The following is a 144179-nucleotide window of genomic DNA, read 5'->3' as shown; positions in this document are numbered from 1 at the left end:
TCATTTTCTATACTTTCACAAGATAAAGCTAATTTCTTAAGCTGATATTTAAAATCCTGTGTTAATGTTAATGACATAAAATGTATTTGTTAATTTTTCCATTGTAATATATGTTTGACTATTTGGCAAAATCTTGTCTTCGACTAAACTAGCTTTTATACCAAATAACTGCTATCTACCACTAACTATCCACTGTTTCTAAATCTACTAAAGTAACAGTAATGTATCATTAATGAAAAATGTGTAAAATCATAGACCTACCTAGTATTTGTAGAATATAAGACAGTCCAGTGTCTTATAAATCATTTCAAGAGGAATAAAAAAGCAATTTTTTCTTGTAGGTACCCTTTTCTTTTAATTCTCCTTTGGTACCTTAATTCCCATTTTAGATTTTGGGGAACTCATTTCATTGTGTTTATATACCCCATATTTATTGAAGGAACCCAATCTGGATTGTTATTATCAGTTAAGTCGGCTGGTTTTCCTACAAGATTAGACTGTTAACATCTTCAAAAATGGTTAATGTTCAAATGTTGTAACTTACCAGATATAAGATGATTACAGGGGAATTTCCATTTTGCTAGTAAAATCTTAATATTTTATTGCATTTTACCATTGTTGTTGTCTCTCAGATGATAACTATAACTTATTTAGTTAAATTGGTTCAGTTTTGTGCTTAGAATGTAGCACTGATGGTAAGTGGTAAAAGGTAACTTTATCACGATTACTTTGCATTTCACACTTCAAAACACAACACCAATGAGGCATATTATCTTTCTAAATTAATACTTCCAGAGAAAATGTTAAATTAATCTTTGTACAACAACTAAAATGATCTAAAACCATAAGAACCTGATAGAATAATATTCAATGTTTGCCTTCGGGTAGCCATATTGATTTAATTTTGACAGCATCTTGGAACGGCCTATAATTCGCTGTTGGGTACCCCACGAGCAAAAAATTTCCGATAAAATACCTCCGTTGCCATGGTGATCTGTCAAAATAACGTATTTTGATTGGTTCAAAATTACAGGTGTGGAATTTTCAAGCAAATCGATCCATTATGTAAAAATTGCGAGGTTTTGTCCTATTTTAAGCTTCATTACTTGGACTAATTGTGTTTATAGCTTTCTTATTTTGGCTTATACTCTTTTTATTTTCCATTGAACGATAAAAAGTAATAGAAGTCAAGTTGTCGACAATTTAATTTACTATAAATGATTTTATACATTTTCTGCGGGGTTGCTATTTTACGACATACGGCGTTAAACCTGTGTGGACTGAACTACTTTCTTACTGAAATTATTTTTTACAATGAGCCAGTGATGCGTCAAGCGTCTCTCCTTATAAGTCGTCGCTACAGTTGTTGAAATGTTTGGTACATATACGCGCGTAGAATACACAGCTGTCGGGAAGGTACTGTGTATTCCGGGATACCCAAATGCCTCTACTCAACGTGAATATTCACAAATCTGGAACAATGTATAAATTCTTTACATGACCCGCGAGTGCCACTGTGACCTTCCTTTTTGGTTTTTTTATTAAAAATATTAAATATTTTTTGTTTTTTTTTTTATTTAAAATATTATATTTTTGAATTAAGAAATTTAGTCCAATAAAAATTTGAAATAATTGGTACTTAAATAAGCATAATAAACTTAGATAAGCATATAAATCGATTTTTAGATACAGCAACTAGAGCAGCGCGAGCGGTTCCCAACTCTTGTTGGCTTCAGGCACACAACGACCGTTTTCACAAAGTAAAGTTAACTTGTGGTTAAAAGATAACCAGAGGTTCCCCCATTTACGGCCAGTTTCACAAAGTAAAGTTAACTTGTGGTTAAGAGATAACCAGAGGTTACCCCAAAATATGCGTTTTAGTTTCAGGTCAACGGCGAAGTATGGTTAACTCACACAATTTTTAACCAGAGGTTGGAGTGGGTTACCCTTATGGGTATACCCAGAAGGGTAAGAATTATGAAACTAAAGCGCGTATTTTGGGGTAATTTTGAGGTTATCTCTTAACCACAAGTTAACTTTACTTTGTGATTGGTGTGACCTTTGATTATCTCTTAACTTGACTTTGTGAAACCGGCCGTAACTTAAAAACTCGTTCAGCCACGGCACACTTGGGTAAATAATCTCTATAATGAGTATAATCATAATGTATTGTTATATGAATTTCGCGGCACACCTACAGGGACTTCAGGGCACAACAGTGTGCCGTGGCACACTGGTTGGGAACCTCTGAACTAGAGACTTGCAACTTTTTGCATTATGTTCAGGATAATGCCAGGAAAAAGTCCACTATAGAAAAATGGGTGGAAATGCATAATCGCATTTTAAAGTGCATATAACTCATTCAAAATTGCATAAATATCTCAAAATAAGTGTATTAAGGGCCAGATTTTGATAACTCGGTGGTTTTTGGGGTAGCTGAAAACGAATACGCCATGAGAATCGACCACCGGAGCACCTGGTGCCCAGGTTCACTACTAAAGCACGTTCATCTGAAGTTTTGAGTGTTTTCGGCAGTAAAGTGATGCAAATAGATTACTCGGGGGGATTTTGGGATTGCCGAACAAGAATAAGAATACGCCATCAGAACCGAACCCCCGGTACACCTGGTGTCCAAAAATTTTCTGGACTCCAGAAGGTAACATGTCTTAGCAGGTATCTTGTACAACAGATAGTCTGGGGGCAGTTCTGATGGTGTCGTCGATGTATTCGCAGGGCCGGCGATAACGGGCCTGCAAGGGATGCACTGCAGGCGGGCGCCCCTGTTTGGGGGGGCGCCAGAATGAGCTTTTTTCTGCGGGTGTTATGTAAAATACTAAAATAGAAAAATTCATTTTTTTTAAATGTGTTTTAAATTCGTCATAATACCCTAATCAGTGTTTGTTAGTTTTGCATATCACACGTAAAATATACAAAAATATGCAATGCCGCATTGAATCCTTAAATACCATGTAGTAATATAATTTATTGGTCAAATATATTATATTTCAACCAAAAAACTTTGCTCTAAATGAGAATGTTTTGTTTATTTTCTTCAAATTTCTTGCAAGTTGTTAAGTTTTGTATCAGCAGTAGTTATGAGAGGAAATGAATGATTTCTAAAATAAACACGATTTAGTAAAATAAACACGATTGTGATACTGTTTTCTTGCCGCCTGTGTAATTTAAGTATTATGTACTTAATAATAGGTATCGAGTATTAATCCCATAAAAACATAATATTTAAAATAAACATTTGACATAAAGTTTAGTTTAGAGATTTTTAGATTTAGATTTAGTATTATTTCATGTGATTATACCTATACTAATACAGAATAGATTGTCAGTTGTACTCTGCCGTTAAAGAATCTAGTGTTGCATTCAATTAATATAAAATTACTCAGTACTATTATTAAATTACGGTTTCACATTACTGCAGCAACATAATCTTGAGGTTTTAAAGTTATTATTTTTATTTAGTTAAATAAAAATGTATTCAAAAAAAATTAGCTGGGGCACGAACCGAAGAAGAAACCGAAAAATAAGAAATGACAAAAACAATCTTAGTTCTCTTAGACAATTTCTTAAAAAAATTAAAATGAAGTTAATCTGTCAGATCATGGATCCAATAAAACTGTAAAAGAACTTTATTTACCGGGGACATTTGCGGATAGAGGAACACCGACTAAGTCGATGCCTCGCTGCCTGGAACACACATTTTTAGGACACAAGTCCAAAATCAAGTCATTAATATGGAGAGAAGCTCTTCTAGCTACCCCTAAAATCAGGTGGTTTAACCACATAAAGTAATACAGAAGATGTCCCATTACCCAGGGCATCCAAGGAAACGTTCAGTACAAAGCCTCCTCATTCGTTACGTACTGCGATGGGGTGGGGTGGGGTGGTGTTATAGCTTGGAGGGTCAGAGTCAGATAGATACCACTCCAGGTTATAGGCGGTCAGATAGGTAGGTCAGTGACCGGTTTGATCTTCGGAAATGTGGGTCTCACTGTTTCATTAAAACACACATAACGTCCCCAAGGCTGGGGTTGTACGAGTATCTGCATGGACCCCCATGCAGGCACGCTGTCAGGGAGGCCGTGCCACCCCCTAGCTTTTCCGGTGGTTTAAACTATATATTGTCATCCAAAATACACAAACTGTAATGTGCAACATCTTCACGTCTGGCCCCACTCTAAAAATTTTTATATGGGCGCCCATAAGAATGTGTGTGGGGGGGGGGGGCTGTGCTAGTTTTGCAGGCGGGCACCATATACTCTAGCGCCGGCACTGTGTATTCGTATTCATTCACCCTAAGAACCGGCTAGTAATCAAGATGGATTCAAGGCCGAAAACTTTCGAAACTCTAGAAGATGACGTGTCTTAACAATGGCTGTGTTCACCAGGTGCTCCTGGGGCCACTTTTGATGGCGTATTCGTATTCAGTAACCCCAAAAACCACCTGAGTAATCCATTTGCATCAATTCATTGCCGAAAACCCTCGAAACTCCAGAATATGATGGACCTTAGCAGTGACCCTGGGCACCAGGTGCTCTGGAGGTCGCTTCTGATGATGTAATCGTGTTCAGCGACCCCCAAAATCCCTAAGTAACAAAATATGGCCCTTAGTAGATTTATTTTGACATGTTTACGCACCGTTGCGGGTGCATTTATGCACTTTAAAATGTAATTATGCATAGCCACCCATTTTTCTGTAGTAAACTTTTTTCTCCTTTTAATTCTTTTTTTTTTGTGGTACTGGGGAAATATGGGGATGCCTTATACAAATTTGTAAATAACACTTGTACATTGGTGATAGCCGAAAGTTTTTTACGCTAGCATAAGCGGTTCAAATGGTATAAAAAGTGGTTTTTTAAAATTTAACATCCTGTAATTAAAAAATGGGCAATTGCCTTTGAATGAAACTGATACCAAAAAATCAGCCACTTATTTGTGATTAATTGCCGCAGGGTTTTTTCTTGGTTCCCCATTACAGTTAGGAAAAATATATATTTTTTTAAACTTGTCAACTTTGGGGTGCCACCTCCGCTAAACGGTGGGTGATAGACATATGCCGTCGCGGAATAAATTGTAGAACATATAGTTCTCTTCATATTTTCATCAAGGATTTTTTTACAAAAACGTACAGGAAGAGTCACGTTTGGCAAAAACCACAAATTACCCCCTTTAAAGGGATGAAAATGGATGTTCCGGGGCGAAATATTTTACAGCTTGTCCACTTGAGGGAGGTTTACTTGAAAAACCCAACCGCCACGGGTCAAGTTAACATAGAAAAATGCAACCGCCCAACATGCGTATACATACATTCAACCGCTAATTTACCAGAGTTTAAACAGGTAAATCGCGGCGTAACCTCCTGCATTGTACAAAGCCTTAAAAAAAGTTAGTCTCATAATAAGCACCCTTGATATACCAAAAAATTAAATAAAACCGGACTTGTGTCGAGTTTGCGAAATTCAACCAACCTCTGTTTCCTACACTAAAAATGAAGCCAGCGATTTGTCAAGCGTCTCTCGTTATAAGTCGTCGCTACACTTGTTGAAATGTTTGGTGCATATACTCGCGGAGAATACACAGATGTCGGGAAGGTACTGTGTATTCCGGGATACCTAAATGCCGTTTATCGAACGTGAATATTCACAAAACTGTAGCAATGTATAAATTATTTACATGACCCGCGAGTGCCACTGTGACCTTCCTTTTTGTTTTTTTTTTTTAATTAACAACGATATAAACTGCTCGTCAAAAGTTAGGGATATAGAAAATTCTGCTGTTTTTTATAGTTGATTTTGTCGCGAACAGACGGATTCCGCTATTTTTTTTTATTTCAGCCTTTTCTTTAGTATTTACACAGTTGTGTAAAGGTTTACTCAAACTTATTTTTTGTACTTATACCGGGTGGAAGAAAAAAATATGTTTTTTTGTGTTAAGTTTGAGACACCCTGTAGGGAGAACGAGGTACAAATGTGAGTATACATCAGAATAATATTGTAGTTTTATGTTTTGTGAACATGCTTTTGTTTGAATGTCCCTGATACCTTCAGAAACAAAAAAAATAGACGGTTTTGTAATTTAACATGTGTTTTAACCGAAACAAAAGTTTGAGACACCTTGTAGGGAGAAAAAGGCACAAAGGTGAGTATACCCCGATATTATGTTGTAGTCTCATATTTTTTGAATATTTTATTTTTTTAATTTCTCTGATATCTTTAATAACAAAGAAACTAGACGGTATCATTCTTTAATATGTTTTTCTATGTTTCACATGTGTGATGTGACGGATGGCATATTTACAGATGCTTGCGTGTGTAGACACCAGGGTGTTGAAATCAGTTAGGGTTTGGAGAAACGGTACATTTCCAGATGCTAGTGCGTGATGACACCACGGTGTTGAAACCAGTTAGGGTTTGGAAAAACAGTACGTTTACAGACGCTAGCGTGTGTTGACACTAGGGTGTTGAAATCAGTTAGGGTTTGTAAAAACAGTACATTTACAAATACTAACAGATTTGGACACCAGAGTGTTGAAACCAGCTAGCTTTTTTAGTGTTTATACATGCATAGATGCTAACGGCTATTAACTTTGATTTTATATACCTACTGTTGTGGAAAAATATTTAAGTGATTTAGGTATTAATAAATAATTAAACGTTGTTGGGATATAAACAATAATATATTAACACAAAAAACATATTAACATAAAAAATAATGTTGTTCTGAAGCTATGTGCTTGTGGCATTTTTATAATTAACTATTTAGATGGGAAATAAGCCACAATTAAATAAAAAATAATAATTTTATTAACGGTTCGACGCCCAAATCGGGTGTCGTTGTCAAAATACAAAATACGTACTACTAAATTAAACAAAAATTTTGTTGTTTAGTAAAAAATACTTTAAAATGTATAATATATGTATGAATTGCCAATATAAATGAGTCAGATTAAAAAAATTATTAGTAGAATTTTTTACTAAGCAACAACATTTTTGTTTAATATACAGGGTGTTTGGTAAAGAATGGGCCATAGCTTAACCTCAGGTTCCTGAGGTTAAAATAGGCCGATTTAAGCTAACTTACCTTAGTACAAAGTTTATAATAACCGAGATACAGGGTGTCAAAGTTAAACTTTTTTTTTTTATTATTGAATATTTCCTGACAGGCACGAGATAACAACATGAAATTTGGTAAGTGGGGTCTTTTTGGGTCGAGAAAACTAAATTCCCTACCAAAAATTATGTATTGCCCAGAGGGCGCCACATACGCCTTTCAGCACTTATTTATTACGTTAAATATTTTTTATCCCTTACTCTGTATAATTTTGACATTAAAATTTTTATTCTCCTATTAGTTTTACTTAAAAAGCTATACTTCTTTCATCTCTCTAAACTCAACCGTTTTCGAGATAAACGCATTTTAAATCTGCGATACACCATCATTTTTAGCATAATATCATTGTAGTTACACCCGAAAAATAACTTAAAACCATAATAATTGTGCCAGTTCTCAAATTTATGGCATTGCATCGCAAATTTCATTTGAAGAAATTTGCGATACATTTTTGGATAATTTTATGGTTTTAAGTTATTTTTCTGATGTAACTACAATAATATTATGCTAAAAATGATGTTGCACCGCAGATTTAAAATGCTTTATCTCGTAAACGGTTGAGTTTAGGGAGATGAAAGAGGTATACCTTTTTTAAGTAAAACTAATAGGGGAATACAAATTTTAATGTCAAAATTATACGGAGTGACGGATAAAAAAAATTGAACGTATTAAATAAGTGCTGAAAGGCGTATGTGGCGCCCTCTGGGCAACACATAACTTTTGGTAGGGAATTTAGTTTTCTCGTTCCGAAAAACCCCCACATACCAAATTTCGTGTTGATATCTCATGCCTGTCAGGAAATATTCAATATTAAATAAAAAAAAAGTTTAACTTTGACACCCTGTATCTCGGTTATTATAAACTTTGTACAAATGTAAGTTAGCTTAAATCGGCCTATTTTAACCTCAGGAACCTGAGGTTAAGCTATGGCCCATTCTTTACCAAGCACCCTGTAGTAGTATTTTTTATTTTGACAACGACACCCGATTTGGGCATCGAAACGTTAATAAAATTATTTTTTTCAATTTAATTGTGGCTTATTTCCCATCTAAATAGTTAATTATAAAAATTCCACAAGCAAATAGCTTGAGAGCAACATTATTTTTTATGTTGTTCTTTTGTGTTAATATATTATTGTTTATATCCCAACAACGTTTAATTATTTACTAATACCTAAATCACTTAAATATTTTTCCACAGCAGTAGGTATATAAAATCAAAGGCAATAGCCGTTAGCATTTATGCATCTATATTAATTACTAAAAAAGCTAGCTGGATTCAACACTCTGGTGTCCAAATCTGCTAGTATTTGTAACTGTACTGTTTTTCCAAACCCTAACTGATTTCAACACCCTAGTGTCAACACACGCTAGCGTCTGTAAACGTACTGTTTTTCCAAACCCTAACTGATTTTAACACCGTGGTGTCAACACGCGCTAGAATGTGTAAATGTACTGTTTTTCCAAACCCTAACTGATTTCAACACCCTGGTGTCGACACACGCAAGCATCTGTAAATATGCTGACGGATGTCGTCAGTTAAAACACATATTAAAGAGTAATATCGTCTAGTTTCTTTGTTATTAAAGATATCAGAGAAATTAAAAAAACAAAATATTCACAAAATATGAGACTACAACAAAATACTGAGGTATACTCACCTTTGTGCCCTTTTCTCCATACAAGGTGTCTCAAACTTTTGTTTCTGTTAAAACGCATGTTAAATTACAAAACCGTCTATTTTTTTTATTTCTAAAGATATCAGGGACATTCTAAAAACAAAATGTTCACAAAACATAAGACTACAATACGATTTCGATATATACTCCCATTTGTATTTCGTCCTCCCTACAGGTCGTCTCAAACTTAACATAAGAAAAACATTTATTTTCTTCCACCCGATATAAGTACAAAAAAAAAGTTTGAGTAAACCTTTGCATAACTGTGTAAATACTAAAGAAAAGTCTAAAATAATAAAAAAAAAATAGCGGGATCCGTTAATCTGTTCACAAAAAATTCTACTATAAAAATTCAGCAGAATTTTCTATATCCTTAACTTTTGACGAGCAGTTTATTTTGGAATAAAGACATTTTGTCCAATTTTAGTAGACATTATTTGTAGCAAATTAAGTGATGTTCAACTTGAATTCTAAAAAAGTTATAAATAAAGGTATCTTTTTGTTTCAAAAATCAAATATCAAAAATATTTTTGAACACATTTTGTTCGGGCAATATAACTTATAGTGGGGAGGAAAGTATGTTAAATGTGCAGTCTCTCGAGCGCTTTGGCGACCTATTGGGTTGTGAAGAGTAGGTTCTAACACCAAAAAAAGTTAAGTAAAGTTTTCCATTTTAGTGGGTACTTTCCATTTTTAATTTAATTTTCCATTTCCAACAATGGTTTTTTCCGATTATAGCGCCATCTATCCATAATTCGAAAAAATGTTTCAAATAAAAGTTACTTATTTTTACGTAAGGAATCCAAACCTGCAATAAAAAATGGGGGCTCCTATTTAAAATCTTAAAATAACCCCTTACCAGGGGTCGTGTTTGGAGCCATTCGATAGATTTTTCAAACATATTGAATAAGTGTGTTTTTCAGTTTTTCGATCTGATGTTCATTTCGCGAAATATCGCGGGATTCGTATTTAAAATTTTAAATTTACCCCCACCCCTCTCTGTGGGCAGTCGTATTTGGTATCATTCGATAAATTTTTGACAAATATTGAGCACGTATTTTTTAATTTTTATCATTCATTTCGCGAAATATTCGCTTTTTTCTTGTGAAACTTTGTGTCAAATGTCAAACATTCATTATTCATATTCGATATTTAACAGTATATTTTTATCACCCCGTATATCGGACGAACCAATTTGTTATCATATTTAAACATGTGCGGGATATTTCATTTGTTTAATTGTTGCAATTTATAAACAATATTTTGGCAGTGGACATAATTTAGCTGACTAATTAAACTTGTTGTCGTGTGAGCCATGACCCAATTCGTGTTGCCAACAAGAAATAATACATTTTAGAATAATTCTCAAGAATCACTTCAATTAGGCCAGAGGTGCCTTTAACTTCATTCACTAATTCAATATGTAGTATCAAAAAGAGTCTTCAACTAAATCTCGTACAAGTCACAATCAGTACTCAACGTTCTTCCGGGGTAACTAACCTAGTGTCGGTGTTCTAAATAAATTCTGTAATTGCTATTGGTATTTCCATTATCTGAAGAGCCTATTCCACTGAGCCACAAGTATTTGACAGTTTGTGACTCACCCATTTCCTTACGCCCCTCCCAAATAGTCAGATTTTTGAAATATACACTGTTTTGCATGTACTTACCTTACCTTATCTTAATCTGACGATTTCAAGTTTTTCTAAGGAAAAATTTTTTTTCGGTCCCCCCTTAACGAATTCCCCTGTGTTTAGAGCCAATATATGGTAGAGGTACATCTACAGGGTACCAGGTTCTCCCCATATGATAATCTGACGCGCTCGAGTTACTACAAAAATCCCCGCTTTGGCTCCCCTACTATTAACTTCTGGACAGTTTACAATAGAATCACATCATAGTAAAAGTATAGTTTTTCAATAAATAGTTTTAACTATAAGTAGAGAAAAAGTTGTGATGAGTTTTCCCCGAAAAGTTTTAAATGTTTAGTTATTTCACGTTGAAATATTTGATTTCGAATTTGACGAATAAGAACCTACTTTTCATTATGATCTACTTTTAAACCAAAAGGAGTAATTCAAATTTACCGCGCCGTAATGATTGTTTGTAATTGGTCCAACCTCAGACAAGTTTACTCCACTGTTATATGACATTTATGAAATTTTGACACTTCTGGCATTTCATAGGTTAATTAAATTATATCGGCGATTGTTTGTGTTTTTTGCGTTATTCCTAAAATTTTTAGATTTTTATTCTACTTTTGTATAAAAAACAGTTGTTTTAGAACTCTTTAGCGACGTATTATCTGGGTCATATAATGGGGGGCGAGAAGTACGTATTACCATTGTATAACTAGACCATGTGTGTAAATAAACAATGGTATTACAATATAAAAATGACGGTGTAAACTATTCAGTGACCGCGTCTGTACCTATATACTACGTATTTAATTATTTCATTATGTTTATTATACTAAAATCACAATAAAGATGCACTATAAATAAATAAACCAAGACACGTTGAATGTTACAAGGAGCACTCCCAAATCATGATTTACAATGATTTCTAAATCCGAAATCATGATTTATAAAGTTCATACATTGTAAATTATGATTCGGGGAGTCCACAACGTAATACATTCGACGTGTCTTGGTTTGTTTATTTCTAGTGCATATTTATTTTGAATTTAGGATATATTTAGTTTATACGGTTTATGCTAAATTGTCTTTTGATATCTTTCACTTATCTTTCGGTCTCATAGCATATTTCTAAAGTCGATTCAATTATAATAAATACTGCCGATGATAGTGCATCTAGTTTTTTCAAAATGATATTTTGTAATAAATTTAGTAGTTGTGGATTAGGCCTACCGGGGAAACCACATTAAAAAAACGCACCACTTAACTCTACCTCTATGGTGGTGTGGAAATGAGTGGCAATGATACATCAAAGATATTAAATTATTCGAAATTTCAGAAATAAAATGGATATTTTAAAATTGGACAATTTTGTATTCATTTTACTCATTGATTCTGTTATGTGTAGTTTTCCAGTATTTATCTTTCGTAATTCAATATTACTTAGTTAAAATTTTTTTTTCAACGAAATTCGCAAAGTCTGTTAGTTCGTTCGTTTGTTTCTTCCGAACTTCTCAACTACCCAATTTCAGCGCAGATTAAGTGTCACCTATTCACAGTCAGCATCATAGCTATTCACAATTTAGAGACGGCTGCTCTAAAAAGTTAATTTGATGCACATCCGCACCATTCTCTCAGGTTGCGCAGCCACGATATTCTACGCCTCTAATCTTTCCCTGCATAATCAACTGGAGCAAGTTTGCTTATAATTAAGATTTCCATTTCTTTATTGGCCTTTCTCAGAACCTCTTTGTTTGTAACGTGTTTTGTCCATAATATTTTCAGAATTCATCTATACACCTACCGCTCGAATAATTAGAGTTTTTTTAATTATATCCAAGCAACGTCCATTCAACGTCCAAGCTTCCATTCCATAAAACAAAGTCCAGAAAACGTAGCACCTAGCCAAACTGACTTTTATTTCCAACTTCCAATCTCTTGTGCAGAGCACTCTTCTCATCTCATATTTTGTATTAGTCCAGGACGCATCTGTTTTGAGATGGACGTTGAGAGGTGACTCAAACTTTTTTGCAGAAATTGCTTGAAAATAACTTAAATAATAATTATTGAGTTATCCTCCCACTTAAAAAGGACCGGAACATTGTTTAAATAATCAAAATATCAAAAATGAAGGAAAAATTCGAATTTTTTCTTCGACTTTTGATTATAACTTTAAAAGTATTCATTGCCGAGAAAAGTTGTACTGACATAACAGCTGCGTAATTAAATTTCCTATAATATAGGATTGGTTAAAAAATTGTCATCCTTGTTGCAAAATAGCAATAATTGCAAAGAGACCATCAAAAAACAAGTATTGGTATTTTACGTTTTTCAACCATTTATGTACACTTAGGACCTTCATATTTACACAGAAAAACTATATGATAAAATAAAACAATACTGTAAAGACATGTAAAATATTGTAAAATACTGTAAAACAAGACTGAAAATAAAGCAGATAGCAAGTTGAATTTTTTTGCATATAGAAGAGTACCGTACCTTTCATTTGCAATTTGCATAATCCATTAACTACCACGGCGTCAGGATTTTTTTAAATAAACAATAATTTTTGGTGCTACGCGCAGAACAGAGGTGTTCGATTCACACAAGTTGATTTCCACCACAATTTCTTCCAATATTTATCTAATACATATATTACTTTCTTACTCTATATTTTGTTGTATTTTAATATTTTAATTCTACAAAAGTCAAACTAATTTGATTATTGTTTTTGAAATATTGTTTTGAATTATTGAAAAACAAATGCATATGTTTAAAAATAATAAACTTCTATTCTGTAAGTTAAAATATATAAACAAAAAAAAGCTAAACAATTGCTAAAAAAGTGTACGTGTTTTTATTTTGCAATAAGCAAATTTATTTATTTATATGGAAATGTGCTAAAAATTAAAATGTATCAATGATTATCAAAGGTCATTGGAATGCCCAATCAGAGCAAACTATCCGTTGTCCTGCGCGTAGCACCAAAAATGAATGTTTATTTAATGAAATTCCTGACGCCGTGGTGGTTAACCGATTTTAATTTTAAAAATTGTCAATCAAAGGTACAGTATTGTTCTATATGTAAAAAAAATCAACTTGCTAACTGCTTTATTTTCAGTCCTGTAACATTTTGAAAAAATAAAATTTTTTTTGCGAATGCTGGATTGCAAAATTTATTTTGCAAAATCTGTTGACTCGATCTTAACAGAATTAACAGTGTTTTGTTTATTACGTATATCATAAAGTTTTTCTGGATAAAATATGAAGGTTCTAAGTGTATCATAAATGGTTGAAAAATGTAAAATGCGAATACTTGTTTTTTTATGTTTTTTTTTCGAAGTTATTGCTATTTTGCAACAAGGGTGATAATTTTTAAAAATTTTAACCAATCCTATATTGTAGGAAATTTAACTGCAAAACTTTTATGTCGGTAAAACTTTTTTTAGAAATGAATACTTTTAAAGCTATAATAAAAAAACAAAGAAAAAAATCGAATTTTTCCTTCATTTTTTGACATTTTGATTATTTAAACAATGTTCCGGGCCTTTTTGAATGGGAGGATAACTCAAATATTATTATTTGAGTTATTTTCAAGCAATTTCTGCAAAAAAAAATTGAGTCACCTCTCAACGTCCAAATGTACTAATATTTTTACAGATGCGACCTGGTCTATATAGCTATCAGTAAAAATAAAAGAAGGATATAAAACGTATTTGTTCATTCAATCTCTAAATATATATGTACTTAAAGTTACTTATATGCTAAATAATTCTTGTGCTGCATATTAAACCTTTTACATCGTAACAACTACAACACTGACAAAATATTTCTTTTTCAAAAGATCAATTTAAAGTCAAGTTATAAAGCCAATGTTTGAGTTAGGTTAAAAAGCCAATGTTTGAGTTAGGCTAAAAAATTGTTTTAGTAAACACAAACACAGTCGAAAAGTCATCAAACTAACATTGGGGAGGACAAAAAGTTATACCATAAACTGCGAAATGATCTGTGGTACACACTACATAAACTAACATGTTTGTTTGCAACACACCCAATACGATGTCTGCAAACTTTAATATCCTTGCGATGTTGGTAAAACAGGGTGGAACTAGCGGTTTGAATAAAAAGCTATCGCAAAATTTGAATTCTAGGGTAATATTTAAATGTATAACATTTTAAGCAAATAAATTATTGTTTAGATATATCGCCTAGTGAGAACAATAGTGGCGAAACTCGAAAATCAACCTTTTTGAGTTAAGTCCATCAACCGACATCTAAATAAAATATGTAATATGCCCTCTTTTATGTGCAATATCGGCAAACAATTAGTTGTCAATTTGTCAAATATTTTGATGCATTAACGACGAAATGCCAGTTCTTAAATTGTCTTCTTTGGGAACGCAACGAAAGTTTATATCAACACAGGCGAATCTCCAATTATTACGCCGTGCTTCCACGTATTTGAACCAAGGGCGGATCCAGGGCCGATTTTCGGGAGGGGCCATGAACTTTTTTGAATAGGGATACCGGGGAATCTGGGAGTCATTTTTAAAAATAAGGGTTACAATGGTGAGTTTTAAGGCACTTTTCACAAACTTTTGAGTACCATAAAGACATTCAAAATTCCTACACATTTCTTCGGATCCAAGTGCAGTTCTTTTAACAAGTTAAATACTTATTTTTCCAATGCCTCTTCTGTCAGGCCTTGTTCTTCCCCTCTTTATTGAGTTTCACTAATTATTTTTATGTTCTTATAAGCGTCAATCAACTTGACAAAGTCTTCACGAATATCATTGTGTATGTATCTCAAATTTAAAGAAAACTGTTCCACGTGGAATACGTCGGTAATTTTTTTAAATATGACAGAGTAATAATTATTTCTTTACCACAACATGTTACCAATTGATTTTGACTGGTGCTTGAAGATGCTGTGGATAGGTGTTGCTTAAGAGTCTTATCTTCTGATACTACTCTAAACCTTAACAATTCCCCTCCCCTCATTACTAGGTCCAGCATCTTCGTCCAGAAGCAGAAAGTTATCATCACTATGGCCTCTTGGAGGAATGTTTTGTCGACCTAAAGAACACTATAGACTCTACTATTGGTCTTAGTCTTTCTCTATTTTCTTGTATCTGTTTAGACTTCTGAGGGTCTATCTGGTTAATGACTGATTTTGCGGGTTGCGACAACTTTGTAGAAAATCCAGCTAAACCTGAACGTACTTCTTGTGATATTATGTTTTTCCATGAGTTTGTACGGCTCATAGTCTTTGCCCATGAGTTTGACGAAAGATGTTCAAAGTTTCGTGACAAGGCTTTGGGCTATCATCCGTTTATTGTGTTGTGACCATATTGTTCATTATAAAAATAAAGCGTAGCACTTCCACAGGACAATCCCTTTTGAATGTGCGAAAGTACCAAACTCCTTTGTTCTGAGTGCTCACGACCCAAGTAACGCTACATTTCTTTTTTATTCTTTGTGTGTAGAGAATATGGAATTGATACGATTTTGATGGCTTTTCAAGGTCGTTCTAACATTTTGATTTACAAAACATAATAATATTATGTCTTTCTTGAGGTTTCCGTTACTGCTTTTGTTCAATTCTAGTCCAGAAGACATAATATGTACTTATGCACTGTTTTTTACATATACATGTGTTTGAAATTAAAAACATTTGAACTGTAAATAATTAAATTCATATTTTTTTTAATTCTCGGAGGGGGCCATGGGGGCCATGGCTTCCTGGATCCGTCCTTGATTTGAACATTGAACTATTATCTTTAAAAATAGTAGTGCAATGTGCAATAGTGGCGAATGTGCACTTTTGTTTGTGTGGTCTTTTTTGTTTGTGTGGTTTTTTTAAACAAATTCTTACACAGAAACTCAGTTTCAACCGGTCTTACTTAGAAATAGAAAATCAAGAAAGCGACTATGCACTTTGGATCAGTATTCTTTGCTTCCACTCTATCGAGAACCAATATCCATTTCTAAAAAGAAGATTGATGACTTGCAAAGTCTCTTACAAAATAAATTAATTTCTTCCGCCCACAACCAGTTCTTCAGTATCTTGAAATATGAAACATAAGTGAAATAATGGATTTTATTTTACTATTCACAGTTCTTCTGCTTACTTTTCATTTATTATCATATCTATCGTTTTCCTGTTAACAGAGATAATGTTAATAATTATTACTTAAGATCTTATTTTGTTATTTTTCTATGTACTTCTATTGTACTTTAGTTTCATTTTGTGAATAAGTTTTTGGTTTGTACAATAAAATATGTTATTTGATACAAAAACCAAACTGTTGTAGCGTAGTAGTAGCAAATTACAGTGGCGAAACATATTAAACATCCTCGATAATGCAATAATGACGTAACGCAAAAGAAATCTAAAATAAATACAATGTTTATCTTTCTTCAAATAAAATTACTTCTACTAATTGGTTTAAATATCTAGAAAGCATATCTATTATTAGAAAAATTTTGAAAAATGATTACCTATTAGTAAGTTATACTATTTAGCAGTTTCATCAAAACTTCAAATAAGATTATCTCTAAATGTTCATTTTGAAGTTTCGCCACTATTGTTCTCACCAGGCGATATTTAGAACAAGCTGAAAAATGCCAGCAGCTTTCATTATTGCAACGAAAACTTTGTTTATTTGCGTATTTAATGGTATCAATTAAATAAGTAATAGAATATAAAGTTTGTCATGAAATAAAATAAGTCGTGTAATAAATTACGTCAGTTTTTAAGGTAACCTGCCATTTAACATAACATCAATGTTAATAAATAAAATTTATTTATTTGATGTTTCAATTTCGATTTGACGTTTATTTAATACCATAAACTGCAGTATGATCTATAGTACATATTACAAAAACTAACATGTTTTTTTGTAAGACACCCAATTCGATGTCTGCAAACTTTAATATCCTTGCGATGTTGGTAAAACAGCGCTTTGAATAAAAAGTTATCACAAAATTTGAATTTCACGTCTATAATATGTAAATATACAGGGTGTCCCGAAAAGATTGGCCATAAATTATACCACAGATTCTGGGGTCAAAAATAGGTTGATTGAACCTCACTTACCTATATACAATAGTGCACACAAAAAAAGTTACAGCCCTTTGAAGTTACAAAATGAAAATCGATTTTTTTTTCATATATCGAAAACACTCAGAGATTTTTTATTGAAAATTGACATGTGGCATTTTTACGACAGCAATATCTTAAAAAAAATTAATTAAAATTTGTGCACCCCATACAAATTTTATGGGGGTTTTGTTCCATTTAACCCCCCCAAACTTTTGTGTACGTTCCAATTAAATTATTATTGTGGCACTATTAGTTAAACACATTATTTTTAAAACTTTTTTGCCTCTTAGTACTTTTTCGATAAGCCAGTGTTTATCGAGATATTTTGAATATTTGTCGAATCCACCATATATTTGTATATGGTTAAGTACGATTATAGACCTGTTAATAATCTGAAAATTTATTTATAATTTACATTTTTAGGTATATTTTGAAAAAGAAGCTACATCTCGATAAAAGGTGACTTATGAACAAAAGACTAAGAGATAAAAGTTTTAAAAACACTGTGCTTAACTAATGGTACCACAATAATAGTTTAATTGGAACGTACACAAACATTAGGGGGGTTTAAAGGAACAAAACCCCCATAAAATTTTTACGTAAATATATTGAAAAAGAAGCCGCATCTCAATAAAAACTGGCTTATCGAAAAAATAATAAGAAGCAAAAAGTTTTAAAAACGTTGTGTTTAACTAATGGTACCACAATAATGAATTAATTGGAACGTACACAAAAGTTTGGGGGGGTTTAAGGGAACAAAATCCCCATAAATTTTTTATGGGGTGGACAAATTTCACTATAATTTTGTTTTAAGATGTTCCTGACATAAGAATTATACATGTCCATTTTCAATAAAAAATCTCTAATAGTTTTCGACATATTGAAAAAAATCGATTTTCATTTTGTAACTTCAAAGGGCTGTAACTTTTTTTGTGAGCACATTTGTACTAAGGTAAGTTAGGTTCAATCGAACTATTTTTGACCCCAAAATGTGTGGCATAATTTATGACCATTCTTTTCGGGACACCCTGTATAACGTTTTGATAAAATAAATTCTTGTATATTATTTAGAAAATGTTGTAAAAACCAGCAAAAATAAAGAGAGGTACCTATCTATACCAATAGACTAAAAATTATAAAATAAAATAACAATTGCAATGAAATTAAGTCAATATAATATGTACCGGGTGTCCCAATAAGAATGGCTCTCGGCCATATCTCAGGAACCGTTTATACTACAGCTTTGGGAAAAAAAATTATAACAAAAGTTGCCCCGAGAAAATCCTGGAAATTATTTTCGTAATTGTAAGTCCACCGCTAGAGGGCGTAATTGAATATCAAAAATTAAAAAATCGAAATTTTACAAAATTTGCCTAATGAATGGGCACTGGAAATCCAATAATCGTATTCTTCATACAATTCTGTGCATATTTTATTTACAAGTTTAAGTCTACTGCAAATAAGAGGTGGGGGTGAGTGGGAACCTTGTTATGAAAAAATCGCTGTAAGTCCGGTTCTGCTTAATCGATTTTTATAAACTTGGTCTTGCTGAAAACAGCTCTTTTTCGTCAATGTAATAGTTATAATTTGGAAACGGCCTATTACGTAATATGCCGGCTAGAATGCGCTATTTATTGTTTTTTAGAAATCTAGTTTTCTTTGGAAAATATTAAATACAAGTATGTATGTTTGTCCCTGTATTACAAAATTAGACTAAATTAGCAACAGAATACCTAAAACCGCATGTCGATGCCTTTTTTCTATCTCGGGATATCTTAAGGAACGTGTAAATTTTAAAAATAACTGTTGCTGTCATATAAGTGGAAATATATACAAGCACGTAGTGTGCTATGAAAAAAAAAACAAAAGAACATTGTCCAGATGTCACCGTATAAATGAATCAAAACAACAAGACAAATAACACTATAAAATATAACAAAAAAAGAGTGTGTACTTTGTACGCGAGTAAGAAGTTATACTTCTACTATTATGATTTTAACGAAATAAATATATTTTAAACAGTTTAATTTTATTTTTGTTTAAATATTACACTAATTTTAATACTTAAAATAATACCAAAAAATAGCGTTAATATGTAAACTTTTATGAATTGTTGCCTCCGCGCATTTGCTTTTCTCTCGATGAATCATAGAAAATGTAAAAACGTCAGATTTTCTACAAAATTTTTTAATTTTTATTTCATTATATTTTAATATCAATTATCCTATTCCCAACTAAGATAAATACATAACTGTTATTGTCACCGGTAAACTAAGTTAAGGAAGTCAAAATGGAAACAAGTAGTGTGCTATGGAAAAAATAGAACTATTAGAAGTATTAACTTCAAAAAATCATCATGTGTCAAACTATGTGTCAAATCAGTAAAATACAAAAATTTGTTCATTGATGGTTTGTTGCGGTTTGTTTCTATTAAAATTTATATAAAATTTATACAGAGTGAAATTCAAGATGATTCTTACAAACTAAGAAGCATTTGACATGATAGCCACAATCTTTGAATGCATAAGAAATGCAACTGTTGCGGCTAGAATATACGCAATGAAATATCCCAAAAGACGTCACCCCAGTAGTAGAGTTTTTCATATTTTGTTTTGATTTATTATATACGGTGACATCTGGAAAATGTTTATTTGTTTTTTTCCAAAGCACACTACTTGCTTCTATATATTTCCACTTATATGACAGCAACAGTTATGTTTAAAAATGTACACGTTTCTTAAGATATCTCGAGATAGAAAAAAGGTATGGACATGAGGTTTTCGGTATTTTGTTGCTAATTTGGTCTAATTTTGTAATACAGGAAAAAAAATACATACTTGTATTTAATATTTTCCAAAGAAAACTAGATTTCTAAAAAGAAAATGAATAGCGCCTCCTAACCGGCATATTACGTAATAGGCTGTTTCCAAATTATAACTACTACATTGAAGAAAAAGATCTGTTTTCAACAAGACCAAGTTTGCAAAAATCGATTAAGCAGAACCGGACTTACAGCGATTTTTTCATAACAATGTTTCCACTTACCCCCACCTCTTATTTGCACAGGTAGACTTAAACTTGTGAAATAAAATATGCGCAGAATTTTATGAAGAATACGATAATCGGATTTCCAGTGTTCTTTCATTAGGCAAATTTTGTAAAATTTCGATTTTTTAATTTTTGATATTTAATTACGCCCTCTAGCGGTGGACTTACAATTATGAAAATAATTTCCAGGCTTTTCTCGAGGCAAATTTTGTTATAAAATTTTTTCCCAAAGCTGTACTATAAACGGTTCCTGAGATATGGCCGAGCGCCATTCTTATTGGGACACCCGGTACAAGTAAAATTAAATATAGGCACTTACTACAATATAAACTTAATTTGGAATATCAAATGACCCTTCTTCTTCTTTATGTGTCTTTTTCGCTAGAAAGATTGGCAATCATTTATATCATTATTTTTAAAATAATCCTTACAGTCCTGGATCCCGCGTACCACAAAAAAGTTGATTAATATCAAGCTGCAAATTTGTTAGCTTAACGGTGTCTAGTCGGACAAACTTTGATGTACGGGAACATTGGAACAGGGGAAGTGTTAATTGTGGAACAGTTTAAAAATATGGAACGTCAGATTACGAAAACACCCCATGTATTCTGTCGTACAGAACTTCTAATTGATTGGTTACCGTTTCATTAAACTCTCATGCAAAACTCAGACTGCTATTTATCACCAATATAATTCTTGTCATTTGACATGTTCTTCGTATTGGGCTTATTAAAATGCCCAGTTTGTGATAAATAATACCAGTTTGATTTTTGCATGAGAGTTTAATGAAATGGTAACAAATCAATAGAAAGTTTTGTCCAAAAAAATACATGAAACGTTTTTCTAATCTGACGTTCCAAATTTTTAACCTGCTCCACAATTAAAACTTCCCCTGTTCCAGTGTTCCCATACATCAAAGTTTGTCCGACTAGACACCGTTAAGCTATTAACAAATTTTCAGCTTGCTATTAATCAACTTTTTTTTGGTACACGGGATCCAAGCCTATTATTTTTAGACCATAATTGGAAACATTTTATGATATTCATTATACTTTTCTAATGTAAATTCAGGATGATTAATCTTAAAAAAAATATATGTGGTTGTATCTGGTACACAAAAGTTGGCAAAAAATACTTGACTAATTTTATTGCTAATTTATATACCTTACGTGGCCCACGGCACAGATATTGAACAAAAGTCATACTAACAATAAGCCATTTATTTTTATTTATTTTATCACCTAACAATTATTATGTGTTGCAAAATAAATCAAAGCGAGAAGTTCTTTTGATATTTAGGACACCTTATTTTTATATTATTTGCATTTTTCACTGGATTGTTCCTTCCATATCTGCTAGCGTACTGTTTATAGCATAAACTGTATTGTTCTCCTGTTTCCGTTTGCTGAAACAATATAGTGTATAACGAATTATGAGAAACTTGCACAGCGATTCAGTTAATTTGATAAAAACTATTACCAGTGATTGTAGAAAATCTGTACGAAACTGTGTAATGCGAATACATTTTCCCGAAACGTGTTAATAAATATGACTTTTGATTATTTTGTATATTTGACATGTTTGTAAGAAATTCGAGTAAAACTTTTCGATACCACTTGACACTATCGTATTGATACCAATCAACGAAGCATAAATAGTATTGTCTTATTCCTAGGGTAATAACACCACCCTCAAAATTGTTTTCAAGTGCACACATACTGTTGCCTACAATATCTAGGCAGAGTATGTCAATTAAAAAAACATAAAACATAACTAGGTTTAAAATCTTCCCAAAAATTTTTACAATAATCTTTTTGAGAACGATTTCTGAAGTGGAAATCGAAACGTCAAACATTAGTTAATTTAAAATGTAATTTTCAACGCAAATACTCGTAATTATTGTCGTTTAAAATGAAACAGTAGCGATCAACAGGTAGCGAAAACGCTTTTCAAGATTGCGGCTGTAATTTTAAATATTTTGAGATATTTGGCACACGTATCCGTAATATAATAAAGAATGGCGGTACAGAGCCCAATTTGAAAAATATATTAATATGTGGAAATTACTCTGTAATTAAATACAATATTAAAAAAACGAGCCTGTACCGCCATTAAGAAGAACAAAAAAATACACTTTCTTCAAATAAACTTTTTTATCCGATGCCTAGATTTTGTGTCATTTTAGAACCACTAATTAGGGATGGCGGTTTTTGACAAAACAACCGGTTTTCGGTTATACCGGTTTCTTTTGCTGACAATTTAACCTGGCGTTTATGACCGGCCAAAAAAAACCGGTTTTTCCAAAAACCGTTTTTTGGTTTTTCAATCCAATAGGTCACAATGTTTCATTTACAATGCACTTTAATTATCGATACTCCACTCGACTCGATACTCGATATCAATATGATCAAAATTAGTACTATCGAAAGAACATCAATATCAATATAAATAAAACACAGTTTTTAATAAAACCATTTTATTCTATTAATTATTATGTTTATTTATTATTTTATTATTATTATAATATTATATTTATTGATTATTATTAAATATAATATAGCGTAAGATTAATATACAGTGAGCACGTAAAGGTTGGAATAAATTCATTTTCTCGAAAATGGACAATTTTGGAAAAAATCCCGAAAGAGATCAATTTTTATTGTTAAATTACGACTTTTTGGCATATATATCATACTAGTGACATCACCCATTTGGGCGTGATGACGTCATCGATGATTTTTTTAAATAAGAATAGGGGTCGTGTGATAGCTCATTTGAAAGGTAATTTAATTCTCTATTCAGTAATATAAACACTAACATAATTATTTATACAGGGTGTCGAAAAAATTTTTTTTTTGAATTAAATTTATTGACATAAAAAGAATATGTGTAATTTATTTAATTCAAAATACATTTTACTGCCCTCAGAAAATAGAAAAAAATGTTTATTTGAAAAAAAAATCATTGCTTTTCGCTTAAATTAAATGCTCAAATTGTCAAGAGGCAGGTGGTGGCTGCTTTAATAGAATTTGCAAAAAACAATATTTATTTGTCAAATAAACATTTTTGTCTGTTTTATGATAGCAGTAAAATGTATTTTGAATTAAATAAATTACACAGATTCTTCTTTTTATGCCAATAAATTTAATTAAAAAAAAATTTTTGGACGCCCTGCACAAATAATGATGTTGTTTATATTACTGAATAGAGAATTGAATTAACTTTCAAATGAGCTATACCACGACCCCTATTCTTATTTAAAAAAATCATCGATGACGTCATCACGCCCAAATGGGTGACGTCACTAGTATGATATATATGCCAAAAAATCGATATGTTTCGGGATTTTTTACAAAATTGTCCATTCTCGAGAAAATAAATTTATTCCAACCTTCACGTGCTCTCTGTATACATATTGCAATAATATACAATTTAACCCAACCTTTTCAACTTATAAAAAATTTCCCAGACTTTTTCAAATGGGATTAAAAAAAATAATATCAACATCAATATTTTACTTAAAATTAAACTGGATAATGCAATTTATCTTTTATTTTTACTACCATCAAAAAAAATTTAACATGTATTTCTTACACTTTTGTATATTTGTATAATAGGTACATTTTTATTATATCTGTATTGGTGTATCGTTTTGAAAAAGTAGGGAAATCCTTGGAGATTCGTATTCGTAATCGGTAATTCGATATTCACAGTCAGAACATTATTTTTGGTTATCAGAAAAGTCATTCACCCACTTTCAATGTCAAGAGTCAAGTGTGAAAAATAGATGATGTTTGCGTCTACTTCAACCAGATCACTTCTTATGTAAATATTATGATTACAAATACCTTTTCAACGAAATATTATAATAAAACTGACTTGTTTCTGGATGATGTGAGTTTGCACTTTCAGCGTTTGATGTGAGTTTGCTTCTGTATTTATAAAATAAAATTTGAATTATGGTTTTGTTTGGAATAATTACTTGAGAATAATAATTATGATTGGGATCCAAAATCCTAATCCAAACCTAATCCTAATAATAGCAATGCAAGAAACGAAGCAGAAGTGTGACAGTGTGATAACAGTGGACGGTTACAGTTTTTTCAATAGTGGAAGCGCCGATAGAATGCTGGGTACAGGTTTTGTGGTGAGTGAGAGGCTGCAGAAGGCAGTGGTAGCCTTTGAAGCTTTATCAGAAAGGAACTGTATGCTGAGAATCAGAGGTAAGACTAGAAAGCTAAGTTTATTTAATTTGCATGCCCCTTCAGAAACCAAAGATCAAGAAACAAAAGATGAATTCTATGATATAGAACGGGTTTACAATAAAATTCCAAAGTATGATGTTAAAATAATTATAGGGGACCTTAATGCTAAAGTGGGTAATGAGAACAGGTACAGGAAGACCACAGGTGGAAGGAGTAATCACCAGGAAAGTAACGACAACGGCAAGATGTTGATAGGCTTTGCACAGGAGAATAATATGAGAATGAGTACATACTTTGATCATAAGGCAATACATAAAGAGACATGGATTTCGCCAGATGGCCAAACAAGGAATCAAATTGACCATATTTTGATTGAAGCTAAACATACTAAACAAATAACAGATGTACGAAGTTATCGAGGAGCTGATATGGATTCCGATCATATATTGTTGATAGCAAAAATAAGAGAAAGAATGCCGAAACCGAGAGGTCAATTGGAAAGTCGAAAAAATACGATGTTGCCAAATTGAACAACGAGGACATTGCAAAGAGCTTTGAAGCGGAAAATACGGACAAGCTTAGAGGTAGGCAGTACCATGACAATATAGAAACGGAGTGGACAGAAATTGAGGAATCTTTGAAGGAATCAGCAAGTAAGCACCTGGGACAAGTAAGTAGAAAACAGGAAAAAGAATGGTTCGATGATGACTGTAGGAAAAGGTTAGAGAAAAGGAATCAGGCACGACAAAGAATGATAGATGAGCCTAGTGAAAAAAATAGAAAGAAATATGAAGAAGAGAGGAGAAACACAAAAAGAATGTGTAGATATAAAAAGCGGGAACACATGAGTAAAAAGCTTGAAGATATTGAACAACACTATATCAATAAGAACATTAGAAATTTATACCAAGAAGCAAAAAGAAGTAAAGAACAGTATTCAAGAGGACAAAACTTTTACAGGAGCAAAGAGGGACACCTAATAGGCGACAAGGAAGGAAAACTGGATAGATGGAGAGAGCATTTTGAGGAACTGCTAAATGAGAGGCAGGAAGGTAATGACGAGGTTCAGATGGGAGTGATACAAGAAAACTACAACCAAGAGGATGTAGTGGGGCCGCCAACAGACGAGGAAATAATGGAAGTTTTAAGAAGCATAAAGAACAACAAGAGTGCGGGTATCAACGACATTCCAGGAGAAATGATTAAACATGGAGGTAAAATATTAGAAAAGAGAATATGCAGCCTACTAAAGATGATATGGGGTCAGGAAGAAATGCCGAGACAATGGAGTCAGGCTGTAATATGCCCGATATTCAAAAAGGGAGATAAATCTCAATGTGAAAGTCGCTTTGCTTGATGTAATTTATAAAGTCCTTGCCAAGGTTATAAGAGAAAAATTAGACAGATATATTAGTGTGCAGGTAGGAGAATATCAAGGTGGTTTTAAGAAAAGAAGATCTACCATCGATCAGATTTTCGTACTAAAGATGTTACAGTGCGGTACCTACGAGCAACAGCTAAATATGAAGCTCCTGTTTATAGACTTCAAGCAGGCATATGATACAGTCGTAAGGAAACGCCTTTATCATGCACTTCGGTTAATTGGGATACCGGAGAAGTTGGTCAAACTGGTGAAAATGACACTCGAGAGAACAGAAAATCGAGTAGCACTGGAGGGTAGCCTCTCAGAAAAGTTTAAAGTACGAAGGGGTTTGAAGCAGGGAGACCCTCTATCAACTGTCCTTTTCAATTGTGTATTAGAGGCAATATTCAGGGAGAGCGGGATCAGAACGCAAGGTACGATCCATGATAGAAGAACTCAGGTACTTGCATATGCAGACGACATAGTATTGATAACAAGAACAAAAAGAGAACTGCTAAGAGTATTTAACCTTTTTGAAAGAAAAGCTAAGCAGTACGGTCTGAAAATTAACGAACACAAAACAAAATTTATGGAAATTGGAGATACACTAAATGAAGAACAGGTTTTGAAAATTAGAATAGATAACGATGGAAAAGAATATTGTTTCGAGAAAGTAAAAGAATTTGAATACCTAGGGGTCACTGTAACAGAGAAAGGAGATGAAGTTCCAGAAATTGAAAAAAGAATTGCGAAGGGAAGACGAGCAGTTGGAGCATTGAGCATACTTTTAAAAAGTAGTCTTATCTCAAGAGCAGCAAAATTGCGGTTATATAGTACGGTGATACAACCTACAGTACTGTATAGTAGTGAATGTTGGGTTCTGAATAGGAGAGAAGAAAATGCATTGGAAAGATGGGAACGGAGTGTGCTGAGAAAGATTTTCGGTGGTGTGAAAGTGGGAGAGAACGAATGGAGAAGACGGACGAATTCAGAAGTTCAAGAACTGTTTGGGAAGCCAGTAATCAGCCATATGGTAAAAACTAGAAGACTTCGCTGGCTAGGACATGTGGAAAGGATGTCAGGGGACCGATGGGCGAAGAGTATATTGTTAAGAGGTGAGGGAAGAAGAAGGAGGGGTCGACCGCGGAAAAAGTGGCTGGAAGCAGCCAAAGAGGATCTACAAAGAGCAGGCGTTGTAAACTGGAAGACAGCTGCCCTGGACAGAGTAAAGTGGAGAAAGACAGTTGAAAAATTTCAAGCCATGGGCCCCTGAGGCCTGCAGCGCTATTATATATAATCCTAATAACCGTAATAACCTAATAAGCGGTTTTTACTTTAAAAAGAAAAAACAGGTTATAACGGGGACAAAAAAACAACCGGTAAAACCGGTTATTGCAAAGTAAAAAACCGGTTTTAGGTTAAAACCGGTAGGTTTTTCCCATCCCTACTACTAATGAAATAAAACATTTTAGTAGTTCCAAAATGACACAAAATCTAGGCATCGGATAAAAAAGTTTATTTGAAGAAAGTGTATTTTTTTGTTCTTCTTAATGGCGGTACAGGCTCGTTTTTTTAATATTGTATTTAATTACAGAGTAATTTCCGCATATTAATATATTTTTCCAATTGGGCTCTATACCGCCATTCTTTATTATATTACGAATACGTGTGCCAAATATCTCAAAATATTTAAAATTACAGCCGCAATCTTGAAACGCGTTTTTGCTACCTGTTGATCGCTACTGTTTCCTCTTAATCCCATATTATAAACGTAATATTGAAATATTATGCGGATTCTTCAATATCGGAATTATTATTTTCAACATTTTCTGATAGATTCCCGTAACTTCAAATAAAAGCAAACACTTCCTCACCTCAAAATATAGCAAATTATCATAAAAATATATACACGGATGCAAACAGCTCATGTTAAATTCATGTCTTGAAAAGTGCATCTAAGGAATCGAGCTAACGAAAATGCATGATTTGGGAATATCTGAAAGGAGATTCCTGAAGGGTATAAGCACAGAACATTTAAATTGGCAACAAGAAGATTTATGCTCAGATGTTTCTCTTCGACTGCCACGACAAAAGAAAGTTATGAATGGCGAAACTTTTTGTATAATTCAAAGTTTTGATGTAAAACTTTTACTTAAAAAGTTTTACAAAAGAATTTTGTAACTAATTTTATTCACTGTTTTGAAAGATGGATTACATGTATTATGTCTGTGAAAATTGTTATGCTTCTATTATATACCCTCACCAAGGACTTTTTATTTATTACTTGCAGTACAAGGAGAAATTTAAATTATATAGGTCTGGATCCCGCGTATGAAAAAAAAGTTGATTAATAGCAAGCTGAAAATTTGTTAATAGCTTAAGGGTGTCTAGTCGAATAAACTTTGATATGTGTGAACACTGGAACAGGGGTAGTTTTAATTGTGGAACAGGTTAAAAATTTGGAACGGTCACAGCACGAAAACGGCACATTTATTTTGTCCGACAGAACAGACTTAAACTCTTCGAACAGAGATTAAACTCTCATGCAAAAATCAGACTGCTATTTATCACCAAATGGGCGTTTTAATGAGTGGAACATGTAGAATATGTCAAATGACAGGAATTATGACAGGTAATAAATAGCAGTCTGATTTTTTCATGAGAGTTTAATCTCTGTTCGGAGAGTTTAAGTCTGTTCTGTCGGACAAAATAAATGTGCCGTTTTCGTGCTGTGACCGTTCCAAATTTTTAACCTGTTCCACAATTAAAACTACCCCTGTTTCAGTGTTCCCATATATCAAAGTTTATTCGACTAGACACCCTTAAGCTATTAACAAATTTTCAGCTTGCTATTAATCAACTTTTTTTTCATACGCGGGATCCAGACCTTGTTATAAAGAGTTTTCATTATTAACCAATTTGGTCTCTGTAACAAAATCAATATATTATTGTTCGTATTTATTTATATACTGTTTCGAGAAAACAATATAGAGACAACCAAATATGTAATGTGTATAGGAGGACAGAAAAATGAGTTACAACTAGAGGAGGATATGGTTATCGAGCCAAGATCTCATTATGTATACCTTGGAACGAGAATCCAACAAAGTGGAAGGACAGAATTCGAAATAAAGGAAATACATATGAAAGGAAAGAAGGTAATAGGTGCTTTGAACTCACTACTTTGGTCAAAAACCATATCAAAAGAAAAGAAAACACAGCTATATATATTAGTATATTTAACGTAAGGATATGAAACCTGGCAACTGAATAAGCGAACAGAACAGAAGTTGCTCGCACTGAAAATGGACTTCTGTCAAAGATCGGCCTGCATCTTCAGAGTCTCACATATGAGGAATGAACGGGTACGAGATATTATGAGATATTATGAATAGAAAAATAAACATAATAGAAGAAATTCAACAAAAACAACTATGTTGGTATGGTCATGTACAATGAATGGAGGAACATCGACTCGCAAAGCTAATAATGGAATGGCAACCCCCGAAAAGAAGGACAGGGGGCAGACCGAAAACAACCTGGATAAGTGGAATCCAGAAAGCCATGTCTGAGAGAGATCTCCGACCCGGAGATTGGACAGGTCGACGCGGCTAGAAAATAGGATCCGGAAGGCGCAGGACGCTATAAACCGGTGCTATATATATTTATTTATATACAAGGTGCTGTAAAAATCAGTTAACCAAGCATTTTAATGAAAAGAAGCAATGACGAGATTAAAAAACTTGGTTTAGCAGAAAAAAAACTATATTTCATTTTTGTGTATCTTCTTTTCCTGAATATTTTTTCTACAGTACCGACACTAACGTAGGTCTCACCAGACTACTGTATATCTTTCCTTTCAGCCGTGTCCTTACTTTTTGGTCACAGAGTACCCTGCTCATTCTTTTCCAGTTAAACCAACCAGCCTGTATCCTGTGGGCAATTTCTCGATGTAGTGTTCCATTTTTCATTATTAGGTGTTATCAATGAGAGTATTTGGCTCCGAATTCCATCCTACTACATCGATTTACTTGATATTTTCACAGTAAGTAGGGAATAGCTTAAGAAACAAAGTCTACCCTATGCCAATATGTGCTATTATAATGGGGGTGGTTCCCACCTCTTCTCGGTGGTGAAATTTTTTTTGTTAAAATAGCCACAAAAGGGGCTAGAGAACCGAATTCTGAACAAAAACTGTTCTATAATTATTTTTCGAAAACTCAAAACTTTTTGAGTTGTTCGTAGTTGAAATACGGCCATTTTCATTGAAAAATTGCACCTTTTCCGAAGGATTTTTGAGAATACCTTAAAAACTATGCATCTAACAAAAAAACTGCATCAATTATTTTTGTAGCTTATAAAAAACAAAGAGAGTCGTTCCTTCATAAATTTTCTAGTTATAATACAAAAGCGGACATGGTAGGTGAGAAAAGTTTGTTTTTTTGGTGCTTGCTCAAATCGGTGTATTTAACTTGAAATAACAGAGAAACGGTGGATTTTAGGTGTATGATGATACTACTAACTTTTGTAATGTTCGAGAAGATCTTTAAAATGGGTAATATTAAATATCGATTACATTCAAACTAAGCGAGATATGCTGCAACAAAATTTAAGACTAATGTATTTTCAAAAAGAAATGAGAAGTCAATTTAAGCCCTCATCCATCAGAATTTGAATACATCTTTTACCCTCTAAAATACTTTTTATTATAGTGTTATTTTTATGTTTAAAAAGTTGGACTGGTTTAAAATGAATGGTTTTTGAAAAAAATAAGATCAAACTAAAGAGCGCATTTTTAAATTTTCTTAAAAATTTTTCTTTTTCTCCATGTAACTCGAAAATGATAAGAGATACGAAAAAAAAAAGATACCCCACAAAAATGTAGGGTTTTCTTTTTAGATAAAAATTTCGTTTTTATTTTTCATTACTGTATCTCTTATCATTTTCAAGTTACATGGAGGAAAGGAAGATTTTTAAGAAAATTTAAAAACGCGCTCTATAATGTTATCTTATTTTTTTTTCAAAAACCATTTATTTTAATCCCGTCCAACTTTTTGAACATATATAGAAATAATACATTTTAATAAAAGGTATTGTAGAAGTATAACGATGCATTTACATTCGGGTGGATGGGGGGTTAAAATTACTTCTCATTTTTTCTTAAAGTACATTAGTTATCAATTTTGTTTGCAGCATATCTCGCGTAGTTTGAATGTAATGGAACTTTAATATTGCTCATTTTAAAGGTCTTTTCAAGCACTATAAAAGATATTGGTTGCATTATACACATAAAATCGACTGTTTCTTTGTTATTTCAAGTTGAATACACCAATTTAAGCATGTACCAAAAAAACAAACTCTTTTCACCTACGATATCTCTTTGTGTATTATAACTAGAAGATTTATGAAGGCAAGTGTCTCTTTATCTTTTTATATCCTACAAAAATGTTTTATATAGTTTTCTTAGTTAGATGCATAGTTTTTAAGGTAGTCGCAAAAAACTGTTCGAGAAAAGATGTTATGTTTCAATGGAAATGACCAATATTCAACCACGAATACCTCAAAAAGTATTGAGTTTTCAAAAAAAGTTGTAGAACACTTTTTGCTTAGAATTAGGTTCTCTAGCGAATTCCATAGTTATTTCAACCAAAAATTGTCTACCCCTGAGAAGGGGTGGGGACCATCCCCAAGATAAAAGCACACATCAACATAGGGTAGATTTTGAATTGTGAGATAAGTAGAGGCTATTCCCAAAATTTCATTAAAATGCATGCAGTAGGATATAATTCGGAGGTAATATCCTATTCTTGCTCCCATTGACTGGCGTATATGTAGGACACAAGATTTTTAAGTACTCCTATTTATCCTAGTTTTTCTCCAAGAAAATCTATGGGCCCAACCATTCCTGTTCCTCTCAACCGCATATAATCCTTTTTCAACTTGCTAACCTTGAGTATGCCCTCTTCAAAAACCCTTTTTCTACCTTCCAAGTTCTCTTCCAACATTTCTTTGCTCTCCTCTACTAACACGACATCATCAGCAAAAAGCATTAATCAAGGAGCCTTCTTCCTAACCTTCTCTGTCAGTACATCCATAACAATATTAAATTGGTAGGGACTCAGTCAAGGATCAAACCTTCGTCACTATAAAACTTTTGGTCAATCCGACACAAGTACTTACTTTGGTGTACACTGTCTCATACATCTCCTCCACGAGCCTTACGTAATTCTCAGGGACCCATTTCTCTCTCATACATCTCCATAGTAGTGCTTGTCTAGGAACTGTGATGTACACTTTCTTAAGATTCATAAACACCAAATGTAGCTTTCTTTTCTTCTCCCGTCTCTTATTGCCTTCCAAACCACCACAGATATTCCATCAGATCCTACTTACCTTACCATTCTTCATCCTATTTAACGTCTTGACAATCTCGTCTCTCGTTATCTCCGGTATGACAATATTACAGTATTACAATATATATCATTTATAGTCCAGGAACCGAAGCTTTTCACTTCGCAATTTTAACAGAATGTATCGATTTGCTTGAAAATTTGAGAATAAGTAGTGGATAGTCCAAGGATCAAAATCTATATGACACCGACAGGCGCTTTTACCATGGGTGTGGTTGCCACCCCATCGCGGTAGTGGAAATTTTTTATTATATTTTGACCGCAAAAGTTGGTAAAAACATTCATTCTAAGCAAATAACCTTCTATACATTTTTTAGATAAAATTAATAGTTTTTGATTTATTTGCTATCGAAAGTGTTACATTTACATCGAAGAAAACAATGTTTTTAATAAGAAGTTTTCTGCTAATAACTCCAAAAGTTTTCGATTTATCAAAACAACTTTACTCAACAAAAATGTACCTTTTGAAAGAATAAACAAAACCGTTTTCCTTAATTTTCTTTAAGATTAATAGTAATAGAGCTATATGTACTTTATTATATGTTAGCTTTTCTTCGTCAAATGCTAAATATTGTAGTTTTAAAGTCAAAAGACGGGAAAACTATGCATTTTTCGAGGATGGCTTGTTCAAACTATTTAAATTATTTAAAAATAACTATCTCTAGAAATAAAACAAAAGTCTCTAGCTCAAAAATTAAAATGACTTATAATGAAAAGAACGTCAGTCCCTATTTTTTCAGCGAAAAATGATCGGAAGCAATCCCCTAATCACCACCCTAATTAAAATTCGTCATTGACCTTATTTGATTTTCTTTATTTATGTATTGATAATAGGCTCTAGAAGTTTGACCGGCTTACAATGATTAGTTTTTAAAAAAATGGAGTTAAAAGCGAATAACGAATTTTTGTAGTTTGGAAAAAAATGGCCTTTCCTTCAGAATAGAAAGGTTAAACTCAGAGATACGAAATAGTTATTTATGATATAAGTGTTAAAAGTACACGTTTAAAGCACGCATGTGAAAGTTTCACATGCATGCAATTCACTTGAGTGCCTTAAAAATATACTTTTTAATACGCATATCATACAATATTTTTTCTACAAACGTAATTACAGGACAATATCTACAAAAACTTTTACTTGAACTTGACTGACATTCCATTTTTATATTTTTTTGACATTACATCAAAATTGCCTATATGGTCAATACGAACTGCAGTGCCTTTAATATTATAAAGCACTTGTGCCTTAAAGTAGCATTTTTAACGCTCGTATGGAGTGCTAAAAATTGCATTTTTAACACGGTTGTAGAAAAAAATGTTTAAATATTAAATTGTAGCTTACTTAATTCCCAACAAACTGATTTGCAAAAATTTTTCTACGGCAAAAATTAAGTGAGCTATTGACAATTAAAACTTGTAATAACATGCAAAAACCACCTTTACCAAACCTTTCAAAGTCACCTCTCTTTGCGACTGATGATTTTAAAAAGATTTACTATCAATAGGCTTAAAGATCTTGCAAAAAGCTACAAAATTCTTCTTTTTTACCAAACTTTCTTAGATAAAAAATTAAAAAGTTACGGTTAAAAAATCAATATATTTTTTTGAAAAAAAAAAGAGAAATCCAATTGGAAGCATAATAATATAAGTTAGCTGTGTTTTTAGTAATTGACCTTATTTATTTTTCTTTATTTATGTATTATTAATAGATTCTAGAAGTTTGACTATGTTACAATGATTAGTTTTTAAAAAACTGGAGTTAAAAGCGAATAATGAATTTTTATAGTTTGGTAAAAAATGCCATTTTCTTATTTCTGAAGAAAATGGCGTTTTTGGTATGGCATTTGGCATGATATTATGATTTTCTAGACTCTTTATTTTATCAATCTAATCTTGTGTTGCATTTCAACATTCCACCAACAGGTCTATTATTTGTCTCTAGGAGGCTCTTTACCAGATTCTTTTCCTAGCACTTCCTCTCTCTCTCTTTGCTATTGGTTTCCCACTAGTCGTAGACATTATTTTTCCTTCCACAAAGCACAAAATCTATCGGACTTTCCCTTCTCCCGCTATTATACAGGGTGTTTTATTAATAATTGTCCATATAGTAACTGGAGAATCCTCAGCACACAATACGAGGATTTAACCTAAAACACGTAAATAAAATGTGGTTCCTTACTGAGTTACAGGGTGTTTTATCTAAAAATTTAAAAAATATTTTTGCTCAGCATTTTAAAACTATTCGACGTATCCTTTTCATACTTGGTAGGAAGTATAGGTACTATACAAAATACTAAATTATGTTAAAAAAAAACGTTTCTGGCTATTACCAGAGGCGTACGACGGGGGAAAGTGAATAGTTGACCCTTTCCAAATTCTAAACCACTGGCGAAATTGCTATTTTAGTTCAATTTTTGAATTTTCCAATACTTTCTATGAAAATAATATACTCTTCATTCGTAATGATAATGTCACTAGTTTTCGAGATCTTTGAAGTTAAAAATGAAACGACACGGTTATTTTGATTAATGTATTGCGTCGCTTCATTTTTAATTTCAAATATCTCGAAAACTAATAATTTTATCGTTACGAATAAAGAGTATATTATTTACATAAAAAGTATTGAAAAATCAAAAAATTACACTAAAATAACAATTTCGTCAGTGGCGTAGAATTTGGGAAGGGTCAACAAGCCACTAACCCCTGTCGTACGCCTCTGGTAGTAGCTAGAAACGTTTATTTATCTTAATTTAGTAGGGTGTACAGTACCTACACTTTCTGCCAACTATTATAAGGATACGCCAAATAGTAGTACTGGGTATAAATAATTTTTAAATTTTAATCATATGAATCATAATATCATAAATTAATCAAAATAACTGTGCCGTTTCATATTTAACTTCAAATATCTCGAAAACGAATAACTTTATCGTTACCAATGAAGAGTATATTATTTACGTAGAAAGTATTGCAAAATCTAAAAATGGCACTAAAATAGTAATTCCTCCAGTGACGTAGAATTTGAGAAGGGTCAACCATTCACCATCCCCTCTCGTACGTCTCTGGTAGTAACTAGAAACGTTTGTTTATCATAGTTTAATAGGGTGTCTACTAGTCGCTCTTTCTGCCAAGTATGAAAAGGATACGTCAAATAGTTTTAAAATGCTGAGCAAAAATAATTTTTAAATTTTGGATAAAACACCCTGTAACTCACCCTGTAAAAACCACATTTTATTTAAGAGTTTTAGGCTAAATCTTCGGATTTTTTGCTAAGGTTTCTCCAGTTACTATATGGACAATTATTAATGAAACACCCTGTATGTAACATACTGGTCTTTAGTCTTCATAAATAACGCATGAACCACAGATAAATTCCAGGCCACTGCAAAGTTATTCACTATTTCCTTCATCACGTCTTATTCCCATCCCAAAAGCTCTGGGAAATCGGCCAGCTCTGTTCCTTTATATTTATTTTTCTCTTTTTAATGTTCTATAACCAGATAAGTACAAAACATATAAATACCTCTTAGCCTCTTATAGTAACAAAAGAAACAGATAAAGGTGCCTACAATTTCTTTAAATATTTTTTATGAGTCTAAAGTATAAACGATCTAACTCTTGGTCCATTTACCCAATGGATGCAATCAGTTATAACCAACGCGTACAAATAATTAATTATACTAATATTATACTGCCCCTACTGGACTTTATTAGTCATTAGATATTAGTCATTTACATCATATGGAAAACGGCCAAACAGGGGATATGCATTTAATAACCACATCGATAAGGGTTAAATTCTTACGGTCATTTCAATCCGCGTGACATGTTGCTTTTATGCAATTACAGGCACGGTTTCAGCACATAGGTAATGCATTCATTAAATTTAAAAACCCTTTAATGACCAATTTCAATGAATTTACTACTGGAACATATTATTTTTTCTACGACCGTTTAATAATATGCTCATTATTTGCTATTTTTGAATAGATAATAACACCCATTACTTTACCCGTGAGTAATATTTCATTACTCACGGGTTGAAGTTAGATTCAAGTGGTGCATGGCACTTTTAATATACTTATTTAGCAAATTAAATTACTTAAACTTGTTTATTTAATAAAATAATCATTGTACCAATCACCAATCACCAATTAAATTTCAAAAATGTTTAAAGGATTTTTAACTGTAATAATGGTTTAGTATATTTTTTATGTTTAAATTTCAACATTTGACATTTTAAGATTGACGTTATTAAAAGGTAAATATAAACAATGGGTATTAATTCCGTAAAAGGGCTTACGGATATGAAATTTATATCAATGAATTCTCTTTTACTTACTGTTAATTGTACAATATATTTTTATTCAGAGCACACGTTATTTGTCATATAATTGCCTTAAAATATGTCTTATTTTTAAAAACCACCGAGATTCAATGACAATAATCACAACTACTGTTTACTGTTTCATTGTTCCATAAGCTCAAGGACGGTAATTGTAACAGTGTTGCCATAGTTATATAAAATATATTTTCTTATGAAAAATATCTTTCGACAAAAAAATCTTTCGATTTTAAAAATAATGTTAGTAGTTGATAATTATACTTTTCTACTAATCCAAATAAAAAAGGTTGTAGAAAAAGTATAGTATTCTACTTGCATGTAATAGCTATTACTCACTCTTATGAATTACGACACTCGCCTACGGCTCGTGTCGCAAACTTCATCATCGTAAGTAATAGCCATCATTACATGCTCGTTGAAGAATATACTATTATTACTGGGTTCTTTTAAAATACTTTACATTATTACATAATAACCTACTAAATACAAAACAAAGAGATTACTGCTAACCTTATAACAAAGAATTAAGAGTATATGCTAGATAATCATATATTTATATATAATCTTTGGACCCTTCTACCCTCTCGGGTGTAGGTATGACGTGTGGTCTGTTAACATTGCACAAATCTCTTCCATTGCTTCTTGTCCTGTGCCATAGCCTTAGTTTCGTTCCAGGATATTCCTTTTTTGTCATGAATCCTTGCCATGACTTCGTTCCATGTCTCTCTCGGTCTTCCTCTACTTATTTTCCCCTGCACCTTCGTCCGTTTCCCATATCTTTTTAACTGGTACCTCTTTCTGTAGTCGTTGTAAATGCCACCACCAACTTAATTATTGTCTTTTTTTCAACATACTCCATCATTGTCTCGATTTTCAATTTTTCTCTTATGTAGGTATTTCTTACCCTATCTATTCTAGTGACTCCTTGAACTCTGCGTAGGTACTTCATTTCTCTGCTGCCTGTATCTTACTTTTCTGCTGTCTATTTAGTACCTAGGATTCACATCCGGATGTAAGTACTGGTTTGTATACAACCTTAAATACTTTAATTTTCTTATGTTTCGATACTCCTTTCTGGTTAATAATTGTTTTTCCTATTGCGTGGTAAAATCTATTCACTTTATCAATTCTTTTATTGATCTGAACTCTCTGTCTACCTGTTTCTTCAATGGTTACTCACAAGTACTCAAATAATTGTACCTGTCTAATTTCTGCGTCATCTACCTGAACATGTACATCCTCTCTTTCTTTGGCTATTACCATTACCGTAGATTTTTCTTTGTTCATAGTCATACCATACTTTTGTAAAAGTGTGTTCCATGTTTTTAAGCTTCTTTGCAACTCATCTGCTGTCGATGCTGAAATTACTACATCGTCGGCAAATGTAGAATCTGCTATCTCAGTGCTTTTCAGATTTCTGTACCCTATGTGTAGTGGTCTGACTTTTATTTTTGTTTCTCTTATCATATCGTCCATAAACGTAACAAGTAATTGGACTTAATAAGTCCTAGGTTTTCACCCAAAGTAATCGAAAGTAGAACTGGAAGTCGATATTTGATCGCTTCGATTGATGTGTTACATGTATTGTTTCTGCGACGATAATGTCACTTCTGGTTAGAACTTTTTAACCGGAAATAATATTGAAACTAAAATTTTAAATTTTGCTAATCTTGCTAAGGCACGTTGAATGATATATCGCTTATACTATTTCGGTGACTTTAAAACAGTACTTACGGTTGCAGTTGCAACTCTAAAACCGGAGATCTGATGTCAAATTTCTTATCTTTAATACCATCCTTGATTATAAGTTTACATTCGACACCTCATTTTTCATTCTATCTGTATTAATAACGGAGGAGTTGTATTCGTCGACCGACAGACAGACAGTCATGAAACCGGAAGTATATATTTATTCTCGTCTTGCGAAGGCGCGTCGAATAATATATGACTTTTACTATTCCGGTGACTTTAACACAGTACTTATGGTTGCTTTTCTCAAACCAGAATCCATAGGTCAAATTTCTCACCTTTAGTACCATTCTTGGATTATAAGCTTTCATTCGACACCTCATTTGTCATTCTACCTGGTATAATGACGGAGGAGTTACATTCGCCGTCGGACAGACAGCCGGACCGATAGCCTAGGTCAAATTTATCACCTTTAGTTTATATCCTTTGTATTATAAGCTTTCATTTGACACCTCTCATTTGTCATTCTACCTGGTATAATGACGGAGGAGCTGCGATCACAGACAGACAGACAGACAGAAAGACAGACAGACGGACAGACGGACGTAGATAATTCAAAGTTTTCACATTTTTTCAAAATTGGGTGAAAACAATAAACAGTAACGGGCTCAAGCGTCCCCTTGTCTTACACCTTTAGTACCATTCTTGGATTATAAGCTTTCATTCGACACCTCATTTGTCATTCTACCTGGTATAATGACGGAGGAGTTACATTCGCCGTCGGACAGACAGCCGGACCGATAGCCTAGGTCAAATTTATCACCTTTAGTTTATATCCTTTGTATTATAAGCTTTCATTTGACATCTCTCATTTGTCATTCTACCTGGTATAATGACGGAGGAGCTGCGATCACAGACAGACAGACAGACAGAAAGACAGACAGACGGACAGACGGACGTAGATAATTCAAAGTTTTCACATTTTTTCAAAATTGGGTGAAAACAATAAACAGTAACGGGCTCAAGCGTCCCCTTGTCTTACACCTTCAGTTGTTCGGAACTGGTCAGATATCATATTTTTACTTATCACACGGTTTTTAGTGTCTCTGTATGTTGATTTAGTTACCCGTAAAAGTTTCTCTGATATGTTTCTGTTCTTCAGACTTTTCCTTACTTTTGATCTAGGTACTTTATCGAATATTTTTCCATATCAAGGAAACTGAGATACGTTTTTCTCCTAGATAATATTTTACTTATTATATCGTTTAACGTAAAAATGTGATCATGTGTATATCTACCAGGTCTAAAACCACTTTCCGATTATTCTAAAGTTGCTTCTATTATTTTTCACATCCTACTCTCTAGTATTAGCTCATAACCTTCATTACTGTACTAAACAGAGTTATTCCTCCATAGCTGCTGCAATTCTTGTTGTCATCCTTCTTATGTATATGTAAAATCAAAAATCAAACCAATTTCCCAGTCTGTGGGTATTTATTCGTCTCTCCAAATCATTTGAACTAGTTCTAATAACTTTTGTAATCCCGCATCACCCATGTTTTTTATCATTTCTGTCGTAATTTTATCACGACCTGATGCCTTTCCATTTTTTCCGTCCTAATCGCATCACTTAATTCATCCATTGTAATGTTTGGTACAACTTCAACGTCTTGCTCGCCCGATCTTTCTTCATCATCTTCACTTGTCTTCACTGCAGTAAATATATGCAGAACAGTATCAGAACGTCTAATATATGTACTTTTGTATGAAATACCCTAAAAACGATGCAGTTTCTATGGAGCCTTTCTTCGCAACTGTCTCGTCAAACAAATAATTGACTAATTTATTATTGGAATAAGATTCAACAAGATTCTTTCCAAATATTAACCTCTTTTTGAACGTTCAGCTGGTGCTTACCTAAGTTCGTCCGTAGAAGCAGCATTAAGTTGTAAGCAAAAAACGGTCATGTAAATCACGTGAACGGTTACTGCTCTCAGTACCATCGATCCTAAGGGCTGTGCTATTAACATCTTTGGTGCAATAACCGTCCACTTTGTTCTACATTGAGTTTTTTACACAATACGTGTATGGTTTTTGCTCTAAACGGCGAGGAGGTATTTTTAAAGGCCATAAATCTTATAAACCCAATGTCGACAAAAATGGTCTTCTTAATCTTGATCCTTTAATTGATAAGTGCAATCCCAGCAAAGACCACATTAAAATTTAAGTACAGTGGAACCTCGATAAGTCGGCCCCCGATAACCCGGAAGTCCGGCTAACCCGGACCGATTTTCATCAGACAAACATTTCAACAATAAAAATGTATGTATTATGTTAAAAACATTTTATCTGTAGCCGCTTCTGGAATGTCTTAAAAATATCGAGTTTCATTGATAAAACTTGGCTTTGACCATAATATAATATTTGAGAGATAATGGGTATTTGTGTATTGTAATTTGAACTATACGGTAAAGATGACTCATGGCACACGGCGGCAGCAGATTATCCATTATCGGGCTATCGCAAACAACAGGCACCTTTTATTCCTTTATTTATTTTCAACTGTCTTTTAAAAAATTATTTTTAGAACAATGGTCTTTTAAAGTTTAAACAATGAAAGAGCCACTGTTCTTAAATAACATAACATCCTTCCGATGGCAGACGAAATTGACACAGCCGAAACTGACTGAGTTTTTTTTTACCTAGAAATGAACAATACTCTTTTTATACTGTCTATCTATACTATACTCTATTATACAATATACAACTATAATAGGTAAGTTAGATATGTGTACTGTGCATATATATTTCATGTTATTTTAATTATAACGGACTTTATCTATAAGGATACCGTATTTTATTAATTTTTACAATGCTCTCCGGCTAACCCGGATATTCGATAACCCGGATCGGCCGCGGTCCCGATTAATCCGAGTTATCGAGGTTCCACTGTAGTTCTTAATTTTTTTACATGCATAATATTTAAAAAGTATCAAACTACAGAATACGAAACTAATGGCTAATATGTGCGTAGTATTATATTATTTGCAGTAATATATTTGACATAAACAGGTTTTCTTTTAATTCTCAGAGCTGTATATCATGACTTTTGTATATTAAACGCAATATCCAATTAAAAATCTATAAAATGGCAATTCATTTCCAAACATGTAACAGTTTTATTTGTTCTGGCAACTTTTCGTTAAGCATACAAATCATCATCAAGGAGATTACGTGTATTGTAGGTTTCCTCAGGGGTCTGGTAATATATCCTGCTTCCTACTTTAATTACTTCTGAGCTCTCACGGGCATTAACGGTCTCGCTTTTCATTGGCGTCCAGACTTTCTCTTTCTCTTCAAACGCAAATAAACATTTCACCGCCAAAAGAACATTTTAACCGTATATTATTAAAATATCGCTAGCATTCCTTATATTTATATTTATGAATTATATTTATGTCGTTCAGTGGCAGAATTCTTAAAGAACGGACGTATTTGGTGCTCCGTAATACTTACCCGAAAAATACGAGTTATTTCGAGTATTTAATACGGGAACTTTTTACCGAAGGGCGGAATAGTTGGCGTAAAGTGATTGGGATTGCTAATTAGGGGGCTCTTTTCGCGATTCTTTTTACCAAAAAATAAAAGGGACCAACAATATTTTGAGCGTAACTCACTTACTTTTAATGTTAGAAATTTTTTTAAAAAACAAAAATAAACCTTTCTTTAAACACTTTACAAAAAGTTGTAATGAGTGTTCCCCAAAAAGTGTTCCGTTTTTTGGTTATTTCTCGAAGAAATATTCGATTTGGAATTTAACGAATAAGAACCTACTTTTCATTAGCTACAACTTTGCTTCTACTGGGTCTATAGACTTTATATACCTATGCACCATTTTTTTTTTCACCTTTTTATAAGTCATATTTTTATTAAGAATATTTTTTTCGACAAAACACCTACTTTTTGAGTTATTTGTGAAAAACCGTCTAAAAACGTGGTTATTTTGTTGAAAAATGAACATATTCACTCGCAAATATCTCGAAACCTATAGACTTAAACGTATGGTAAAGAAACTCTATTAACAAAAGTTTCTTAGATAGATATTTATTTATTTATCATAATAGATAATACACAAAACAAAAACATTGCATTCCATACCTGTACAAATTACATAAGAATTGTCAAGGCAAGGAGCGCTGTATAATTATCATAAAGTATTACAAAAATTAAAAACATGAGACTAAACAAATAAAGAAATAAGCATTGACAAATTAAATTAATCAGAAACATTCAATATATAAACAAAAAAAGAGAAAATAAAATAAAAATAAAAACACTGGAAGTACAACAAACATTGCCAATTGGTTTCTAGGTCTTAGTTTTAATATAATGGATTAATAATCTCTTAAAGATAGTTGCATTATGGCTATTTTTAATGTGATAAGGTATATTATTGAACTGTACAATTCCTTTATGAAACAAGCTTTTCATTGAACCGGACTTGTTGGTTGTTCTAACATAAAAATTTATTGAATTTGCAGCTCTAGTGCTATGCTCATGAACATCTGCTATCGGGACCAACTGACTGTTCAAATACTCAGTCAATAAATGGTTTACCATATTAAATAAGAATGTCATAGATTGGACATACATAAAATGTTCAACTTTTAACCAATTTAAAGTTTTCAGCATATCTTGAATTCGAGTATATCGATTGCATCTCAATATTACTCGCATAGCCTTATTTTGGAGAATTTGAAGCCTGTCATAATTAGAACATCCTGTATAAATCAATGAACAACAATATAAAAAGTGAGGTAATATTAACGAATTAAAAATTGTTAATAAATTTGAAATGTCAAAAATGGTGATACTCTTCGAAAAAAAACTATTTTTTTCCCTATCTTTCTGCAAATGTAATCAACATGTTTACTAAAAGATAGTTCCCTATCCAATATGAATCCCAAATACTTTATTTCCTGAACCATTTCATTTTTTTCATTATTTAATTTAATGTGAACATCCAAACTTAAGAATTTCCCGAAAAGAGTATTATTACCAATAAACATGTATTTGGATTTTAACTCATTGACTTTCAATTTGTTTAACTTAAATCTTTCAGTTAATAAATGCAATTCACGATTCATCGTGTCCACTACATCAACAAAATCTTCCCCATAAAAATATATTAATGTGTCATCAGCAAAAAGATGAATTTTACATTTGCTTAATACGTTTCCCAAATCATTAATGTATAATATGAAAAGTAGAGGTCCAAGTACACTGCCTTGCGGCACACCAATATCATTTAACTGTGGATTTGACATTTCACTATTTAATTTAGTCCTTTGGTACCTATTTGACAGATAATTTTCCAGCCAATTAAAAACTGTCCCGTTAAAACCATATTTCTTTAATTTCAAAAGAAGTATATGACGATCTATTGTTTCAAATGCTCTTTTGTTGCTTAGAATGAGTCAGTTTATCGAATTCCGAACTTATTTTGGACATATATTTTTTCACCCCCGAGAAGTGGTGAAAGTCACCCCAGGGCAAAAGCACACATAGACACAATATCACTTTTTTTCTTTGACATGTTGGCTATGAGTATGAATAAATATGTCAAATTTCATGTCAATCTAAGCGGTTCTTTAAAATCTAGAGATTTTGCAATATTTTACCGTTAAAGAACGTACTAATTGTGGAACAGTTTAAAAATTTGGACCAGATTTGTGTCAGATTACGAAAACGTCCCATATATTTTGTCGGACAGAACATCCAATTGATATGTTACGTTACCCTTTCATTAAACTCTCATGCAAAAATCAGACTGCCATTACTAACCAACATTCCTGTAATTTGACATGTTCTTCGTGTTCCACTCATTAAAATGCCCAGTTGGTGATAAACACCAGTCTGATTTTTGCATGAGAGTTTAATGAAAGGGTAACAAATCAATTGGAAGTTCTGTCCGACAAAATAAATGGAACGTTTTCGTTCCTTCGTAAATACGAGAGGAAATAAATATGTGGATAAAAATAAGAAAAATAAAATGAAATCAACACATATAAAGAATGACAGAAAATATAATAGTACGAATAGCAGGAGACAAATCGCCAAATGGAAGAAGATCATTGAACCGACTGTGGAAAGATGATCAAACAACGTCAATTAATGCTAAAAACCGAAGTAAAACAAAGTAGGAAGAAGAAGAACAACTGCCACACTGAACTGTTCCTTCTTTCATTAGTCCGTGTTTAACATAATAATTTATCAATTTATTATATCATTGAACAAGTTTCAAAAACACCGACCTTACATGTAACGCATATCTTTTTTTCGCTCTTTTTGAACTCGTACTACATACTCGTGTATCCTTGTTTTCGTTGGCGCTCCTCGAGCTAAAGGGAAATTAATGTATACGAACATACGCCCGCCTCTGATATTCAAATTAAGGTCCTTGCAACTGACCGGAATATTCTAAGTGAGTGATTAACTCTTCAAGTCCTTCACCCCATCAAGGTAATATCACCCTTTGCCACAACAAACTACTTGTTCCTTGTTCGACGTTCAGGATTGGTAGTAAGTCAATGAAGCTCAAGGTTTGGTCAATTTCAACGGATATGCATAATACATAATAAGTCATTTTGAACACAATGAACTAAAAAGCGATATTTTGAAATTATGTTTAGAGAAAAACTTTAATTAAATCTATCTTTCTTAAATAAATGCGGAAATTTTGAGTCAAATTAATTTCTTCTTCTTCTTGACTCTGACTGGCTTTACAACTCGGGGTATGTCTTCGCCTCATCCACTATAGCCCGCCATCTTCTACGGTCTTGCGCATCCATTTCTCATTGTTGTACCCAAATCCTAGATAAATCGATTTTAATATCACCATGTACCAAAACCAATCCACAAGAGAGGAAACAGCAAAGACTTTATAAACTACCGTACCATCACCTTGCTGAGCACAAAAAAAATTTGCCAATAAAATAACTGAAGAATACATAATTAGTGAGGAACGACAAGGTTTTCGGAAAAATAGGTCCACAATAGATTCCATATTCATAGCCAGACAAATTGCTGAGAAAGCACTGGAATAATAATAAATCTGAATTTATGTGCTTTTTAGATATAAATCTAAAGCGTTCGATTGTGTAAGATTAGAAGATGTGCTAAGATTGCTAAAGGAGAAAAATCAGCTCAACAAGGTGATAAGGATAATTTAAGACATTAATACGAAGAACACAACCAGAATAAAAGTCGAGAATAAACTAACATCGGAAGTAGAAATCCACGCGGGAATCAGACAAGGAGATAGCTTGAGCCCATTGCTTTTTAATTTAGTAGTGGAAAACGTCATAGAAAACATTAAACGTACAGGAAAAGGATATGAGATGGCATAAAAAGAAATACAAATCTTCTGTTATGCTGACGACGCAATCTTAATCTCCGATAACGAGGATAACCTACAGCGAATGGCACAAATTTTAAATACAGTGGCGAAGAACTATAGCATGAAAATATCAACAGCTAAGACCAAATCCCTGGTAGTGTCAAGAGATTCCATAAGATGCAAAATAGTAATTAACAACGAAGTAATTGAACAAGTCTCGAGATTCGAATATCTGTGAGTCGAAATATGTAGTCATGGAGATGTTAAAGAGAGCGTCCCAAAGCAAGCAAATAAAGCCAATTGCGTGTCAGGATGTCTGAGGGATGTCATCTGGAGAAATAAAGATATGAGGATGGAAGGGAAAGTACGCATATATAAATCATGTGTAAAACCGATCATGGCGTCCGCGATAGAAACAAGATGTGACACAGCAGAAAGCCAGAGGATACTGAGAACATCAGAGATAAGAACGTTGAAGTCAATGACTGGGAGAACACTGATACACAGAACACTGAAAGCCATAATAAGAGATCTCTGTAACATATAAGACATAGTACGGTGGGGAAGACAGAGAAGACGATAGTCTAATTAGCATGTGATGAGAATGGACAGCGAGAGAATAGCCCGTATAGCCAGAGATTCAAGGCCAACAAGCAAGAGACCAATAGGAGCGCCTTTTAAAAAGTGACGAGATAGCTGGCAGTCAACATCACAGCTACGAATAAAGGCTCAAAATCGGTTAAGAACAGGCCAAAAGTCCTAATATAAGAAAAAGAAGAAGAAGAACATCACCATTCAATCTTTTTATGGGTCAGCCTACTATTCTTCTACCGTCTGGTCCCTCAAGCAACACTGTCTTTACCTCGTCTGATCTTACCACATGACCTGTCCCTCTTGTTTTATATGTCTGACGATGTTTTCAGTAACATGCAGTCACCAATAGGGCTTTTCATTCACAGTCATTTGTTTCGAGCTTCTGTCATGTGTCAAATAATATTAATATATCTACGTCATACGTTATTGGTATATGCCAATGATACAAACCAAAGACGTATGGCGTAGATATATTAATATTATGTGACACATGACAGAAGCTCGAAACAAATGACAATCGATGAAAAGCCCTATTCAGAATTGCGGCGCTTTCTCCACCATCCTGTTAATTCATTTCTTTGAGGGCCAAATATGATTCTGAGAACCTTTCTTTCAAATACCAGCAGCTTATTTATTTCCCAATTATCTAGAGTCCTTGTTACACTTTCATATATCGTGGGTATATACCTACTGCAAAAACTGACCAAGTCAATTTTTATCGATTTTTAGTTTATGTGACCAAGTCACTCCAAAGAACTAACCGAATACCTGAAAAAATTCCCAAGGCAAAATTATAAGGTTTGATGCCGCAACACACATAACATACAAATGTCTATGTCTGGGTATGCGTATCAACAGACTGGAAAAAAAGAACCTGTTGACTTGGTCACTTTTGCATGAAATGTGATTCATATTTTATTCATGTCAACATTAAACTGCGAAAATTGGATATTATGACTTGGTCACTTTTCTATGTTTTAGTTTTATCTATACGTTGTATGTTTATTTGTTGAACGATCACGTGTTGGAAAAATAGATATTAAGTTTATCTTTCATTTTATCGTATAAAACGGCAATTTAAATATTGTGCAGCATAATTTTTTAGAATCTGGGCATTCTTACATGGAAGTAGATTATGTGCACAGTGCCATAGGAAATGCTAAAAATAATGTTCCAGTATACACTATGCATGATTAGTTACACATTTTTAGACTGGCCGAAACAAAAAAAAGTGATGCATATAACGTACAGGAATTAAGGTATCATGCTTTTCTTGATATAAATACTCTAGCTGCTAGTGTAGATAGGTACTCTTAAAAATAGAACCGTTGACGAAAACTGAAATCGTGTTAATTGTCTAAAAATTATATGTACATATGTGATATGAAGAAGACAAACAGCAATATATTTTTTAAGTACAACTATATTGATCCAGACTTTCTTATGTTCAATGTAATTGGGCGTACTAAACGAGTCATAAATCTTATAAAAGAAATTCAACTACTATTTTACTCCAAAGAAATTCCTATTTCTAAACTTAAAAAGCAGGATCTTCTAAAATTGTGTAGACAGGAACAATTCCCTCTGAATCCCATGCTTGGGTATCAGGCAATACCATCAGAGTGGGAAGATGTTGCTCCAGAGCAATCAGTATTGTCCGATTCGGATTCAGATTAGCTCTACTTCTCCTATTTGGATTCAGATTAATTCTAGTAGAGAAACGTTTACATGTTTGTTATCATTTTCCAATTTAAAAAATAAAGTAAATGTTTTATTTGAAACTTCAGCCTTACACTGTAAATAAATAAAATTAGAAGTATTTTCTTTGTGATTTATTATTAATAAATAATCATCTTTTTTGACCATGATTTAAATTTGAGCAAATTTCTACATCAAAAAGTAACCAAGTCAATTTTTTTTCGAAAAACAAAAAGGTTAATGCGATTTTTAGAGCTACATAGAATCAACCATTTAATACCTGGAAAGAAAAAATACATTTCCTTTTAAAATGATAAAAAAAAATTCAAATAAAATTACAGAATATTCAACATCAATTATCTCGAAAGCACGATATTTGACTTGGTCAGTTTTTGCAGTATGTCCACGATATGTAACCACTGCACTGGATGAATAATTGACATACATAGTACAGTGTTAATTTAGGTTGTCTTTTTAGCAGCTTATCGGATCTTTACCTGATTGGTTAAGAACAGGTCAAGAGGCTTAATATAAAAAGAAGGAGAAGAAGAAGAACATCACCGTTCTATCTTTTTATGGGTCAGCCTACTGATCTTCTACCGTCTTGTCCCTCCAACAACACTGTCTTTAACTCTTTTGATCTTACCACATGACCTGCCGATCTTATTTTATATGTCTGACGATGTTTTCAGTAACATGCACTCACCAATTCAGAATTGCGGCGCTTTCTCCACCATCCTGTTAATTCATTTCTTTGAGAGCCAAATATCATTCTGAGAACCTTCCTTTCAAATACCAGCAGCTTATTTATTTCCCACTTATCTAGGGTTTTTGTTATACTTTAGTTATGTAACAACTGGACCAATAATTGACATATATAATACAGTGTTAATTTACACAGCATAAGCAGAAGAAAAATGTCCTGGCTGAGAAACCTCAGAGAATGGTGTGAATGCAACTCAACTGAGCTGGAGTGTCAAAAGTTAGAATAGCAATGATGATTGCCAACCTTCGTCGCGCGGAGATGGCACGTAAAGGAGAAGCTACTTCGAAGTTGTGGTCATTAATAGTTATGTTCTGCTTAACTCTGCTTATGTTCTGCTTAACTTGGTCTTGAATTTTTGGTCACTAGCATATTTGAAGAGTGGAGATATAATATAACGGGTCAAGTGACAAAAATACACAATCGAGAAAAATGAGTTTTTATCAGGAAACGGAACACTATACTTAACGGCGGACGCTACCTGTTGATTTTATTTAGAGCTGTTTCCAATGCAACTGTGACCTTTCCCATAATACAGGTTAACGGCATTGTTGTATAGACCATTATTATGTAAAAAAACAGAAATATTGAGTTTTTGTCACTTGGCCCGTCATATATTGTTGTATAATTTTTTTTGGAAAAAATTTAGAAAATAAATTTGTATCAGAGACCACGAAATTATAGATTTTCATCGCCCTGTATATGACAAAAAATTGTAATAGGATAGTTTAGTTAGTAATCAGTGTTTTCGTAGAAAGTGAAATCGTTAAGAATGTGGTTTTCTTAATAGGTTTTTGAACGGACTTTAAACAATGGTGCGGTCAGATTAGATAATACAGTTATTTCGCTTTGCAATGGACAATAAGACATTTTATAAAAAATTCGAAGAAGGTTAAGCGGTAAACAAATTTATTGAGTTTAGAATGTAAGGCTCTTTGTTTAGCATTTTGAAACAACGAAAGTAATTTGACGTCTCCCGGAATTTAGCAAATCGGAAAGTTGTATACAAATTGAATTGGTTCTTAAGAAATGATAATATGGGTGTAGTGGGTAGAACGGATGTTTTGTGATGGTGGAAAATGATGGATGGAAGGGATGAGAGTGGGGAGTCTAATTTTGACGAGAGAAAAAATAGGCACTGTGTAATGAAGATCTGGAGACAGCAGTCCAGTTTTTGAAAAGTGAGAAGTCCGTGTAAAGTGGTGAAGTTGGCCTTTGCGAGCAGAATCAGGTTGAAACGAAATCGTTGACCGAGTTGAAAAGTGAATTTTCCTGGGTCCAAGGAATATTCCTGTTTCTGTCTAGAACGAGTAGCCGATTGGTATCTATTTGTACAAGACATCGAGCAGAGAAAAAACTGAGTCGAGAATTCGAGCGAATCCTGTTTGTTTGTTTGTGAAGCAGTTTGGACGAGAGGGACCTTTCGCAACATCCTAAGAGTACGTGTGGGAGAATCGAGGACGACGCAATCCGGGAAAAGAAGTAGAGAAGAAACAAAAAGGTTAGTCAAATCATTTCTGAAACGGAGAGAGTTTGTTTATATCCACACCATATTTGCTTATTTTTTGTATTGAATAGTTTTATAACATAATTATTCATTCCAAATTTTAAATAAGAAATAAATAATCAATTCAAAAGGAGAAAAGTAAATTTTATTAAATTTTGGAAGAATAAATAACGAATTATTTAAATAATTTTTTTTTGTTAAAACAGAGGAGATATCAGAATTAAAGCTTAATTTATTAGATGAGAAATAGTTGCAACAAATCTAAATTTTTAGCATATTTTAAAATCTTATGTTTATGGTATATTGGATAAATAAATAATATTTTTTAACATTTATATGATATTGAGTGTGTTTAATTTCCCTGTTTTGTCCTGGAGGAAGTAAGCAACTAGAGATACTAGAAGCCACAAACCAAAGGTAATGCAACAAAAATAAAATAGCCCTGAGAATAAAGTTTATTAGAAAATTTAATTTAAATTTGGTTTTGTTTTACATAAGCAGTAATTAAAATAATTGAGTAATTAATTAAATTAAGAATTTGCTCATCAATCTCATAAAAGGGAGAAACACAGAGCATAACAATATATCCACTCTTCATTTCGTCTTGTGTTCATTTATTCGAAGATCCAGACTGTTTAATACTCGAGAGACTGTGGAAATATCTCTCTCACGTCCCTTGTAGAGAGCGACTGCATCTATAGATCATCAGCAAAGGCCAACAATAATTTTGATCCTCGATTTGCAAATCCCCCTATTAACTCAGATGATATTTTACTTATTCTAAGGCCAAATTGAATACCAACCGGTGGTCAGGGGTACACTTGTCTAAGTTGTGATGTATAAACGGCATCGATGTTCTGGTTCCTATGTCACATGTGAGAAAAAAGGACCCAATTCAGTGTGTTTTCCGATAGAATTATTAGTTACGAACACCATGTGTTTTGCCGATAGAATTATTAGTTTCATAATAGTATATTATGCAACGAGCATTTAATGATGGTCATTATGAAGCGAGTATGAGGGATACGAAACGAGCTGCCGAGCGACGAGTTTCGTATGGAGTACGAGCTTCATAATGATAATTAAATGCAAGTTGTTTACACGATTTTTTCTATGATCATTCACAACCAAAAATATATTCAATTTTATTAATTTTGTAACGCAAAAAATCAACTAGTTTGTCAGTTTGTTTACATATTGAGAACTGTCAAAGCCTATGTCGCCATTGGTCACTGTGGGTGTGCCACCCATTGACATATTAAGCCTAGACTCGGCATACTCACCAAAAAAGCGTAACACGGAAACAGCATGGAAACAGTCACAGTCGATCGGTGGTCTATCTATCTCTTTTAACCAAACGATCCTGCGCATGTGACTGACAAAGATGGCTAGACCACTCAATCCTATGGCGACGTTACACCCCGATGCATTGAGTGGCATATCCCTAGCCAAGTCTATCCTCTTTACCTATATGTCTCTGGTGCCACCTTCATCGCGAATGCCATATCGCGATACTATTGGTTAAAAATTTGTATCGTAATGAAAATCTGTATCATAATGAAGTTATGATACAGGTAGTGAAATAATAGGTTTGTTCGTAGAACGATCAGCAACCGTTGCCAACCGTCAGACGCAAGCGCGTTCGTAGTCTACGAACTCGAACTGTTAACTGCGCAGCGCTAACTGTTAACTGCGCATGCGTCTGATGGTTGGCAACGGTTGCTGATCGATTGGATCGTACTACGAACAAACCTAATAACTGATATATTAAAGTATGAGAATAGAAAAAGTAAAATACAATATTTCTTAAGTGAGAATATTTTGCAGGTTATGTTTGTATCTACTTGTAAGTTAATTTTTTAGTATGTTCCTAATGAAGTTGAAAAAAATGAATAATATATTCGAAATTTGACATAAAATCGTTTCTGAGGGATGCTGAAGTCTAGTCAGAATTCTTTGATGTTATAAGTAAAGAAATTCGTATAGAAGCTCCAAAGTATCCGTAAAAGTAAACAAAGGGTCTATCATGGGACATCAAAGCGTTTTATCGCGTGCACAATATTTTCACGCTGAATTTTGCTTACCTTTTAACCACTTTTAACGTTTTATGTACTTCCAGAATTCGGATTCAAATTTAAAAAGAAGCTGTAAAACTAGTAAGGTGTAAAATAATCTTATAGTGTGCTTTTTAGGGTTAATCAAATGTAAATTTCGTTTTTTAGGACCGCCTTTCTGTGTTGATACTCTATAATGAAGGTTTTCTTGCTATAATATATTACCTAAAAGCGATAATTTTTACAGAATAACCTAAAAATATTTTTCGTTGGAATTTTTCCGCGTTGGACAGGTGAGATGTGAATTACAAATATTAGAATTCCCTCATCTTCTTTTGCTCCAGCATCCGTTTGGCTTGCATTTTTAGAAGCCACGGAGTTGTAACCAGAAAAATGGTTTCAATAAGGTTTATGATTTAATATTATTTTATATTTTATTAAATTGAAAACTTTGACTAGTATCTAGTAAATGTCGCTAAGACACTCATGCCATTTTGTTAGTTGCAATTCGAGGCTAGTGTTCTGAATTATTTCAGTTGGTTTAGAGATAGCTGCATATACATTTTCTGATGATAAAATAACCAGTTTTAAAACCTGTCAGAGTACTTGTAGAGCCCTCTAAGTGAACTGAAATATAAGACGGCTTTGGTTTCGTTTTGCAACGAAATGAAAATGTTTATTCACTTATACAACCTAATAATAATTTCGCTAGCTATTAATTGATCTTGTTAAAAAGATAATGCTACTTTCAAGTAATTTTTTTACTAATATGATAATCTAACAGAAAAGTAACATTGTTAAACGGCTGCTACAAAATATTGCCATCATTTATCAGAAAAAAATCTCAAAATACATTGAAACTAAAATATGAGCTTCTTCACCACAATGGTAGTGAAGCTGCATGAGAATACCAATCCCATACGAATTGGCAGAGGAGTAAGCTGTTTATCACCGTTTTGGAATACACTTTTAAAATGCTTGATTGGAGGGAGAAAGGTTTAAAAATAGATGGACAAAATCTAACAAATTACGTTTCGTAGATGATGTTGTTCTATTGGTAGACAATTTAAAGGATATTAGAATAATGTTGCAAGACCTTCAAGAAGTGTGCTCTCAGATTGGTTTAAAAATTAACATATCTAAGACAAAGCGAATGACAAACCTGGTTCCCAGTGAAAACATTGTAATTAACTACTGCGAAATGGAGTTTGCGGAAAATACACATATATCTTGGTCATGAAATACGAGAGACAATCAAACATACGAATTGAAATGAAGAATTACCCTCTCCTGAGCCACATATGGTAAACTCAGAGACGTATTCAAAAGTGATCTTCTAATCTGCTTGAAACGGAAAGTCGTTAACCATTGCATTTTGCCGGTTATGATTATGACCTATGATACTGAAACTTTAACTTTAACAACCGCATCTGCTAAGAAGCTAAGAACTGCTCAACGTAAGATGAAAAGGTCGATGATTGGTGTGTCATTGCGGGATCATATAACTAACGAAGAAATACGATTGAGAACAGGAGTCACAGATGTTGTATGTCAGGTGGCTAAACTTAAATGGAACTGTGCCGGTTATGTGACCCGTCTGACAGATGGAAAATGGACAAAGAGGTTGCTCGAGTGGAGACCAAGAGCCAATAAAAGAAGTAGAGGAAGACTACCGAAACGATGGACGGAGGATATAAATAGAATGACCACAAATTGGATTCAAGGCGCCCAGGACAGAAGACAATGGACGGAAAGAGGGGAGGCCTATATCCAGCAGTGGATGCAAAGGGCTAATTGATGATGACGATAATGATGAAAACATGAGATTATCAGTAGGAACTTATAGATAAGAGGGAAGATCAACAATAGACGCATATAGGTACATAATATTCACACAGTCAACTGAGAAATGTTACGAATATAAAATCGACTTACATATCCTTCTTATAGATTTCAAGCAAGCATTTGACAGCTATATAACACCGGACCTAATAGAAGACATGAAAAACCTAGATATCCCAAAAAAAACTCATAAAGCTTACAAAAATGAACATGGAGGGATCGACGGCAGCAATAATAACGGCATCTCCAAAAATATAAAGAGAGGGCGACCCTCTATCAACGTCACTATTTAGTGTCGTTATAAAAGGAACAAAAAAGAATGTGTGTGTACTTTGTACGCACGTAAGAAGTTATACTACTATTATATGATTTAAACGAAATTAATATACTTTTTATTTATATTTTGTTTAAATATTAAACTAATTTATACTTACTACTTCTCAAACATTTTTATTAGAACAGTGCCAAAAATTAAAATAATAAAAGAATAAAACACACACAAACACATTAAACAAGCCACAAGTGATGTCTGAACATTAATTGTCGAAAATTTCTTTAACTAAATACGTATTTTCTGAAAATACAATTATATAATAAATATACTTACAATCACAAAATGTATTAAAAGAAACAAAAAAGAAAGTTTCTATTGGGACTCGAACCAGCGCTGATAAGCGCGGTTGGTATTGGAATTCATTCGCCTTCAACGCTTAGCCACGGTTACTATGTGTCATTATTTACGAAGATCGACTAACTAAACGGATTAAACTTGTGATATTTTGATATTTTGAAAATTTTGATCAAATTATTTTAATTTTGAATTGAAATGATTTAGAATTGAAAAAATACAACAAAACGTAGAGTAACAAAACAATATATTAGGTGAATATTGATAGAAATTTTGATGGTAATCAAATTATATAAATAAAAGTATTACATAGGTACTATGTATTTTGGCAGATCAAATAGGTAGGTTTATACCCATGATACATTAACAATTATTACGTACCTGTTGCTTTTAAAAACTATTTAAAAGTCACTACAATATTATAAACTTTTTTGTTTCTGTCCTCACAACAATAAAACTAATATATTATACATTTGTTTACCTTTACCTTTACCTCCAAACCACAGCTGTCCTACAGCTGCCATATCGGATAATTTTTGACATGTCATTTGAACATCCAATCAGAACAAAGTTATAATGCGCATGCGCCGGGCTGATAGGTTTTAACATATAAAAATTCACCCTCTATCGCCGGTAAAGAAGTATAACTTCAAAAATTTCAGAGCTACAGAAATAAAAGGTACAGTATTATAACATCGACTTAGCAAATTGTGACGTACGCTGACGACATGGCATTGAGTAGCAGAAACTTAAACAGTTAAAAAAAAGAATTTGCGAAGTTGTAAAAGGAAGCATCCAAAAGAGGTTTGGCAATAAATAAAAAACAGAATACCTAATATGCTCAAGAAAAAATACAGTTAATATGACAAGGTTAAATATTGTCGAATTTGAGTTTGAAAAGGTACAACACTTTAAATACCTTTGAGTCTCAGATAATGAAACTAATAGCTGGGCACACACGGAGAGGATTTCTGAACCATCTATCCCTGCGATCAGATCTGTCATTCCGCTCCCGCCGATTTGGTCTGCGGCAGATCGGATAATATCCGATAACATATTATGTCTTTGCAAACAAACGTAAATATTCCGTCTTTCATTTTTATCACAGTACTGATATGCAAAGGGCCAATTCTCTTAGTTAGTGGGCAGTTCCGTCATATTTTGTGGGGACTGGAATGGACGTTGGATATTTTATGTGTATATAAAGATAGAGGAGCCCAATCAGGGATTTTTGCAGTTACTCGAGCGCGTCAGATTATCATATGGGGAGAAACCTGGTACACTGCAGATGTACCTCTACCATATATTGGCTCTTAACACAGGGAAGTTAGTTAAGAGGTGCCTGAAAAAAATCTATTCTTAAAAATACTCGAAATTGTCAGATTAAGATAAGGTAAGTTAAGTACATGCAAAAGAGTGTATATTTCAAAAATCTGACATCTGGTGATTTGAGCGGGGCGTAAGGAAATGGGTGAGTCAAAAAGTTTCACAAAAAAAAAGCGAATATTTCGCGAAATGGACGTCAGATCGAAAAACTAAAAAATACGTCTTTAATATTTTTCAAAAATCTATCGAATGGTACTAAACATGACCCTTCACGGAGAGGGGTGGGGGTAAATTTAAAATTTTAAATACAAACCCCGCGATACTTCGCAAAATGAACATCAGATCTAAAAACTGCAAAATACACTTTCAAAATGCTTTTGAAAACAAAACAAAATATTGAATGGTACCAAACACGAGCCCCCACGGAGGTGGGGTGGGAGGTTAGTTTAAAATCTTAAAATGGGACCCCCAAATTTTTATTGCAGATTTGGATTCTTTACTTAAAATTAGCAACTTTTATTCGAGACATTTTGTCGAATTATGGATATATGGCGCTATAATCGGAAAAAACGATTGTTGGAAATGGAAAATTAAATTAAAAAATGGAAAGTTCTCACTAAAATGGAAAATTTTACTTAACTTTTTGTTTTAGGACCTAATAATCGCAACCCAATAGGTCCCCATAACGCTCGAGTGACTGCAAATTTAGCATACATTGCTCCCCTACCATAAAATATCTAGAGGTATTTTGCCATGTTTTGCCAAATATCGTCTAAAACGAACAAAAAGAAAAAAGTAGCACTTCTCGGGTTGTGTATGGTAGAATTACTAAATAAAAAGGGCAAGTAACTCGATCAATAATGGATTAAAAATTGGATGAAGGAGAGAAAAAAATATGGACACATATCTTTATCCGTGAATTAAGTAGATAAGCACAAAATTTTCTTGCAATGCTTTATAAATGCATTAATTTTTTTCGAATCCTGAAAAAACAAATTAGTAGGTATTCTTGGAAAATTTAGACGCAAAATGAAAGATTACATTATTACCTAGGGCTGAAAGTCCCTGAAAACCTCTATAATGTTTATTTGAATAAGTTACAAGGGTGAAGAAAAAAAAAAGAAAATTTAGTGTAATTTTTAATTTCAAATATCTAATAAAGAAACCTTTTGTTGAAGTGAAAACTTCTTTAGGGACGTTGTGCGATTATTGGATAGGGGAAAAAAGTCAGAGGAAAAAATAATATTAATAAATAAAATGTATTTTAGTTCTATTTGAATATAATAAAATAAATAATACAATAAATTTAATTTACAAAAGTAAAATTAGGATGTATAAAACACATTTTTAACTACAGTCGGAAAAATGAAAGATTACCCATGAACGATCACATCAATCACTTATTTTGTATTTTTGCTGTCTTTTTCTATAACAAACGTTTATTATTTATAAAAAAAGGCAGCAAATACAAAATAAGTGATTGATGCGATCGTTCATGGGTAATCTTTCATTTTTCCCACTGTACATTATACATATATAGGGAGGGTAAAAAAAACAGTCCACCTCGATATTTGGCAGTAGTTATTAAATTTTAAGGGAATGACGAAACAGTTCGAGTTTGTTCTAAGGGGGACATATTTTTACGATAAATACATCTGTCATTTGTCAACCCCCTAACTTCTATTTCCCCAACCCCTTATTTTTAAATGGGGAATACATACATATACCATGTGCGGCACATCATTAGAAAGGCATAGAGATGAAGTACTCAGTCAGATATATTAGCAAACCATAGGCGTTACGTTTCATTTTTAAAACGTGTTGTACTTCAAATTAATTAACAGATTTTTTGCAAAGACGGTGCAAATATCAAAAAAAATCTTGAACGGTCGTTATGTTTGAATACTCCATTTAAATGCTATTCTCATGATGTGCCGCACATGGTATATTCCCTATTTAAAAATAATGGTTTGAGGAAGTGGAATAGAGGGGGTTGACAAATGACAGATGTATGCATCGTAAAAATGTGTCCCCCTTAGAACAAAAATCGACCTGTTTCGTCATTTCCTTAAAATGTAATAAATACTGCCAAATATCGAGGTGGACTGTTTGATTTGGCCCGCCCTGTTTTTTACAAAACATAATATACTACATCGTTTTCAAATACTGCTGTATTTCTTCCAACGTCTTTCCCTTAGTCTCCGGTACAATGAAATAGGTTACTATTATTGATATAAAATTACAAACACCAAATAACAAAAATGGTCCAGATAAGCCACTATACGCATATAGATAGTAAAAGGTACTGTTAGTACCGATGGTTAGAAGTCCATACACCACCACTACAGCCGAAATGCCTTTAGATTTAATGCTGGCTGAGAACAGCTCACCTTGCATCAACACAGGAATAGGACCAATTCCAAAAGAAGACACAAAGAGGAAAACAATTAGACCAGCTAGTGGGAACCAATTGATTGCATGTAGATTGATTTGTGGATACAATTTTTCCACAAGGAAATAAAATCCTACTAGTAAAAATATTACACTAGAACCTGCAAGAGACATTATTAAAGACTTTCTTCGGCCAAATTTATTCGAACCATATGCCATGGAAGCGCATATAATAAAATTTAGTGCGGTATAGAGTATTGTTGAAGCTTCAGAGCTTATACTACTACCAACTTTCTGGAAGACGAATTGAGTATAGCTCCCAAAAACCCACAGTCCGGAAAGTATTTGTGCAGCTCTTAAAAACGCAGCTATTATTAAAGCTTTTCTGTTTACGTGGTTAAAAAACAAGTCAGTCCATGTTCCAGATTCAGAAAGTTGTCTCTTTATGTCGTTCTGCATCCTTGTGAATTCAATATCAACATTATTATTTTGTCTTAACTTCATTAGTGATATTTTAGCTTCAGAAAGTTGGTTTTTTGCTATATAAAAAGATGGTGACTCAGGAATAATAAATGCAGATAAAAACAAAACTATCACTTGCAGTATTAGAAAAAAGTAAGATGTTACTTTAACGCTACAGTATATTCCAATAACGTTTATGATAAAAGTACCAAATAGCACTAAAATGAAGAATGCATTTCCCCACACACCACGCACTTTTGGAGTAGCAACTTCTCCAATATATATGGGAATCACACACATGAGCAAAGCATCTCCTAACCCGACTAATAACCTTGCAAAATACAAAGCCCATAGATTAGTAAACAAAGCTTTTGTTAACCAACATAATATGTACGGTACGGATGTTAAAAGGATTGCTTTTTTCCTTCCAATGATGTCAACAAATGGCTCTAAGAAGGGTGAAAGGACTATTAGACCAACTACGTTTACTACAGCGAATAGAGCTGCTTGATCTTCTCTGATATTATAATTTACTTTGTCTTCAACTATTTTTACCATAAACGGAGACGTCCATCCTGAGAGGGCACCGCTGACGAATCCTTGCGAGGCCGCTTAAATAGAAAAATATATTAACCTTTTATAATTTGGTTTTATTATAATTATCTATGTAAAACATATTATACAGAGAGGGTCAAAATTATGGAATAAATTCATTTTCCCTAAAAAGGACGATTTGGAAGAAAAATTCCGAAACAAGTCGATTTTTTTTAAATTATGCATTTTTGGCATATGTATCATACTAGTGACGTCATCTATCTAAGGGTGATGACGTAATCGATAATTTTTTTAAATGAGAACTATTTTCAGTAATATAAACATTACCATAATTATTTATACGGGGGGGGGGGGGTCAAAAAAAAATTACTTTCGAAATAAATTATTTCACACAAACAGAAGAATGTATGTATCTTATTTAATTCAAAATACATTTTACTGCTCTCGGAAGATAGAAAAAAATGTTTATTTGACAAATAAACAATGTTTTTCGCTTAAATTCAATGTTAAAGCTGCCACTCGCCTGCCCCTTGACAGTTTGAACATTAATTTATTTGAACACTAATGTCAGCGAAAAGCAATGTTTACTTGTAAAATTAACATTTTTTTTTTGTTTTCTGACAGCAGTAGAAAGTATTTTGAATTAAATAAATTACATACATTCTTTTTTTTGTGAATTCAATAATTATTATTTTTGGTCACCCTGTATAAATAATTATGGTAATGTTTATATTACTAAAAACAGAATTTAATTTCCTTTCAAATGAAGTATCTTCTTCTTCTTGTAGTGCCTATCCGTTTCGGATGTTGGCGACCATCATGGCAATCTGCACTTTGCACACTGCTGCTCTGAAAAGATTTGTAGTGGTTGTATTGAACCACGTTCGTAGATTTTTCAGCCAGGAAATCCTTCGCCTTCCTGGTCCTCGCTTTCCCTCTACTTTTCCCTGCAAGACCAGTTGCAGCAGTCCATATCTCTCACTGTTCCTCATGATGTGACCGAGGTATTCGATTTTGGCTGTTTTTATTTTGATTAACAGCTCTTTTTCTTTTTTCATTCTCAGCAAAACACCCTCATTAGTAATGTGGTCGGTATAAGATATCTTCAGGATTCGACGATAAAGCCACATCTCAAAAGCCTCAATTTTCTTGCAGGTGGCGTCTGTGAGAGTCCACGACTCAACTCCGTACAACAGTATAGGAAATATATAACATCGTAGTATGTATAAATGAAGTATCACACTAGCCCTATTCTCGTTTAAAAAATTATCGATTACGTCATCACACTCAGATAGATGACGTCACTAGTATGATATTTATATGTCAAAAAAGATTTAAAAATAAAAATCATTCTGTTTTGGGATTTCTCTCCAAAATATCCCTTTCTCGAAAAATTAATTTATTCCATAATTTTGCCACTCACTATATTTTTATGTTGATATGCACAAAGAGTTGCAAGAAACAACTGAACCATATAGGTCGACTACAAGTTACTTACTTGATAAAAAAGGAAATGCTGAACAAGACAAACTGGAGAGGTGGAGGGAATGTATTGAGGAACTGTTTGGTGACGACAGAACAGAAATTCAAATCGAAATTATATCGACTGCTTCAAATATATAACCTTAGATAAAATGGAAAGAGCTATTAAATTATTAAAGGGCAGGAAAGTAACCGGTTCATATAAAATTTCCTGCAAAATAATCAAACTAAATTCTTTTCTAAACGCATTCAAAAAATATACGAACATATAACAACAGACAGGCAACTGTCAACATTTGTAATGATACCCAAAAAAATAAACGCTAAACAATATACCGATCGTCGCAATATTTAGCCTGATCAAAGAACAATCTGACCCCAAAAAAAATAAAGGAAGGATGAAAATTTGGGAATAGGTAGTTGAAATTGTCTATTATTATATAAGAAAAAGTTTACAATTCTAAATCCCCTCCATTTTACAAAAATGGAGACCCCTCTCGAAGGCAAAAAAATTACATTCAAAATAAGTCCGGAATTGGATAAAATGTCTAAGCAACTTTTGTTCTATAGAGTTTTTTCCCTAAGTCCATACTTTTCGAGTTATTTGTAAGTGAATATGTTCATTTTTAACAGAAAAAAAAACATGTTTTTGGCGATTTTTCGGAGATAACTCAAAAAGTAAGTACTTCAGCGAAAAAAATATAGCTTATAAAAAACTGAAAAAATGGTGTATGCTGTAGGTCTGTAGACCCAGTAGAAGCAGAGTCGTATCTAATGAAAAGTAGGTTCTTCTTCATCAAATTCCCAATCGAATATTTCAATGTGAAATAACCCAAAAACAGAGCACTTTTCGGGGAAAATTCATTTACAAATTTTTTAAAGGTTTAAAAAAGGTTTATTTTTGTTTTTTCAAAAACTTTAACATTAAAAGTAAGTGCGTGACGCTCAAAATATTGTTTGTCCCTTTTATTTTTTGGTAAACAAATCGCGAAAATCGCCCTCTAAGTAGCATCACATATAAATTTTACCATTACCACTTCACAAGCTACTTTGCTTATGTATTATTTATATGATCTGTAAGTTTCATCGGTTCAAAGTGCTTATTTTTGAAAAAGCTGTAGTTAAAATGGCTTGAACGAGTAACTAATACAGAGCACTTGAACAGCCATAGCATAACCGATTTTTGTCTAACAGGAAAACAAAAAAGCAAAAATATTCAGAAAATAAAAACGAACATTTTATTACTCTTTAAGATTTTTGGTATTACTAATAATTTTTAAGTTAATTCCATGAACAATTCCATTTTGATTCAAAATTTAAAAAAATGTTTTATTTTAAACACTATTTTTTTCCAAAAATGAGCACTTTGAACCAATGAAACTTAAAGATAATAAAAATAATACATAAGTAAAGTAACGTGTGAAGCGGCAACGATTAATTTTATTTGGGAAGCTAATTAGGGGGTGATTTTCTCGATTTTTGTACAAAAAAATAACAGGGACCAACAATATTTTGAGCGTAACTAACTTATTTTTATTGTTAGAAGTTTTTTTAAAAACAAAAATAAATCTTTTTTAAACACTTTAAAAAGTTCTCATGAATTTTCCCCGAAAATTGCTCTGTTTTTTGGTTATTTCACATTGATATATTCGATTTGGAATTTGACGAAGAAGAACCTACTTTTCATTAGCTACAACTCTGCGTCTACTGGGTCTGCAGACCTCACGCGTAAACCATTTTTTTCAATTTTTTATAAGCTATATTTTTACTAAGAATATTTTTTTGTTAGAATACTTACTTTTGCAGTTATCTGCAAAAAACCGTCCAAAAACATTTTTTTTTTTTGTTAAAAATGAACATTCACTTGCAAATAACTCGAAAAGTACTGACTTATACTCCGTCTACCGAACAGACGGAGTAATCAAGTGAATAAATCATAATATTTCTTCAAAATACCTTAACGCACAGCCTTGTACACAATACCGATAACACCAATTACCGAATATCTTGTTATCGGTATTGTGTAGAAGGCCGTGCGTTAAGGTATTTTGAAGAAATATTGTGATTTATTCACGTGATTACTCCGTCTGTTGGGTAGACGGAGTATAGTGAAAAAACTCTATAGAACAAAAGTTGCTTAGAATTAGTCATTTTATCCAATTCCTGGCCTATTTTAAACGTATATTTTTTCACTCCCGAGAAAATATTTTTCACCCTGTATTTCCCAATTTTTGTAAAATGGAGGCGATGTAGAGTTGTAAACTTTTTCTTATTTTATTTATTTTTTATTTATTGTTTTGGAGGTTTTCGTAAAATTTTGTGTTCTTTGGTCGGGCTAATTAGTCTAATGAGACATGTACTAAAAATTTTCTTAACAATACTGTATTGAACAATTTACAATAACGTAGAAGTACAACTAAGCGAAACAAAGCGTGGTGTCGGAGACAACCCTGAAACGAGAGAAGCATTATTCAGTTTGCAGGTCATGGTTCAGAGGTGTAGGGATATAAATTAACCGTTATATGTGTTTTATCGACTTCGAAAAAATCTTTGACGGTGTCACCCACGACAAATTGAGAGGTGTTTTGCAACAGAGGGCTGCAGTAAACAAAATAATATTATCTCCAACGCTCGATAATCGGACAAGATACTGAAAAAAGGAGATAAACTCTACATGTTCTTAACAATAAAGACAGACAGACAACAATAAACAGAAGAACAACAAGGTTTTAGATCGGGAAGATCATTCCCGAAGATCGGGAAGATGACAATATCGTAAATAACCGCTATCTTAATAGGTAGAATAAAACAAACCGGCATATTTATGTTTCGTGGACCTTAAGAAAGCATTTGAGAGGGTCAAATTAAAGGTCGTTATCCATTTGTTATGCTCAAGAAAGATACCTCCAGGAATAATTAAAACGATCGAAAACATCTACCAGAACAACACAATAAAAGTAAACGTAGAAGATGTACTAACTGACCCAATTGAAGCTGGCAATGGGAAAAGAGAGGGGGATTCTTTGTAGGACGTAAATTGGACGTAAGTGATAGAGTTTAAATATTTGACGTAAGTGAAAGGCAGAATTTATCAAAACAGTCATCAGACCAATGAAATACGACCCAACACATCATAATCAGTGGCATTAGAGCTCTTTATGAGCCAAATCCTTCTTCAGAACAATCCTCCATTCGCATCTCTCTCTGGCAACTCTTCTCCATGCTCTAATTCCAATAGATTTTAAATAATTTTCTACGAATTTCATACGACCCGACATCGACACAAAGAGGACAAAAAGATTGCTCGAAACAGCGGAGATGAAAACCCATCGAAAAATCGATGGTAAGACCCTATGGGACAGAGCTAGAAGTACACATATTATGTGACGGAGATGCAAGGTAGACAACGTTAATAACTGGGTAAGAAACAGAAGAAGAGAATGGAATGAGCACATAAGCCGAATGACAACAAATAAAGTAGTAAAGACAGCGAGAGACTGTTCCCCAATAGGAAGACGATCAGTACGAAGACCACGAAAGCGATGGAAAGACAACTTACTAGAGGCACATTGAAAAAACAGACAGAGTCATGTCTATACAAAAAGAAAAAGAAGAAGATGTTCTTAACAAATATATTCAAAACTGATTTGATATCCAGAATGTTACATTTAAAAAAATACACTTTGGTTCACTCCGTTGTTCTGATTCACCCTGTATTATCGAAAATAATTAATTCATTATTACTTACCAATTAAAATAACTGTTATTTGAAAACATTCTTTCTCACTCTTTTGTGGTACTACAGCACTAATTTCTAACTTTTCTTTCATTATAGACGGTTTTTATTATTCATAATAATGATAAAGTATATCTTATATCTTGTTAATTGTATGTCACATACTTAAAATTATTGGCTGCAAGTGCAAATATGTTTATCATTTAAAATGATTTCGCACAAAAGAAAGATAAACAATTATTTTATATACTTAATGAACACGTTATAAACGTAATACATTTATTACACTCTTCATATGTAATTGTTATAAAGGTATTTTGATCGAAGGCTATGCTGGAACAACATTGTAACCGTCAACAGTTTCATAATAAGTGGGTTTTCCATGGAACAACGTTCTATATGCGCAAATAGTCCAGGCTGTATGTTCACCCCCGTTAGGTAAATTATTCCGATTCCTTTTTTGTTGCACAAACTTACTCAAAAAGAGGTGTTTACAGCAAATCCATTGGGTGCCAGGCGGTACCGCAGTCGGAAAATTGTTTATATATTTTTTTAAGAAAATTCAAAAATGAATTCTTTCACTTCGGAAATTTTTTTTTAGATTCTTTGGGTCACACGAGCAAAAAGGTCTTTCTCTAAATTTGATTGTTGTCGAGTTATACGCGACTTAAAATTTGAAAAACGTGAAAATGACCATTTTCAAAGCTTAATAACCATAGATATAATAACTAGTAGATTAAGCAATGTATGGGGCTGCTCTGTGTATCGAGGTGTTAATACCAATATTAAAGATTGAGTGGTGTAGCCATCTGTGTCTGTCACATGCGCGAGATCGCTTGGTTAAAATAGATAGACCACCGATCGACTGCTTACGCGTTACGGCTTTTTTGCTCAGTATTCCTTGTCTACCGTTAATATGTATATGTTAATAACTCGGTTAAAAATTATTATTATGAAAGTCAGTAAGTGACCAAATCAAATTTTATAAAGCCCCCTCCCCCCCCCCCCCACAAAGTCCTGAAGACATTTTTGTCATTATATACATATTACAATAACAGCCTTGTAATAAAATAATGCTAAAAACTTCTCCAGGATCTTCTAGGGGGCTTTGAAACTTTGATATGGTCACTTTCTGACTTTCATAATAATGAATGGCCTTGAAAGTGGCTATTTTCGCGTTTTTCAAAGTTTAAATCGCGTATATCTTAACAGTCAATTTTAGAGAAAAATCACTAGAGACCTTTTTGGCTCAGAATGACCCAAAGAATCTAGAAAAAATCTGTCCGAAGTAAAAAAAATTAATTTTTTGAATTTGTTCAAAAAAAATTGTTTAAACAATTTTCCGACCCCGTTACCGACTAGCACCATGTATATTTGTTACAAAGACGTCTTTTTGAGTAAGTTTGTCAAAAAATAACGAATCGCAATAATTTACTTAACGGGTGCGAGCATACAGCCTGGACTAAAAATAATGTACCGAAAACTGCAGAGAATATTACTAGACTTTACTTTATGTCATGTTACGCTCATAAATATTATTTTTTTCAAAACAATCAATTAGGTATACCTAACGTGTTTTGTTCAAGATATCGACAAAATTTGATTTTCCGTTTACAGCGTTGATACAGCTTATCGTTTGATTAAGAGGAAACAGTAGCGATCAACAGGTAGTGAAAACGCGTTCCAAGATTGCGGCTGTAATTTTGAATATTTTTTCGAGATATTTGGCACACGTATTCGTAATATAATAAAGAATGGCAGTACAGAGCCCAATTTGAAAAATATATAAATATGTGTAGATTACTCTGTAATTAAATACAATATTAAATAAACGAGCCTGTACCGCCATTAAGAAGAACAAAAAAATACACTTTCTTCAAATAAACTTTTTTATTTGATGCCTAGATTTTGTGTCATTTTGGAACTACTAAAATTGTTTATTTCATTAGTAGTTTCAAAATGACACAAAATCTAGGCATCGGATAAAAAAGTTTATTTGAAGAAAGTGTATTTTTTTGTTCTTCTTAATGGCAGTACAGGCTCGTTTTTTTAATATTGTATTTAATTACAGAGTAATTTCCACATATTAATATATTTTTAAAATTGGGCTCTGTACCGCCATTCTTTATTATATTACGAATACGTGTGCCAAATATCTCGAAAAAATATTCAAAATTACAGCCGCAATCTTGGAACGCGTTTTGGCTACCTGTTGATCGCTACTGTATCACCTTTATTCATATATTATAGCCCAGTAAATATATGTAAAATACGGCGATACTGTGTAATTTTCAGGGTTAACACTGGATTGAACAAAAAATTTGATTCAGGTTCTACTTACCCTCCACTTCAAAGTTGGACTTGTGCCGTTTGTTTCTTTTGCTTGGGGGTGAAAGTCATCCCTTCTCAGGGGTGAAAAATATACATACGTTAAAAATAAGTCCGGAAAGGGATAAACAGACTATGTACTTTTATTTTTGTTAAGGCCATCGGTACATAATTCGCAAATATTTTATGGCTATCCCTACTTTTTCTGTCTTCACACGGCAAATTACGTGTAGTAAAATTCACACTGGTATGGATATGTAGACATTACTAGAATGCCGATCTACTTGAAAATGTCATCATTAACTTAAAGAGATGGCTTTTGAATGTTCTTGGATAACTGTTATTTGTATAATTGCAAATTATTAATTCAGTTAATAAATGTGATAATGTTTTTCACTAACTATGTATTCAGTGAATGTAATAATTTATATGTAAAACAAAAACTAATACTCAATCGAGAAAAGAGGAATAGTGTTAGAGTGATTTTTTAATAATATATTGTTAATATGGAACGCTAACAATTTTGAACATCCTTAACAACAAAATACTTGGATCACAGAATATACTATTTTGATGTATTCTCTCCTTGGATCTTCCACAAATAATACACAATACAATAACTTTTTATTAAGTTCACGTCTTAAATCAATTATTTATCAAATACACTATATATCAATATTATTTAGTCAACAACTCAAAATATTCCCGATGCCATGTCAAATATTTAAAATTGTCACTGATTGTCACTGTCTGACTGGTAATATGCTGACAATATTCTATTCGACTGAGTGCGTTGTAAGACAAAGATAGATTTGGAAAATATTACCACGGACATTGTGTTCATTATTTTCGAATCTTAATAAAACCAATAAATATTTTTGAAAAATTTAAACGCAGAATAAAAGACTAAATTATTACCGAGGGCCGAAAGTCCCTTAAAATAAATAAAAAGTTTATTTTGAATGAGATATTTGAAATTAAAATCACACTAAATTTTCTCTTAGTTTTTCACCCCTGTAACTTATTAAAATAAACAGTATAGAAGTTATCAGGGACTTTCAGCCCTCGCTAATAACGTAATCTTTCATTCTGCGTTTAAATTTTTCAAAAATACTTATTAGTTTTCTCAGGATTTGAAAAAAATAAATCCCCATTTGAATAGAATTGCAGCCGAAAATATGTACCCATCCCCTTAAGTACCTATTTTATTGTTATTGTCAAGTTAAAATGTTTATTTTTCCACAAAAAAACACTGAAAAAATTACTGTAATCTATAGAGCCAGTAGCAAATTTGGAGCTCATGAAAAATACGTTCTTATTCAACGTGAAATAACCAAGAAATGAAGCACTTTTCAAGGAAAACTCATTTTTTAAGGTATTTAAAGAAGCTTTATTTATCAACATGAAGAGAAGTATCCATTATTATAGCCAGCTTTATTTATACTTTTGACAAAAGTTTCTAGCATCAAACAGAAGCTAGTTACACTCAAAATAAAGTTGGCCTGTTTTTTTAGTAGAAAAATCGTGACAATCTCCCCTCATTTAGCACCCCAAATGAAATTATTCGTTACCGCTTTACCATTTACTTTATTATGTATTGTTTATATGTATTGTTTATCTGTAAGTTTGACCGGTTCGGAATGCTTACTTTTTAAAAAATTTGGTTTTATAATAAAATTTTTTTTGAAAAATGCTCATTTTTCATATTAACTTAAAAAATATTAGTGACAAGAAAAGTCTCAAAGAGGAAAAAAAATATGTTTTTGCTTTTATAAATATTTGGGTTTTATTTTGTGTTTCTGTAAGACAAAAATTGGTTAAAATATGCTTGTTCAAAGTTTGCATACACTCGTTATTAGTGACTCGTTCAAGCCCTTTCAACTACAACCGTTTCAAAATTAAGCACTTTGAACTGATGTAACTTGTATAGGTATCATATGAAAAATAGATAAGTAAAGTAAATGGTAAAGCGCTAACGCTTAATTTCATTAGGGGTGCTAATTAAGGTGATTTATTTTTTGATTATTTTACGTTGAAATATTCGATTTGGAATTTGACGAATCAGAACGTATTTTTCATGAGCTCCAACTTTCAACTTTGCTTTTACTGGATCTATGGATTTCATGAATACACTGTTTTTATAAGCTACTTTTTCCTAAGAATATTTTTTTTTCGTTAAATTACTACTTTTGTGTCACTTTCAAAAAACTGCCAGAGACGGGTTTTTTTTTGTTGAAAAATAAATATTTTCTCTCTCAAATAACTCGAACAGTATTAACTAACTTAGTTAAAAAATCTTATAGAACAAATGTTTCTTAAAATTAGTGAGTTTATCCATTTCCGGAATTGTTTTAAACGTATGTTTTTTCACCCTCGTGAAGGGGTGGCTTTCACCCCCCAAGTAAAAGCAACACTGGGCTTAAGTCCAATAATAGACGAGGCAAAGAACCATTAAACCCAGGAATTTTGTGCATTAAGATGAATCATCATGCAACTTTTTGCATTCGATTCGAGAGGAAATCAGGAAATTTTGTGAACTAAATTTATATCCGGCAAAAATTTTTGTGCGTGAGAAAATGCATTTTCAAAGTGCATCTCACAGAGATGGAAAACGAAAAATTTAGAACTCAGGAAATATTGACGGAAATGAGTTCAATTTTTATACTTGGGGGTTTTTGGAGGTAACTGAACACGAATTTCATGACGGCTATGGTCTCCGAGGTACCTGGTTTTCAGGGTGGAACTCGTCACATGGGACGATCGAATATTTCGCGAAATGAAGATTGGATCGAAAACCTGAAAAATACGTGTTTAATATTTTTCAAAAATCTATTGAATGACACTAAACACTACCCCCCCCGCTCCACCCCCTGGATGAGGGGTGGGTGTAACTTTAAAATCTTAAAAGGAAACCCCCATTAGTTATTGTAGATTTGGATTGCTTACGTAAAAATAAGCAAATTTTATTCAAGACATTTTTTCGAATTGTGGATAGATGGCGCTATAATTGGAAAAAAAGATTTATCGTGATACCATAGGTAATTTATAGAAACGGTCTAATATCTTGAAAAATACACTTCCAAATAAAAAACCAAAAAATACTCGTTTAATATTTTTCAAGATCCCATCGAATAACATCAAACACGACCCTCCACTCCACCCCCTGGAGGTGGGGTGGGGGGTAACTTTGAAATCAAATAGGAATCCCCGTGTTCTATTGCAGATTTGGATTCCTCATGAAAAAAATAAGTAATATTTATTCGAAAAACTTTTTGGAATTGTTGATAGATGGCTCTAATAGTGTTTTTCCGATTACAGCGCCATCTATCCATAATTCGAAAAAATGTCTGGAATAAACGTTACTTTTTTTTACGTAAGCAATCCAAATCAGCAATAAAACATGGAGGCTCCTATTTAAGATTTTTAAGTTACCCCCCACCCCATCTCCAGGGGGTAGAATGGAGAGTAGTGTTTAGTGTCATTCGACAGATTTTTGAAAAATATTAAGCAATTGTTTTTTGGTTTTTTATTTGGAATTGTATTTTTCGAGATATTAGACCGTTTCTATAATTTACCTATGGTATCAAGAGAAATGGTTTTATTCCGATTATAGCGTCATCTATCCACAATTTGAAAAAATGTCTCGAATAAATTTGCTTATTTTTACTTACGTAATCCAAATCTGTAATAACAAATGGGGGCTTCTATTTAATATTTTAAAGTTACCCCCACCCCACATCGAGGGGGTGGATTGGGGGGTCATGTTTAGTGTCATTCGATAGATTTTTGAAAAATATTGAACACGTATTTTTCAGTTTTTCGATCCAATCTTCATTTCGTGAATTATTCGATCGTCCCACGAATTATTCGATTCCCAGGCGACGAGTTCCACCCTGGGCACCAGGTAACTCGGAGACCCTCACCGTCATGAAATTCGTGTTCAGTGACCTGCAAAACTCCCAAGTATAAAAATTGAAATCATTTCCGTCAATATTTCCTGAGTTCTAAAGAGATCAATTTAGTCCACAAAATTGCCTGACACTCTCTCGAATCGAATGCAAAAAGTGGCATGACGATTCATCTTACTGCACAAAATTGCTAGGTTTTGCGCTTTTTAGTGCTTCGTTGCTTCGCCTATAATGAAATAGAGGGTCAGAGGAACATAATCCATATTTTCAAGAAATTCGGAGTTGACCCTGAAAATTACACGGTATCGCCGTATTTCACGTTCATTTATTGGCTAATATTGTAATAAAATATTAGAAAATTTAATAAAAAGTAGGTTATTATTAAATAACATTAATTTGGGTCAGCTTTAAATATTATATAAACACTAAGTACATATTATTATAATATAAACACCTGCAATATTTAACCAACAACTAATAAGATGACTATATAATATTTTGGTAGTGATTGTATATGAGATATTATTTACGTTGTTGTCAGATCTTTCGTTTTTATCAATAATATAGGGAACTTTAGTCTTTCCACCATTCTGTATATTTTATAAATGGTTACAGGGCAGTCCTTACAGTGAGTAACCTGGCCTGTACAGAAAATCCTACAGAAAGAATCATATTAGGTGTGAAATAAATACAGAGTTTAATAAAATTACATACTATATTACAAAACTCATTACAGTATAAAAATTCTATAATACTACATGTTTTTTAAATGCTGTTGTATTTCTTCCAATGTCTTCCCTTTTGTTTCTGGTACAATGAAATAGGTAATTATTAAAGAAATAAAATTAGAAACAGCAAAAAACAGAAATGGTCCAGATAATCCAGTATATACGTAAAGATAATAAAATGCACTATTGGTGCAAATCTTTATTATACCGTAAGCTACCACCACCATTGAAATACCTTTGGATTTGATGCTAGCTGAAAACAATTCTCCCTGCATTAAGGCAGGAATAGGACCAACTCCAAAGGATGAAACCAATAAAAATATAATAAGACCTGCTAAAGGAAACCAGTTAACAGGCTGTAGGTTTACTCCTGGAAGGAATTTTTCAATGAGAAAGTATACACCTACTAACAAAAACACAATGCCAGTACCAGCTAGAGATGTTAATAAAGACTTTCGTCTACCAAATTTATCTGAACTGTAAATGGCAGCAGAATATATGACGAAATTTAGTCCAGTGTAAATTATTGTTGAAGTTTCAGCACTAATGTCGCTAACAACTTTCTGAAACACAAACTGGGTGTAGCTTCCAAAGACCCAGAGGCCCGAAACTATTTGAGCAAATCGCAAAAACGTCGCTATCATTAGAGCCTTTCTGTTCACGTCAATAACGAATAAGTCTTTCCATGTTCCAGACTCTGAAAGTTGTCTGTTCAAATCATCCTGCATGAGTTTGAATTCAACATCAACATCATTGTTCTGTCGTAACTTCATTAACGATAATTTAGCTGAAGAAAGTTGATCTTTTGCTATGAAGAAATAAGGTGATTCAGGAATAAACAGAGAGAGGATTAAAAATAATACTTCGAAGGCTAGAAATATGTAAGAAGTCAACTTAACACTACAGTATATGCCAACAACGTTAATAACAAAAGTTCCAAATATTACTAATATAAAAAACGCATTTCCCCAAATTCCTCTTACTTTTGGTGTAGCAACTTCTCCAAAATACATTGGATAAGCACACATGATCAAAGCATCCCCCAATCCAACCAATAGTCTAGCAATATACAGTGCCCATAGATTAGTGAATAAGGCTTTTGTTAACCAAGATATTATAAATGGTACAGATGATAAAACAATTGCCTTTTTTCTTCCAATTATGTCGATAAATGGCGGGAAAAATGGTGTGAGGATTATAAGGCCAACAACGTTTAATATAGCGAATAGTGCAGCTTGGTCTTCTCTCACGTTGTAGTTTTCTGTGTCCTCAACTATTTTTACCATGAATGGGGACGTCCATCCTGTTAGTGCTCCGCTTGTAAATCCGTGAGAAGCAGCTGAAATAAAAAAAATATTGGAAAAAGGAGATTTATATATATATATATATATATATTGTATTTGCGTCCCTCGTGGCTTCTGTATAGTTTTGACTCTTCGTGACTTCCGAGCAATATACAGCGTGTATATTAACAAGAATAATTTCATACAGTTAGCGCTCGCTTTGGCATCCGTTATACTGGCACCAACGTACTTATAATATCAAGTAAAATATTTAACTTTGGTCGTGTTTAAGTGCAAATTTAGTTGTAGAACCCAGACAAATTCTATTTATAACTTTTGCCAATTAGGTGGTTTTGCTCGGATATACGATAAGGATTTGCTGTAAATTGTTTGTTTTCGTTTTTTTATACTCTTAAATCAGGTTAGAAAAACTTATTTCTTGGGTGTAGTTATGAATGATGTATTTTCTAAACTTTTAGATTTTCTATTTTATTTCGATGGAAGAAGATTATGGATTTCGAAAGATTTCGATGGAATAAGTTATATTGTAATATACTTAACAATACCACTATATACCCTTGACAAATTTTTATTTTTTAAAGTTAATAATTGTTTGATGAGCCTTTCGATAAGTTAGGTTAGGTATATTATTAAATTTTATTTTGATAATAATCGGTACTGTTTCTCTCTCTCTCTCTCTCTCTCTCTCTCTCTCTCTCTCTCTCTCTCTCTCTCTCTCTCTTCCTGTAATCCCTTCCCAGCGCATCCTTATCTGTTTTATTCTTTCGAAATTTGCTATACAAGTATTTTCCATTGCTCTCTGTTTGACTTCTCTCCATCTCAGGCCAATTCTTTCATGATCTCTTATTACAGTTCTTCTCCAGCTATTATCAGGTCTTCCTCTTCTTCTTCTTTCGTCTGGTTGGTATTCGATTGCTTGTTTGGTTATATTATTTCGATCCTTCCTCAGAGTCCGTGTAATTCATTTCCATTTCCTATTTTTAATCGTGACTGTTATTTTCTCTTGTTTTGTTATTCTATGTAGATCTATGTTTTTTATTCTATCTGGCCAGTATATTTTTAGGATTTTCCTCAACGATTTATTTATAAAGGTTTTTAATTTTTTGCTAGTTGTTTCTTCCTGTCTCTTCCTGTAAATATTTTAATTTTGGTTAATTCTGATATATCGCGTGTGTTCAAGATTTTCCTTAATGCATTATGAATATATAATGAGTGCATATTGTGCCTTTACTATCCTTTTTTCTACATCTGATCTACTAGCGCCTTTTTTTCCATGGTTGATCCCAGATAATATGTAAAGTTATCTACCTCCTGTATTTGTCTTCCTTGTATTTTAATTTTAGTTTCTTGGTTGCTGTTTTTTAAGTTTTGTTTTTTTTCGTCTTTATCTTCAGGCCCATTACCCTGGAGTATTTTGCAAGCTTCTTTTGCTTATGGCTGCCATGTTCGGTTAGGGGAGAAATGTCATCTGGGAACTACAAATCCTCCAACTAGTCATGCAATTTCAATCTAATACCTGTTTTATTATTGCTTACTTTCTGCATGATCCAGTCCGTTATTATTAGAAATAATGTCGGGATAGCACACATCCTTGCTTAACTCCGCTTTGTATAACTACATCTACTACCATTTTTCCCGCATGTTCTAGTCTGGCTGTATATTTCTTGTCAAATAGTCTGATTAAGTTGATGTATTTTATCGGTAGTCCATATAGTTTTAGAATCTTCCACATTTGTTCTCTGTTTATACTATCGAAGGCATTTTCAAAGTCAAAGTCAAAGTAAACATGTTTATATTTTTTTGCCATTCACTAGCTTGTTCCAAGATAATTCTAGAGTACAAGAGATACAGCGGTACAGGTACAAGATACAGAGGTACAGATAGAGTACAAATGTGGTCGATAGTGGAGCGTTTTGCACGAAAACCTTCTTGGTTGCTTCTTAGTCTTAGTTTCTTGTCTAGTTCTGGCTTCAGTCTATTCAATATGATATTTGACATTATTTTGAATGTGGCACTTAGCAGTGTTATTGCTCGCCAATTCTCGCATTTATTTAAATCGCCCTTTTTTGGTGTCTTAATGGTTACACCCTCGTTCCATTTCTGTGGGAGCTCCTGGTCGGCCCATATCTTGAGTTTGTGTAACATTTCTACTAATTTGTTTGCGCCCGCCTTTATTAAATTTATCGGTAGGTTGTCGCTTTCAGCGGCTTTGCCATTTTTTTAGTTGATTCAGTGTGTTTTGTATTTCTTCTTTCGTAATTTCAATTGTTCTAATGTTTATTTCCTGTATTACGTTATCTTCGTCTATATCTGGTGTTTGGAGTATATTTCCTCGCAGTGTCGTTTTCATCTTTGTATTATTTTATGTTCTGATTTAATTATATTTCCTTGTTTATCTTTGATTTGTTTATTACTGTTTAGTGTTTTCCCTGTCAAATTTCGGATGATATTGTACTGTATCTTCAGGTCGTTTTCTTGCGCAGCTTTTTCTGACATTTTTACCATATCATATACATAGTATCTTTTGTCTTTCCTGGCTTGCTTTTTAACCGCTATATTTTTTCTTTGTATTTCCTTTCTACTGCTTTTTCCTTCTTCGGTTGCTTCTTTTTGTAACATTTTTTTTTAAGTTTCTTTCTTTCTTCTCTTAGTTGCAATAGTCCAGAAAAATAAGGTTTTTGTCGGGACACTTGACCAGCCAGGTTGCAAATGGGTTTTTTGGAGTTATACCTATTACATTATAAATACAACAATGCCCGTCACAGTTCGGACGAGAATTTTAGTAATTAACAAATAAGGGTCAAATATGACAGTTTTTCGTTTAAATCGCTACAGGTAAAAATAAGGTAATTAAATATCTTATTTAGATTATTCACCTTTTAGTAGATAAGCAAAGGTTTAAAATTTTTTAAATTTTGATCCGATTATTTGTTACTTCGGAAATTGCAAAATAAAACTAAATTTCGAAAATAAAAAAATTGTTATAACTTATAAAAAAATTGTTATAAAAATGAAATTAAGACTTTGATATTGCATGAAATGTTGAGTCAAACAGTCCATAATGCACAATAAATTTCAAGACGATTTGTCAATTAGTTTAAATTTTATTCGATTTGTTTATCACAAAGAGCTTTTTTTGCAATGTTATTGTTCAGAAAATTATAATAATACAGCAATTCTGTGGAAACCACAGGAGAGAAGAATCCTTATATTTTTAACTTATTTAAAAAATCAATAAGAAGTCATTTTTAGCATTCTGAAAACATTTTACGAAAGTAGAATCATTTTTGGCTTCTAAACAATTTTAATAACCATATCAACATATTGACTAAATCTGCGTTGGGATTTGAAAAGCTGATATTTTTACACGAATTTTCAAAAAAAAACTTTTCGCCTAGGTTAATTACGAGCAAAGTTAGCCACTTTTATTACTTATTTAATTCACAGTTACTTCTATGTACATAAAATTCTCCTGTAACAGTGTTAGTTATCATATTCCTCCGAAACGGCTTGACCGATTTTTATGAAATTTTACACGTATATTCTGTAGGACTGAAAATAGGTGCTAATCTATTATTTACACCCATACGTTATAAGGGGGGTTGCCCCCTGCCACTTTTTTATTGTTTTGGAGAAAATTGTCTACCTTCATTTTATATTATGTACCATTAAAAATATATAAAACCCTTAATTTTCACCTTTCTACCACCAACCCCTATTTTTTAATAGTTATCTATTTATTTACATCTATAAAATTCTCCTGTCATAATGTTAGTTGCCATAATCCTCCGATACCGCTTGAACGATTTTTATGAAATTATACAGTATGTCCCTGTAAGTTGTATCCATACGGAAAACTTTTTTATTATTAATTTTACGAAAAAAAGTTATTCTTTATAAAAAGCTCTGCATGGTCCAAAACCTAAGATTTAACCATCAAATATCAAATTTTTTGAATATTATACGAGGTATGTCAAGAAGTTTGAATTTCACTCAAGAGTAAAGTAGCTTTATTTTTCACAATATTGAAAATTGCTATTATGAAAAGTTGTTTGGAGTTAAAAACTGTATTCTAGTATGCAATTACATTCTTCTAATTGATAATTTTTTTTTTAATTATGGATAACTAACTAATTTTAGTTATTTTAATTCAGATAACTCTTTTTTTTCGGTTTTTTTTAATCAAAAGCAAATACTCAATAAGTTATAATGTTACATTTATATTGCACTTTAGTTTGCTCAATTTTCCTCCCGAAAAATTCCCCAACCAATTCAACCTATAAAAAATTTCCCAGGCGCTTTCAAGTTACCCTAAAAATGGGCCAGAGTACCCCAATCTCTGATTCGTCGCTCGTTGTAGACGGCGTATATTGCGTTGTCAATAATTGAGATATTCCCAAAAGTGATGATCCTATCGATCTATCAAAATGTCCCTTGGATCTATCAAGTTTTAAAAAATGTCCAAATGACTTATAGGTATTTTACAAAATAAATTCGATAAACCAATTCAGTATTTACTTCTCTATTGCCATCAAAAAATTTCAGTAGGTAATATTTTTTAATACGTTTGTATAATACCTACCATTTATTTCGTAAGAAATATTTATTGTTTAAAAATTACATAATGGAGATTCCTAATCGTATTTCGGTATTCACATTATACAAGAGTCTCAAGTCTCAAGTACTCAAGTATAAACAATTTTTTAGCTGATGATGGTTGGAATATCGATTTCAAGCAGATCACATACTTTTATGTAAATATTATCATCACATGCAGCATTTCACCAGTCTTTGAAACATTTATTAATCTAAATAACTATTCTCAAAATTGTTTCATAAAAGCTGATGTGACACTTTCGTCCAGTTCTCTATTAGTAAATAAAAGTTGAATTATGGTTGTTTGGGTTAATTACTTCGCATTTATTATTTATAATATTATATGATTAAGATCGAAAATATATAGAAATTTCTTCATTTTTCTCTAAATTAATTTTTTTCCACAGGCAACTTATTCGGTTTTTCAATGGTTATTACTTTAAAAAGAAAAAAACCGGTTATAACCGGGACAAAAAAACAACCGGTAAAACCGGTTGTTTCGAATTAAAAAAACTGGGTTTAGGTTATAACCGGTAGGTTTTTTCCATCCCTTAGTCGATTAATTTAGTTTGCAGCCAATACTAACAAAGTTATTCAAATTGTTTATAAGCCAAAAATGACTCTACTTTACTAAAATATTTTCGGAATGATAAAAATGAGTTTTTATTATTTTTTTAAAAACTTTGAAAACATAAGTATTCTTCTTTCATGTAGTTTCCACAAAATTGCTGTATCATTATTATTTTATGAAGAAAAGCATGCTTTATCATTGCAAAGAAAAGGATTTTTTATTAAACAAATTGAATAAAATGTAAACTAATTGACGAATCACCTTGAAATTTTTTGTTATATCTGGACTGAACATGGACTGTTTGACCCAATTTTTCATGTAATATCAGTCTTAAGTTTATTTTTGCAAAAGTTTATTTTTGCAACTTCCGAAGCAACAAATAATCGTACCAAAATTCAAAAACTGCCATTTTAAACCTTTGTTCATCTACTAAAAATGAATACTCTATCATCTGATATAAGATATTTAATTACTTATTTTTACCTGTAGCGACTTAAACGAAAAGACTGTAATTTTCAGGGCTGTGCCGTTCTATGATGCGGTGAGGCAGCCGCATCAGGCGGCATCACAAGGGGGCGGCATAATCAGTAAAATCTAATATCTTCTTCTTCTTCAAGTGCCGTCTCCTAATCGGAGGTTGGATGTCATCATCACTATCTTTAATCTATCCACCTCTGCTCTAAAGAGTTCTATAGAACTGCATCTAAACCAGTCCCTTAAATTCTTTAACCGTGACATTCTCCTTCTTCCAATGGACACGCGCCAACTCGTAACTCTTAATGACAAACTTTTTCAAATCAAAATGTACACCGGCCAATTCGTAACTTTTTTACTACCTGACCCTCCCAACTTGCAACTTATACAGGTGAATTCGAAACCATTGTTTAATTCTAATTCTATTTACACATAAACATTACATCTACTGACAATGCAGCAGAGTTATGCTCCACGTAACGTAGAGCCACACCCAGAGCTTTAGTGGCATCTGCGTGTGACACTCAATATGACAGGGAAACTTCTTCCTCGCTTTCTTCATCTTCATTAGTCATTAGGGTTGCCTTGAGGTTGAACCAAGTCTACAATGTATTCATCCGTAAATTCTTCGCTCCCTTTGTCGTCAGCTTCAATCCATTCTGTAATTACACTTTCTTCTTAGTTTTCTGATCCATCTTGTATAGGGGAACGGGGAAAAATGGAGCTTATTCAAATTAGAAATCAAGCCATGGAGTTAACGACTAAGCACAAATGATGAAAAGAGGGAGAGAGACAGGCACAGCGACTCAAAATCAACGACAAAGTAAACTTTCAATTATTAGTTAGGCTAACTTTCGGATAATCCGACCTTTTCGGAATCCGAACAGGCTGTCCCCCCAATTAGTTAGGATTTGCGGGGTTTTACTGTATATAGGAGGTACCTACTATAATATCTGCGTTCCAATCGGCTGGTAGTCTGTTTTGTTCATATTTTTTGTTGTATTAGCTGGTTTATTTCCTTATGTAATTCTCTTCCTCTGTATTTTTTTTCCACTGTTATTTCATTTTCTTCTGCTGCTTTTCCGTTTTCTATGTTTTTAATATTTGTTTTTGTACGTTTTCTTCTGTGAAAATTTCTACTTCGTTGTTATCTTGTTCTTCTTCATCTGTTTCCTTCATACCGAATAGCATTTTTTCGTAATATTCTTCTCATATTCTGCCGATCTGTTTGTCTTCAAACAGGGTTTCTCTTTTTTTTTTTTTTTTTTTTAGTACTCTTGTTTTAATGCTGGACGTATTTTTTTATCTGACTTTTTTGTAAAATTGTTATATTTGATGGTTTTCTGTCTTTTTTAATGTCCTCCAGCGAAACCCGTCATTTTTCTTCTTTTTATTTGTTGAGTTTGCTGTGTTTCTCGCTATTTTTTATTCTTCCCTGTTTTGTTTTGACGGATTGGTTGTTTATCCACGTCATTCTAGCGTAGTTTTTTAGTTTTCTGCGTTTCGCAGTCTTGATCGTACGTAAATTACACATTTAAAATTGAAAAGGATTTATAGGTTCCAAATTAGTTAAAAGACGGTGTTTCAATCCCTGTTTGTGTATTATCGCTCCAAACCCTTCTTGGCAGTATCGCACCCAGGGGGGGGGGGTTTTGGGAGCTAAACCCCCTTTCCCCCAGGGCATATGAAAAATATATAAATAATAGCAGGAAAATGTAACTTGTCTTTCACAAAATATAGAAAAAAATTTCGACGCCCAAGCCAACCCCCTTCCCCCCAGAGAAAAATTATAGGTGCGCTGCTGCTGCTTGGATGTGTCCCGTTTTTTTCAAATTTATGATATGGTCACTCTACAGTAGAAACGCTTCTTAATTCACGAGAGTATTCTACACACTTGTTCTTAATCCAGGATACAGTTTTTTGTGTCAAATTAGAATTTCATAATGGTAGATAAGTTTATTTTAATTTTCTAATCTATTTCAACAGTAGGGCCCCCGCATACTGCAGACTTTTTACCTGCCGATAGTTTAGTCGGGTTGGGCAAAATTAAAGATTTTTCTTTTTAAAATATGTAAGAATGTAGTTCATTTGGTATGGCATGAGTGCTTTAATTTTTTTTAAGTATGTATTCTATTTGTTTTTAATTTTGTAGACTAGCAGACTTAACTACTTTATGTAATGTGAAATTTAAGACTTACTACTATATTTTAAATATTTTTCAAAATATTATTTTCTATATCCTTACATAAAAAAATACATTGAGTGTATGAAATTAGTAAGCAATGTTTTAAACATTTTTATTATTTTCCAGACACCTTTGCACCTATTAGTTGAACAAATTATATTATTAAAAATTTTGTACTTACTTTACTTAAGCCGTCCTCTTGTACCCTACGCTTTCGAGGTAAAAGTTTTGTAATAAAAAATTAAGAATTCAATTTTAACACTTCTATAATATGTTACAATTGAGCAATTAGACCAGCAGATTCGGCAACTGGTTATAATAAATTCATCAATTTTAATGAACATACTTTTTAATTTTTTATTTTTGCAGTGAAAAAAAAATACATTTTTAATTATACAAAAAAATATCATTAATATATCACAACAATATTTTTTTCAACATACTACAATAATCAATTATAAAAATATCCGAAGTCTAAATTCCAACATTTGAGGTGACAACAGCGCAGTGGAAGCCATGAGGACATAAACTCAAATATACGGAGACCACTACAACCGCAAACTGAATAAATATATATTTGGATGCCATCAAAACCGTTAAAGTGATTTTAGATATACAGCAAGCGAACATGGCGCGCCTGACGGCAATTGCTCCAAGTAATGTGTATATTATTATACAGATAACGTGACTGAGGACGTCCGGCCAATATTTTGTGTAAGCATTGTAGGAAGTGGTACCTTTCATTTGCGATACATTTTAGGGAAAGTCCTCGTGGCAACCGTATATCGGAGTTCACGAAGACCTGGAAGCCACGAGAGACTACGGTTTAACATGGGGGGACGTCATAAGATGCTAAAAATAAATATATATATATATATATATATATATATATATATATATATATATATATACATCCTTCGTACAAAGTCAGTCCATTAGACAAAACAGTTATCCCGAGCCATCGATTTCTGATAGAGTTAGAGGAGTATATCTTTCAAATTTAAACTTAGGTGATATGTGACGTAATGAATTATGAAATATATACTTGACATAGTTTGCAAATAAAAGATTTGTAGAAAAAAAATATATCACCTAAAAATTTCTAACAATCCTGAGCCGATAGAAGATTCATACAAACCCAGTCCATCTTTATACTCCAATAGGTATCCATACGGTAATTCCCGAGCCAGGCAGTGTTGCCGTAATATTAAAACGCGTAAAAAGTGCAGACTTTTAAATCATTTTACATTTGGCCGTTTTCGTCTACAAAATCAACTTCACAGTCTCGTTTACAAATTTCACGCCTAGAAATTTTAAATACAACGTACTTAGTTGAAATGGGAAGTAAAAGTTACGAGATTTAAATTAGAACTTGTTCGAGTTACGAGATTTAAATCATTTTACTTTTATATACGGGTCATTCCATTTCAAATCACTCAATTTTGGAGCAAAAAAAATTTTGGACCTCCGATTTGTCTGAAAATTGGTATATAGCTTCTGCGGGACGTAAAAATAAGATATTTAAGGTCAAAAAATCTTCTTTTTTTTCTCAAAATGTTATTTTATGCGATTTTACAGTGATTTGGTGTTAATTTATACAAATTTGCATTTTTTATCGTAAAGTATCAATGGAAAACATAATATTTTAATAGAAGGGACTTAAAAATGTTATTATATGGCATTATAACAAGTTACTTTGATTCAAAACAAGCTTTTGATCAAATTTTATAGCGTAGAAAACGTTAAAATACCGTTTTTTACATTTTTATCCATTCCCAAAATACATCATAATCGATTTGGCTGAAAATTTGCCAACAGATAGACAAAGCATGAAACTTTAAGTGATGAGAAGGATTTGAATTATATTACAATACCAAAAAAGTCACATGCAATATTATAGTCAAAAATATAGGCTTCTACTGTAAGTACAATTAACTCAAAAATATCGACCTCACGACAAAAATTGTTAAGAAGAAATTGTAATAATTGTAAATACGATTTATTTGGAACAATTTCAGGTCCTCCCATTTTTGTCGAAAAGTTAAAAATGGCGGAGATATTGAGCAAAACAGGTTCTCCTTTAAAATCAAGATGGCGGCTAACGTAACAGAAGAATTCATTTGTGATTTAAATTTAGGCTACTATTGACTCCCCTAAAGATCAGAAAAATAAAATTTTGGGCAGCTCGGCATTCAAGATCAAATGCTATCCCGACTGGACTAATATATACTTTTGAATCTGATATTACTGCATGTAACTTTTTTGGTATTGTAATATAATTCAAATCCTTCTAACCACTTAAAGTCCTATCTTTTGGCTATCCGTGGGCAAATTTTTAGCCAAATCGATGATGATGTATTTTGGGAATGGAGGAAAATGTAAAAACCGGTATTTTAACGTTTTTTACACTATAAAATTTGATCAAAAACTTGTTTTGATTCAAAATAACTTGTTATAATGCCATATAATGACATTTTGAGTCCTTTCTATTAAAATGTTATGTTTTTCATTGATACTTTACGACAGAAAATGCAAATTTGTTTAAATAAACACCAAATCACTGTAAAATCGCATAAAATAACATTTTGAGAAAAAAGAAGAAGATTTTTTGACCTTAAATATCTTATGTTTACGTCCCGCAGAAGCTATATACCAATTTTCAGACAAATCGGAGATCCAAAATTTTTTGCCTGAGTGATTTGACATGGAATGTACCATACTGATTTTGTGAAGCATACATCTATATTCGTTTAAATACATGGTTTTCTTACTTTTTGCAGGAAAAGTACGACTTTGCTCCCTACAATCAGGTCAGAAAAAGTATACTTTCGGTAAAAGTTGAGGGAAAATTTTTTTTCATATATTATGTAAAGTTTGCTACCTACTAAATAAACTTAAAAAACACCCTGCTAGTTTTCACAATCATAAACTTGTCAGGATGATAAGTTCCACAATTAAAACTTCCCCTGTTACAGTGTTCCCATACATCAAAGTTTGTCCGACTAAACACCGTTAAGCTATTAACAAATATTCAGCATGTTATTAATCAACTTTTTTTTGGCACGCGGGATCCAGGCCTAAAAATTTATTTAAATATAAACAAATACAAGAAAGTCTAACATTGTGGATATTTAAACATCTCGGAAATTATGAAACGTAAGAATAACTGTTTCAATAAATTTTTGTGAATTGTAAATAAGATATGTACCTCGTACCTATAGTTATTTGCTTATTCACATTTTCACAATGGGATTTGTCGGACTGCATTCACTTAAAATTTTACAATAGGTATTATTACCCATGTTTACGATTCCGACTTAGCCATAAAAAATATCGGTACCTATCCTATGAATCACTTCCTTTAGTTTAGTCCTTTAATAATTTCATAGTTGGAATTATTATACATATTGTGTTATTTTGTACCTAAATAGTTTGTTTTTACAATTGGAATAATAAACAAAAGTTCAGCATTTCTTATGTTAAATAATGTTAGTATAAGAATACATAAAATACAACCATGAATATCTGAATATGTCATTCAATAACTTCTAAAAAATTTAATATAATGTGACTAAATATAGTTTTGTCCAATAAATATCTCCCATTATCGTCAAAAGGTACTTTTAAATGTTTTAACTTTATTCTGCGACTTTGCTTCTTCTTCTTTAAGTGCCGTCTACCAATCGGTGCGGTGGTTTTGATATCATCATCATTCTCTTTACTCTATCTACCGCTGCGCTGAAGAGTTCTACAGAACTGCATTTAAACCAGTTCCTTAAAAATTCTTCAACCGTGACACTTTCGTTCTTCCAATACTCATTCTGCCTCTTATCTTTTCCTATAATATCAGTCTTAGCATTTCATATCGCTATCTCTTCATTACGTGTCCCAGATATTATAAATTTCTTATTTTTATTGTGTACATTATTTCGCATTATTTGTCAAATTCTCGCAATACTTCCGTGTTCGTTTTCTTCTGTGTCCATGCTATTCTAGGCATCCTTCTGTAACACCACATTTCAAATGACTGTAGCTTATTTATATGTTCTTGCTTTAATGTTCAACTTTCAAGTCCATATTGCTGTATCGAGAACACGTAGCATCTCAAAGCTCCTACTCTCAGTTCCAATCCAAGGTCTTTGTTGCAGAAAACTGTTTTCATTTTTACAAACGCACTTCTTGCTATTTCTATCCTGGTCTTTATTTCTGTTGTTTGTTGTTTTGTCATTATTCTATAAAATCCAGGTTCCTAGGTATTTGTATGTATCGACCATTTCTATCGGTGCATATCCCAAATGAATGTTTGGTTGTATGTTTTCTTAGTTAGTATCATGTATTTTGTCTTTTTTGTATTAATTTTTAGTCCATTTTCTTCACAGAAACTGTTTGTTTTGTTTAGTAGTAGTTGGAGTTGTTCAGCAGAGCTTGCTATGATAATTACAGTATCATCTGCATATCTTATGTTGTTAATAGATCTCCCGTTTGGTATTATTCCTTCACTATGAGAAAGTAATGCTTTTTCAAAAATGGCTTCACTATATACATTAAAGAGTAATGGAGACATAACACATCCCTGCTTAACTTCTCTCCTGATTTCAATTTCTGGACCGGGTTTGTATCTATTACAATTTATGCTCTTTGATTCCTGTAAAGGTTTGTTACTATTCGGAAGTCCCTTTGGTCTATGTTTTTTGTCTTTATAATTTGTACTAATTGTTCATGTCTTACTTTTTCAAATGCTTTCTCAAAATCAACGTAACAAACATGCACATCCACATTCATATCTATACATCTTTGAGCTAACACATTAAAAGCAAATAACACCTCTCTGATTCTTAGTCATTATTAGATTATTTATTTTAGATTATTATTTTTAAAAAGACAGCCCTTTATCGAATGTTAATTTGGTTTTACCGACATTTTTGAAAGTAAAAGTAATATCTTGAGTTAAATATGGGTGGGCACAAAAAATACACCCTTGATAAAACTTGCTACTAAAGGTCTCTATATAATTTCTCGTTGGTAGGAACATAAAACTTGAAGCCTTCGAGATGTGGCTATACAGGCGAATCCTAAGGATATCATGGACTGACAAAATAACCAACGAGACCGTATTACGAAGAGTTGGCAAAGAAAGAGAGTTGATGTATACCATTAAAAGGAGAAAGTTAGAATATCTCGGACACATAATGAGAAAGGGCACCAAATACAGATTACTGAAGGTAATCCTTCAAGGTAAAGTATTCGGAAAGCGAGGAATTGGGAGAAGAAGAATATCATGGTTAAAGAACCTGAGGAAATGGTTCTCCACAACAACAACTAATCTATTTAAAGCATCAGTTAATAAAATAATTATAGCCAGAATGATCGCCAATATTCGAAACGAATAGGCACTAAAAGAAGAAGAAGGACCATAATCCATATAATTATCTACGTATAATTACATAATCGACATAATTATCCGCCAATGGGGAGGCTGAACAGAAGAATGTGGAGAAAATCGACAAATCTGAATTACTGGCTTTTACTCGTATTTTAATTTTGATGTACATTGTAATTTTGTTGTAAGGTTTGTAAATTGTTTATATTAATATTTTAGAAGATGGTGTGTTAATTAAGCATAACATAAGATTCTTAAGTTTAATCCATTTGCAACAACTCTCAATAAATATATTAGCTATTTTCGAGGTGAACATTTTTTACCCACCCGTGGGCATACATGGAACCTAAAAAAGGTTGGGCGTTGAAGGGTTAGAGCAAATGCCGTATTGGAGAGTATTGTGTACAAAACGAGCACAGAAACACTCCTCGCATAATATTACACTATCTTCACATTACATATTATAACACAAGGGCTTCACACTATACTGGTTTTGGCCGATAGTAGAAAATACAACGATAGGTATCAAGGAAGACTTTATTAGACTGTAAAATACCGCAAAACAAATAGGCCTCCGAATAAATAAGAATAATACAAAATTTATGGCTATAATACGAACGGAACAGTGAGACAAAATATTAGAGTAAAACGTTACAATGGACCAGTACAACTTTAAAAGGGTTCATTAGTTTAAACATTTGGGAGCTACGATCAGATCTGTCAACATCATTACTCATAAACAGATATTAAAGACAAGATACAAAGTGCAAATCGTTGCTGGTTTGCGTTACAAAAAAATAATAAAATCCAAAAATGTATCCAGCTGTACAAAATAAGAATCTACCGTTCGGGTCTATAATGACGTATGCCTGTGAAACATGGACAATGACAAAACAATACGAGAACTGCTTAAAAATCACAGAAAGAAGAATTCTTACAGGAATATATGGAGCAGTTAAAGATGACACCAGAGAACTGTACAAAGTGGGAACCTACCAGCACTTATATGACTAACCAGATATAGTTAAAATAATAAAGTCACAAAGATCGGTCGGACATGACAAGAGACGAGAGCATTGTATCGCCACATTCTCAACATTTTACAAGAATTAATTACTTTTCCAAACTATAATCTACGTTAAAATTAAGACAGCCAATTTGTCTGTAAAAAAGTGACAAAAAACAAAAGAAAATATACCTTATACGACATTATAAAACAAAATAAAAACATCTCAAAATATCTCTACATTAGTTTGTTAATTTTGTTCTCTTTAAAATTTGGAACTCAATTAAAGAATATTGTTCTTTCTACTATAATTTACAATAAATATACATTTTATGAAAATCTGTTATGTATTCCAAATAACCAGAATCCATTTAAATTTAAGAACGACAAATTGATCATTGTATTGTGTCACTCCCTCGAGTCCACCGTTTCAATATAATATCCTCTTTTTACCTGAGGTGACACGAAACGATATACTGTATTGATAGTTACAACCAACGCTGTTGCCACTTCTGTTGGTTCGGAATTGCTAATTTTAAGACATATATACAAATAGATGCAACAGCGCTTGTATATAATTTTAGGCGGAATTAGTTGGAACTAACAAAACAATCCTTCGTACAATGTGGAGCCACTTGACTTCAGTTTTGCCTTGCACTTTTTGACTATATGTGGCTCAAATATAGGCATGTTGGTATCATTTGCAGTAGATAATGCCATACTCTTTCATTTTCTTCCGCAATAGTCAATAAAATATGCAAATTGATGTAGAAAACTGCGAGAAACAATCCGGAGCCACGTATATGGTCTGACATTGTTTCACTGGTCTGACATTGTTCATTCATTTACCTATTACTGGACTGACTTTGTATGGAAGCGGAATATATATATCTGCTCGTTTTTGTATTAAGTGTTAAAGGGGGAGGGGAGTATGGTTTAGGAATTTGAAATTTTTGTTTCATCTTATAATTTTACATGAAATTACATTTAAGAATACTCTCTCAAAATTTGCTGCAGAAATACAGCATGTTGAATAGAACCTTAAACTCGTTTTGCAGCAGCTTCGCACTAGCACTCTGAGCGTAGTGAGAAACGTTTAACATCTGTTCCCGTTCTCTATTGTATATTCCTCCGCAATTCAAAATAATATTCCGGTATGTATCACTTTATGACTTGATAGACAAAACATCCCCCCTCTTAAGTATTAACCCTAAATTGCAATCTGAAATGTATTAAATATAACTTAAAGATTAACATTACCAGAAACAACTTCTTTAAAAATGCAAACAATAAAACTATTTATTAGCCAATAATATTTTATAAATACATTAAATCCAAGTATTTTGATGAATTAATCATCATTAAAGTTAATTTGCGAACAGATATGTTAAATTATTCGTTTAATATGTTGAATATATGCATTGTTTTTATCATTTATGTAGTTTTATGCTCTCTATTTTTGACTAATGTTTGCTTATTGAAATCAAGGTAAGAGAAGTAAAACCACAAGCGATAAGCTAAATTTAGTGCAGTCACTGAAGGTCTTTACCTCCGATTTCGTTGAACCTTTATCGATTTTCATGAAAATTGGTGAGTAGTTAGAGGATACCACAAGGAACAAAGGTGACATGATGCCAACTTGCTCTTTTACCCTGGGGGTGGATGCCACCCCTTCTCGAGGGTGAAAATTATTTAAATAAAAATAATACAATATATCGATAGAGGGACTAATTCTAAGCAACATTTGTTATATGAGTTATTAATATAAATCAATACTTTTTGAGTTATTAAAGATCAAAAATTTAATTTTTTTCCCAAAAAATGCATGTTTTAAAGCGGTTTTTCACGTATAACTCAAAAACCATAAGCTTTTACAAAAAAGTTATTATTGCCAAAATTGAAGATAATAAGAAACTAAATACACCTCTCACTTAAAGAACTAAACTAATGTTAATTCAAAGTGAGTTATTGGTAATTGAATGTATATTTTTTCGACGAGTACTCAAATCTAAGTATTCAAGCTTAAATAACGGGAAAACGATACATTTTATAAAATTACCGTCTAAGCACTTGTCAAAGTACTTCAGAATACCTATCAAATTAGCTCCAGAAGAAGTTAGTAGCATCAAAATTAAGCAAGTTATGATGAAAATAAGAGAACCCTTTCGAATTTTTTAGGAAAAAGTGAAAAATAAAACACATGTCATTTCCACAAAAATTTAAAGGACCCCGTGTTTAGCGACCTCAAAAAACCCTCCAGTAATTAATTTGCATCAATTAAATACCGAAAACCATCGAAACTGTAGAAGATGACGTCCCTTGCAGTGGCCCTGGCCACCACGTCATCCGCAGGTTAATTCTGATAACATATTCCTATTTTGCGATCCCAAAAACCCATGAGTAATCTGTTTATATCAATTGAATGCCTAAATCCCTCGAAACTCTAGAAGATGAGGTCCGTTGAAAGTCAACGTCAAAGTTAAGGTCGCCATTGGATAGCCAGGAAAAATTCTAGACTACTAGTACTATTCCTTGATCCAAACTTCTACATGTTGCCAAATAACCAGCAACTCACGGAATTGGAATACCCCGTAAATCTTAAAGCTTCCCGAGTTTGGGCCTCTATATCTTGAAAATCCTTCATACGATTGAGTTGTGCCCATGAGAACTTTTTATCAGGATGCTTCAAAGAGTATTTTCCCAAAGTATGAACGAAATCCACTGGGACCTATTTTCCATAAGGTTTGTGCGGGGTCCTTTACAGTAATCCTTACAAGAATTTCTTTATATTAGTATAAGTAATTATTTCAACAATTTCGACCGGTTTAGAATGCATATTTTTGAAAAAAAGATATAATTTAAAAAAATCAGAATTTTTAAAATTATCGTAATTCTCATATTTGTTTGATAATAACTCCAAAAATACTCAATATACGTAAAAACCAAAAATAACCAAATTTTAGTTTTTTGTGTACTTAATATTTTACCTTTTTAACTATTTCTGTAAGGTAAAAAATAACCGAGATAGAAACGCTTAAAGCTTAAATTTTGCTGCGAGAACAATGTAACCGGGGCCATTTACCCTTTCATTTCTAAAAAAGTAAGGGGTTTAAAAGATTATGCAACGTAGTTTGATGAGTGATTTAAAAAAAACCATAACATTTTTTTGGAAAACTTTTTAAAAGATATATTTTGAAAAAATTTTGGAGCACAAATTTTAAGGCTATCGACTGGTTCGGGTGCTCATTTGATATTTCTAAGTACTTTGACAAATGTTTAATAAGTTTATGTCATAAAGTGCATCATGTTCCCGTTATTTAGGCTTGAATACTTAGATTTGAGTACTCGCCGAAAAAATATACATTCAATTTGAAAATATACATTTCAAAAACTACAATCTTTGATCTTTAATAACTCAAAAAGTTTTGATTTATTTAAATAACTTTGCATAATAAATTTTGCTTATAGTTTGTCCTTCTATTGAATTATGGGGTTATTATTATTAAAATAATTTTTACCAACGAGAAGGGGTGTTACCCACCCACCCCAGGATAAAAGCGCAAGTTGACACCATGTCACCTTTGTTCCTTGAGATTTCCTCTAACCACTAACCAATTTTCATGCAAATCGATGAAGGTTCAACGAAATCGGAGGTAATAGTTCATATCCACTTTCAGTAACTGCACTAATTATATTTATTTAAAAAAAAATTATTCCCATGAGATTTTTTTTGCATAATTACATTCGTGAGACATTCCAGAATAAGATTCAACAAGTCGCCCACGCGAAAAGTGGTCCAAATTTTTTTTAACAATTTGTTTTAATCAAATTGTAAAAATCAATATTTTTGGCCGAAACAATTTTTTTTTGTTTTTTGTACCATTCTGGATAAAGAAGGTCTCTTATAATTTTTATCTAAAGTTAATCGTTTTCGAAGTAGAAGCATTTTAAAATTGAAAAAAACGAAAAATGGCGATTTTCAAGGCTTAATAACTCGGTTAGAAGTGATTACTATGAAAGTCAGAAAATAACTAAATCAAAGTTTAAAGCCCCACTACAAGATCCTGAAGGAATTTTTGTCATTATTTGATTACTAAGCTGTTCTGTAACTGTATTAGGCGGCCGTCCAGGATGAGTGCGAAAGAGATGTCGATCAGGCAGTCCAATGGCGCATCTCACTAGCACTCACATTTACAGCCGCGACAATATGATCTTACCACTCATTATTAATAATTAAAAACAACAGCTTAGTAATAAATTAATGACACAAATTTCTTCAGGATCATGAAGAGAGGGGGGGCTTTAAATTTGATTTAGTCACTTTCTGACTTTCATAATAATCATTTTTAATCGAGTTATTAAGTCTTAAAAATGGCCATTTTCGCGTTTTTCAAATTTTACATTGCTTATAACTCGAACACGAACAACTTTAGAGAAAAATTCAGAGACTTTTTCTGTCTGGAATGGTCCGAAAAATCTAAAAAAAAAATTTGTTCGGGCCGAAAATACTGATTTTTGTAATTTGATTAAAAAAAATTGTTAAAAAAAATTGGACCACTTTTCGCATGAGCGACTTCTTGAACCTTATTCTGGGGTGTCTCACGAATGTGATTATGCAAAAATATCTCATGGGAATATTTTTTCCAACGAACCCGCCGTTTTCGCCTTGTCTAATTATTTATTACATACAATACGATATAATAAACCGGGAGATATTAACAGAACTTCAACCACGATTTTTTCAGTCCTGACCTTTGCAATATTGGAAGGTTAGAAAAGATACTTACAATTTATGGAAAAATCCACGGGTTTCCTGTGACATTTCCTGTAAAAATTAGATTTTCCATGAGGAAAAAAATGGGAAATTGCGATGAATTTCTGAGACCTGCCATATCCATAGAATGACAGGATACTCTCAATTTTACGAATAAAATTTTTTGGGAGGAGGGTTGCAAAAGGACTAAGGGAGTATATGGATATATATAGTCTATTTCAATTCTAAAGTAAAATACTTTAGTGCATTTTAAAGACTACATCCTATCCTTTAAAACAGCACTTATAAAACTGTAATAGATCTGTTCAAACTTGAGTAATACCGTCTTAAATTGGTGGTAATTCTACAAAACTACGAAGATTTCAAAAATTACATTTTTTAAGACGTCATATCATTTGAATTAAATTTTTGAGATTTTTTTTAATGAAAAATCATTTAGTACGATACTTGAAAGGTAAGTTGTGCAAAATTGAGGGTTTTATAAGAAAAATTGTATTAGTTACACATTTTTAAATCATTTTTAAATAAAATTCATGTAAGGCTTATTTTCCGCCCCCACCGTACTTATGCCCATACATTTTATTTCTTTTTATTATAACCATAAGATAGCTTAACTATTCTTCTTTTAGGTTCAATTTACAAAATTTCATTTGATCCATCAGTTAATTGTATGTATGTATCGGTTTTAAAACGTCTTTCGACGTTGTCCGATGCCTAACTTCCACGTCATTCTATCATCCCATTGGCCATCTCTAAGATCCCTTGTACTCATTGCTTTGGTTACCCCTTCTTTCCATGTCTTTTTGGGTCTTCCTCGTTTTTTGCGGTTTGGTGGTACCTACTCCAAGATCTTTTTGGGCAATCTTGTGTCTTCCATTCTTTGAACATGACCATACCAAATCAACTGTTTCCTCTCAATGTCTGTTGTTAAGTAACCATCTATTCCAATTCGTCGTGTTACTTCCTCATTTCGAATTCTTTCCCTCCCAGTTAAAGAATTACATTTAAAAAACTCAACCGTGCACTTCGTACGCTAGTTTACAGTGCGCCAATGTTTGTGAGAAGGGTGACTCTAGCGTTATAAATAAAAAATTATAGAAGATACAGATTTAATTTTAGACAACTCTTTATATAAGTTTTTTTTGTAAAATTTTCTGAATTTTTCAATGGTCAAGTCAGTTTTGTTCTAAAATTTATATTTTCGGAGTTATTTAAAAAAACATCAAACTTCGTAGTTCATTTGTTTAATAAAAAATGAAGCACCCACTTCTCGAGTAGAACTTTTTGATATGTTGTTTACTAAGGTGAAACAGTAGCGATCAACAGGTAGCCAAAACGCGTTCCAAGATTGCGGCTGTATTTTTGAATATTTTTCGAGATATTTGGCACACGTATTCGTAATATAATAAAGAATGGCGGTACAGAGCCCAATTTGAAAAATATATTAATATGTGGAAATTACTCTGTAATTAAATACAATATTAAAAAAACGAGCCTGTACCGCCATTAAGAAGAACAAAAAAATACACTTTCTTCAAATAAACTTTTTTATCCGATGCCTAGATTTTGTGTCATTTTGGAACTACTAATGAAATAAAAAATTTTAGTAGTTCCAAAATGACACAAAATCTAGGCATCGGATAAAAAAGTTTATTTGAAGAAAGTGTATTTTTTTGTTCTTCTTAATGGCGGTACAGGCTCGTTTTTTTAATATTGTATTTAATTACAGAGTAATTTCCACATATTAATATATTTTTCAAATTGGGCTCTGTACCGCCAATCTTTATTATATTACGAATACGTGTGCCAAATATTTTGAAAAAATATTCAAAATTACAGCCGCAATCTTGAAACGCGTTTTTGCTACCTGTTGATCGCTACTGTTTCCTCTTAAACATTTCTTAATGAAATTACAAAAAGTTCTATCTTGTTTGATTTTTTCCGAAGTGAAAATCTATATGTACTCCCCTAATGATAGACAAACTAACTGTTTAATAAAGCTTGATGATATGCAAAATATTTATAATTTACATAAAATTGCGTAAAATCTCAACTATTTTGTCCTCCACAGTCCACAGCCTCCTCAAAGTTTTTTTTATTTATTTCTATTTTTAATGAATAATTTCCTTTATAAAACATATAATTATTTAAAAACCCTTAAAAGGGCTACAATTATCACAGAACTTTTTACAGTGTTACAAGCTTGACATGCTGAGCCACCCAAAAATACATAGGTTAAATCTGGATAAGGCCCTGGGGCATTATATGACTTCCACTTATCGTTGCTAAGTGAAAAATACTATGTCTTTACATTCAGAACCGTTGCCACTATTCCGAATGAATCTTTCTTGTTATTGTCATTATTCTACTTTTCAGGGATTTTTTATTTATATCAACAACGGTTAAACAGTTTCCGTATTCTACGTATCAGCTCTTTGCCTCTATTCTTCATTGTTTCGGTTGTCCGCGATTTTTTTCCTGTGCTTTACACATTTTCATCTTTCTTTTCATCTTTCATATATTTCGTCTATTGCTATGTCTGGAATTTGTTCTGAGCCATGGTTTCATAGTTTTATGTCATTTGCTGCTGATTTACATTGAGGTCTTCATAAAATCGTTCATATTTAACATATGGAGCCGTATATCGTCCCCGTTATGTGAATTTCTTTCATTTTTATCTTTTACATTAAAGATCGGTTTTTTAATAATTTTTTCTTACTATTTTTGTTTTTATTGTCTTCTGTAGCCCGTATTATTTTTTTGGTTTTATTATTTATAATTATTTATGATAACTAGTTAATGTTTATATAAATTTTTTCTTTAGAAAAAAAACTCATAAATGGATCATGCCTAAATTGAAATACTACTACTGAACAAAATTACTTTTTCATAATATATGAAATTGAAGCGCTTATTGTATAAAGGGTATAAGTCCACAATACTTAGTTTTGAGAAAAACGAAAAAAATTATTTAATTTAGAAACTTGATAATCTATCAAATTTTGTTCTACAGATGAAATGTAGAAGGAGACTAGTAGAGTGATATGTGATACAGCAAACTTGGCTTTGAAAACGAATAAGGCCAAAAAGTCGTTTTTAAAGGCTGGGACTTGATTCCCTTATACAATCAATGAATAAAAGTTGAAATAGTGCTGCTTCTCTACAGTTAAATTATTAATTCGTTTATAAAAAAGGTTTATTATTACAAACAAGACCTAAAATACATCGTATGACTAACCTAACGGAAGCTAACCGAAGTAATAAAATAAACGACAAAGTGCCACAAACGATGGTGGAACCACAAGAATTATTGTATAAAGGTAATCAGTCCCGGACTAGTTCCGTTTGTACGCCCAACAAAAATTTTATCGTGAGATATTTCGCGTACGGTGAGAGATACAAATTTCCTTTATATAGTATTTTTACTACAAAAACGTTATTACGTAGGTCAAAATTTTTGACGTAAGAGAACTGTCAAAACATTAGAATGTGACTTTTCATTATTGCTATGTTTATTATAAACACGGCAATAATGAAAAGTCACATTCTAATGTTTTGACAGTTCTCTTACGTCAAAAATTTTGACCTACGTGATAACGTTTTTTTAGTAAAAATACTATAGACTCATCGATCCGTCGACGTTGGTTTAACAAAATGTATATCTCACTTTAATTTCGTACGGAAGTGGACTTATTCCCTTTATACAATAAGAGATATTCAATTACAGTTATGGTATAAAAAAAACAAAAACAAAGAGCATTAAAATTATGTTAGTTAAATTAGAACAATTCAGTTACATTAGATTAGCTACGACTTTTATAGAAATATGTATTGCTTACCGATTAAAATAACTAATATTTGAAACCATTCTTTTTCTTTAGATTTTTCTTGCTTGTTAGCCATTATCAAATTTTAGGTTTTGTTATTTCGTATAAGCACTGTTTTTAGATTCTCTATGATAAGGTAATTTAATATTTACTTTACTTTATTTAACAGCTTATAATGCAATTACCACTATGATTAAAAGTAATTACCTATAAATAGAGAAAAAAATCTTTACTTATATAGGGAACATTTATAATTATGCGATTTAATTTATGCCCTTATACCTTTATGCCTTAAGACGTACAAAGATACAAGTATTTAAAACAATCATACGACCCCTTGTGATGTATGGAAGCGAAACGTGGACGATAACAAAAGCAAACCTAGAGAGACTAGGTTATTTATTTAGCGTATGGCTCAATACATGGAATAAATTCAATAATAATTGTAAAAAAACGTAAGTACATAATTCAAAAATACAAACATAAGCCTATATAAAAACGAACATAGACAAAATAGACTTAGAACCTGATCTGCGCAGTTTCGATTAGGTATGAAACCTGCTTGTTCGAGTGGGATATGTTCAAGAATTTGTGGGCCTATTCGGTTTAGGATAAGTCGTTCCAGCAGTTTATAGCAGCAACTGAGAAGTGCTATAGGACGATAACTTTCAACTTTATCGTGGGTTTTATTGGGTTTTAATACAACAATTATTTTCCTCTTTTTAAAAGCTTTTGGTATGTTTCCAGTTCTAAGGATCAGTGAATAGAACGCAGCCAACAATTTTCTTGTCCTTTGACCGCATTGTAGTAGGAACTCAGGATGTATCCCATCAAAACCAGGCGCCTTGCCAGTTTTCATGTCTCGGAGGGCTGATGTTATTTCTTCGTTGGTGAATTCGTGGAAGAACCTTAGGTTATGTCCAGCTGTTTGACGTAAATTGTTGAGTTCCTTTTTTATATATTTTGTATGTTCTTTTTCACGTGGAGCCCTAGATAGGGTCACTATTCTGCTAGTGATTTGGTCGGGGGACAAAAAGTGGGGTTTTCAAACGAGCGGAGCACTTCCCCCTAGCTTTCTAAGTAGGCTCCAAGATTGTTTGATCGATCTGTTAAAGTCCATTTTCTCCGTGGTTTTTATCCATTTATCTCTCCGGGCTTCATTTAATGTTTGCAGTAGGTCATTAGCTACATCTGGGTCACCATTCTCTATATAGTCATTGTAGAGTTCTTCACATTCATTATTCCAGCCTGGGATATACTCTTTGCGGTAACCTCTTGGTATATCACTGCACCTACAAATCTATCGTAGCTTTCCGGTATGGCTGGAACCCGTCTTATAGTTTTATCAAGTTCAGTAGAGAATTTTTGACAGTCTGCCTTCTGAAAATTCAATCTTGGTCTGGGAGTGGATCGGACTATCGGGACCTGGATGCCTACTTCATATATTATTGGATGATGTTGGCTGTGTGAGAAATTCTTCAGGACTTTTCTTGTAACATTGACAGGTTAATTTTGAGAGTTTTGGGTTGAGAAACAGAGGTCTGGGTTGTATTCCTTTCTCCACGCTGCGGATCTAAATGTTCCCCTGTCTTTTGCATTAAATATTAGACTAAGGTTGTTTTCTTCTGCCCACTCTACAAGTGCTTCGCCGTTCTGCTCATTGCTGTGATATTTCCACATCGTATGATGGCTATTAAAATCTCCCATATAAACTGCCGGATGGTAAAGATGAGGCAGTACTTCTGGAGGCCACTGGGTTTCTGGGGTCGTTACTGACAGGTTTTACTGTACTACACTACTACTACACTTCTACTACTTCTAATAAACACTACATACAGTAGGAAAAATGAAAGAATACCCATGAACGAACATATAAAACACGCTGTATTTTCCTGTCACCGTGTCACACAAAAAATTGGCCAGCGCAAGTACATGTAATAATTATTGTTACATGTACTTGCACTGGACAATTTTCTTTGTGACACGGTGACAGGAAAATACAGCGTGTTTTATATGTTCGTTCATGGGTATTCTTTAATTTTTCCGACTGTATCTTTACCCTACATTAATGGATTCTACGAACAAAATGTCGAAAATGTTGACAAAATATGACATCAATGTTGGACATAAATCATCTAAAATATCCGTAAAATATTTTTCTCAAAATTTAAACCCAAAGTCCCAAAGCTTAGCAGTCAGATGTTGTTTACAAAGTAAGTAAATTGTAAATACATACTGCAATTCAACATACATGGGGCAAACACACCAATACCTACAAAGAAGGGTTGTTGAGCACAAACATTGTGTACAAACAAACAAAGTAAACACCACAAACTAACCATGGTTTTGATTATTAAAATATATAGATTTTGGAAAAAGAACATAATTATAGCAAAAGATGTATGTATATTTGAGATGAGTTACAAAAATGAATACCAAAATGCACCAATAATAAGACTGATATTAAGGATCTCTCCAATATATATCACATTTTGATAAATTATAATATATCTATAACATGACCTGGACTGAAGGAATCCAGTCGCAAATACGAGAGAGAAGACTATTGAATGTCGGAAGATAGCGCAGAATGTTTTTAAACTGAGATGTGCACAGATTTAAATTCAAGTGATTTTTATTTAAAGACGTTTGCAAATCTCTTTAAACATTTTACATGCAAGAACTTTTCTACTTTGCATTCCCTCTGCATGGAAGTGTAGTATGTAAGTAGAGTAGTTTAAATTCCGTGAGAGTTTTTTGAATAAATTTATATAACAAGTATCCAAAAAGTTTTTATTTTATTTAAGTATTGGTTTTACAATTTGGTATTAAGAGGAAACAGTAGCGATCAACAGGTAGCAAAAACGCGTTCCAAGATTGCGGCTGTAATTTTGAATATTTTTTCGAGATATTTGGCACACGTATTCGTAATATAATAAAGAATGGCGGTACAAAGCCTAATTTGAAAAATATACTAATATGTGGAAATTACTCTGTAATTAAATACAATATTAAAAAAACGAGCCTGTACCGCCATTAAGAAGAACAAAAAAATACACTTTCTTAAAATAAACTTTTTTATCCGATGCCTAGATTTTGTGTCATTTTGGAACTACTAAAATTTTTTATTTCATTGGTAGTTCCAAAATGACACAAAATCTAGGCATCGGATAAAAAAGTTTATTTGAAGAAAGTGTATTTTTTTGTTCTTCTTAATGGCGGTACAGGCTTGTTTTTTTAATATTGTATTTAATGACAGAGTAATTTCCACATATTAATATATTTTTCAAATTGGGCTCTGTACCGCCATTCTTTATTATATTACGAATACGTGTGCCAAATATCTCAAAAGAATATTCAAAATTATAGCCGCAATCTTGGAAAGCGTTTTTGCTACCTGTTGATCGCTACTGTTTCCTCTTAGGCACAAAACTGAGAAAATGGCAAAATATCTTTCAAGTGCAGTGATTCTATTAAAATCAGTGTGACAGACATATATCAATCAACAGACAGAATAGGAGATATTTCTTGTGATTTTTTATTTTTTTTTTGCCCTTAATGTAAAAAATTAGTAATCCATATAAAGAACGTTTCATTAAGAATGTCCAATCTCTGTGTTGTAGATTCTATACCTCAAAATATTAAGATTTAATCAAATCACTCAAATAAAATATGGCTCCTAACTGATTTATGTTTTTATTTTATTTTTCAATTTTTCAATTTTTATATAAAACACCCTGTAACTCAGTAAGGATCCACATTTTATTTAAGTGATTTGGATTAAATCTTAATACATATTTCGAGCCCAAGAATGTACAGTAAAAATATTTACAATTATTGATGAAACACCCTGTATACTAATCAATCTCTCGCTGTGCCCATATGATCGATATTGACTAATAATATTCTCTCACTTTTAAGTCGGGTAAACAGTGATTTGCATTGAGAAAAATTAAACATATGATATTTTCTTTTGGTATATGCAAACTACCTCTCTTATAAATTTATCCAATACAGAGACAGAAAATTCTCTATAGATTGGAATGGAGAATCACAGGCCGATAAATAGCGGACTATGGGAGAATCTACAACATACATTCATCACCTGCCCGCTTCTTCTTCAGCCTGTTTGTATCCACTCCTGGACAAAGGCCTCCGCATGAGTTCTCACCTATTTTTTGTTTTGTGCTATTTGGTGCTAGTTTCTCCACAACTTTTGCTTTGATGTCTTCTAGCCATCGTTTTGTGGTCTTGCTCTACTACGACTGTGTTTGCGTTTGCGTGGTCTCCAATGTACAATCCCAGATAGCAGAAGTACGTTTTATGGACATCCAATGGACGTACATCTGTGTACATTGAAACGTGCAATGGACGTACATCTGTGTACATTGGAACGTCCAATGGACGTCCCGCTAAGGGACATCCGATGGACGTCCAACGAACGTCCAGAGTTCACAAAATTGGACGTCCATAGAACGTCCGCAACAAACGTACAGTGTACGTTGTTGGAGCTTTCAGTGTACGCCTTATGCACATTCAATGTACGTCTTATGTACATTTTTAGCCCATTTTTCACAAAGCAATCTAGTATCTATAATTTTGTGAATACATAGCAAAAAGGCTTTATAGGAAATAGTTCCTTTAATACTAAAACTTATACATTAAAATATTACACCAGAGACGTTTTTTATTTTTCTTTACTATAACAACTTTATTAGAATATATAGATACTTTATTATAGGAACTTCATTAATGCACGACTGAACTTGCACGATAAATAGCAAACACAAAGGTATTATCACAGGATGTATTATATTGTATGTAATAATTTAATAAAAACGAAAGTCATTTAATGGCGGCGTATGCAGCAGCATGCACATAGAAAAATTGTTTAGTTTAGGAGCATGACATGAAGATGAAGTCATGAAGATACGTCGCGCCGGGCCAGTTGGTAACATGGTAACTAAAACGACATTCGATGGCGGACAAATATTGCAAGGCGGGAAACTTAACAGTTACAAATGCACATTTAAAATTTAAACTGGTAGTGTATAATTCTTGTAAGGTCTATAATTACCGATGTAGCTCTGTTATACTGAAATAGTTTACGATCATTGTATCGTCGTCCAATATTATTATATAGGTTTAATTAAAATAATTTTAGTGGTTCAGTGTGTTTTAATTCGAAGATGAAAAAATATGTTACTACATTTATTGGAAGCTATTAATAATATTGCTTTGATTAAAACAAGAAGCTAATAATTACTCATAATAATAATCGCGTTTTGTGTAAAATCTCCATGGACCACAAATGGATGTCCAATGTACGTTGAAATCAAACGTCCAATGGACGTCGCGTAATGTACGTACATAGTACGTCCAGTTTTGGTCCATTGACGTTGGGACTTTAAATATACGTTACATGGACGTCCATCGGACGTTGTGTGCTAAATGGGATGTTTCTCGTCCACCTGTTGTTGTTTTCTTACGCGTCGTCAATAAAATAAGGAAATGCAGCTTTAGATTTAATTCGATTTGGGGCCACCACCATCGGCTGACCAAGGTTTCTACTTTCCAGCGTCTTCGGGATACACCACAGGCGGCTCTGAAGACACTAAAAAGCAGAAACATATGTCAGCCGATGGTGGTGGCTCCGAATCGAATTTAATCTAAAGCTGTCTTTCCTTATCCGATACAATCCATTATTATCTAATAAATATTTTTTTCTTTATTTAAAAAAAAATTTAAAACTAATTTTAATGCCGCCAAAGAAGTGTAACTTCTTGCGTGCGTGCATAAGGACACATATTCTTTTTTTTTATTTTCAAACTTGCTTCATTCTTTTCTCTTATTTTTTAACATTAAAAAACGATTTTTTATTTATAATTTTTTTTATTTTTCAACATTTGTTGTATTTCTTCTAAAGTTTTCCCCTTGGTCTCCGGAACAATCCAGAACGATGCCAAAGAAGCCAGGAAATTAAAGGCAGCAAATAGAAGAAATGGGCCAAATAATCCTGTGTATGTAAAAAGATAATAAAAAATATTATTAACTGTAATACCAGTGAGACCAAAACTTGATGTAACTATAGCAACTGCCTTTGTCTTGACACTCGCTGAAAAAAGTTCCCCTAACATTAAAGGCGGCACAGTTCCTAAGCCAAACGAACAAAATAGTAGGTATAGTACCAAACCTACCAATGGAAACCATTGAATTGATTCTAGATTCACGTCTGTATAATAATCGCTTATTAAAAAAAATGCTGCTTCAAAACTTAACACTATAGCTGCCAGGAATGTAGAAAACATAAATGCTCTTCTTCTGCCCAATTTGTTTGACAATAAGGAGGAACACGTATGGCTAATACAACTTACTGCTGTATAAATTATAGCAGATATCTTAGGATCAACGTTAGTACCAGATTTTATAAATATAAATTGAGTGTATGCAGCAAACGTCATCATACCACCCCATAGTTGAGAATTCCTTAAGAAAAATGCTGCAAATAGAGCTTTCCTGTTTGTTCTTATGGCGAATAAGTCTTTCCATGATCCTGACTCAGACAGCTGACGTTGAACTGCTGCTTCAATAGCTTTAAACTCTTCTTCAATGTCGGTCTTTTGTCTAAGTCTTCTAAGGTTTTGTTTTGCTTCTTCATGTCTACCTTTAGCTATGCAGAAATATGGAGAGTTTGGCATAAAAGGAAAGATCGCCAGCAGCAAAACCGGAATAAACACAGAAATTAAAGAAGTAGTTTTTACACTAAGGTAAGCGCCTAGAATGTTGACTAAACACTGACCAGTAAATAGAGAGCAGATGAAGGCATTGCCCCAAAGACCTCTTATTTTAGGGGTTGCTATTTCTCCAATGTATACAGGAAGACAAGATAATACTAGTGCATCAGCACAACCAACCAATAACCTAGCACCATACAGTCCATACAAGTTAGTAACATAAGCTTTGATTAACCAGACTGCGATGTACGGTATTGATGACAAGATGATGGCTTTTTTTGTTCCGATGCGATTGACCAGAGGTATAAATAAGGGTGTGAGAACCACCACTCCTACAATACTGAATACTGCAAAGAATGAGGCTTGTTGTTCGGTTATATCGTAGTTTATTTTATCTTCTACTATTTTCAGTAAGAATGGTGATGGCCAGGCTACAAACATTCCACATGTTAATCCCCCAAGTGATCCTAAAAATAATAAATGCTTATAAATATATAAACTGTAAAATATTCAAGAAATTTTTTAAAATATAAGATATATTTAAAATTTAAGACCTTTCTTCCATATCTACTAGATCTACATATAATCATAATGAATCGTGATTAAGAGGATGGGTACGAACTTTCGGCTTCAATGCTATTTAAAAGTGATTCATTTTTTTCGAATTCTGAGAAAACTAATAAGTATTTTTGAAAAATTTAAACGCAAAATGAAAGATTACGTTATTACCGAGGGCCGAAAGTCACTGAAAACTTCTATGTTTATTTTAATAAGTTATAGGTGTGAAAAACTTAGAGAGAATTTATTGTGATTTTAAATTTCAAATATCTCATTCAAAAGAAACTTTTTATTCATTATGAGGGACTTTCGGCCCTCGGTAATAAAGGAATCTTTCATTCTGCGTTTAAATTTTTCAAAAATATTTATTAGTTTTCTCAGGATTCGAAAAAAATGATTATATTTAAATACATTGAAAATTTTGACAGACGTCAAAATGTTCCTTTCCTCTTAATAGTCAAAAAATTGTACGATTTGCGATGATAGTAAGATAGTTAAAACAAATTAAAAGAAAGCATGATAAAGAAAATTCAAAATCAATAAAACTCCAGTGCAAGTACATAATTAAACTGTTATTTACATTATGATTTACTAAAGTAAGTTAGTTCGTGTAACCTAGCAAAGGTCTACTGTTACCTGAAGCGTAAGCGCCCCTGGCATGAATATCAACAACTTCAAACGTAGCACGGACACGCAGATGACAGAGCGAAAGCGGCCAAACACAGAAACGTAGACATAGCAGTGACCAACCTGCAAACAGCGTTAGAAGACATCGAGGAATGGAGTATAAAGTGGAAGATAGCCATCAACTCCGAGAAAACGCAAGCGGTATTACACAAGAAAGGTAGACAACAGCCAGAAGAACAACTGACGGTGCAGAGCACCCCCATCGAGTGGAAAGACGAAGCCAAATACCTAGGAGTCATCATGGACAAAGGATTAACCTTCAAGAAACACGTAGAAGCCACAGTCCAAAAAACCAACATGGCAAGAGCAATATTAAGAGGACTCACAGGAAAGAAAAGTAAACTAAGACTGAAAACTAAAATAAGGCTTATAAATAGTATAATACTTCCGATACTAACGTACGCATCTCTCGCATGGGGACACGTGTGTGATACAACAAAAAAAAGATAAAGGCGGTCCACAACAACAGCCTAAGAGAAGCAGCCAAAGTCCCAAAATACGTAGCCGAACGATTCCTCTTCAGAGAATTACAGCAAGTTAGAGTCACGGAGATGATGACAGACAAGGTCAGGGAAAAATTTGCAGAACTGGAGCACCATCCAAGCCCAATACTGCGAGAGATGCTAAAGTACGACGCTTTCCACCGGTGGAAGCACAAACGTCCTAAACAACAAATAGTGTAAAGTGGGATAAGACAAGAAAAATAAGTGATAACAGTGAACGGTTCGTAGCTCGAAAACAACAAGTGCCGAAGAAAAACGTAACACAAACGTAGGTCCAATACCACGATCACCTTAAGGTAAGACAAATATAAAAAATATCTAAAAAAGGCGTAAGCCACCAAAAAAATCATAAAAAACAAAAAAATCACAAAATTCTTGAGTTCCAAGCCGATGGACTGAGCTCAGTGGGGCTTGGTACAATGACTTGGGGCCGAAGCAAGCAATTTTAGTTGCGCGGATAAGTAATTAAGAAGATAAAGGCATAGAGCGCTTCACGCTGGCCTAGTTTTTTGCATTCGATTAGGGTACCACATGGAATCTTATTACCCAGGATTCCATTGTGAAGAGCATTTGGCTACGATAGTTGTGCCCCCATCGCGCATCAGCGTGCTATAGGGGGAAAGGGATTGCCTGGGACATTGGAGCGAGGTGGGGTGATCCCTGTTTTTACTCGGGTCAAAACACCTCGCCCCAATGAATTGTTACACCCGAATGTACTTTTTCAATATTGTGGACATCTCCCACAGGTCGGGTTGAATCAAATTGCTTGCTGCTTGCTTGCGTAGCACGGACTGACGGCGTTGCGTGCCCTTCGAAACACGGTGGCGGCTCAATTCGTGAAGTACAGTGCAGAATAATTACCACCAACTAACCTTTTCATCAGTGTGGTGTGATGAGAGAAATTAAGATTGTTATATATGTATCAGAAAGATTAATAAATATTGAATAATATCAAATATTATTTAATTATGAACTAGCTCAAGATTGTGTAATATCGAGTAAGTAACTTTATCATTATTTTTTTTTTAATGAAGTTTGTTCAAAAAAACAAACGGTTAGCGGGTAGGAACTGCTTTGGAGTCCCTTGGATTCCATTGGATAGTTATATCAGGTAAAGTGAATCAATCCTTGCCCTCCGCAGATTCCCGGAGTTTCTTGACCCAGGAAGCTAGCACCTGCTAAGGGTCCTTTATTCAGGGTCACGGATGAAGTTCAGAACGGCATCCAAGGCGACGAAGGATACTTTCGGTACGGCGAAGGTGGCGGTGTTGGCAACTCTTGATTTTCAGGGTAGATGGGACTCTCTAGCTGTAGTGGAAGCAACTCGCATAGGAGAAGGATACTCCTATCTCCAACGCAATGGAGGACGTGGAACCAAGAAAGAGCCAACGCAATAAACAGAATAATTCTGAGCTGGTCTCAGTCAAGACAAAAAAAAAACAAAAGATAGAAAACCATTACGAAAAATCATTAAATCTATACCTAAGGTAGAAGAGGTTGCAGATTAGTAATTAAGTACCTTTTCCAATTAATAAGAAAATGGAGTTAGCCACAAAATTAACTTAACAATGATTTACTTACCAACAAGCATAACGAATATTTGAAACAACTCATTTTCTTTAGGTTCCTTGGTCTTTAGATTGGTAATAACAGATTTTGACTTCATAATATATATTTTTAAAACTTATCATCTACATACTGCATTAAATATTATTATGTTATTTTGTTAACATATTATTTTGTTTGACTGATATTCAACAATTACATAAGTTACAATCTTTTATCTTTACAGTCACAATTACATAGATTTAATTGTTTAGTTTAGTTTGAGTATCAAACACGATCTGGATTTCGTTTTTTGATAACATTAGCTTAGTATATAAGTTGATTTGATAAGACATTAGTGCATTTCCCAATGATTATGAATAGATTAAGTTTTTACCAGATATACAATGTGTTCCAAGAAGTTTTATACATTGAAGGAAAAGCTAAAAGTATAGCTCTTATTTTTTAAGTGCCGTCTGCCAGTCGGAGTTTGGATATCATCATCACTATATTTACTATATCTACTGCTGCTCTGAAGAGTTCTACATAACTGCATTTAAACCAGTCCCTTAAATTCTTTAACTGGGGCACTCTTCTTCTTCTTATATGCCTTCCTTCAGTTATCTTTCCCTGTATTATAAGTCTTAGCATTTCATATCGCTGTCCCCTCATTACGTGCCCCAGATATTGTAACTTTCTTATTTTTTAAATTTTTTTTGTATTTTGACAACGAGACCCGATTTGGCGAAACGTTAATAAAATTATTTTTTCAATTTAATTGTGACTTATTTCCCATCTAAATAGTTAATCATAAAAATGCCACAAGGAAATAGTTTCAGAACGACATTTCTTATTTTTATTGTGTTTATTATTTCGTATTCTTTATCCACTTCTTGCAATACTTCCGTGTTAGTTTTCTTCTGTGTCCATGCTTTTCTAAGAATTCTTCTGTAACACTACATTTCAAAGGACTGTAGATTTGTGTGTTCTTGCTTCAATGTCCAGCTTTCAAGTCCATTTAATCTAAGGTCTTTATTGCAGATAATTGTTTTCATTTTTACAAACGGATTTCTTGTTATTTCTATCGTGTGCCCTTATTTCTGTTGTTTGATCATTATTGTCTGAAATTCATGTTGCCAGATATTTATATTTTTCAACCCTTTCTCGTGGTACAAATGTATGTTTGTTTTTATATTTGTTTTTTTTTTGTTATTAACAAATATTTGGTCTTTTTTATATTTATCTTTAGTTCACATTTTTCACAGAAACTGTTTATTTTCTTTTCCCATTTGTATTTTTCAGTATTCCCGATGTACCGGTAATATCTTCTGTCGTACGTACAATGGGCAAGGATATTATTAACACAACTAAAGAGCGTAAATTAGAACATCTTGGTCATGTTATGAGAAATAAACAGAGGTATGGCTTGTTTCAACTTGTTCTCTAGGTCAAAGTATTTGGAAAGGAGAGGGGAGAAAAACAATAATAACTGAATCTGCAGAGGAAACTGTCGGAATAGCCAAAGGGCAAAGAAATGCGGAATGGTATGATGATGAATGCAGAACTGCGGTAGAGTTACAAAGGCAAGCTAGGCTTAACCAACTTCAAAGAAACACAAGAAATAGCAGAGAAATTTATAACGAACAGAAAATACAAGCGACCAGAATATGCAGAAGAAAAAAGAGAGGCTTTGGAAAAACAAGTACAAGAAATCCTAGAACATAATAACAGACACGAGAGCAGAAAATTCTATAAAAGAATAAAAGAAAGCACACAGTCATTTAGACCATAATTGACAATTTGCAAAGACAAGGACGAAGAACTACTAACAGAGAAACAAAAAATTATAATGAGATGGAAAGAATACTTTGAGGAAAACCTAAATGCAGACAATGGAAATGATCAGAACGAGACAATATATTTTACGGCGGAGCAGCACATTGAAAATCCGAGTTCTGAAGAAATAGTTCAAATAATAAAGAAACTAAAAAACAGTAAAGCGCCAGGAACAGATGGAGTTTCGGCAGAATTGTTGAAATATGGAGGACCCGAACTCTGGAGAAGAATCCATTACCTGATAAAGTTGGTATGGGCCAAGAAGCAAATGCCGGATGAGTGGCAGTTGGTCTTATACCGCCAATACATAAAAAAGGAGATAAGAGGGAATGCCAGAATTACATTTCTAAATGTAATATAGAAAATCCTTTCTGGCATTATCTACACCAGATTGTCAGAATACTCCGAAAATATAATTGGTGATTATCAAAATGGATTCAGACCAAATAGAGCCACTACAGACAACATATTCTTACTTAGAACAATACAAGAGAAAGCTTATGAATACGACATAGAACTATATAATGCATATAGACTTTAAACAAGCTTTTGATACTGTGAAAAGAGACAAAATGCTGGACGACCTCCGAAATCTAGGTATACCAAAAAATATAGCAGCCTCATAAAAATGACGTTGCAGGGTTTAAAAGCACTCTTCAGAAAAACCAATATAACCGGCCATATAAACACCAAAACAGTACAAAATACAAATTACTGCATACGCAGACGATGTCGCCATTATTAGTAGAAGCAAGACACGACTAATAGAGACGTTCAAGGAAATTGATCCTGAAGCTCCAAAAAGAGGGCTTAAAATAAATAAAACAAAAACTAAGTACATGACTATCAAAAGAACACCTGAGATTGAAAATAATTTAACAATAGACAACTATAATATTGAACGTGTGGATGCCTTCATATATCTGGGCACAGAAATAAATCAGAAGAATTCCGTAAGTAGCGAAATTAATGCACGTATTTCCAGTGGAAATCGTACATATTATGCTAATAAAAGATTGGTGACATCGAAATTTTTAGACTAAAGAACCAAAATGACTATCTACAGAACTTTGATTAGACCCGTAGTAACCTATATTTGTGAAACCTGGGTAATGACGAAAAGGATGAAGCCCAACTCAGGACATTCGAGAGAAAGATACTGAGAAAAGTATATTGCCCGGTCCAAGAGGAAGACGGTACATGGAGAATCAGGAGAAACGACGAAGTTAATGAACTGAATGAAGGGTATGACATTGTAAAATTTGTGAAAAGTCAAAGACTGTCATGGCTGGGACATGTTCAGCGACAAGAAGACATAAAAACGACAAAGAAGATGTTACAGCGGAAGCCGGTAGGAAGGCGGAAGAAAGGAAGGCCTAGGACGAGGTGGTTGGATGACGTAGAAGACCACCTGAAAACCATGAATATAAGACAATGGAGAAGAAGGGCCCAAGAGAGATCTGAATGGAAGGACATAGCCAGACAGGTAAAGACCCATCCAGGGATATGATGCCAAAAGAAGAAGAAGAAGAAGAAGAAGAAGCAGGAGAAAAAGAAGGGGAGAGAAAAAATACCTTGTCTTCAAAACCTGACAGATGGGTTCAATACGTCTACAAGCGGACTCTTCTGCTGCAAGCAAAGGATGGCCATTGTGCTTGCTATAACATCGGGAATGGATAGGCACAGTAAGAAAAAACACAGTTATGATTCTAATAATGTTGGTGAAGATGAAGTTTCTGTTTAGAATTTACGATTTACTACTTGGTACTAAAATCTGTAATATCAAAAGCCATGTGTTTTCTACGTTAATGTATGGAATAGAGGCTTGGTCAATTTCTGAAGCTTCTTCATGAAAGCTCGAGGTGTTCAAGATGTGGTGTTAGAATTACAGGCACATCTCAATAATTTCATTGGAGGATCTTGTGACAAATATGGATTTCCTACGTACAATGGGAGAGAAATATGATATCATTAACACAATCAAAGAGCGCAAATTAGAATATCTTGGCCATGTTATGATAAATAAAAATAAACACATATATGGCTTGTTACAACTTATTCTTCATGGCAAAGTATTTGGAAAGGAGAGGGGAGAAGAAGAATAGTGTGTCTTCCGAACCTGAGAAAACGGTTCAATACGTCTTCAACCGGACTCCCCTGAATAGTTACAAGCAAAGAATTGCCATGCTGATCGCCAACATCTGGAATGGATGGGCACGGTAAGAAGAATCAGATCAATCAAAACGGGAACTGGTGTATGTTTTCAAAGACTGATAGTGTGTAAATAAATTTATTAAAATCAGCTAAGTGCTTTCAGCATCTTTAATACCATCATCAGAGCTATCCTATAAAAAGACTAAGTTGAAAAATCTTATTCATAAAAAATTATAAAGTGAAACTTACGTCTTATAATTGTAACTACCTCAAATGAAGAGAAAACTTTGAACAAACACATTCTAATATTAAAAATTAACCCAGAGATTTAACCACTGGTCAGGGCAAAAACCCTAAAATGTATAAAATAATCACATTTAATGTGTTTTAAAAAATGGCTACCATTTTTACAATCAACAGCTGTTACTGACAATATGCAAAGACGACAGGATGCGGACGGAAACAAAAGTTCCTAGCGGCATCTATGTTATTAAAATTAATTAAAAATTTGAAAATGACTAAGTTGTCATATTATGTAGGTTAAATTGGTTTGAAGTTAGCAGTTAATATGAAATTAAGTTAAATTTAAATAACAATCGTTAAGTTTAAAGTAAAAAGTTAAATGTGAAAATTATCAAAATTATCAAAGTGTTATTAAACTATTAAAAAACAAAACAAAACGGTCAGTTCTGACCAAATATAGAAGTGATATAGATGAAAAAACCCAAGGAGATGTACCGTTGGACAAGCTGAGAGTTCCAAAGCTGTTTCTTTAAGAACGATATTATTATTAAATTAAGCCAAATCGAAAATATTTACTTATTTGTAATCAATGAAAGATCTGTATTTGTAATCTTTCATTGATTACAAATAAGTAAATATTTTCAATTTGGCTTAATTTAATAATAATAAGAAACAGCTTTGGAACTATCAGTTTGTCCAACGGTACATCTCCTTGGGTTTTTTCATCTATCTCACTTCTATATTTGGTCAGAGCTGACTGTTTTGTTTTGTTTTTTAATGATTTAATAATACTTTGATAATTTTGATAATTTTCACATATAACTTTTTACTTTAAATTTAACGATTGTTATTTAAATTTAACTTAATTTCATATTAACTCCTAATTTCAAACCAATTTAACCTACATAATATGACAACACTTAGTCATTTTCAAATTTTTAATTAATTTTAATAACATAGATGCCGCTAGGACCTTTTGTTTCCGTCCACATCCTGTCGTCTTTGCATATTGTCAGTAACAGCTGTTGATTGGAAAAATGGTAGCCATTTTTTAAAACACATTAAATGTGATTATTTTATACATTTAAGGGTTTTTGCCCTGACCAGTGGTTAGATCCCTGGGTTAATTTTTAATATTTGAATGTGTTTGTTCAAAGTTTTCTCTTCATTTGAGGTAGTTACAATTATAAGACGTAAGTTTCACTTTATATTTTTTTATGAATAAGATTTCTCAACTTAGTCTTGTTATAGGATAGCTCTGATGATGGCATTAAAGATGCTGAAAGTACTTAGCTGATTTTAATAAATTTATTTACACACTATCTGTCTTTGAAAAATACACCCGTTCCCGTTTTGATTTATATAGAAGTGTGTACAAGTCAAACAGTCTGTTTCTATTCAGAATCAGATCGTTCTAATCATGCTAAAATAAAACAAGACCTATTATAAAAATAATCTTTATTTTACATATCATTTAAAAACTGTTGAATTTCATCTAGAGTCTTTCCTTTAGTTTCAGGTACAACGAAGTATGCAATAAAAGTAAACACAATATTACAAAAACCAAACAGGTAAAAAGGTCCATACAGACCAGTAGCAGAATTTAAGTAATAGAAGATGTTATTTGTTATCATTATACTGGCTGCAAATGTACAAGTCAGTACACTAATACCTTTAGGTTTAATACTGGTTGCAAACAGCTCACCCAACATTAATGTTGGTATAATTCCAACTCCAAATGAGGAAACTACTACAAAAAGAATCATGCCCACTAAAGGATACCACTTATAGGATTCCAAGTTGATTTCTGGATGTACGGTATCTAAGTAAAAATATGTAGCTTCCGATAAAACTACAAGTCCTGCCAGGAATATTGATATCATATACGCTTGTCTTCTTCCCATTTTATTGGATAAATATGCTGCACAGGAATACATAATAACAGTGACCCCTGTATAGATTATAGCTGACATTTGAGGACTTATATTCCCTCCTGCTTTAGCAAAAATAAATTGGGTGTATGCTGCAAACACATAAACACCTGTAAGTAGTTGTGATATTCTCAGGAATACACCAGCAGTTAATGCTTTCCTGTTGGCTTTGATTCTTAGAAGATCTCCCCAGGAACCACTTTCTTGCTTTTCAACAGAAGACTTCATATTCTCAAATTCAGATTCTACGTCTTCCTTACATCTCAACCACCTTAAACTAGATTTTGCTTCTTCCTGTCTGTTTCGCATTATTAAATAATACGGAGATTCAGGCATAAAACTAAAAATTATTAAAAATATGACTGGTATTGCTAGACCAATATAAGATGTCACTTGTACATTGCAATAACTTCCAATAATGTTCATTCCACATTGTCCTAGAAAGACAGCAATTATAAAAGAGTTTCCCCATATTCCTCGTATTTTAGGTGTCGCGATCTCTCCTATGTAGACAGGAAGGGCAGCAAACACTATCGCGTCTCCAGCTCCTGCAAGAAACCTCGCCAAATACAGTAACCATATATTTGTACATACAGCTTTTAAAACAAAGCTTGTAATATAAGGAATAGTAGATAAGTTAAGAAGAGTTTTTCTGCCAATGATTTGCGCAATTGACACCAATAAAATGGGTAATGTTAGCATTCCAGCTGCGTGTACGATAGTAAAATAGGAGGCTTCATTTTCAGATATGTTGTAATGTACCTTGTCTTGAGTAATCTTAAGTAAAAAAGGTGAAGGCCAAGCATAGAGCAGTCCACTGGTAAATGCAACAAATGATCCTACAAAAAAACCATTTTTATTTAGACAAGAAGGTTGTCAAATTACACAAATTAGAACTAAATAACCTAAAACTAAAATTATGGTCCAGTCGGCATGTGATTTGACCTAAATTGTATTGTTCTAACATTAGGGGAATCAATATAAACTAACAGGCGGAATAGGCGAAATTTTCTAATCATTTTAGGCACGATAAGAGTTCTTAACTTAAATAGTAGAAGCTAAAAGAAAAACGATGAGCACACTTTTTAGTGGGGACACGTGCGTCGACAGTGGCACATCAAACTTTCCACTTATGGACGAGATAAATAAATTAAAGTGTACCCTCCCTCGCTGCCAGAATTAAATTTTTTTCACTTTCAAAGTTCTATGTGATTAAAAAATTAGACTCAGCGAAATATTAACCCAAATCAAAAACTTCATTTTTGATTTTTTTTTTTTAGATATGATGCAATTAATTTTATAATTTCAAAAAATTTACACGCATAATTGAGACTTTTATAAAACATATCTATTTTTATAGACCTGTAGGTTGAATGTACACAACCTCAAAAAAATTATTTGTTTTGGGAAAAACGTACCTATAATTTATTTTTGAAAATGGCTGCAGGTCTAATTTTTGTTTATTTTGTATATTTTATCAAACACTATCTTTATAAATTTTTTAAGATTTTTCTGTAATGTCAGCCAACTTCAAAAATCCAAAAAACTATTTTTTAGGGGGTTTGAACGTGTTTGTGCTATTTTTTAATGTTCTTCTAGAGGACTCAGTTACTTCAATTTACATTATAACATATAAAAAAACATTGATTTGGTGTATTTTGAAGGGAAAATTTCCAAATACCCCCTAAAAACAGATATTTTCAGATTTTTTTAAAGTGACGAACCTTATGGAAAAATCTGAAAATAATTTTTTTGCACGATTGATCATTTTTGACTGTTTACCGTGACAGATTTTACGTCAGTAGGTGACATTTACTAGCAACTCGACGGTAAGTAATCCAACTCGAGGGTAAGTACTCCAACTCGACGGTAAGTAATTCACTTACCGTCGAGTTAAAAAATCTCTTAATTTTAATTTATTTTTTGAAAGAATAAAGAAAACTAACGAATTATTTATTAATATTGAAACTTCTTAGGCCTATAGCCAACATTTTTTCTCTTCAAATACGCGATCAAAGTTGAAAACTTGGAAATATCAATGCCATCATAAAGAAAAACGGTGGATTTAATCATTGAATATTCTGCCCAGAGGCTTCCAGGAGCTTTCAACTGCATATGTCTTTGAACGAAATATGCCAATAGAGTCTTTTCTTCGATTCTTAAATTCTTGCTTTCGCACCATTTTTTAAAACTTTGGTAGGTATTTTGATAACGGATTTTGGATTTTTCGGGAAAAATTGCCGAACACCCTTCTTCCCAAGCCTGTTCAATTTCTTCAAATTCACTTTCGCTCATATTTTAATTTATAATAATCAAAATTGTACTTAAAATTATAGACAACTAAATAAAAACTCAATTCTCCATTGTTGTTATGCACCCTAGTTACTACCTAACAACCAAAGTATCTATCTTGATAAAATGAATGAAACTAGTCAATATGACGAAAATGTTTAATTTTATAATTTATAATGGTATCAATCGTGCAAAAAACGTTATAAGCATGTCGAACGTTAAGGGTAACCGATCTCAGACAATAATTGGAGTCGTCGCTCCGCTCCTCCTCCAAACAATTGTCTTCGATCGGTATAAAACCCTTACCGTTCTCCATACTTAATATACTATAGTGTTTGATAAAAAATCCAAAATAAAAATATAGACCTGCAATCATTAACCCGCGAGCAGTCGCGCCCTTAGAAAAAAGAATGTGTGTGTACTTTGTACGCACGTAAGAAGTTATACTTCTATTGTAATATAATCTAACTTCATATTATGATTTCAACGAAATCAATATACCTATCTACTTTAAACAGTTTTTTGTATTGTATTTAAATATTAAACTAATTTTAGAAAGAACAAAAAGAATACCAAAAATTTAAAAACGAAAAAAGGATATGACTTTGTCCGGATTCGAACAGGGGACCTCTCGGTCCCTAGGCGAACACTCTACTGATCAGCTACCATCGCTTTTGTATTCAGTCGATCATTTCTACGACATAATTACAATCACGATGACAGACACATTAATTGAAAATAAACATTTTCAATAATACTTATTAGGAGGAAGACAAATCCACAGACATAAAAATTATAATAAATATATTTACTAAAAACACTAATAATATATTCTGTTCACGCACACCTTATTTGCGCTACATAACTTAGAAGACGTAGCGACTAATACCATACTGTCGGTGTGCGCATGCGCCAGGGAATGTAAAAATTCACCCTCGTGCCTAAAGAAGTATAACTTCAAAAATCTAACATTTTATCCTTGTTCGTGATAACTTAATGAAAAATTTTGCAACATAACTTTCCACTCGTAAGTGCCTCGAGGAAGGGTGTAGTAATGCGTAGCTTTATTTTTATTCTCTTTTTTTTCTTCTTCTTCTTTTCTTGGAATTTATGGCTTTCGTGAGAAAAAATTAGCTTTAGTAATTGTTATAAATAATATTTCTAACATTACAAGTGAATAAAAATACTATAACATAAAGATTTGTTGTAAATTCGCGTCTAAATTCGTAATGTTAGACAAAATTTAACGCGCGACCGATTACGTGACAGAAAATAGCGTGACTGTTCCCGGGTTAAAAAAACTGATACGCTTTCTCCAAAAAAAAATAAAACATGTTTTTAGGTTATACAGTGAGCACGTAAAGGTTGGAATAAATTCATTTTCTCGAAAATGGACGATTTTGGAAAAAAATCCCGAAACAGGTCAATTTCTAATTTTAAATTACGACTTTTTGGCATACATATCATACTAGTGACGTCACCCATTTGGGCGTGATGACGTCATCGATGATTTTTTTAAATGAGAATAGGGGTCGTGTGATAGCTCATTTGAAAGGTAATTCAATTATCTATTCAGTAATATAAACATTAACATAATTATTTATACAGGGTGCCGAAAAAATTATTTTTTGAATTATATTTATTGACATAAAAAGAAGAATATGTGTAATTTATTTAATTCAAAATACATTTTACTGCTCTCAGAAAATAGAAAAAAATGTTTATTTGAAAAAAAAAACATTGCTTTTCGCTTAAATTAAATGCTCAAATTGTCAAGTGGCAGTTGGGTGGCTGCTTTAATATTGAATTTGTAAAAAACAATAGTTATTTGTCAAATAAACATTTTTTCCTGTTTTATGATAGCAGTAAAATGTATTTTGAAATAAATAAATTACACAGATTCTTCTTTTTATGCCAATAAATTTAATAAAAAAAATGTTTTGGACACCCTGTATAAATAATTATGTTAATGTTTATACTACTGAATAGAGAATTGAATTACCTTTCAAATGAGCTATAACACGACCCCTATTCTTATTTAAAAAAATCATCGATGACGTCATCACGCCCAAATGGGTGACGTCACTAGTATGATATATATGACAAAAAGTCGCAATTTAAAAATAGAAATCGACCTGTTTCGGGATTTTTTTCCAAAATTGTCCATTCTCGAGAAAATGAATTTATTCCAACCGTTACGTGCTCTCTGTATACATTCAGCCTACGGGTCCATAAAAATATACATTCTTTGTAAAATCCTCAACTATGTGTGTAAATTTTTGAAATTTTAAATTTGATTGAATCCTACTTAAAAAAATAAAAAACGAAAAATAAAGTTTTAGTTGGTGTAGGAAGGGTAAAGGGATTAAAATTTTGATGAGTCAAGATTTTTTAATGACATAGAACTTAATAAAATGAAAAAATTGAATTCTGGGAGTGAGGGACGGTACCCTTTAATTTATTTATCCCGTCAATAATAAATGGAAAGTTTGATGCGCCACTATCGACGCATGTGCCACTAAAAAGTGGCGGCATTACTTATACGTTTTCTTTTAGGTTCTACTATTTAAGTTGTAGACTCTTATTGTGCCTAAAATGATTAGCAAATTTCACCTACCCCAGCTCTTAGTGCAATCATAGTAGGTATATTTAAGACTTATGTGAGGAACACAGCAAAATATTGTAGTACCAATAGCGATTTGATGTTAGCACGAATCAAATAAAGCGTTTCCTACTTCCCTAAATTTATAGAAACCTAACCTCCTCTGTGACTCACCGGTAGACGAGCCTATCTTTGAATCCAAGGGTTGTGAGTTCGAATCCCAGCTGAGTAGGAAATATTTATTTATTAAAAATGAATACATAAAAATAATTTCTCTCCTTGTACTCACCGAAGGGACCGCAGACTTCCGGATTCAATTAGCGTCTGTTTGTAAAGAGAATGAAGTCGACTTTACTAAGTAACAAGACATTTACTCAAGACGCACACTACACATTACACTAACTGATTGCGAAGTCTACAGAACATTGCCAGTGGCCGTTAATTGTCAAGGCATTAAGCTAAATAACAAAAATATATATCAAACAGTATATTATCCCCTTTTGATGCAAGTAATTAGTTTCAGAAATAAATATACACTCAGGTGCAAAAAAATCGGTCCACTTAAAAATTTGGTCGTATTTGATGTCTCGAATTTTCTAAGCCTGTTATCCGATTTAAGTGATTTTTTACCATGTTATAGCCTTATTCATTAGCAATATTGCTGTAATAATATTGTTGCTAAACAGTAAACTGTCATTGTATACGGGGTGTACGAAACAAACTGTGTTTTTTCTCAAAGTTCGCATCACCCTGTGGGCTATTCTACCATTAATAAAATACTGAAATTTAAACCCAACTATAGCCTCAGGTTTTCTTAACATTCTGTTTTAGATACATTCGCTTATGTTGGATAATAAAAAAGTTAGGTACTTTAACAACTGACCATGTTCGTCATCAGTACAGGGTGTTTCTAAATAAGTGTGACAAACTTTAAGGGGTAATTTTACATGAGAAAATAATGATAGTTTGCTTTATAATGATATGTCCGCAAGCGCTTCGTTTCTGAGATACGGGATGTTCAATTTTTTTCACAAACTGACGATTAATTTATTGCTTTAAAACTAGTTGAGGTATGCAATTCAAATTTAGTGGGTTTTGAGACGTAGTTATTGCACATTTTTTGACATACAATTAAGAATTTAATATTCACCATTGGCGCGCACACGGGTACTTTGACCGATCATATTACCCATATGCTCGCCAATGGTGAATACAAAATTCTTAGTTGTGTGTAAAAAAATGTGCAATAACTATGTCTTAAAACCCACTATGTATTATGATTTGCATATCTCAACTGGTTTTAAAGCAATAAATAAATTGTCAGTTTGTAAAAAAAAATTGAACATCCCGTATCTCGAAAACGAAGCGGTTGCAGACATACGAGTATAAAGCAAACTGTCATTATTTTCTCATATAAAATTACCCCTTAAAGTTTGTCGCACTTATTTAGAAACACCCTGTACTGATGACGAGCACGGCCAGTTGTTAAAGTAACTAACTTTTTTATTATCCAACATAAGCGAATGAATCTAAAAAGAGAATGTTAAGAAAACCTGAGGCTAAAGTTGGGTTTTAATTTCAGTATTTTATAAATGCTAGAATAGTCCACAGGGTGATGCGAACTTCGAGGAAAACACAGTTTGATTCGTACACCCGGTATACGATGACAGTTTACGTGTCTAACAACAATATGATTACAGCGATATTACTAATGAATAAGGCTATAACACGGTAAAAACTCACTTAAATCGCACAAGAGGCTTAGGAAATTCGAGAGATCAAAAATGAGAAAAAATTTTAAGTCGATCGATTTTTTTGCACATGAGTACCTATAGTTCAAGTCAAAAGTTTAATTTCTATGCACGCAAATTTATTTTTATTCTACAACTTATAAGTTGGTTTGCCTACAGTTACCTAATTACAACAGGTATCTAATTGTTTTAATACAAAATGTAAGATATGAGCTATTTATGTTTTTACTCCTATTAGGTTAATAAACAAATTAGTAGGTATGTTTACACATGGTTGCTATGTGTAAGTATCGTAGAAAAGACTCATTAATTTTTCAAAAGCTACATTCGGCTTCCTCCGTTCAAAATATCGCTTTCGATATATCTAAGGCGGATTCACATCAATAAAAAAATTATGTGTGTGTTATACAGGGTGTCCCGAAAAGAATGGTCATAAATTATACCACACATTCTGGGGTCAAAAATAGTTCGGTTGAACCTAACTTACCTTAGTACAAATGTGCTCATAAAAAAAGTTACAGCCCTTTGAAGTTACAAAATGAAAATCGATTTTTTTCAATATATCGAAAACTCTCAAAAATTTTTTATTGAAAACCGGCATGTATAATTCTTATGACAGGCCCACCTTAAAACCAAATTATAGTGAAATTTGTCCACCCCATAAAAATTTATGGGGATTTTGTTCCCTTGAACCCCCCCAAACTTTTGTGTACGTTCCAATTAATTCATTATTGTGGTACCATTAGTTGAATACAACGTTTTTAAAACTTTTTTGCCTCTTAGTATTTTTTCGATAAGCCAGTTTTGATCGAGATGCGGCTACTTTTTTACTATATTTACATAAAAAAATTATGGGGGTTTTGTTCCTTTAAACCCCCCAAATGTTTGTGTACGTTCCAATTAAACTATTATTGTGGTACCATTAGTTAAACACAGTGTTTTTAAAACTTTTTTGTCTCTTAGTCTTTTTTTGATAAGTCAACTTTTATCGAGATGTGGCTTCTTTTTCAAAATATACCAAAAAATTTAAGTTATAAATAAATTTTCAGATTATTAACAGGTGTCTATAATCATACTTAACCATATACAAATAGGTGGTGGATTCGACAAATATTCAAAATATCTCGATAAACACTGGCTTATCAAAAAAGTACTAAGAGGCAAAAAAGTTTTAAAAATATTGTGTTTAACTAATGGTGCCACAATAATAATTTAATTGGAACGTACATAAAAGTTTGGGGGGGTTTAAGGGAACAAAACCCCGATAAAATTTTTATGGGGTACACAAATTTCACTATAATTTTTTTTTAAGATGTTGCTACGATAAAGATTCCTCATGTCCATTTTCAATAAAAAACCTCTAGGAGTTTTCGACATATTAAAAAAAATCGATTTTGATTTTGTAACTTCAAAGGGCTGTAACTTTTTTTGTGTGCACTATTGTATATAGGTAAGTGAGGTTTAATCAACCTATTTTTGACCCCAGAATCTGTGGTATAATTTATGACCAATCTTTTCGGGACACCCTGTATTTTAAAATACAGAAATAGTATATTGTGAAACAATAGTCCAGAAAGGTAATAATTTCTCACGAGTTTGAAAAGTTGCTGTACGAGCGCAAGAGAGTGCCGCAATTCAAACGAGTGAGAAATTACCTTTCTGTACGTGTTACACACTATACTTTTTCTACTACCACATATTTTGCTGAAACTAAAAATCATAATTTCCAATCGAAGATTTAATATAACAATAAATTATAAATTTTAAACTGTGTTTAATTAATACTAATTAATTTAAATTCCTTATATCTAAACAAATTACACAGAAATCAGCTAAAACAAGCCGAAAATGAGAGCATTATCATAACGAAAACTTTGTTTGTTTACGTATTTTAATTCATAATATGGAAAATTTGCTATTATGAAAATTTGTTCAGAATTAAAATTATGTTTTAATGTGCAATTATATCATTCTAATTTAAAAGTTGTGAATTATAAAGGTATTTATTCTTGATCGAAATCCATATTTTTTATATACCTCGTAAAAAATTAATAAAATTTGATATATGATGGTTGCATCATAAATATTAGACCATGAAGAGCTTTTTATGAAGAATAACTTTTCTTCGTCAAATTAAAAATAAAAGAGTTATAAATGAAAATGTTGTTGGTATCCATAATTTGAGAAAAATCTTCAAATATTTTTTTCCATTAGAAGGATGTAATTGCACATATCAGACCATAATTTTTTATTCCAAACAACATTTCATATATTCGGTTCGCTAAACTCAGACACAACTGGTTAGTGATTTTAGTCAGTAATTTTGCCAATTCGACAAAAAACTAATTACTAAATAGTTAATAATTACTAAATAATTAGTAATTTTGCCAATTTCGGCAAATTTGGCAAAAAACAAAAAAATTACCTACTAAAATCACTAGCCAGTTGTGTCTGAGTTTAGCGAACCGACTATAATAACAATTTTCATTTCATAACAAATGGAACAGTCCATTTATCATTAGGTAGTCCCATTAAACGGGAGGCCGTATACTCGTATAAACCTTTGTAAAGTTATTAGTAAATTATTGCTTTCAAGATATACTCAAATTGTATTTTTGAAAATCTTATTTATTTTATATAATAATTAAATTCACTATCAAATGTCATTGATATTTTATTAATACTTAATTTAAAATTTAGTTCGACATTCACGAAATGTCAAACTCAAATGTAAATAACCTATGCTTTTCTTAACAAATTCAGATTAAAAAAACTAGCCTACTTACTATAAACCATTTCAGCCGACGTTTAGTGTGTCTGCGGAAAATAAAAGGATTGTGACGTCACATTTTAGATTTTGAGGTCGATTATCTCGAAGACGGTTAGAGATATCGAAATGCCGTTTTCAGATTTGTATTCAGAAGACAAAACTACATAAGAATCCATTGATAAATCTACTCTAAGTATGGCAGGAGCGGCGACGCAATAACACACAGACTTTGCGAATTTATAAACGAAAAGTTTTCGTTTAAAATTAATGCACTTCCTTAATTAGTTTGAATTTAAACTATTTTAAATAAATTATTACAAACTAATGTCACATTTGACGTTTAATTTATGCAGTCACGGATTTACACCAGACCTACTTCATTCGACGTATTTTGCTAAGCTTGCTAAATCTTTATAGGTTAATTGATAATTATAAAATGTTTATTAAGAATTAAATTATAAAATAAAACAGCTGTAACATCCATAATTTAATTTCTATTCGATAATTAAGTAAACTGCTCGTCAAAAGTTAGGGATATAGAAAATTATGCTGATTTTCATAGTTGATTTTTTCGCGAATAGACGGATTCCGCTATTTTTTCTATTTTAGATTTATCTTTAGTATTTACACAGTTGTGTAAAGGTTTACTCAAACTTGTGTTTTGTACTTATACCGGGTGGAAGAAAAGAAATGTTTTTATGTTAAGTTTAAGACACCCTGTAGGGAGAACGAGGTAGAAATGTGAGTATACATCAGAACCATATTGTAGTCTTATGTTTTTGAACATGCTGTTGTTTGAATGTCCCTAATATCTTTACAAACAAAAAAAATAGACGGTTTTGTAATTTAACATGTGTTTTAACCGAAACAAAAGTTTGAGACACCTTGTAGGGAGAAAAAGGCACAAAGGTGAGTATACCTCGATATTATGTTATAGTCTCATATTTTGTAAATATTTTATTTTTTTAATTTCTCTGATATCTTTAATAACAAAGAAACTAGACGGTATTACTCTTTAAAATGTCAAACTTAATGTCAAATGTCAAAATCTCAAACTTAACATAAGAAAAACATTTCTTTTCTTCCACCCCGTATAAGTACAAAAAAAAAGTTTGAGTAAACCTTTGCATAACTGTGTAAATACTAAAGAAAAATATAAAATAATAAAAAAAATTAGCTGAATCCGTTAATCTGTTTACGAAAAAATCTACTATGAAAATTCAGCAGAATTTTCTATATCCCTAACTTTGACGAGCAGTTTATAATAATTGTCTTACAGGTTGTATATTTGTCTACATTTTAACCACAGATGTAAATAAAAGTTGCTTATTTTTACGTAAAGAATCCAAATCTGCAATAAAAATTTGGGGGTCCCATTTAAGATTTTAAAGTAACCCCCCACCCCACCTCCGTGGGACATCGTGTTTGGTACCATTCGATAAATTTTTCAAAAACATTTTGAAAGTGTATTTTGCAGTTTTTCGACCTGATGTTCATTTTGCGGAATATCGCGTGGTTTGTATTTGAAATTTTAAATTTACCCCCCACCCCTCTCCGTGGGGGTCATGTTTAATACCATTCGATAGATTTTTGACAAATATTGAAGACTTTTTTTTTAGTTTTTCGATGTGACGTTCATTTCGCGAGATATTCGCTTTTTTTTTGTGAAATTTTTGACTCACCCATTTCCTTACTCCCCGCTCAAATCATCAGATTTTTGAAATGTACACTCTTTTGCATGTACTTAACTTACCTTACCTTAATCTGACAATTTCGAGTATTTTTAGGGATAGATTTTTTTTCGGGCCCCCCGTAACGAACGTCCCTGTGTTAAGAGCCAATATATGGTACACCGAGAGAAAAAAATTCTTGACATAAAGAAACTTTATTAATATTTAAGAAAGATCGACTTGGCATATTGCCTAAGAAATATATCTTTGTATGTAAGATATAATTTTCTAAAATATTTCAAATAAATTCTACTATAGCCAAAGAAATATATCTTAAACATGATTGAACTATCACTTTCTGGCAAACTTCAAACCCATTTATCAGAAAGAAATTACACTTGATGTTAATTAATTTTATTAGTCATAAAATAGCTATTTGTATAACAAGGGAGGAAAGTGCTTCTTTTCCTCCCGAGAATGAAGTTTACTGCCCGACGCGTAGCGGAGGGCAGTAATCATTCAAGGGAGGAAAAGGCACTTTACTCCCATGTTATACATATGGTTTTTCCACCTTCCTCAAATAACAAGTCATTTTATCATTTTTACTTAATTTATTTATGTAACTAACCAACAAAATTTATTAGAACCAAAACTAGCAAGTAGGTACAATATAACTGTCAACTGTCAAATATAAGTCAAATTATTAATGTAAACATTGTTAAATCAGAATAAAAATTTACTGTTTTTTACCATTCTGCAAAATACAGAGTGTTTTTAAATAAACGTTAAAATGTATAGATACTTACGTAATAGAAAATAGATATTGTACAGGGCGTCAACAAGTTATATTTCATGAATGAAATACCATGACGTCACTTTTACTTTTCCTCCCTAGGGAGGAAAAATATTTTCCTCCCTAGGGAGAAAAAGTACAACTTTGCTCCCTATAATCAGGTCCGGAAAAGTATACTTTCGGTAGAGGTAGGTGGAAAATATATTTTCTACACATTAGAAAACTATTCTTTCTGAGCAATAATATTTCTTAGTAAGGAATATTATTATTTTACTATTAATAATTTATTTATTTAATGTTAAGAAATATATTTCGCAGAGATAAACGTATGTTTAGAGTTAAGTTAATATTTCTTGAAAATAAAGTGATATTACATACGGCGAAATAAATCATTGTGTTAAGGTAAAATCATTATTTATTAATAAAACAAGATATAAAACGTTATTATTACATACAAATATTTTCTCCACTCTTAAACCACTGGCTTCTACACAATAATAAAAGGATGGAGAGGCAAATCCAACTTCCTCAAATTTTCCTTCTTTTGTTAATAGCACTTTGTATATCAGCAATTCACTAAAACAAAATCGTTATGTAGAAAGAGTAAACTTACTTTTAAAATTTTTTTTATAAAGATATAGATATTTATTTTGACAAATTTAGGAAATACAAAAAAAAAACAAATACACGGCCCTACATAAGAACTATTAATACTAATAATAATCAATCATATTTAGTTCAAACATGGCATTATTTAACCTACACATCTTTGTTTATTTTTTTTCTTTTTGTTAATGAAATATTAATTATTTATCTGTATAATATTAAGTCACACAATAAACATTGCTTAGCTAAAACAAGAGGGAAAATACAACCAATGTGAAACATTGAAGCAGACATAATAATATGTAATTTTCTTAATTTTTATAATCTAAAAGAGACAGCAAACCTAATCATTAAGAAATTTTATTACGGGAAAATATTATTAGTTTACATCTAAGTCATTTAATACATATTAACTAATTCACGGTTTTCGGCAATAACATTTCTTAACCATAAACATATATTTCTTTTAGACTAACTGATTTCTTTATCTCAAATAAAACAGAAAAAATCCTCAGCGTTGCACCCGCCATGTTTGATATAGCGTTGTATTGTATATTTTTATAGAAGACGATACATTCAAGAAACCTATTATAGTTGATACATAAGTATACACATTTTTAAAAAGGTACTTACATGTATGAAGTTCTACCATTTCTGGAAGGCCCCGCAGTTGGTTAATAACTCCTTTCTTAACATTGTTCTGAAGCTATATATTATATCATTCTGTCCCAGCTTTAAATTGTGGCATATTTCCCAGTTAGAATAATAAGCTCCTTTATTTCAGAGTCGTCCATCATTATACCTAAAAAGATACTATTTTGTTTCTTTTTTAACCATTCGGATACGCAACAATATTATTATTACGTCTTAAATTACTCAATTTACTTTTATTTAATGCGTATATATGTACGTACCTTCAAAATATTCGTTAATTTTTAAAGTACACCAATAAATCCAACATCCATCTATATGAACATGAACATATCACGCCATCTTGACAAACACTGACGACTAAATCATAAATAGTTAATCTGCGCAATTCTTTTGTGGAAGAAAATCTCTTTGCAAATAACATTTTGGCATTAATGACAAAGTTTTTATTTTATAACCACAGTTACTACAGAGGGTATTTCTGAAGGATTATTTCTTGTGGTTTAAAATATTTATTTGATTGCAAGAAAATTTCTTGTTCACAAATATAAATATGGATTAACTTAACATTATATTTCTTATACTGCAAAATATTTGTAGTTTTCAATTTAAGAAATAAAAACTTTAGGATAAGAAAATTAAATGTAACCATTAATGCATTTCTTAGTATTGAAGAAATTATCTGTAAGAAACTATTGAGTTGTGTTTAAAAAACTCGTTTCTTTGTATGTGAACCGGTATGTTTAAGTTAATAGGATATGTTAACTTTTAAGAAATATTGCTCAAAGAAATCGGTGTTTTAGGAGAAAAGAAATTGTTCTCTCGGTGTAGAGATACATCTGCGGGGTACCATGTTTCTCCCCATATGATAATCTGTCGCGCTCGAGTAACTGCAAAAACCCCGCTTGAGCTCCCCTACCATAGTAACATACTTCACAAATCACTTGAAAAAGGCACTCTGCTGAAACAGCTGTAGTGACATTTATAGACCTGGATCCCGCGTACTAAAAAAAAGTTGATAAATAGCAAGCTTAACGGTGTCTAGTCGGACAAACTTTCATGTACGGCAACACTGGAAAGGGGGAAGTTTTAATAAATTGTGGAACAGTTTAAAAATTTGGAACGTCAGATTACGAAAACGGCCCATGTATTTTGTCGGACAGAACATCCAATTGATTTGTTACCCTTTCATTAAACTCCCATGCAAAAAATCAGACTGCTACTACTAACCAACATGATTCCTGTCATCTGTCATTTGACATGTTCTTCGTGGTCCACTCATTAAAATGCCCAATTGGTGATAAACACCAGTCTGATTTTTGCATGAGAGTTTAATGAAATGGTAATGCAGTGGAACCTCGATAACTCGGATTAATCGGGACCGCGGCCGATCCGGTTATCGAAAATCCGAGATAGCCGGAGAATATGGTAAAAATGAATAAAATACGGTATACCTACAGATAAACTCCGTTAGAATTGAAATACCATGAAATATATTAATAAATATGCACAGTACCTACTCATTAAAATTACTAAAAAAAAAACACCAAACACAAACGTAAGCAAACGGAAGCGAACAATACAAGACACACAATACAGTCACAACGATGTAATGTTATTTAAGAACAGTGAAAACTAAAGACCATTGTTTATAAAAGAATTTTTTAAATAGTCATTCCTAAACAATGCTGACAGTTTGAAATAAAAAGGAATAGGTAATACTACAGACAGGTGGCTGTTGTTTCTGCGGCGTGTGCTATGAGTCATTTTTAATATCGTATAGTTCAAATTACAGACATATACATTATCTCTCAAATATTATATTACATACATTTTTATTGTTGAAAGGTTTGTCTGATAATTAACTATTTTGATGGGAAATAAGCCACAATTAAATTGAAAAATACAAAATATTGAAAATCAAAATGTTTATCTGATGAAAATCGGTCCGGGTTAGCCGGACTTCCGGGTTATCGGGGCCCGACTTATCGGGGTTCCACTGTACATCAATTGATGTTCTTGGAAGTTCTCTCCGCCAAAATACATGGAACGTTTTCGTAGTCTGACGTTCCAAATTTTTAACCTGTTCCAAAATTAAACCTTCCCGTTCCAGTGTTCCCAAAAATCAAAGTTTATCCGCCTAGACACCGTTAAGCTATGAACACATTTTCAGCTTGCTATTAATCAACTTTTTTTGGTACGCGGGATCCAGGTCTATTAATTATCTTATAATAAATTTTGTGGAAGGATAGAAAACAAAAGGTTTCAATGTTTTTTATCATTAATACGTGCTCATCACAATCGACAGGTCTTGTCGATAGGTATTGTGAAAGTCGTGACCTGTTTTTGCCGCAATAAACGACTCGTTTATTTATAAAATCCATATTATACTGCTTACCTGTTAATATTGCTATAATCTGCAATGCAGATTTTTCATGATTTGTAACGTTTTCCTTCACCTTCACACTGGTTAACGGTTCTAGTTCAAAAGCACATTTTGTTTTATCTACATCTTTGGCCATATTTTTGTTACACTTTTGCACACCATACTATCTATTTAACGCACTAGCTAAGCTAGTGTTTTAGTATTATTCGTGTATTGATGTACCATAATAATAATTAGCATTTTGTTGTTTATATTATCGGTTGCAGTAGCGTACTAAAATTAATTATCATGTGACTGTAATTTTATTATAATATATTTATTCAATCTTCTTAACGTCTCTGCTTAACAGCGAAACTGTCTCTGTCTCGAGCTATTCTAAATAGGTGTTCTGCTTTCTTTATTCCTGTCCACTCCCGGATATTCTTCAACCAAGAGGCCTGCTTTCTACCAATTCCTCTGCGTCCTTCGATTTTACCCATCATAATAAGTTGAAGAATATTATACCGGTCTCCCCCTACTACGTGTCCAAAATAGGCCATCTTTCTATATTTGATGTTATCAAGCAGCTCGCGGGTAGCATTTGCTCTCTTAAGGACTGCCACATTTGTCAGCATAGCCGTCCATGGTATTTTTAGAATACGTCTGTGCAGCCACATTTCAAAGGCCTCCAAACGGTTAATGGTGGATATTTTTAATGTCCATGCTTCGACACCATACAAGAGGACTGACCAAATGTAGCATTTAATCATGCGCTTTCGAAGTTGAAGTTGCAAGGTATCAATACAGAAGAATGACCTCATTTTTAAAAATGTCGTGCGGGCTATCTCGATTCTACATTTTATCTCTTTATCTGGATCTAGTTGTTCAGTAATATGGCAACCAAGATTTATTCAATATCTTTTTGAAAATGAGTGTATAAAAAATAAACATTAATGATTATAAAATAAAAATGTATACCATTTTTATTCAGTTGCAATGCGAAGGCAAAACAATCTTACTTTTCAATTAGAATACGGAGTGCAGTCCAGTCCCTTGAATCGCGATTTTCGGCTCTTATTGGAGCCTTCATCGGAAGGAACGTAGGCACTGTTCTCCATTTTTTCCAGTTTTCAATTTAAAAATCTTTTAGTAATATTTTTAATATTTTCAATATTAATAATTTACTATTAGGATTGAAAACTACTTCGTCATTAATGATTATATTATGTCTGGTTTGATTTTTGGATACATTTTTCGCATGACGTATTCTAAGGCCAGGTTAAACAACAATGGGGACAACGGATCTCCCTGTCTCAGCCCAGAATTTACGCAGAAAGCATTTGATATTTTCCCCCCTATTCTAACTTGTGCAAAGGAGTTACTTACACATATTTGTGTTAACACGGCTAGTTTCTTAGGTACGCCGAGCTCGATCATTGCCTTCCATAATGTTGCACGATTAATTGAATCATAAGCCTGTTTGAAATCTATAAAGATCTGATGCACGTCCTGATTATATTCCCAATACTTTTCAAGCATTTGTCTTATTGTAAATATTTGATCAATAGCCGATCTTCCAGGCCTGAAATCACGCTGGTAAGTTACGTCTATGTGATTCATAAATAAGACAGCGTAATTTTATCAACTTATAAACACTATTCAGCCGCGCATTTCAAAGAAAACTGGGTTTTTCTCATGTTTCAAGAAATCTCTAGCTTCTCTGAATTGTCTCTCGGTATTTTTTAAAATTTAAAATTTTATAAAATAACATGCTGTTTAATGATGTAAAAGAATAAAAACGTTGGGCAAATCCAGTAAACACCCCTGAATACCCTTTTAAGGGGTAGGCGCAAAATCTTGGTCCAATGCTATTTAAATGGGGAATCATTTTTTTCGAATCCTGAGAAAACTAATAAGTATTTTTGAAAAATTTAAACGCAAAATGAAACATTAAGTTCTTACCTTTTACCATTTAGCCAGCACCAAATCCTAAACTAAAAACTATCTCACAATTTTTAATAAGTTACAGGGCTGAAAAAAAGGAGAAAATTTAGTGTGATTTTTAATTTCAAATATTTCATTCAAAAGATGGGTAAGGCTCCGGGCCCAGATAACGACTTTTTTTCGGCGTTATCGAAATGCCTCCCACTTTTTCAGGTAAATATTTTCATACATGAAATGCCTCCCAGGTACAATCGAAATGCCTCCGTTTCGTTAATCATTTAGGCTGATATTTTGTCTATTTAATCTCTGTATAATGACAGAATGTTGCCAAATCATAATTTAAATAGGTAGTATCTATTTATTTTGATTTTTCTAATTCTTATTGCAGTGTACCTACATAAAATTTGTTTCACATAAATATTTCACAGTACGACATACACATTTCTTTTTAGAAAAGAAAGTTGGTACCCGACAATCTAATATCCAGCTTTTCTGGGTAATTCCAATTCCGATTCTAATCTCTTCCATATTTATAATTCCATTTTATAATTCCATAAATAGGTACTTTTACCTTAATCTTTTTGTTTGTTTATATTCTCTGGGTATTTTCTGGGTAATTCCAATTGCGATTCTAGTCTCTTCTTAACGATTCCATGAATAGGTACTTTTACCTTAATCTTTTAAATGTTGGCCAAAGATACAGTAAAACGGTGGCGATGTACTAAAAAAACCTGCAAAGTATTTTTGTGAAAACACTAGGATGTGAAAATAGGATAATAGGGAACTTGCACTAAAAAATTTTTTTGCATAAAATTGTTAATTTATGTTTAAAAATGTTATATTCAAAATATTACGTCTTAACAATGAATAGTGTACGTACAACATCTGATCAAAGTTCCGCTCCTAAAATTTCCGTTTCAAACAACTTCAAAAGCGCGAGCTTGGGTCTGACGTCACAGGCCACATTTATCGTTTTCGCCCGTTTGCTTTGAATGCAGTTTGCCATTGCCAGTTGTGCGTGTCGAATAACTGTGACGTTTGCTCGGTATTTATGTTATTGTATTTAGTGTAGTTTAGTGTATTTAGTGTGTAATATACTTTATCAAAATGGAAAACAAATCTGCGCAATATAAGTACTGTATAGTGCCTGGATGCACCTGGATGACTCCAAAAGTTCTTTTTTATGAAATTACTTTTGTCGTTTCTTGTGTTGAAAAAAGAAACAAGTAACTTAAAAATAAACAAAACTTAGTAATAAAAGTAAGAGTAACTAAAAAGTATTGGTGCTACTATAGTATGCGGTCTGCAGTCATGTTTCTACTATAGCTTGCGGTCTACCGAGGGATGCTGTGTGAGTATACCCTATTCCACGAACATACGCCTGTTTTGGATTACTTCGACAACGAATATTTTACTGTGCAAAATAAGAAGAACGAAAGTAAATTGCAAATTACATTGTTGTTTATTGGAATAATTATTAGCGCCATTTACTTTCGTACTTCTTATGTTGTACAGTAAAATATTCGTTGTCGAAGTAATCCAAAACAGGCGTATGTTCGTGGAATGGCCCATATAAGCTGAGATGATAAAGATATTAACTTGTAAAATTACAATAATAATTCTTCTTATTTATGCGTATTATTAACTTTGTAAAGAAGGGTTTTGTTGGCTATCGGTACGTCTGCTAATCACCATAATCTTTTCTCAGAAGGCTTTGAACACAATAATGAAAGGCTCCAGTAGGTACTAATAAACATTACAATCAAATATAATAAACTTCATAAAAATTTAGTTTCTTTATTATTATGCAAATTACACCGTAATCTTTTCCAGGATATACGAAATCCTTCGATTAGAGTTAGGTAGATGAAACCCACGGGTAAAACCGTTTACTACAATACATATAATGGTACCAATTTCAGTTTGAAACTAAGCTGATTGGGGAACTACTTACAATATATAAGATGAACATAAATAATACGTAGGAATTTTCAATTAAAGACGATTAAAATGAACTGTTGTACTTAATCGCTTTCTTTTGAAAACCCCTCGTGAGTAATAATACTTATACGTTATAAACACATTAGAGTAAATAAACTGATTTTAGAACTATGCAAGAATACAAATAATAGCTGGTAATATCCATTTAAATACGATTAAAATGTAATACACCCGTAATACCTAATCGTAGACGTAGATGACTGTGGTCTCTGACGTCAGACCAATAGAAGGACGTTCAAGAGCCTCCTAAGATATTTGAATTTTATAGCATTTTCAAAGCGCCGTAATTAGCGTACGGGTTAAAAATATTTGTTTTTTTCGCATGCAAGCGTTTTAAGATCATGTTACCTTATGTTTTTTAATATTATTTTAATATTTAAAAATTTATGCAAGTTCCCTATTGAACCAATATTAGATCATAACCACGAGAAGTTGTCTGCCGAAGTTTACAATAGAAAAGTCGTAAGCAATTCAATAAAAAGAGCAGCGTGGAAGATCTCAGCGAAAAATCAATGAAGCTCATCTGTAAAGAACTTAAGAAGACAAATATAGATACATTTACTATCAATGATATTAATAGGGTGAGACAAAATTTATATTATGCTAGAACCAAAAATTCTTTAATTAAACTTCTCAAAAATATTTCTGAATTTCATAAAGCTCTCGATTCATCTTCTATTATTACAAATAGAAATGAAAATTTTATAATTAAAAATGACAAAGATAATCATATTGTTATATTAACATGTTTTTCAAATCTTCGTTTTCTTTCGACTGTTTCCAATTGATATGTTGATGTTGACGGAACTTTTGAATACTCTCCTCGTTTTTTCACTCAACTGTTTAGTACACATGGCTTGAAAAATGGACATTATATTCCTCTTGTCTTTTGTCTACTTCAAGATAAAAAGTCATCTTCATATTCTTCATATTATCTCGCCTATAACTATATCATAGAAGAATGTTTTAAAATTAATTGTACTGTATTCCCTAAAGTAATAACTTCAGACTTTGAAATTTCCATTCATAATGGTATTCGTATGGGATTTCCTGAAGCAGATCTTCATGGATGTCGTTTTCATTTGGGTCAGGCATGGTATAGAAAGGTTCAAGCACTGGGATTAGCTCCAGAATACCGGAAAGAAGGTGTTGACTCAACCGAAATTACGCATTTTCTTATTTAAATTTTTGGTCTTTCATTCTTACATCCTAAAGATGGTAGCGATTTTTTTTATATAGATTTGGCAGAAATTAAACCAGTCGATGAAAGAGTCACCCAGTTTTGTGATTATCTTGTTGATAATTACATATCTGAAAATTCGACATTTCCTCCACATCTTTGGGCTGAGCACTCTTCGTCCTTACAAAGAACCACAAACCCATGCGAAAGTTTTCATTCCAAGTATAATTCTTCTTTCTGCTGCCCTCATCCTAACATTAATAATTTTATTGATGTAATTTTACAATTTCAAATAAATACCTACATTAAAATGAATTCTGTTTCGACACCAAAAAAAAATTATTGCGGAAAATACACCAAAGATAAATTTTCTAAATGAAAAAATTTTAGAATTAAGAGAATGTAAAATAAATAGATTAGAATTTTACAAAGTAGTATCATATAAATTTAGGAAAAATATTTTGTAATTTTATATTTTTATACACATTTTGTATTATTTTCCCAATAAGTTTTTTTGCTATGTTATTTTTAATAAATCTATAAAATACTTAATATGTTTTTGTATTTTTTGTTAGATTATTAATTATAAAAAATAATGGTTATAATAAAATATATTATATTATAATGGTTATAAAACTATTTATATATATGTATAAGTTAGTTAAAATTTATAAACTCCGCCTAGTGTCAATAATGTTTAATACATAAAGGTTGAAAATAAAATAAATTAAATAACAAAATACCAATTTTGACAAAAATTTACAAAGAGACGAAGATGCGGCAACGTCTCACTTTCACATAAAGATTAGAACCATGTAATTTATTTAAACCTTGGGAGGCAATTAGTATCTATGTGACCATTTTAGCGACAGGTAAGAAATCCTATTTCGGGAGGCATTTCATATGCGGCCCTATTTTTACCGAGTTCTTAAAGAATATGGCCTTGAAAACAATAAAATGGCTTAGTATACCTACCATACGTTCTTATGGGGCGAATATAGTTTTATTATACCGTTGTTTTAACTGCATCTGATAGCAATGTTGATTAAGTAGTATCGCTAGGGGGTAATACGTTCTATTTCCTGACACGATTCTAGCCGCTACATCTCTTTCATAACTATTTTTGGCTGTTATCATATCACTGCTTCCAAGTATTTGAATGAATTCTTTGACCACTTCCAAATTGTATTCAATTATCGAAATGTTTTGTCTAATTTTTTATCTTAAATTTTGGTAACAACCTTGTAATTGGTCTTATATTCGTTGACCTTAAGGCCAATTTCCCTGGCCGCGCTTTTAAAAAGGGTAAAAACTTATTCTGCATCTCCGGTAGATTGTGCAAATTATTACGATTAACACAATTTTAAATATAAACTAGATTATTTATATTTTGTCCATACATACAGATATCAGCTGAGTGCTTATCATACCACTAGGTTAAATTAAAGATCAAATAAATAATAATTACTTGCAATTTAGCTTGAAATATAGTATTTTTAAAATATAGGTCTTAAATATTTTTATATCATACGAATAGTAGTAACATTACCCATAGTGTTCAGTTACATTTTTTTCTACTTATGTTGATAAAACTTATTTTTTTTATTTAGCTTTGTACCTCAACAACTAATCGCCATTGGCGATTGGTACAGTTGGCGTATGGTACAGTTCATTTTGCAATCAGATACCTATTGTATTGTGTAGTGTGTGTGTTGAGTAAATGTCTTGTTACTTTGCAAAGTCGACTTGCTTGTCTTTACAAAGGGACACTAATTGCATCCGAACGTCTGCGGTCCCTCCGGTGAGTACCGATCCCACAAGGATAGAAACTATTTTCACTTATTAATTTTTAGGTAGGCTCTCGTACCATTGAGCCACAGAGGGGGGTTAAAAAACTTAAATATATCGCGAAATAGTTTTAATTCCAGTTTGAAATTAATTTTCTGGAGGTACCTTAATATCTAGGAAACAATGTGTCTCTCACAATTAAACGAAAAGTTGCATAAAATCGACATTTACAAAAAAATTGGCAATGATCAAGAACGGAAGAAAATAAAAAAAATATTAATAAAGCAACAAGAGAGCTAAACGAATTAAAAATCTTATCATTAGAAATTATTAGAAATTATTAGAAAATCTATCCCAACCGAAGCTATATATTATTTATTTTAGATAGCCATAGGAAAACTCAAACACCCCCAACAACATACCCCACCCATTAAAGATAATGCCAGTAACTGAATTAGGAACGATAAAGACAAAGTTGATCTATTTGGAAAGTACCTTCAAAACGTATTTATGCAATACCCTTCTAAACTATCCACAAAGGACGAAACATAATTAACCAAATTCCTAACGGCATTATTACGCCAGTCAATGGGAGCAAGAATAGGGTATTACCTCCGAATTCTATCCTACTGCATGGATTTTATTGAAATTTTGGGCCTAGCCTCTACTTATGTCCTAATTCAAAGTCTAACCTATGCCGATGTGTGCTTTTATCTTGGAGGGTGGTTCCCACCTCTTCTCGGGGGTGGAACATTTTTTGGTTAAAATTATCACGGAATTCGCTAGAGAACCTAATTCTAAGCAAAAACTGTTCTATAATTTTTTTGAAAACTCAATACTTTTTGAGTTATTCGTGGTTGAAAATTGGCCATTTTCATTGAAACATAATACCTTTTCGAACGGTTTTTTGCGAATATCTTGAAAACTATGCATCTAACTAAAAAAACTATATTTAACATTTTTATAAGTTACAAAAAACAAAGAGACATTTGCCTACATAACTCTTCTAGTTATAATACAAAAATAGATATGGTAGGTGAAAATAGTTTGTTTTTTGGTACATTCTCAAATTGGTGCATTCAACTTGAAATAGCAGAGAAACGGTCGATTTTAGGTGTATAATGCTACTAATTTCTTTTGTAGTGCTTGGAAAGACCTTTTAAATGAGCTATATTAAAGGTCCATTACATTAAAACCAAGCGAGATATGCTGCAAAAAATTTGATAACTAATGTGTTTTAAGAAAAAATGAGAAGTAATTTTAACCCCCATCCACCAAAATGTAAACGCATCGTTTTCCTTCTACAATACCTTTTACTATAGTGTTATTTCTATGTTCAAAAAGTTGGACGGGTTTAAAATGAATAATTTTTGAAAAAAGAACATAAATTTATAGAGAGCATTTTTAAATTTTCTTAAAAATCTTCTTTTTCTCATTGTAACTTGAAAATGATAAAAGATACAGTAATGAAAAATAAAAAGGAAATTTTTATCTGAAAAACTCTATATTTTTGTATGGTATCTTTTTTTCGTATCTCTTATCATTTTCGAGTTACATGGAGAAAAAGGAAGATTTTTAAGAAAATTTAAAAATGCGCTCTATAATTTGATCTTATTTTTATCAAAAATCATTCATTTTAAACCAATCCAACTTTTTGAACATATAAATAACACTATAATAAAAAGTATTGTAGAAGGAAAACGATGTATTTAAATTCTGGTGGATGAGGGGTTAGATATACTTCTCATTTCTTCTTAAAATACATTAGTCATCAACTTTTTTACAGAATATCTCGCTTAGTTTGAATGTAATCGACATTTGGGATTTCTCATTTTAAAGGTCTTTTCAAGAACTATAAAAGTTGTAAGTATCATTATACACCTAAAATCGACCGTTTCTCTATTATTTCAAGTTGAATACACCCATTTCAGCATGCAGCAAAAATCAAACTCTTCTTACCTACCACATCCCTATTTCTATTTTAACTAGAAGATTTATGAATGAACGAATTTCTTTTTTTTTATAATCTACAGAAATATTTTATATAGTTTTTTTGTTAGATGCATAGTTTTAAGCTATTCTCAAAAAACCATCCGCAAAGGTGTCATTTTTCAATGAAAATGGCCAATTCTCAACCACAGATAACTCACAAAGTACTGAGTTTTCAAAAAAAAATATAGAACAATTTTTGCTTAGAATTATATTCTCTAACCACTTCCGTGGCTATTTTAACCAAAAATTTTCCACCCCCGAAAAGGGGTGGGAATCACCCCCAAGATAAAAGCACACATCGGCATAGGGTAGACTTTGTTTCTTGAGCTATTCCTCACTTACTGTGAAAATATCAAGTAAATCGATTAGTAGGATAGAATTCGGAGCCAAATACCCTCACTGACTGCCCTATATTTCAAATGGATCTGCAAACCAATTATGCAAAAACAAACCATAATGAAAAAAATCAACATCAAAAAAGCTTGCGGTGGCCTAATTTTTGGCAAGATTCTCAATGAAGTCTCGAATAAGTGCATAAAACTAGTAACTTTCAATGCAATTATGCGTTTCAACTACTTTCCTAACACCTCAGAGATCGCACAAATCCTAATGATTCTTAAACCAGGAGAAAAACCAGAAAATGTATCGTTCTCTTCTTCTTTAGGTGCCATCTCCGCGACGGAGGTTGGCAATCAAAACGGCTATTCTGATCTTAGATGCTGCTGCTCCGAATAGTTCGGTTGATGTGCATCCGTACCCACCGTTCTACTCACTTATAATCTTTTGCCTATTCTCAGCAAACTAATTGAAAAGATGTACGTGAAGATTCTAAGAATGATAATAGACAAAGGTAAAATCAATTTGGCTTTCATGACAAGGCGCGAAACTATAAAACAAGTGCATCGTCTGATGAACTAACTAAACAAAGATTTAAACTCCACACCATTTTGCTCATCTGCTTAAAGTGACATATCTTAGGCGTTCGATAAGGTTTTGCATACAGGACTTCAAATAAAACTAAAAAATCTCCTAGCCTGTCCTCATTTCTAGTTCTTGAAATCGGAAAATAGACCCTTCCTGGCGAAACAGGGAACCGAGTACATTAAAATGTATTATATTATATTCAGGTGTCCCTCAAGGTTGTGACCTTGGCTCAATACTATATCTCTTTTGTACAGCGGACATCTCAACAACAAAAGCAACTACATTAGCAAGATGCTGCTGTTTTGACATCCCATACAAATCGATCCTGACGAAATCTCAACTCAAACCTAAATAGAATTTACTAATGGTTAAAAATATGGTGCATCAAATCTAAATCAGTAGATAGCAAGGAATATATACACACCCAAACTTATATGGAATCACCATGTATTTCAAAGTAATATTTATTTCTTTTGAAGAACTTGTTATTTTTGCGAAGAATAAAGCTTTTTATTGAAAACAAACAAATCTATAAGACTATCAGATAGTACAGCTCGGTACAGCATGAGTTATTTGCCTGAGTTGCAAATTGAACGAAAATAAATAAACTAACTTTTGCGTCCAAAACCGAAAATATGCCTGATGTGGGCTTATAGAACTTACAACGAAGAAAGATTATTGGTCTTGTGGAGAAAGTAATGTTCTCAGAGGGACATAGCTGTAGACTAGGCGTAATACAGGGCGTTCTGTCCAAACCTATGCTAGGTAACAAGAACTAGGAAAGCTCAAAAATAAAGCAAGGGAAAGTCGCCAAAAGTAATAACGGCTCTCCAAGATCGTTTAATTGCCCAATTAGCTGGAAGACGCCCAACCATTTCTCACCTGCAGCTCCAACGGCAGCTTTTGGAAGCTACAGGTGTAACTGTTTCAGTTTAAACGATAAGAAGAAGAGTTCGTACCAAGATGTATACAGCAGGAGACAGTTATGGGTTCTCGAGGTATCCAAGCAGCACAAGATTGATCGACTAAATTGGTGTCTTCACCACCAAAACTGGAACATTGGGAATTGACAAAATGTGCTATTTTCAAAATAAGATTAGATGTATCCGAGATAATACTAATTCACGAAAAGGATGTCAAAAAGAGATGGAGAAAGTATTTTGACAGTTTATTAAATGAAGAATTTGACAGACAGGCTGTGGAGTTAATGGAGACAGTAACAGCAATGGTTACCAGAATAACAAACGCGGAAGTGCCTCGAGCGCTTCAAAAAATAAAGAAAGGAAAACCAGTCGGACCAGATGATATTCCTGGGGAAGTATGGAGAGCATTGGGAGAGACAGGAATAAGTGGGCTAGCAGGTCTATTTAATAGAATTATGGAAGTTGGACAAATGCCAGACGAATGGAGAAGCAGTATATTAGTACCTGTCTACAAAAACAAGGAAGACATACAACAATGTACAAACTACAGGGCTATAAAACTCCTTAACCACACCATGAAAATATGGGAGAGAGTAATTGATAGACGGATACGTGAAGAAACCGAAATATCCGATAATCAATTTGGATTTATGCAGGGCAGATCAACAACAGATGCAATTTTCATTGTAAGGCAACTGATGGAAAAATACAGGAATAAAGAGACCAACACTCATATGGTATTCATTGATCTTGAGAAAGCATATGATAGAGTTCCTCGAGAGATTCTCTGATGAGGGAGTAATGACTAGTGTTAGGACAGGTGTGGGAGAGACTGATAAATTTCAGGTGAAAGTAGGACTGCACCAAGGCTCGGTGCTTAGTCCTTATTTATTCTCATTAGTTTTGGACCAGATAACAGCGAAACTACAGGGTAGCATTCCATGGTGCCTAATGTGTGCTGATGATGTAGTGTTAATAGGAAATAGTGAAAGAGACTTGAGCAAAAACTGGAACAGTGGAGACAAGCTCTGGAGGAAAAAGGTTTAAAACTTATTAGGACAAAAACAGAGTATTTGGAATGTTCATTTAAAGATAAAGTTACTACACATAAAATAATATTTTTGGATGGTGAAATGATTGTGAAAAGCAATAGTTTTAAGTACCTAGGATCGGTATTACAGAGTAAAAATTCCAATGAAGCTGAAGGGAAAATTTTATAAAACAGCCATAAGACCGGCTATGATGTACGGAACTGAATGTTTGGCAGTGGAAAAGAAAGAGGAACAACGAATGCATGTGGCGGAAATGAAAATGCTTAGATGGATGAGTGGAGTGACAAAGAAGGATACAATTAGAAGTGAGTATATTAGGGGAAGTCTAGGTGTGGCACCAATTGATGCCAAAATGAGAGAGCATAGGTTAAGATGTTTTGGTCATGTTCAACGTCGAGACGTTAATCACCCAATACGAAGAATAGCTGAAGTGCAGATTCCTGGAAGGAGTAGGAGAGGAAGACCAAAGAAGACCTTAGGGGAGACGATAAGGCAGGACATGTTGGTAAAGGGGATTAACATTGATATGACCTAAATTAGAATTGTATGGAGAAATGCAATTAGGGAAGCCGACCCCGCATAGGGATAAGGCAAAGAGAATGATGATGATGCTATTTTCAAAAAAAGTCAGGATTTGTGTAAAATCAGATGACCCATGAAATCGTGTACTTAATGGCCGAGAAAGACAAGCAAGAACGAAAACTGTCAGATTTGTTCACAAATATACAAGGGGAAGTGTAATGTTGTGGAGAGGAATTATGATCCGTAAAAAAAACTACTTTAATTTTCATCCAATCAACGTTAACTGCTCACAGGTATGTTGATAACTTGTAGTCAGGCTCTGGAGAGTTGCAACAGGAGAAAATTTAATTTTATTGCATGATAATGGACCTCTACATACCATTAGAGTGACTACAGACATCATTGAAGCAGAAGGTATCCCTTGTTTGGAGTGGCCTGCTTGCTCACCCGAGCTTAACCTTATAGAGTATTTGTGGAATATGCTTAAAAGAAAAATTAGAGCTCGCCGGGATAATCCACAAATCACCGCACGGCTATTACAAGCTGCTCTTAAAGGATGGAGCAACCTACCACAACAAAATGTTGATAATTTGATTAGGAGCGTGCCCACGCAAACTGAAGCTTGCATAAGAACTAGAGATGATAAAACTGAATACCACAAAATACAAAAAATAAATAAATAAAAACAATTTAAACATTATTTGTTTTACATTGAAACTTTGTATGCTATTGACTTTAAAACAACTAATTTTAATTTGTTTGTTAAATACTTTACTGTTTTATTTAATTGGTAGGTATTTGTTATTAAATTGCTTTAAAACAAATACTGTTTGACTTCGTGTGTTTGTTTTTTTTTAAATTCGTACAAAATAGTAAGAAATATCAGATGATTCCATATAAGATTGGGTGCGTGTAATGGCAGAATAGATGTTCTGGACAAAGAAGTTTTTACGTTCCACAAATATAAAAGTAAAATACAAAATAAATATGACAGTTAAGTAAAAAAGAAACTTTTTAATAATTTAAAATTGAAGTTTTCGAAAAAAAAAAGCACTGAATCTCTAAACTCGTCTAATCACTATTAATACTTACTGGTTCCTCACTTTAATAAAAAATTAAGTTTTAAAAACTTACCTATTAATATAGCCACAATTTGTGGCCAGTCTTTTCCTTCTAGAACTTTTTCCACCTTTATTATAGTGAACGTCATATTTTTGGTACCTATCTATTTTTTCTATTCTAAATAATACTAAAAAAAGATCGCGAATTTAGCGATTTTATATGTACGCCAATTTAAATATTTATTGCCCTGACTTTACAAAAATTACTTATTGACTCAATGTTATCGTCATAAGAGATCGTGTCCTTCAAAACTAGAAATGCGGAAACTTAACAAACTACGTAACATAACAAACTACAATGTTATGAATAATTGTAGGAACTATCTCGGCCTTTATTCGTATCCAAACTTTATATTTTTATGTAAACGATTTATTACTTCATCCTTCTTTTATTACTATTTTTAAGGACTTAATCAGTTGCGTCATACCGCACAGGATTAACTGACTTTCTTTAAGTTGACTTATGTATAATCTTGGAATTTCACTGTTTACATTTTTATATCATGAGTTTAACTTTATCTCATTAAAGAAATAATTCACATTACCAATAAACTAAAACATTCCAAGATTACATGCAGGACTTTATTTAATTAATAGGTACATAATATACAGGGTGTAACAAAAATACAGGTCATAAATTAAATCACCTATTCTGGGACCAAAAATAGTTCGAATGAACCTAACTTACCTTAGTACAAATATTCACATAAAAAAAGTTACAGCCCTTTGAAGTTACAAAATGAAAATCGATTTTTTCGAATATATCGAAAACTATTAGAGATTTTTTATTGAAAATGGACATGTGGCATTTTTATGGCAGGAATATCTTAAAGAAAAATTATAGTGAAATTTGTGAACCCCATAAAAATTTTATGGGGGTTTTGTTCCCTTAAACCCCCCAAACTTTTGTGTACGTTCCAATTAAATTATTATTGTGATACCATTAGTTAAATTCAATATTTCTAAAACTTTTTTGGTTCTTAGTATTTTTTCGACAAGGCAGTTTTTATCGAGTTGCAGCTTCTTTTCTAATATGTTTACATAAAGATTTTATGGGGGTTTTGTTCCTTTAAACCCCCCAAATGGTTGTGTACGTTCCAATTAAACTATTACTGCGATACCATTAGTTAAACACAGTGTTTTTAAAACTTTTTTGGTTCTTTGTATTTTTTCGATAAGGCACCTTTTATCGAGATGTGGCTTCTTTTTTAATATGGTTCAAAATATACCTAAAAATGTAAATCATAAACAAATTTTCCTATTATTATCAAGTCTCCATAATCGTACTTAGCCATATACAAATATGTGGTGGATTTGACAAATATGCAAAATATCTCGATAAAAACTGACTTTTCGAAAAGGTACTAGGAGGCAAAAATTTTTTTAAAACATTGTGTTTAACTAATGGCACTACAATAATAATTAAATTGGAACGTACACAAAAGTTTGGGGGGGTTTAAAGGAACAAAACCCCCATAAAATTTTTTTAGGATGTCTAAATTTCACTATAATTTTTTCTTAAGATACTATTACCATAAGAATGCCACACGTTCATCTTCAATAAAAAATCTCCAATAGTTTTCGATATAATGGAAAAAATCAATTTTCATTTTGTAACTTCAAAGGGCTGTAACTTTTTTTATGTGCACATTTGTACTAAGGTAAGTTAGGTTCAATCGAACTATTTTTGGTCCCAGAATGTGTGATTAAATTTATGACCTGTATTTTTGTTACACCCTGTATAACTCATGTTGTGAGGCAATTCCCGTATTAAAAAAATTTCTGATTCGGTTTCTTTGCAAATTCCTATTCAAACATGTCCCGTCTCGAAAATACGCATTTTCGAGGCGTTAAATCTTATATGTATATTATTATCTATTAAGTTGCCAAGTGCCCAAATAGAAGTTTAAGCATAAGCGGCACAATAGGAAACTTGCATAAAATTTTAAATTTGAAAAAACTGGTATAAATCACAACAGAACATAATTTAGAACCTGTATCAAAAATAAAAAAGTTTTGTTTGTCTTTCGTTTGGCCCCTAAAGACGACTAAAAATTCAACTTATACCAGCCACCGCAAAATGCGTCGTGACGTCACTGCGTTGTATGTTTACATTGTACACCAATTCTATAGTTTTGGATTAGACATTATAAACGTCAGTAGAAAATTCAGTTATGTGACGTTACAAATGTTTTTGATCGTTTGAACTAATCATAGAAAATTTGTACTTTTACAAAATGGTTTTATTTTCAATAGTAAACCTTCTTTCCTTTCCTTCAAAAACTGTATCAAACTGCAATCTCAACAAACTGGTATATTTTATTACAGTGACATACGATAAATGTCATTAGAATATAAATATTTTTCCTTTATTTCCCGACGACGATCTGGCTAAATACTTAAGTAGGTGGAGGCCAATAAACTAAAGAAGAAGAAGAAGAATATACGTAAATATAACCGTAAACTGAACCACACAGTCAAACTCTGTGACGTCATGGTTCGTTTGAACTATTTTAAGATAAAGAAGACTTCTTTTCAAGATTTGTACTTCTAAGTTATTATGAATTGTTTAAGCGTGAAATTTTGGAAATCTCATTTTTATACAAAACTGAACATTATTATGTAATAAAAAAATGTGCATGTTCCCTATTGCATTCTATATCCAAATATATAAATATCCCTATAGATATTCTATATCCAAATATCCCTATAGACAATTCTATATCCAAACCCATACATCGACATCCCCATCGAACAAGGTTGTAACTCAAGTTACATCTTTTTTCAGATTTCAACACAGGTAAATTCAGTCAAAAATTGCGCACACGTCAATATAAACGATATAGTTTAATTCTCAATAGTTTGGCTAATACTCCATTGAAAAAAGTTGTATTTTAACTTACGCGTGCCATTTTAGC

At 32.6% G+C, this 144179-nt stretch overlaps 4 protein-coding genes and 2 long non-coding RNA genes across 8 annotated transcripts in view; all 6 read right to left on the bottom strand.

The window, feature by feature from the left end:
* Nucleotides 1-877, bottom strand: part of LOC126889794 (uncharacterized) — a 1671-nt gene extending 794 nt beyond the window's left edge. Inside the window, exon 1 of the long non-coding RNA XR_007700177.1 lies at nucleotides 262-877. This is a non-coding gene — a long non-coding RNA (uncharacterized LOC126889794). The remainder of the gene's footprint in view (nucleotides 1-261) is intronic.
* A 56792-nt stretch (nucleotides 878-57669) lies between these two features.
* On the bottom strand, nucleotides 57670-65380 carry LOC114340445 (facilitated trehalose transporter Tret1). Its single transcript, XM_050658427.1, has 2 exons — nucleotides 65055-65380; nucleotides 57670-59880 (listed from the first exon to the last, which is right to left on the bottom strand). The coding sequence occupies exons 1-2, from the start codon at nucleotides 65134-65136 to the stop codon at nucleotides 58565-58567; spliced, it is 1398 nt and encodes a 465-aa protein (XP_050514384.1). The 5' UTR covers nucleotides 65137-65380; the 3' UTR covers nucleotides 57670-58564.
* Nucleotides 65381-71974: 6594 nt separating this feature from the next.
* Nucleotides 71975-96265, bottom strand: LOC114340447 (facilitated trehalose transporter Tret1). 2 transcript variants are annotated; one of them, XM_050658429.1, is made up of 3 exons: nucleotides 96136-96227; nucleotides 92310-92347; nucleotides 71975-73345 (listed from the first exon to the last, which is right to left on the bottom strand). In XM_050658429.1, exons 1-3 carry the CDS (start codon nucleotides 96162-96164, stop codon nucleotides 72033-72035), a joined length of 1380 nt encoding a protein of 459 aa, XP_050514386.1. In that variant the 5' UTR covers nucleotides 96165-96227; the 3' UTR covers nucleotides 71975-72032. The 2 variants fall into 2 exon arrangements, with proteins under 2 accessions (XP_050514386.1, XP_028146988.2); XM_028291187.2 differs by lacking the exon at nucleotides 92310-92347 and having other exon boundaries at nucleotides 96136-96265.
* A 5730-nt stretch (nucleotides 96266-101995) lies between these two features.
* LOC126878427 (facilitated trehalose transporter Tret1-like) lies at nucleotides 101996-106431 on the bottom strand. Its single transcript, XM_028291184.2, has 2 exons — nucleotides 106187-106431; nucleotides 101996-103324 (listed from the first exon to the last, which is right to left on the bottom strand). The coding sequence occupies exons 1-2, from the start codon at nucleotides 106269-106271 to the stop codon at nucleotides 102000-102002; spliced, it is 1410 nt and encodes a 469-aa protein (XP_028146985.2). The 5' UTR covers nucleotides 106272-106431; the 3' UTR covers nucleotides 101996-101999.
* A 5393-nt stretch (nucleotides 106432-111824) lies between these two features.
* Nucleotides 111825-141686, bottom strand: LOC114340446 (facilitated trehalose transporter Tret1). 2 transcript variants are annotated; one of them, XM_028291185.2, is made up of 2 exons: nucleotides 141275-141686; nucleotides 111825-113153 (listed from the first exon to the last, which is right to left on the bottom strand). In XM_028291185.2, exons 1-2 carry the CDS (start codon nucleotides 141348-141350, stop codon nucleotides 111847-111849), a joined length of 1383 nt encoding a protein of 460 aa, XP_028146986.1. In that variant the 5' UTR covers nucleotides 141351-141686; the 3' UTR covers nucleotides 111825-111846. The 2 variants fall into 2 exon arrangements, with proteins under 2 accessions (XP_028146986.1, XP_028146984.1); XM_028291183.2 differs by lacking the exon at nucleotides 141275-141686 and adding an exon at nucleotides 127848-128037.
* Nucleotides 124585-125806, bottom strand: LOC126889795 (uncharacterized). The gene is made up of 2 exons (XR_007700178.1): nucleotides 125432-125806; nucleotides 124585-124768 (listed from the first exon to the last, which is right to left on the bottom strand). It is a non-coding gene; the product is annotated as an uncharacterized LOC126889795 (long non-coding RNA).
* Nucleotides 141687-144179: the final 2493 nt, after the last annotated feature.

This window comes from Diabrotica virgifera, chromosome 8 (assembly GCF_917563875.1).
Source record: "Diabrotica virgifera virgifera chromosome 8, PGI_DIABVI_V3a".
Lineage (NCBI taxonomy): Eukaryota > Metazoa > Arthropoda > Insecta > Coleoptera > Chrysomelidae > Diabrotica > Diabrotica virgifera.
This window is presented reverse-complemented; position numbering and strand designations above follow the sequence as displayed.

What these genes read in the sequence shown, in the direction of transcription:
- LOC126878427 (XM_028291184.2), bottom strand. Translation starts at nt 106,271, where the DNA reads ATGAAGTCAAAATCTGTTATTACCAATCTAAAGACCAAGGAACCTAAA. An exon ending in AATATTCGTTATGCTTGTTG is followed by an intron (nt 103,325 to 106,186) that starts GTAAGTAAATCA and finishes TATTATTTTTAG; the next exon opens with GATCACTTGGGGGATTAACA.
- LOC114340447 (XM_050658429.1), bottom strand. Translation starts at nt 96,164, where the DNA reads ATGGTTTCAAATATTAGTTATTTTAATCG. An exon ending in AATATTAGTTATTTTAATCG is followed by an intron (nt 92,348 to 96,135) that starts GTAAGCAATACA and finishes TAATTTTTACAG; the next exon opens with GAAATGTCACAGGAAACCCG. An exon ending in CGTGGATTTTTCCATAAATT is followed by an intron (nt 73,346 to 92,309) that starts GTAAGTATCTTT and finishes TTTTTATTTCAG; the next exon opens with CTGCTTCTCACGGATTTACA.
- LOC114340446 (XM_028291183.2), bottom strand. Translation starts at nt 127,971, where the DNA reads ATGGCCAAAGATGTAGATAAAACAAAATGTGCTTTTGAACTAGAACCG. An exon ending in GATTATAGCAATATTAACAG is followed by an intron (nt 113,154 to 127,847) that starts GTAAGCAGTATA and finishes GTTTTTTTGTAG; the next exon opens with GATCATTTGTTGCATTTACC.
- LOC114340445 (XM_050658427.1), bottom strand. Translation starts at nt 65,136, where the DNA reads ATGAAAGAAAAGTTAGAAATTAGTGCTGTAGTACCACAAAAGAGTGAG. An exon ending in AATAACAGTTATTTTAATTG is followed by an intron (nt 59,881 to 65,054) that starts GTAAGTAATAAT and finishes TTTCTATTTAAG; the next exon opens with CGGCCTCGCAAGGATTCGTC.